Raw genomic sequence first — 144,179 nt, 5'->3', positions numbered from 1 at the left:
GAAGTGCTACCGTTTACTCTTAGGAAAGGGAACGTGAAATGTTCAGTGGTGGAAAGAGTACTGAACATCTGTACTCAAGTACGATTACAGTTTATACAGAATACAGTTATTAGTGACTTTTAAGCCACTGATGTTTAATGCATTATCAATATTTAATCAAAGGAGTTTCTGTTTTTTCTGGATCTTCAACCCAATCAAAATGTAATCAGTATAGGAAGTAATGTCTGTCATGGTCCCTGTCGATTCTGTCCATATATATGTGTTTTGTGGTGTCATTTGCTGTTTCCAGTGTTGTGTTTCCCTCCCTTGTTCCTCCCCAGTCTGCTTTCTCTCTACACCTGCACTGCATCACCTTCGTTAGCACAGCCCTGTTCCCAGTGATCCTTCTACTCCCTCCCAGCTCTCTTGGTTCCTCCACTCATTCCCTTCACCTGTGTCTCTCTGCCTCCCTCCACCTGCACCTCATCCATCGTTAGATCACTCTTTGTTTTCATCCGTTGTGTTTGCCTGTTCCTGCCGCTGATCCAGAATTAAACTTCTTTGATCTCAGTGTGACGAGGTTACAGATACGAGTCTTTATTTTTTTGCTTTTTATGTTTCATGGTTCTGAACCAGCCAGCTTGCTGTGTAGAAGTTGTGTTCATGTGGATCAGGTGGCACGCAGTTTCTGTAATAATTTCATCAGTCGTCACTGTGCGCCTACGCTTCTTCCTGCAAAATTGTACAAAAACCTTTCATGTCTGGCATGTGGCATCTTTCCCTCACATAAAAACTTGGTAAATCAAATCATCAAAGTGTTTTTTTTTACCGTACATTAATTAAGAGAGACTCTTACAACAGTGGATGATTCTCAATCCTACCACTTTGTGGCAGTGTGAAGAGTTAAAAATGCAACATAGAGATATTACCAGCCTGTAAAGTTGATATGCTGCACGTATCGCCAAACAGTTGCCTGTTTACACATCCGGCAGACTCAGAGCAACATCAACACTCATTTGAAGTTGAGTCTCAGGCAACCTGATGTCTGTAAGTCCAAAATCCACTCTGTTTTAGCTCTGTTTTGCTCTCTAGCAACTCCTGAGGGAAATATCTGGCTCTTTAGCTGCTAAACACTCCACAGTGTTCACCATCTAGTGACAAACTTTGCCTGTCAGCTGCTCAGTGCTGGGCAGGTAGCATACAGACAGTTAACAGAGCCTTTTTCTGAAAACAGCTGCCTGCAGCTACTGTAAACAGGGCTGATGAAAGCAGAGGGAGTGAAACAGAACGGTGAAGTAACGGGCTGTAAAACCAAAACAAGGAGACGAAAAACTCTCAGTATAGTAGGGAGGAGCTGCAGAGTCGTCTGTGGGTTCATCACTCGAAACTACACCTTCCACATTATACATAATCTCCAGATAAACTGAGCGACAGAGCAAGAAAAACATCCATTCAAAAACTTGCCATCATGAAGCAGCAGCAGCTCCATCAGTGGGAAAATATTGTTTATATTCAATCTAGTGTTCTGGTACAGAAGATTGATCTTGTTCTGGACTTTATGGAGGTCTCGTCTCAGAACTGACCACTAAGGACTGTGGGTTTGATCTTAAGACCAGTCAAGACAACAATATCACTAAAGTGTCTGCGCATTGCCATTTGCCTTTATTCTAATTTATTGTAATCTTTGTGACTGCTATCGGCTGTCACCCTCCCTGCCCCAGACCCACTCCAAGACAGTAAATGCGGGAGACAGCAGAAGAAGCTTTGGCTGTCTGTGTGGACATGTCAGGCTGATCTTCTGTAATCAAATTTGGCTACTGAAACTGCAGTACCACTCCCTTACTTGGGTGAGTGAGTTAGAGATGTGCCAGCAGAGACTGGAGACAGAGTAATGTGCCAACACATCTGACCCGCACTGGTCTGGTCCTGGTATCGACCCCTCATTGTCTTGGGCCCTTATTTACGCATACAATTTAGAATGAGCAAGTACAAAAGAAATCTGTATTCATCAAAACATGCACACGGCGGTCGTTTGCTCACCAAAATGTAAACGTTCTGAACCACCATGCACAAACACGTTAGGGTACCGATCCATCCCCAGTCTCATGCCAGAACGTGCTGGCTGGCCAAAAACCCCGGGGTGGAGAGGACTTAGATGTGTACATGAATGGCTTTTGTGCGTTTAGTTTCCCGCTGTGCCGAATTCATGGAATTTTTCTCATAATATCTGTTTTTTTGGGAAGTGGTAACTACTCAGAAGCCACTCTGTGCTCACAATCAAACAGATCAGTGCGCTCTCTGAAAACGCGCTCCCTGTGGAGTGCACGGTTTACTAAATCTTCCTGTAATACACGATGAGCCATGATAGATACCTGTCACTGATGTCTATTAGGCAAAATTACTTATGAATAATTATTAAAGGGTAACTCTAACAATTTTACACATTAAAGTGTCTTCACAGGTCTTGAGGAGTGCGTCTGCATATGTGAAAAATTAGGTAAAAAGCCTTTTGTGGCTCCAGAGGAAGCTGCATGTGATCTGATAAATTGCCTCCTATGATGTCAATCAGTAGCTTTGTTGCATTGTGGGAAATGTAGGCACCAGGTTTAGAAAAGGAAGAAGGTGATCTCTGGTTGCTTTTGATCGTTTGTTTTTGAACTGTCCATAATGAGTCCAACAGTGTTATAGGAGTGCTAGACATGTTAGACAGGTGGACTGCTTTTCAAAACCTGGTGCCTACATTACCCACAATGCAACCTAGCCACTGAGTGACATCACATGAGGCAATTTATCAGATCACATGCAGCTTCTTCCACTGCTGATAAATGAGCACTCTGGTTTAGTCTTGGTCATGACTTGGTCGCTCGGTTTAGGTGGTCCACTGCGCCCAACTGCTGTTTTATTTTTCTTCCAGAAGTACATATTTTCTGCAGAGATATTATTGTGCACATCTAACATTAACTAAATATCTCTAAGAGTAAACTTTTTGTTATTGAGTTCAAGTAAACAGAAACGGTGGGAAAAAGGGAACAATAGAAAAACACATTTTATTGATTAGTTGCAGCTTTAACCGCACAGACTTGTTTTCTTGAAGACCTTGCTGTGCATTGTTGTGCAGGTAGATGAATATCATTGTTTCCTGAAATGTAAATAAAACCTATAGTTAAATCACAAAGGCTTATTGTTCCTATACATGGTGTCATATGGGTCCAGAGTATCTGCAGAGTCACAATATAGACTGTCAGTAGATGTACTTTACTGCTTTTTGGACAATAGAGCTGTAGAGGCTTTGTTGTGGCTGTGAAGTTCCCTCTTTCATGAACAGCTGACATCACTGACATTTCATCGAGTTAGACAGTCTCCATGTTATCATTTTTTCGGGATAACAGGCGACTGTACAGCAGGAGTAAATCACCACACAACAGCATGATATTCCTCATCTATCTGCAGCAATGCAACAGACACACGCCTCAGTGACAAAAGAAAAAAAATAAAGAGGTTCTTATTTTTCCAGGCTGGTCAGTGTTCATTTCTTTCATTTCTTCTCAGAGGAGAGTTTGTTTTAGGAGTTTGTGTTTGAACCAAGGAAAACTTTGTTGTTATGGGTCTACAGGTGAATTGCGGTTGTTCAAACAAGTTTCTTCAGTGTGACTAAAGATTATACTGCCGAGGTGCTGGCTCACAGGGCAGACATTAAAAAAGAAGAAAATGAAAAAGCTGCACATCCACAACTCTGATGCATTTATTTAAATTCATAAAGATCAACATTTCTGCCAACAGCCTCATTCAGGAGCAGAGCAACAGCCAACTCTCTGGCATTTAAACTAACAAGAACAGGTGTTACAAATCAAGGCAATCAGGTTGAAGCCGATCGAAGGCCTATCACCAAAAACATATTCACATTAACTAGAAAACAACAAGCACAAACCAGACAGACACAGAGCAGAAGTCTAAATTGAAAACATTTTGCATTCAAATGAGAGAATAATCCAATAGATCTTTTAAGTGTTAGGCGATTGGCATCAATTGGCTGAATTGATTTGTAACACCTGTCGCAGATGGTGTAAAAGCCAGTCGGCTTACTGGTGTTTTTAAAGGCTGGCCACAGTAAATCATCAAAAATCCACAGTAATTGTACTTAACCCACCAAACAATTACTGGATTTGCTCCCAGGGGTGCTGTAAATCCATGCAATTTGTATGTGTTGAACCTTGGGACCAGGGGAACCTTGATACTATTTGCACCATTGACCAATAGCAAGCCATCTTGACAGTGCTGGCCTTCGAGGTGACGAGGTTACCAAAATGGAGGAAGTTATTGAAGCTATCGACCGTGCATCATTTAGTTTTATTTAACCATCCTCTGACAAAGTGTCAACTACCCCGCAAACATTAACTGTGTGACATTGCAGGTACCACTCTTGCCTAATTTCTGGAAGCTTCCCTCTACTGTAGTAGTATAAAGGGCAAGATAAGTCCTAGTCAGGGGTGGTCAGGATGGTAGGGTGGGTCGTATGCAGGACTTTCCCCCAGAATACTGGGGTTTGCATCCCATGTGTACGTAAGTGATGTGATTGAATGTTATTTTAACACAAACCTAGATGTTTTCCTGAGCCTAACTAGGTAGTTTTGTGCCTCACCCTTACCAAATTACAACCATTTGACATTAATGACAGTCTGAAAGTCATAATATGTCAAATGTTTGTCAGAAAACTTTATTTTAAGAGTCTAACCGGATATTGCAAGTAGTTTTTGTGCCTAACTTGACCGCAGAACCCTTCACGTCATAGTTCGAAGCACAGGGCCACTGTAGTGCTGTCTGTGGAGTTTAATTTTCCTTCTTTAATAACTTTTTTTAAATACAATGTATTGAAGTACACAGAACAGTAGAGAAAGAACATAGAGAATCTCTTGGAGCTATTGTGACTGATGGATTTTATCCTGTCTGGCTAGCGAATTAGCGGTTAGCTCGGCATCTACATCCGTGAGAGTGGTCACTACATCACCAAGCTCCTGGATGCAGATTAATTTTGCAGTAGTAGTTTCTAGTACGACTAGATTAAAAACTGAAGTGAAGGCATCAGATTTATAACTGCAGCTTTCCAATTTCTTTGTGAAGAAGATTTTGTCCTTCTAAAAGGTCAGAAAATTCCACCATAAATCAGGAAGTCAAGGAGCGTAGCAGTGTGATTTTTAAAAAATGTTTCTCATGGCTACGACTGTGAGAGCCAGGGTATAGTTCAAAATAAAATCAAAGAAAGTGCAGGAAAGCATGTGTGATTAATGACAAAAAACTTATCTCGAATCTTTATTTTACAATGTTTTTTTAAAAAGTTGTAAATAAAGATTGGTAACAATTCTCAAAGCTACGTCTGTCACTGAGTTTGCACTATAAATAATTGTAAACACCTTTTTTACAGGTTAGTGTTGAAAAACCGTGACAGCCTCTATAGCACATAATTAAAAGTCAGTGACAGTGGCTAGCGGCTCATAAAAAAAGGATAGCCTACGATATTTTCATCTAGTTGTAATAATTAACATTTGCACTGGTCTAGTTTGTCCCCGGCTGGGCAAACGAATGAGATGACCAGGTTTGGGCGCAGCTACTTTGGATGAAAGGAGAGAATTCATTAATATAACTGGTAAAGCAATTATGAAGTATGTATGTGGAACACATTGCATCAGTGTGATGAAAGTCTGTCATTGTCCTGACTGCTGGTTTAAGCATTGACATTTTAATTGGTGATTTTCAGCTCTCATTCTGCACCAAAAATACACTGTCTGCAGAGGAAGTTTCTAGGACATTTCAGAAAAGAACGTTAGCTTCTAAGCTGGTCACATACACAGTCATGCACGCTGACACAAACACACACATACACACACACACACGCAGTGCAGTCATTGAAATTGAGTAGTCTGACTGAGCCTTGTGTGGGCTCAGTGACAGCGTTGATTAAACATTAAGGAAGAGATATAATGCCATTTTACCATTGTGAGTTATCCAACCCCTTTGTACTATCATTTCATCTTTGCCCTTGAACTCAAACACATTGCCGACTGACAGGATAGAAAGAATAATGATAATGAATTATGCATAAATGAGAACTTGAATTCATCTTTATCCAACTTTGGAAAGTTGGTGCGTTTGAGGACCCCTGAGTGTTATTTGTCATGCAGCTGACAGGAAACACTGCGGTTGGTGCTTGTAAAAATGGGCTCAGTGTCTGTGCCAAACAGAGCAGTTTTGCGCAGCGCTGTGGGCCGTGATCCTGATCCTCCTCGTCTTTGATGGCCATAAGAGGATGAGAAATGAAGAAAAATAAAACTATTTGTCTATCTCTACTTCCTTTAATGTCTCTCTTGAGTTGATGTGAGACGGGTTTGGAAGAAAGCACCACCGCTGTAAAATGAAAGAGTTAAAGAAGACCTATCCCTTTTTTAGTTTTTTTTTCCCTTTGCTTCAGTGTTTTATATCGGTTCCTCTGCAGGTAATAGATCATGAAAGTTAAAAAGGTCAAAGTCCGCACTGACAGAAGCTCTTCTCTCCAACAGAAAACACTGCTCCTGAAACGCCTCGTCAGTAGTCTCGCTTTTAAAGGTTTATGGAAAAGCCCACGTTGAATTCATAATCAGAACAAATAGGGAGCAGCATATTATCACAGTTAAAGAGACAGGAGCTAAAACACAGTGTTTCAGACGGAGGGGGAATACAGCGCTGCAGCACTGGACGGTCTCAGTAAACAAATGTGTTTTTTTTAGCACTAAAGCATTTAAACCTATGCTAGTTGTAACCCCAAAATAAAAGGATGAACCTGAACATTAGCACGATATGTCTCCTTTAAATTACCTGTACACTGGTGGCAAAGTAGCTACCTGGCCTGGATAAATCCTAGATGTGTTTTACTTCAAGAAAAACAACCACAACACTGGAACATTTAGTATTTTTGGGGTTATTTTGACACTACATCTCATATCTGATACTGAGGATGCAGCAGCAATTACATTTCCTCTTTCTGCAAACAGTAAAGGGACAAAACAGCCTCAGTGATACAGATGAAGTGTCTACTGAGATACAGAAGAGCAGCAAACATTCACGGAGAGAATAGGATTGCAGCAGCGGTGATGTCTCTTGTCTGATTGCTCTTTTGTCTTAAGCTTGTCTGATCCATCATACTGTAGCCACATTTTGTAAGGTCACCGTGTATTTTTCTATCCATATCAATAACGTCAAAAACACAAGTTTCGAATCCTCTTGAACAATCAGAAAAATTGCACCCTAACACACTGATATATTCATAGCTTTATTTCCACCCAGGTTGCACAGTTATCACATTCATTTTGGCCGAGATATTGCTTTTGGGATACGTGTAATTTTCTCTGCAGGCCTTCGAATTTCCTGGATATCTTATCATCAGCCAGTGCCCTTTGATATTATGAACTTTTGAGCATGATATGAAAGGCGGTTTTGTGTCCCTCCCATAAAGGCGCACTGTATAATTCATGGAGATTTTAGCAGTTTTAGCTCGGGATGTGTCACTACAAATTGTTTCGAGAAAATAGTCGAACAACCTTTTCTGTCGCAGGGTGAAACTCAGAGAACGCAGGGCACAAATGAACTGCAGTGACTCAGAGATTTTGAATTCTCATTTTATATTCACTGCTCGGCACAGTGTAATAGATTACCTTAGACAGCGGTAGGCTGACCTCAGTGGCGGAAGAAGTGTTCGGATTCTATACTTAAGGGAAAGCACCACACAAATAAAGTATTATTACTAAATTGTGCATAAAGTATCAATAAATAAGGTACTCCTGCAGAAAAATGGCCTATGCGACAAACATTATTAGTTTGTTAATACTGTATCAACACACAAGCGACATTTTACTGTTGTTGAAGCAGGCTGAGCTAGTTTTAAGTGTAACCATCTACACTAAGTTCATTTCAGTGGTTTCAAAATAAGGCGTCGGGCCCCTCAGCAGGGTCACAAGGTAAATGTGGTGAATCGTGAGATGATTAAAAGTCAAAGGTTAATTTATTTGTCGTCCAAGTCCCACTATTTTAGACTGTTGACTGTGGCGGATGTATTGAGGCATCTCACTGTGTAGTCTGGTGGTACGGCAGCAGATCTTTGGCCAGATGGCAGCAGAGTGAGCAGACTGTGGCTGGGGTGGCTGTTGTCTTTTAGTGCCCTCACAGTAATATCTGGCACGATAATCAACCACTGACTTTCACAAAATTACAATGTATTCATATGTATTATTCCTACACCTGACTTAAAGTTTAACATTTCAAGGAGGCGAGTGTGACCTACATGACCATTAGGCAAAACATTCAGTGGATTATTTTTAAATATCTAAAGGACAACCAGAGCCATAAAGTTAGGGACCATTTAATAGAAAAGTACCCCTTTATAACCTTGGGAGTTATAAATCTCATAAGTGTAACGCTGCGGTGCGTGACAACGTTGCATATGCAGCTATTTTAATTTACTGGTGCGCAGGGAGGTCCTCTGGAGCCAGGCTGTGCTTGATGAAGGTGCTATCAACCTCAATGAGAGGAATAATTATCAAAACAACACATACATAAGTCCTCTATTAGATTAAGGCCCACTTTAATAGACTCTCAGCAAGAGTGGGAGTGGTGGCTTAATGTAATTGGTTACAAGACGACATGCGGAGGGGAGGCGTCACGAAAAATGAAGCAGATTTATAAGACCTGCTCCATCTCCAGTTTTTTCCTGTCTGCTGCTGAAGCTTTATTTGACCACTCTAATCGCTCCTGTCCTGTGATCTCACAAGTGTGTCATATAAATGGCTGGCGCATTCTGTTTATTTTTTCCCATCCATAATACATAGGGTATCTAAATCCTGCTGGCGTGTGCAGGAAACAGAGGGAGCGAGCGAGAAAGAAAGGGGGAGAGAGAGGTGGCTTGCTAATGGTGTGAGGCATAAAGGCTCAGAACAAAGTGGCAGAAATACATACACATAAGCCAAGGAGAGCCGGAGAGGCCACGCACTGTGGTCTGCTGGTTGAGAAGTGGTGATTTGAGAGTTTGGAGCTTAGAAAGGCTTTAGGCTGGGTTTGATCTGCCCCTGCTCCAGCAGTATTTAGAATCAGCTGCCTAAGTATTGCCTCATGCTCACCTGACTGCAAGGTCACAGACAGCCACATTTTAATTCGGCTCTGCGGAGAGCAGGAACTGCTCTCAAGTGTAACCTTTATCTTTCTTTATCCAACAGCACAGGAGTGCTCTCTGTCCTGCCGAACTCTGTGGAAAGCGCACAACAACATTTCCAGACTCACCGGGTCATTTCCACTGCAGATCCTCATGCTGGAAATCATTTACAGACGAGATACTATGTGGCTTAGCACATAAATCTCTTCTAATACATCCAGACCTACAAATGACTGAATCAACAAGTTGAACGCATGCATCAGTAGTCGTTAGACTGTGTACAGTCAGACACAAAGGTAGGCTATCGTTGTTTTAATTTGCTAACTTTAGATACCGGTAGATTAGATGCATGATTAGCCAGGTTTTGTTAGCATTCAGTTAGCATTTGCTCTTTCCTGTGTACTTAATTCTTTGTCTAATGATGAACGGTACCGTACCAACACCGTAGCTAATGTACCGTAGCTACATACGCTGTCGTCCGAAACCTAAGTGATTCCCAACACCAGGCTCTTCGTTTCTGTTGATTCTGTCTGTGTTCTGTCGGTTTGCCACATAAACTGTTGGGAGTTTCTGTCGTTGATTGAGAACAAATCCTTTCCTCTTTCAGCACAGCTGCGAGTCTGACTAACTGCCCCATGGTTGACTGTTTAGCTCCTCACTTCTTCACTCATCTATATGCATATATGCAACATCTAATGAATATTTCAGCCTTTAACCCACAGCCAGACAATATCAGTGGAACATGAATGTCATCTGTTTCAGAGAGATTATTAAAAGAAATAAAAATTTGCCTTGCACCCTCTGGATGACTCACAGCAAACACGGACAAAATCCTATTCTATTGTTTTCTCTGCTTTTTTTTGTCTGGGAGGGGGATTTTAATTTTTTACTTTTTACGTTTTGTGTCTTGCAGCAGAGCTTTATGCATAAGCTGCTGCTCGGAAAACATGTCTCCTCCAGGTATCCTGCTGGTATTGCACAGCAAAGCCAGGATAAACAGGTGCCCGTTTTGAGATTATTCAGTGTAAGTGAACTATTTGGAACTGAGCTGCACGCTCCTCTACCTTTTTGCAGAGTTCATGGAAAGTACAAAATACGTGTTTATACTCCTGCATATCACATTAAATACTGTACAATGGCATAAACTAAAAAGAAGACATTAGGGTTTTGTTTTGCCTTTCTTGTATTCATCTGATCCCAGATTTGTCCAAAGGCATTACCTCTGATTTGTTAAAGCTGTCAAAAGTCACATGAAAAGGATGGTTACAGACGATGCGAGATCAAAGGGTCTCTTTGTCATATCTGTCTGTACGTAGCGCGAGCGTTCAGCGGCTCCGTTTCCAGATATTGTATGAACGTTTCACAGAACTGAGTAATTACACCTGCCAAGTGTTATTCAAAAAAGTAATGTTTTCCACCACTTTCTTTTTCAAACCCCTGCAAAAAAACCCCAATCTAGGCTGCTTGAATGACAGCGTTGCAAGAAACTGTGGAAAAAGGAAAAATGAGAGTGACTGAACTGGAATAGAAGTGTCGTGGCGAAAAGATGGATTCCTGTGCTCTCAGTGGAAAGCTGTCATAACAGTCCTCAGCAGCTGTTCTGGGAGCAGCTAGGAGTCGCTGGAAATATGTCACACACACCTCCACTCCTCTGTGCAGGCCCAGGCAGGAATCCCACCTAACTGTGTCACATTTCCATCTCATTGTGGTGAAAGACACCCAGCAGCGAGAGAGAGGAGCACAGAGGAGCCCGGGCACAGGGGGAAGATCCTTTAATTTAGTCTCAGAGGAAAGCTCTAAGCCTCGGCGCTACCGGGGAGGGAAGGAACAGCGTGAAGCGCCGCAGCTGTACGTTGGCCTCTCACATCGCTCAATTCCATCACAGCACCTCTATCAGAACTCCAGCGATGACGACTGATTGCGTAATGGGTGTGAACATGTGCCCTCTTTGCCAGTATCAATGCTCGGTAACCATTGTGCAGTTAAACTGGTGCATTCTCCTCTCAAGTCAGAGAAGAAAAATGTGAGCATGAGAGCTAACAACAGCGAGCAGGCGGGGGATCCGCAGAGTAAAAGTCGTGTCATCCCCGATAAGACTCAGCTCCTGGCCCTACAGGAGGCAGTTTAAACTTTGGAAATTATGAATGCCCACCAGACTCTTATACCGTGTTTGTAGCCTCCGCCTGAACAGCTTTTGCACTACCAATTCTTTTTGCTTCAGTAGCTCACAATGACAATGTTGGCACTTTGGTAAAACACCAAATTAAATGTGATCCTTTATTTATTCATGATATTTTTTTGTCAACCTGAGGTTTTAAATTTCCACATATTAAAGATGGGCATCCAGACTGGTTGTAGTCGTCTTAGATGGTGTGTTAGATATGAGGACATAAAATGTTAATTATTTAAAGGAGACGTATTATGCTTTTTGTTTTTTTTCCTTCCTTCAGTGTTTTATACAAGTTCTTATGCATGTAAAAGGTCTTAAAAAGTAAAAAAAAAAAAGGCCAAAGTCTGCACCAACAGACTCTCCTCTCTCCCACAGAAAATACTGCTCCTGAAACGCCTCGTCAGTAGTCCCACCTTTATTTCTGTGACTTTGTGACATCACATGTCACCATGTTGGACATTTGCACGATTTTGGCCTAGTGGCTAGTTTGGCTTGTAGAAATTAATTTAGCACAGCTGCTCGGGTGTTATTGTTAGTGGTGTTGGCTCAGACATGTGTGAGGTGACCAATCAGAGCAGCCTGGATATTCAGGAGGCGGGCCTTGAAGAGGCAGGAGCGTTTCTGATAGAGGGAGAATACAGTGCTGCAGCTTTGAGCATTAAAGCATGTAAACCTATTCTAGTAGTAACCCAAAATAAAATTATGAACCTGAAAATGAGCATAATCTGATTCAAGTCCCAGATTGACTAACTAGATATGTTGTTATTGTTTTCTGGTGCTGGGAAAAGTCAGTAACGCCTGGAGACATTGGATTTGTCGATATATTTGGCCACCTGGGGGCAGCATTACGGGCTGTTAATGCAACGATTGACACAGAACATGTATTAACAAACTTTCTCCACATCCAGCCGATACGGAGCGGCATTAGTATTCATTTGGAGTTGTGTTTGAGGCCATCTGCAAATTCAAGTTCAATACTCTCTCTCCTTGCAGCCATGTTTTGCTCTCCACCAGCTCCTGAGGGAAATATCTGGCTTTTGAGCTGCTAAATGCTCCACTATGTTCACAAGTTAGTAGCTAACATTTTCCATATACTGTTTGGGGCAGAGCGGTGGGCTTTTAGAGCCCTTGTTTTTAAAACTGAAAACAGCTGCCTGCTTTTTAATGCAGTAAGAACTGCGAGAGAGAAACAAATGAACGTTAACTCTGTTCAGCTAAACGTTAAAGATCGATAGGTCATGAAAATATTGGTTGAAATTGGTTGGTTCAAGACTATGTAAGTAAGCACAATTATTTTTTGTTATACAGGAAGAAATCCGAATTGGGCTTTGATAACAATGCAAATAAACAGATTTTTAATAAAGTTGGTTTTGGCATATTTTGTTAAACGTAAAAAATATGAGTATAAATTAAATGCACTGATTTAGTCCATTAAAATCGATCGTTTTGCATTAATTTGAGTTAATACCGTCCGTCTACAAATCCTGTTTAAAGCAGTGATGTCAGTGATCTACCCACAGACTCTGAACAACACACATAGCTTTACTGTTAAAGTCTCCTTCTTATCTAACTTTAAAAACATGGACCCACATCTTGTCTTGCACCTAAGCTTGTTGTGTCCAAACATACATCCACTGGGGAATGAGTGCATTGCAAACATCATTTTGCAGCCTAGGTAACTAATTAGCGTCTCAACCGCGGCACAATAAACAGCATATTAACATACCTGCAAATGTCACCTTGGTCCAGTTAAAAGCTGGTTGGGGTCCTTATTTTCTAAAACCACTAACAACATGCTGTCTGTCCATGACATGTGAGCCACAGCACAAGATTGTTTACTTTGCCTCTTGTTCTCTACAATATGCTGTAACACCGACACCCTCACAGGGTGTCAGCTGCTGTCGATCAAACACAGACAGCTACATGCACCTCCGTGTAGCTGAGACAAAACTGATATTTCCCCTGATAATACATTTGTTCTTCTTTTATCATTATAAGAAAATATTAACAATAGATTAAAAGAAACATAGTGACATAATCGTTTTTACATCAAAAAGGGATAAAAACGTGATTTTCATCAGACTTGTATTTATTCCATAGATTAGATGTTATTATACTGGATTTGTCACCTCAAACAAAGACCAATCTACCATAAAACACCAAAAGCTGCCCTTGCCATTCAGCACATCGGCCTCATTTGTCATCCGATGACATACAGTATGTAACGCAGCCAATACTATCCTAATTAAAACAGGATTACCTCACTACAAGGATGAACGGAAGCAGACGTGTCCTTGACTTTCTTCATGTTATATACAGAGGTAAAGCCCTGTTGAGTTTGTGCTGATTTGTTACCTCCAATTTGATGTGGATCCAAAGAACAATCCAGATCTAGTGGGTTTAAATATCTTTTATTTGGACTTGGTTTGCTTAAATTAAAGGCGACTGTCTGGCCTTGGCGTTGGTATGCACTCTACTGAGTGGCACTCAAGTTATGATTGCTATTGTTACAGTTTGTAGGAATCCTTGTGAGGCATTCAAGCTGTGCATGGCGCCAGTTTCTGTTTCCTCCTGATAGCATTGATGGTTGAGAACTCAGATGTGTCTCCGCTGTCGAAGAAGGACATCATTTATTTTACAAGCGGTTTACAGCAAAACTCCAGAAGTGGCCAACGCTTGCTGTGAGTTCAACTCTGAGAATTTGATTCGTCTGTGACTCAACTGTCTCACTTTCCAGAGCAGCTCGATTGTAAGGGCAGAGCTGAGTGATGGTTGGAGAGTAGAGGGTTTTTTTAGTGAAGCTGAAAATCTCCTTTTGGGAGGCGAATTAAATCGACTAATAGATAGATAAGAAATAGATTCAGGGCATTTTGTTTTGTTTCTCGGACGCTATATGTCATTCAGCGTGTTGCTTGGAAGTTTATCTCTCTTCCTTGAAGCTGTGAGTTCAGAGCGATCCTGTGGCAGGTGATGTCTGAAGGGCCAGCTGTTTGATCCAGTGTGGGGCGTCCGACTCTCACTGGTGTTTCTGTTTGCTGTCCAGGAAAGTGAATCTCGTCGAGGAGGTTCTTAGGAAGCACTTTTTTCCACGTGACAACAATCTCTCCTTTAAACGCATCACTAAATCGTTGGCCCCCATGTCATAGTCTTCAATGAACTGCTGGAAATGTAACGCTCCGGAGACAATGACACCACACGCACAACCCTTTGCATCATTTTACTATGTATTATTTCTGAGTTCTGGTGTGTGATGCTGCGAAAACTGACAAAGTCTGGCATTTCTTCTGTTATTTCACAAGACGAAAAGTCTCTTGTCTCTGCATGCTTGGGGCGCAATCCAATCGTACACTGTCAAGACTTGACCGAGTTAATTTTCACCAAAAAATGTCAGAAGTACATTCAGAAATTCCTCACCTGTCGTTTGGCCAAGGAGTGGAAGTAAGCATGACATCCAGTATCTTCTCCAAGGGAGTTTTTTAGGAAAACTTTGCCCAAACACAAGGTGAGCAACATCCGTGGTATCACCTGCTGCAATGATGAAACACAGCCCTCAGTTTAATACATTATATATATATGTATATGTATATGTAATGAATAGCTGCAAGCCACCAATTAAAGGTTAGTGAGCCGCACAATGAGAAGCCCAACACTGATTTGGTCTCTTGAGCTTTCCGTGGGGTTCATGTCAGTAGTTTAAAAAAAAAGTTTAAGAAATATTTTCTACAGTGTTATATTAACTTCGGCTGCACAGCTGCAGGAAAGAGACTCTGTCTCTCGCTGCTTCCCAATTCAGATGCTTGCATCTTTTGAAGGACACGGCCCACAAAGCCGTGTCCTTCAAAAGACCTAAAGGCTAGACTGAACCGCCGGCAACTCAGAAATGTGACGGACTCGCCTCTCAGAGACAAAACTAATGGTGCATTCAGGCGGTCCTCATCAAGCTGTTAAGTGAAGTTTATCACTAGGTTGTCCTTGAATGGTAAATACCAGTAGTTAGCTATGAAGAGTCACAATACCTGAGTTTCAAGTATGACTTTTGAACGTGAACACATTGAGAAACAAACCTGTCTGTCTATCTATCTATCTATCTATCTATCTATCTATCTATCTATCTATCTATATGCTGTTCTTACCGCCACGACTCCTCTGGGAAGTCTTTCCACAAGGTTTTTCAACCTGGCTGCAGGAATTTTCTCCCATTCATCGATGAAAGCATGAGTGAGGTTGGTGCTGATGTTGGGTGATGAGCGCTGGCTCCCAGGTGACGATCCAATTCATCCCAAAGGTGTTGAATGGGGCTGAAGTCAGGACTGTGTAGGCCAGTCAAGGTCTTGTCAAATCACACACGACAGATAAGGTTGTCGCACCAGAGGGAGCGATACACCACCTCACATGATCCCTCTGATGTGATCTCATGGGGAAGCAGACTTAAACAAAATGGAGATTAGCTTGGTGCAACAATCTGCCATAGAAATGTGTTGCAGTGAGAAAAAAAGAAAAGAAGAGGAGTATTCAACACAGGTTTTCTATTCTTCAATGAGAACTGGAGGTGAAATTTTAGGTTTCAGTCAACAGTAGTATGCTAGCTAACGTTAGCCTCAAGTGCTAGAATGGTTGTTGTGATCTGGCTTGGAGAGTATCAATGTAATCACCCAGATTTTAATCATCTGGTCGGCCCCATTGAGTCTCTGAGCAGTTCGGGATGCTTAAAGACGCTCTGTGGAACATTTTGTGTTGGAAGCTGGTCGTAAGTTTCTGTTAGCCGTCTCCATTTCTAAACTAAAGCTAGCTACTGTTGCCCTCTGTTAGTCCTTCACAAAGAAATCCACAGTCCAGCAGCATTAAGCAACTTAAACAAATCGGCAACAAACAAATCAGCAACCAATAGAGATGTGGGAAGGTCTCAGTTTTCACATCATGTTACAGACCGTCCACAGATGGCCAATAAAAATGTAATTAATACATGTAAATTGCTGCAAATTGTTACAGAGAGCCCATTTAAGACTGGATCTGTAACCCCCTCCCCTTACCAGATCATCTCTGCCAAACAGCACTGGCAATGTAAAATGCAGAGGCCTGGTCCAAATTATGTAAAAATCCCATCACAGAATGATGCTAAAAAATACTGATTGGGCCTTTAAATAACATCCTGACATCCTATTTTTGTTGTACAGTCACACAGATAAAGCAATATACTATTCAACATGTTTGTTTGAACCTGTTTCATGCAATATAATAAAATCAAAGTGTTCTTAGGGATGATTCAGTTTGTTATTGTTTATACTGTTGCATATCCTCCTGTATCCCAACTCAATCTCTCCACCTAACATCATCCTCCAGACTCTCTCGCGCTTCTTCCATTGTATTTGTCTCCGTATTTTCTCCTCAGTTGACCCTGGCTTTATAATTAGTTGTCCTGCTCTGCTCTAGTCTTCAAGGTACAGTGTGCATATTCTCTGTGAAAAGTGCTGTGAGAAGTGAGAAAGTTTAATACAACCTTCTCCCTTTCTTTATCTGCACCGCTTTATTATGAGATTTACAGTGGAGCCTGTAAATGTGACAGCTTGGTATTCCAATTGGAAAGTATAAAAAAAAATAAAAATGTTACTGTGACTATTAAGCGAGTCTCATGGCATGTAATTCATCTGGATCAGTCTGTTCCTCTGCATGATTATGAAAGATAGTGGGACGATGCCAGATGGGATAATGATGCAGATGCAACAAGTACAGGTGGTGACGAGTGGAAGAATGCCGACACTGTGAATTATTCGCGTTTATTCCCATGACAGTCCGATATGACGAAGAAACACGAGACATATTTTATTTCTAAGCAGGACAGTTTGGACCTCCTTTCTGCTGCTTTCTTTGACATCGTTCTCACCAAAGAAATGGCTGATATCAGGAAACATGGCAACATCATCACAGGCTAACAGTTTAATCAGATTATCTAAAAAATACCACTTCATTTGGATTGAAAGTTAGCGCACCAGATATGTCTTTTTGTCAGATCTTTGACCAAGCAAATATAGAGCGCTATAACATTTTAATTATAAAGCGCTTACGTGTCTTGGCGGTGGCTAATAAGTGGCTTGTTAAACGTCATCACACCAAACATACTCATCTGCTCACTAGTGCATCTTTACAGGCCGACTTTAGTTGCTAACTAGCTTTACAACTTGTAGCTTGATCAATTTACAGAAAACATGTATAGTAATTGTGTAGTAAGACGCAGTGACGTTTCAGTCATGAGACCGCAATGTAGTCCGTCTAAAGCCTAATATTAGCTTTTTACTTCTAGCGATTTTATTTACGCTTCAAAAAGTCATCTGTGAAGATTATCTTGCAGAACAAAACATGTAAGTATCATAAACGTATGTTTGACACAGTGTTTATTTTCTGTAATAATCCAAAATCCAGTTCAAAAATCATATTGGCATTTTGTGGAGGGAACAAGGGCGATGCTAACTTCTGGGTTAGCCTACAAAAATACATCATCCCCACAGCACTCACCTTTCGTCCTCGGATATCTCGCCCTAGGATTGTTTGTCGGTACTCTAATATTACAGCTGTTGGTTGTTGATTTATAATTTGGTAATTAAGTTTTTCTGCTATCAGCTCACTACTGCAAGCTAGCCCTTATGCTAGCTGTCTGAGGCTAGATGTGGCTAATTGAAGGTAACTTGTTTTACTCTTTTTTACTTTTACTCTTGTGGACTTTATAATGTTTGTTTACAAAATGAATTATTGTATATGACTGACAAAAAGTAGGCTCAGCCAATCATGGCCTACAACCTGCTCAATTGTCAGAACAGTAGTTTTTAATTTTAATTTAATTTAATTTTTATGTCTGTGTCTGTGACAGAGAGAGAAAATGTAGGAAAAAAAGGAAAATAATCTCTCCCGCCTCTGGTCTTCTGTTTTATCATCATAATTAGCCAAACCCATGTTCACAATAATGAAAAATTTATAGCATCAGTCATTAATTGAAATGAATGTCTTTTAGATAATGTTAGCCTACATTAAACATTCAAAGTGTTCACTCATATGAACAGATGTAAGCTTTTACAAGTTCTACTTTCTATGTGAATTAAAATAGAGACTTGACCGTGTGGGAATTATGAAATAATAGTGAATAATAAAACAGCAGCACAATTAGAAAAGGTCATTATGTGTGCCAACCGAATCAGTTTCATAGCAATCTATCTGAAATATGCTAACGTTAATAACAATATCCACCCATAAGCTACTGCAAGGGTGTCTTCAGTGCTCAAGAATTTAACTATTCATTTGCGAAGGGAAGATTTATTTCTTCCTGAAAAATGTACATAGTCTCGCTTTAATCTGGATCCTTCTCTGATGACTTCTCCTGGCTTGACAGACCCTCACCTAATTGGACAGTGTGAATTTCTGTGAACCAGTTTCCTTGTTATACAAACTCATTTTTACACCCTTGTTACATACCCAATGCATTCTTCATAGTGTCTCATGTTTCTCTGATTTTTGATTTGACTGCTTTTGTTTCTTGACACTTTAGACTTTTCTTTTTTGTGACATAGTGTCAGGGCTCACAGTTTGAATTTCCCTTTTTCTTTTTAAACATTTAACCTACTAATCACAAGAAAAACTTCCTCCTTATTCTTACTGGGAGTTTAATGGATGATGGATGTTAGTTGATATTAGTTTGGACTCTGTGCTCAGTTGACAGTGTGACTCCTCGTAATTTAGAAGTTGTCTTCTGTTTTCACCTTGTGAGTCTGTTTATGTGTGTCATCATGGCCATGTGGGTCCTGGAAGCAGCTTTTGTAGTGCAAACTAACACAGAAAGCAATTTTGAGTACTTAGCCAGGTGAGTCTGGACAGATTTTTGTCGGCACAATGGCATCACAACCTTGAAACATGCAGTCATGACATTTTACAGGTGTGTTGCTAAGATAAAAATGAAAGCCATGTTTGAAGACGAGCATAGTCCTAGCGATGGGGCTGGATGTAGAGGGTAGCCCCCTCCACTTTACGGACCTGGCCCACATTTGTGGTCCTGGCGGCACCTACTGGAGCGGGAACTACCACAGAAGCAGTGCTGGGTATTTTGCCCTGCATTTGTATGACACGTTTGATAGCACCGCTAACGTCACAAAACCTTACAGGTGTGTAGCTGAGAAAATGTAGGCTGAGTTCGGAGATGGGTACGGTCAGAGATGTACTCATTAGTTCTCATAATATAGTAATGAGCACTGAGTATATCTAAGTGCTGTGCGGTGGTACGATTCACCTCTCATCCAAGAGGCTTCTTCAGAAGAACTGAAGAAGCCTTTTGGATGAGAGATAAAACGTCCTCGAGAAACTCAAGCAAGTCCAGTCGCCTCCACATATACTTCGTCCTGGATCAGAGTATCTTCAGTAGATACCTCCCAATTTTTTTGACGAGGTGCATGCTAAACCCCCATTTTTTCCCGTTGTTGAGTACAAGTTAAGTGATGTGTGAATGTAGAGGATTGATGATATAAGAATAGAAATCAGAATCGCAAATACTTTATTGATCCCAGAGAGGGAAATTGGGTTTTACATGACAGATGCCATGGTATAAAGGGATAAAAAGGAAATATAAAGAGAGAAAAGATAATAAGAAATAGACAAATGTATTCTAGTTTCTTGCAATTTTCTTTTTCAATAACCTCACTAATTTGTAACTGATCTCATTTTTGAAGCGACTCGCCCAACACTTGAAATGATTATTTAACAAAACTGCAAAAGTATCACCAACTTGTGACAAAACAAAAACAATCCTCCGCTAAAACCAGCGTCCGATACAGACAATGTACTTTTTACGAGTATCATCTGATTAAAATGTGTCAATATTCATATCCTCATTGGGTAGCTGACTAACATTTAAGTTTATTAAAAGCTTGTTGTGTAAGTATTTCTTACTCTTGTGATCAAAAACATTGATCTAAAGCTCAATTCTAAGCCGCTCTGCAAATTGTTTTCAAATAAATAATGAATACAGCAACTTCTCATCAACCCATATCAATTTCAGGCTCAAATTAACAACATCTGACTAGTCCAATCCATTTCAGTTTAAGCTCCACCCACTTTCGGTTCCGACCCACTCTGAGAACGGATAACGAAAATTTGGTTAGTCAAACAGATCCAGATGGTGAATCAATCATCCCTAATCTTTTGCCTTCTTTTTCTTAAAGCAGCAATGTGGCAGACAAAAACACAAGCTGCTTCCAGGATTGTTTCACTTTTCTAAAACAAAAATTGCCATCAGGATGATTTAAAATATGTAAAATCACATAAAAAATTCCCAGCACGTTCAATAACATCGCCACAGAACAGAATCCAGGGTTTGCAGAGTGTTTTTTTATATCTGGGTGATGAGTTGCACTGAGCCAGAGACGATACAGCAGCTTGAACATGGATATTCGGTGGTGTTTTTCTGTTTTCAGTTTCATTTGCCCTCTCTTGCATATCTTCACGCGTGTGTGTTTTTATATAGTCCTAGCGTGTTTTCATTTCTTGCGAGTGTGTGCAAATGCACAGAACAATACATCTTCATATCGGCCCGTGCATGCAACATATAGTGGCCTTGACAGATCGAAAAACCCGAAATCATTTCTCACATCACACCACGCTGGGCAGTGTAGATTTTTGATTAACAGCTGTAATCGAACTTGAGCCTCTCTTTCTGAGCCATTTCCCCTCGGCTGTCCAAAAAAGAACCACGTTGGATTTCGAGCTGTCTCAGACTTCAAAAGGGGGCGAGATGGGAAAGAGGCGAGGAAGTGCAAGTGGAGACACATAGATGGAGGGAGGATGGGGTGGGGTAGGGTGGTGGGAATGTACTTGAAAGGAAGACAGAGAAACCAAGAAAAAGGGAGGGAGACAAAAAGGAGAAGTGTGTGTTCGTGTGTGTGTGTGTGCTGGGAGGGAAAAAAGGGCTGTTGGTGGTAAGCAATTGCTGCCAATAGAGGCAAAAAAAAAAGAAAAAGGTTAGGGTGCAGAAAACAAATCACCTTTGGCCAAGTTCTAATGTGCTCATTTAAAAAAATCTCTGAAAAGTTGCAGAGGGTTTAAAGCTCTATCGACTTTCCCGTCAGTCTGCGAGGAAAGCCTAAAGGAAACCCAGTGAAAGTCCAAGTTAGCCGATGTGTAAATGTGGGACAAAATCCATAGTGGGAAAGACGCTTCTCTCCTCTGGCTTCTCTCTTGTCAGCATAAAATATAACACGACAGTAAACTGATACAACCATTACTTGTTTATGATGTTGGAGCAAGGGGAGATGGAAAGGATGGGCTGTTTTTTTTTTTAATCAGTTGTCATTCCCAACACGTACTGGTTCCTTTTAATTTGCCATGTTATACTCCTATAAATCTGCCCCAGCATCATACTAATGCTAACAAGGAGAGAAGGGATTTGGATGAACTCTGCGTCGTGCTGCTTTTTATCACTTTTCTAATCTAATCTATTCCTGTTGTTGTTTGCCATCCAATCCGACTGGAACTAACTTAAATAAGAATATCATTTCGATTTTTTACGTGCATATATTACTCCCACAATATGTTCTGACATCCTCAGCAGGATTTGAGAACAGAGAGATGTCCTAAAGCTAGAGAGCAGAGAGTCAAGAATATGTCAATGTGATGATCTCTCTGTTCCGGTGAAAACAGAGGTCACTTTGGAGATTCAGGGAATGTTTGCCTCAACTTTAACATTTACAAAATGAGAAATGTATGAACTGTAAATGAGCTGCACCAGTATTGTGGTGTAACAATTCATAGACAGGAAAACATCCTCATACTGTAGGAGCTGGCATCAGATGAGCAGATGTAGCTTGTTCATCCTCACCAATTCCAACTCATTCTCGCTCCCTGTTCGTCAAATATGAGAGCTTGGTCAGTGGACTTAAGATTCAAACTATAACACTTCACCTGTCCCTCTAGCATCAGTTTTGAACGCCTCACAGTCAAGATGCCATTAATACAGAATATGCATCGTCCAGTTCGACTTTAAAAACAAATCCTGCTTACAAACAGGGCACAAACAATTTTTGGTTAGGTTTAGGAAAAGATCATACTTTCAATCATTATAACTACGTTCATTCTTGAAACCTAAGTAAGTGACGCTACATCTCGTGATGTAATCGACAGTATGGTATGTCAGTTTTTTACGTACGTGAACTTATGTGACATACCTCAAAAACAAAAAACCCGTCTTGATTCTTTATCACAAACAAGATGCAAACCCTGGCGTCCGGAGGGAAAGTCAAGTGTACGACTCATCCGACCACGGTCGATTAATATCAGCACTGGTCGCTGCTGCAGACGGCAGCCAACTAGTCGTGGACAAAATGACGGCTACCGCAGCAGAGGACTCTATATATGGATGTATGGCGGTACTTCACTGATGATGACCCTTATTACGATGAAGTGTGTGTTGTGTACGGCTGTCCTGAAGTACAGCAATAACATGTCTGCTATGCATAACCATCCAAAGATGAAACGCCCACAGCTAGCACTAGCAGTAACGTTAGCACCAGCGAGCAGTGCGCTGCACACAGGCAGACGAGCATTAGTTTCCAAACGCCCTCTCAGAGGAACACAGCAGATGACAGACTCGCTCATCAAACTTTGTTATCAAGGATATTTATATTATTAAATTATATATTATGTAAAATTCTGTTCTTTGTTTAATATAACTTTAGTGCCAGACAAAGATATAAGGTGCCAAAATATGCAGTGCGAGACTATAGTCTGTCGTCATGGTTACCTGGCCGCTGGCTGACCGCATGTCTTTGATGACAACTGGTTATTTTATTCTTTTGTTTGCGAGAAAATAACCAAATTGCTATTGATTTAGTTCTTGTTGTGTTTTTAAATGTGATCCTACATCGTGTGACGTGTCACGGTGGGATGCTTGAACTTCTGCATCACAAAATATCATTTTCATTGTTCAGTCGATCTCTTCTCTTTGCATAATGACTAGTCGACTGCCACGATGAAAAACTTTGCAACTAGTAAAAATTCAAAAAAACTTCTCTCACTCTTTGTACTACTGCACTAGAGGGGCATTTTAGGAAGCAATGCTAAAGAGGTAACTGCGGTGTCAAATTTTAAAAGCTTTGGGCCAAACTCCAGGCTGCTGTATTTGACATGTTGGGATCGAGAACGGGCAATTCCTTCTTAAACGCTCAGTGTGTAATTTCTTTCAGCAGATCTGTCAATCAAAAACAATGAAAACAAAAGATGACCTCTCAACAGCCTCCGTTGCTGATGATTATCCATCGGACTCAGACAGAGAGTGACGATGAAATGTAGTTTTATTCATGTTGCATTTAGTCACATTGGCTGACTTCTTTTGCTCTGACTCTCTCCTGGAAGTTACAGCGACAGGCAAACAAATGAAATGTACTGTTACCCTGCATCAAATCTGAGATTTCTTTGGGTTGAATCCTGGCTTCCCTTTCTATGGGAGAGAGGCTCACTTTGTCTGTCTGACATTAAAAATAGTTTCCATTCAGTAGATGACGTGTGAACACGAGTGTCTTTAGCTTGGATTTGGCCCGAGGAGGGGAAATAAAGATAAACACAGATAGTGTCATATTCTAACAACTGGGCTGAGGTTTGAGTTTAAATATTTATGCATGCAAGTCACAATGTCCTTCTGCATAAAATTAGTGGTATTTCCCTTTAAGAGACAGATCTTCTCAAAGTGGGTCAAAGAATTTTCTGTTTGATAACAGATGGTGTTTGCTCTCTGGTGGCACTAAACAAACATGTTCATTAGAAAATGAACAGGCAAGCTTTTTAATTGTGTACAATAATATATCTGTTGGTTGTAATTGCTGGCCGGAGTGTGGGGTGACATATTAAACGTGTTCAAAAACATAATCTGGAGCCACATATGTTCTCGCATATTTTCTGTCGGATTTGGTTTAATTGAAGACTCATTTTCCCCCTACGTCTCAGCCTTACCTAGGATTTGTTGCCTTTTTTCAGCATATGTTCGGCACAAGAAGGGAAAACAGCCAGTGAGGGTTGTCAGTCCAGCACATTTTTGACAGACACAGATAATCACACACATTCCTGCCGAGGGTAGATCAATTTCAGGGATGAATTTCACCCAACTTACATGTGAGAGTAATGCTGAGAGAATATGCAAACTCACAACGGCTCAGAAACCAGCCCTGTGAAGGATCATGATTTATTAGTTTTCATCCTAATGGTGATTACTCGGCACGTGCACGATCAGTTGACTAGTCGATTAAACGTTGCTACCCTTGTCTGTTGGTTCAATCATTATTTCATTAACTAGTACAGTGCCCAATCAAAACGTGCTCTTCAAAGATATAACATAAGACACATTATTATTCATTTAGCTACTGTAGAATTAAAGCTCCACCTTGAACAGACATTTGCCCGGGGCTCACATTTCAATAATCCGCCCCTGAACAACAAGCTCAAGAAAGTTACAAAGCAGCCGTCGGATCAAACATTCAGCTCTTTACAGCTGAACAGTACACGAAAATATGATTCAAATCATTTGAAGTAAGAAATGCAGTATAGCGAGGCTATGTAGTATCAAACTCTTGATTCATATTTGAGATATCTGCCTAATGTTACAGTGTGGTCTGAGTTTGGTGAGCAGCGTGTGTTCAAACGCTGCTTTCTTCGAGTAGTGGCAGTGAATGTTGTATATTTAACCTTTAGTGAATGTCTGCGATGGTGTTAAAGTGAACTGCAAACAGTTACTTGGAAGTGCAGAACGTATCGCACAAGCTGTTGAACGTAAGAATAATTTGTTTTGCTAAGTGTGCTTTGATACGGAAGCCCCAAAGGGCCATGCATTCATACATTTTATTTCCTCCGTTTTCCCGTGATAACGAGTTAATTTCATTTGTTATCTCGAGATCTCGAGTTATTATCTCGAAAAAACAACTGCCGTTTTCCCGAGATAACGGGATAATTTTCTCGAGATCTCGAGATAACGAAACTTTGTTTTCCCGAGATAACGATATAATTAATTCGAGATCTTGAGAAAACAAAACGATAGTGTAGTATATTAAATCATTGCAGGAAACATCATTCAGTGTAGCAATGTCAGAGGAGCAGGAGCATATCGATCACCGCATCACATATCTTTTCATCAAGGCCTGACACAGGCTGAAATAGCATTATGCCTTGCTATTACAGATAATATACACATTAGTGTGCGTAATCTAAAAAGACGGTTAGCAAGGCTTCAGCTACATCAGCGGCGCAATCTAAGTGAGCCTGATGTCGTCGTTAACTACATAGCTGACCAGCTACGAGGTCCCGGGCGTCTCCATAATCTCAGGCCTATCATATCACAGTCATTATCTCGAGATCTTGAATTAATTATATCGTTATCTCGGGAAAACAAAGTTTCGTTATCTCGAGATCTCGAGAAAATTATCCCGTTATCTCGGGAAAACTGCAGTTGTTATTTCAAGATAATAACTCGAAATCTCGAGAAAACAAATGAAATTAACTTGTTATCACGGGAAAATGGAGGAAATAAAATGTATGAATGCATGGCCCTTTAGGGCTTCTGTACTTTGACAGGAAATGTAATGATTTAGTTTGTCGTCTGATGAAAAATTTACTCTAGTTAAGAAAAATTAAGACAGGTAAGTTTTAGACAAATTTAGATTTTCATCTGATCAAAACTGAAGACATTTTAGTCCAGTTTTTGTCAGTGATGTGTTTTGTGCCATTACCTTAGTTATAGTTGTCATTTTCTTCTATTGCCTCTCTCTCTCTCTCCCTCTCTCTCTCTCTCTCACACACACACACACAGACATGTTGTACACTGTTAATGAAAGAAAATAATTTCCTGGATGCGAGATGCTTCTTATTTATGGTAGCACACAAGAGGTCAAGCAGCTAAGTCACAGGCAGCAAAAGATACTGATTCACTTACGAGCAGCTACAGTACGTCGTTCCACAGATGTACAAGGTCTTGATTTGAATAGTAGTTTGTTCATTTGTCAGTTCATCTGCGTGTCACTATATTAATGCCTAACTGCTCAATAGCAGCGATTGCACTGGAGGGAAAACAAGTGAAATGTTTACAATATAATGTTTTAAACTGATATGTTCATTTTATTCTGTGCCTATTATACTTAGGAAAGAGGGACAATCTAGGTTATTTTACCTCCAAAGAATGGTTTGGATATTTTACCCAAACTGTTGTCTGATCACGAGTGCTTGTGTTTTTTATCCCATCTTACTTTGTAGTAGGAACATGTCCGTGTTCCCATATAGAGAGGCGATGACACGCCCCTTCCGGTGGACCACCATGGGACCATTTTTGGATCCTGTTTGAATTGTGCCATAAATTACACATAGGATGTTTGTCGATTTGAAGAAGAAAGTCACAGACCGTCGTAAAACTGTCGAAGTAAAGGGCTTTGAAAGTATGTCATTAAGTCATTTTGTCTGATTAACTCTCCTCTCACATAACTGCAGTCGTCAATATGAGCAGACTTGTTGTGATTTTCACCTTTTTCTTAATACTTCCTTTGCAGAGATGACAACCATGTCGGTGTTGGTGACGTCTATGAAGCGAGACAATGTACTTCACTGAGCAGCTCTACACAAAACTATTATTTCACTCCCTTTATGACAAACTGACTTTCCTGACTTGCAAAGTTATCTTTTAAATTCGACAAACGTGTATTTCATGCAAAATTCAAATGGGATCCACTATTTATTTGTCCCTCCCTGCTGAATACTGTACAATTCTTTATCTGAAACAAATTCCCACAGGGCACATCGGCAGGCCTGCGAGTCGATGAGCACAATATTACAAAAAGAGACACACAAACTATGATAAATCAAGCTGTAATGAACTGGAAATATCCTTCAGATAATACAAATCATGTTGAAGAAGATGGATGAAAGAACAGAATGTAGAATTGACCCAGCACATCTGAGAAACCTGCAGACTGATACGTTACATCTGTGTGTGAAACATGAGCTACAGCTGTGGGACATCGAGCAAATTGTATTGATATCTTGACAGGCTCGTCCCTGCGCTCATCATGTGCAGGAAGAGGCTCAGGAACAAAGGCACCAAAGAGATAATAGTAGCACAGCGACTCACCAATGAGGAGAGCAGTATTTTCAGCGACAGGGCCAGTTTATTGCGGCGGTAAACTGTCCTAAACTACTCCTCCCACTGTGATTTTAAAATGCCTTTATTTCATCCAGACGATGAAGGAGGTACAAAATAAGTGTTTTGCCACCTGCAATAAAAGAAAGTTTCTCTTTTTAATGGCATGGGTATAGCTGAGCGGGGAGTGCACCTTGCTGTTCATCTCCTGCGTGCGAGTGTGAGCTGTCTGGGTGATGGCCATTATGGTTCCTGCTACTGCCTATGCGTCCGCTCCGCCGGGATCACTGAAGTGTTGGAACTAACAAGCTTGGGATGCAGACAGCGGATGCACAAATGGGATTTTGTCCTGAAAGCTTTAGAGTTTTGCTCCGTGTCTTCAGCAGAGACAGGAGAGCCGATGGTGCCGTTTGCAGGGACTGTCTGAGTTATGCGCCACCAGAATGAGATGATTACATCTGATAATCTTGCTAATGATCTACACTGGGGAGGAGAGCGCATAAAATTGAATGAGCTACACCGATGTACACACTTTTCCAGTCTGGTCCTCTCATCTCTCTTCTTCTCTTATTCTCTTTCACTGGGGCTCAGATTTATGCAGAATCGGAGATGTTCTCCACCCAGGAAGATATGCAATATTCCCTGTCATAGTTTAAGCGCATGCAGGATGTGAGGCGCAGTCACATTAAAACTCTCCCCCCTCAGATACTTCTTTACATATAAACACACGTCTCTTTCCCTTTTATTTCCGTCTCGCAAACACAAAGCACGAGCACGAACACAGCGAGAAATCCTCACAATGCTCTCCGGGGCCCAAGGTTAGTACAGATTAAAAGATGTGTCATTGATGGAAGAGGCTCCTCCTCCCTCCCCGGCCTGTCACAGTGTGTTTGGGAACAACCCACTTCATTTTAGCAGCATAATGGGTAAACAGAGTGTGATCAGTCCAATTACCCCCTCATTGCAGAGGCGTTCTGGCGGGAATGGCCTGTAGAGAGACTGAGCTGTCTGGCGTGCGGCGGAGTAGCAACACTAGCACCTGCTGCCTGGAGCCCTCACTTGTATGAATCTGAATTTGTTTGTACAGCTGTGCCAGAATAAAAAACAGGGGACTGAGAAGTGAGCTCTCTGAGGAGGATGGCACCATTGGCTGACCTTCTGATTGCTGTTTTTTTTCCAACTGCACTTTCTGAGGTAGTCTGCAAGATCAGAGGGTGCTGTTCTCAGCAATGAACTCACATCAATGTCAATCCTTCCACTGGATTGTTGCACTGTACGCGTTGAAATCTTGCTGTGCAGCTTTCAAGGACGATGAATTTTCTTATTCCCCCTGCTTCACAATGTTTTACAGCTCAGCTGATGTGTCATTTTGAAGCGAATAGTTCATCCACAGCTCAGTGACAGGCTGAAGTCCTGAAGATGAATTTTGAAATTGTATCTGTTTTCAGATGTTTACGATCAAATGAAGAGACAGGACGGTCGGCAGCGAAGTAATATCCCCCTCTTCACTTTTACAGTTTGTCTCACACTCGACACAGGGGTCTGGATTGGTTTGCAGAAAAAACAGTAATTGCTGAATAAGTGAATAAACTAAGGTAGAAAAAAGGTCCCCAGAACACTGTTTAAAGCTAGAAAGGTGGCAGGGTCCGCCACATATAAACAAAGTGAAACAGTATGAGTTGTCCTTTAAGGTCAGTTTGTTTATTCAGTCATGAAAACAAAGAGAGTTTGCTTATTTAGTTTGTTTCGGCATTAAAAAGATCAGTCGATGAAAACCTTTGTCCCAAAACTACGTACTGCACCTTTAAGAAAATATCTGGTTTCATTCTGTGTCCAGTTCTTGTGACCCTGATGTCCTTTTTCGTCCCTGAAGAAGATGGAAGTCCTTCTCTTTATGCTTCTCCCTCTGGCAGCTGATACAAACACATCTAATATGTGTTTTAGCTTCTTATCACCAGGCAGCATGATAACTTCTCTAAGTAAAAAAAAATAAGATTTTGTGTAAAGAAATACAATTTGTACCGAGAGCTCTGTCAGCAGGAAGCAGGAATCACCTTCCAGGATTCATTCAGCTCCACTAATTGAGACTAATACCTTTTCAAATAGCATATTGATTCGGGGGAAAGTTGGATTTTTCACACGTTCACAGTAAAAAAAAAAAATGAATGAACAACAGAGAAGGTGAAGGTGGCAAGATTAAACACAGAGATGTTGGAGGCGTGTTGCCTGTGTGGAGTCAGAAGTCATGAAGATTACAAGCAAACATATCATAGTGTGAGTTCAAAGCTCTCCATGTATCCTGGGCTGTTGTGCCGCAGAAGGCCTGAGGCGAGGTGCACAGTGGCCTAATTAAAAAAAAAAAAAAAAAAGTCTCAGTGTCACCAGAAACAGTCACTGGAGAGAGAAAAAAAACACTTCACCTCTGTTCCCCTGCACATCAAAACCTAACCAGCAACACGCCTGGATCTTTATCCAGAAGTCCAACTGAATTCCCCCCAACAAATCAACTCACACGCATGCGCACGCGCGTGCACGCCAGCTGACAGGTGAATCCGGTGTTGATTGATGCGACCAAATGATGTTTAAAAAAAACAAGATGTTGCCACAGTGTGAACACAACACTGTTCTGCAAAAGCACAAATTACTTCAGCTGTCAACCTCTCCGACTCTGTTTTATTTTATTTTATTTTTTTTGGGGGGGGGGGGGACTTTTACAGGTGAACACAAATAACCTGAGAATAAACTGAATAAAAGCTCTGCCTTCACAGGTGAGGCATAACAGAATAATTTCAAAACCGATTTCAGCGTTTTTTTTTTAGGTGTTTTTTTTTATTTATTTTTCTCATGAGCAATGAGCTCGAGCCGTTCCTGCAGTCACTCTCCGTCGGCGCGTTCGCCTGATGCGCAGCGCCTCCCCAACTGGTCCCTCACTTTGACAAATTCCTGGACGTGAGCGGGTCTGCTGAATGGCTTCTTGCTCGTAAAGATGATACCTTGAATATTTTTTTTAGAAGTTGAATAGCTCTGCCACATCTTTTCCTTTTTTTTTTCAGTTTGGAGGAACACAATGGGACTGTGGTCATTTTGGAGTTTTTCTCTTTTGGCTTTCGTGTCGCTGCTGCACCCCTTTCAACCCAAGTTTGTGGCTCAAGCGGAAATAAGTTCCCTCGGAGCGAACGACAGATTTTATCGCCTGGAGGTAACCCCGCTGGAGGCAGGTGTAACCCGAAAATCAAAAGTCGACAATGGCACAAAAGTTTTTAGCGCTTTTGAGACGGAAGAAGCAGGTGCTCTGAAACCGAGCAATGGCAAGCATGCACCAGAGAGTGGGCTTGGGAATCAGGCACCGATCAGCGTCAAAACGGCACCAAACTACCCAAAAATACCTGCTGAAAAGTATAGTAACATGTTCGAGGACGACCAAAGGCGACGTACAATGTTTGACAACACCTTTCCCGACACGAGGAAGAGGGCGAAAAGGAGCGCGGGCGCAACACACGCCGAAAACGTGGATAGGAGTACAAGTGGAGAAGCGCAGTCGAGAGAGAGGTTTGTGGAGACTGTCCAAGGTGTTTCCAACTCCAGAGCCGAGTACCGGCGCGCTGGGGAGGAAGCCAGAGGGTCCAGCCCGAGGCAGAGTGAGCCGCACCTGGACACTTCCACTTTTGCTCTGTCGGGAGACTCGGCACACAACCAGGCGATGGTGCACTGGTCCGGACACAACAGCAGCGTGAGTTTACAGTTTCACAAAAACACTACATCGTTTATTTTAAATATTTCCCCTCACACTGATTACAATGCACATGATTTATTTTCTGTGTGAAATGCATATTTTTGAGCATTTTTAAATAGATTTACATGAATCAGTCTCATTTTTACGCACAGCTGTGTCAGCGCGCAGGAGAGGGATCCTCTCCTACAAACTAATTATCTCATCACCGACACAGTCTTCAATTGAACAAAATGCGTTTCCCTCTTCTCAGATGCGTGATTGTGTTTGTCGTTGTTGGCCACACAGAGGTTGTGACTGCATGCGGACTGCATGCGCGGCTGCTCGCGCGGACGCCTGATGGATGTTTGATTGTGCACTCGCAGGATTTCCCCTCTTCGCTCTTTCAAACTAGAGTACAGTCATTTATTTCAGCTGAGTGTTTGCCACCTGAACTTGAAATTAGCAATTATTCCCGCAGGTAAATTTATTTGACAATTGAGATATGGGAAGGTGCAGACATTTTGGCAGCAATCACAACACATTAATTATTTATGAAACAATCAAGCGATGTCTCCGAGGAAGGTGCAGTAGCTACAATTAAAAGGGAATGTGTCCAACCTGACCCTTAATGTGACGCTGATGAGACACTGTGTGACCTTTTGGCAAACGAACAACCCCTTTTATCTTTGACATTTGACTCACTTTTTGTTGGTACTTGTCTAATTGCCTGCATGAATACAACACTGCCATGTGTTTGTTGTTAAAATGTTGCCAGAGCAGGTTGATGGGGATGTGCACAACTTAAATGGATGGCAAGGGATTGCAGCAGCCCACCCCTCACACACACACACACACACACAGAGAGAGAGAGACACACACACGCACCACAGCTGCAAGCACACTTTGTGGCTGAACACTGTTTTACCACCACAAAGACAAAGCCGTGGAGATTTTATCTCTTACTTTACATATGCAGCATGCAAAAGGTGTTTATCAGACACAAAGATCTGAAAAAACTACAAACAACCTTGCGCAGAAGAAAAGGGAGCTGCTCTGCCTTTTCTTTTTTTTTTCTTACTTCAGGTAATTCAGATCACCTCAGTATGCTGAGCAAAAAGGGTGTGTGGCAGCAACATTAATCTGGGACCACATCAGAAGATTTCTGTGTCCCAGAAACACTGCAAACATTCATACATTATCCAAAAAAATCCAGATACGTTTCACAGGATGGGTAACATGATTCAACCTCGACTTGTATTCTCTCATCTTTTGTTTGGTGAAATGTGTCACAACGTTAAAGGCATCACAGTCTCGATGCACAGCGGTGGACGGAAATAAAGCGGGAATGCACCTAATAAAATCTGATTTGTGGGATGTATCGTGAAATATGATGTTGGTTCGAGACGTCTTCAGCAACGATGGCCTTTTGTACTGCAGGACACTGTTCACTGGATCATCACTGATGGGCTTGTCACTGCAGCCAGTCAACATCTGAGATTTATACAGTCTGAGCCCCCCGTCTGCCGTCCCAAAAGTACGACTGGGACTGCAGAGTCTAAATTGATGGCATTTTATGACTGGGTGTTAGAGCTCAGGCGATATCAGATGTAAATGACTGATAATAAATCCAATCTAAAGGGGACGTTTGAAGGAAAATTACTTCATTCCTGTGGTCGAGAGTAGTTCTATCAAATATTCACTTCGAGACTTTGCCTGTGATCTGGCCAAGATGTAAAACCTCATAGTGAATGAAATGAGGGAGATGTAGAAGGTGATGGTGCAAGCGCCAGCAGGGGATCTCCAGAGTTCAGATGTGATAAAAGAATTTCATCGTGTATAAAACCTCAAATCTGTCCACAAATCAGTCTCCCAACTATTATTTGATTTCTGCGATTGTCTGAGACATCAAAGCCTGGAGTCATAGCTCTCTGGTCTCTGACTTTAAGAGAGATAACATTGATTGGAGTCGACCATGGGAATAAAACATATACTGCATGAATTCCTTTCAAATTCATGCTTCTTAACTACATGTAGTATTGATTGGCTGTGCATGTTTCGGGCTTCTTAAGACTGTCCTGAATGTGAATGGGGATTTGAACACAGGTTCATGATTTGTAATGATGTAGGCGATAAATATGAGCAAAAAATAGAAACGAGACTCATTAAAAATACTGATAAACACACTTGGCTGGGGACGTCCTCTATGGCAAATCAATATTTCAGTCTTTTGCCTCACATGGGTGTTCAAGCTGTGTTTGTGCTGTGTTGGTGATCTTTTTAAACAGTCATAGCAGCACATCATACACTCATGGGATGCAGATCCCCCCTCTTCCTCCCTCCAACCCCCCTGAAGGCAAAAGTCTTAGTGTGCAAGCCAGCTGGTGACCAGGGAGTTATTGGCAGCAGAATGAATTTAGGCTCCCGATTGACCATTTTTGCAAGCTCCTCACAGATAGTTGACCAAACTAGGACAGTGTGTTGAAGGCGAGGACAATTAATGAGTGTCGTTATTGACATCTCATCCCTTGAGCTGCTGCTGCAGGAATGATGCTGTATGTCGGTGTGAATAATGTCCACCTACTGTACCCTGAGAATAAAGGTCTGTTCTTCTCCACTGGCCTGCTGTTAGGAGCTCGCTCGGGGAGGAGCTGGACATTGATGAGGCCAGCTGCTCTTCTTGGCCAAGGAGTAAAAAACTCATTGGTTTTTTGTTTTGTCTGAGGTGGCGAGAGTCAAAACCAATCTGTCAGCTCGGTAACGTCGTCTTTTTCTGCTGCCACTGACAGGGAATCAGACTGGCCTCCTGGGCCGCGTTGTCCGCATGCCTAATCTGAACGAGGCAGTTATTGTTGCACATAATCTCATCGGCATAAATAGACAATATAAAAGAGGAAATGGCACGGCCCTGGGGGACACTTGTGTTTAAAACCGGTTCATTAGATAGACAGCCATTCCATTTAACATGCCAGAGCTGGTTGCATACAAACTCCTTGATCCATAAAATCAAATGGAATGGTTTCCCAATACACGGAGGTGTTCGACCGGAGTTTGAGGGTGTCACCGGATGATGAAAAAGTGCATTAAAAAGCTGCCTCTGTCGAGACGTTCAGATATAAAACAGGAGAAAGTTTCAGTGTGGTTTTGTTTTTCTGATCATTTCCCACATTTGTCTTTCATATTCCACACACATACACACACACACACACATACACACACACACAGCTGCACTTGCTCTTATAATTTGGGGTAGGCACCCTTTTAAAAAAAAAAAAGTCACACGGTGCTCAGTCAAAGAGGCCGACGTGTGACCTTGTTAAAACCTTTTATCCGTGCACTTTTCATCATCCTCCGGCCCCTGGCTGCTAACTAAGGGGATTTTGATCCACACTACATTTGATGAAAATCAAAAGCGGTTCATGTTTTAACATTTCAGTACAAATTGCGTCTCTCCTGTGGCACAGTTTGTGTTAGGATACTCTGCTGCACATCAACATTTGGAAACATTTAATTCAGATGAGCCTTGTCTGGAGTTTTTGTGTATATAATTAGCGACACTCCATTAGGGTTGGGCAATATATACCATATACTGTTTATCGCTTTGGTGTTATGAGACTGTTTATCATCTTAGATTTTGGATATCTTTCTGTTGTGATAAGTGTTGTCTTGGTTTTAAAGGCTGCATTACAGTAAAGTGATGTCATTTTCTGAACTTACCAGACTGTTCCACTTCTTTATTCATCAAAAGTTGGGATCATCCCTATAGTATTGTCACAATATTTAAGTATTAGGTCAAAAATATCCTTATATTTTGCTTTTGAGGAGATTTCAAAATATCACTATATATTGTGTATCATGATACAGACTTAAAATATTGCGATACTATTTTAAAGCCCTACTCTCCATCTTATTCAATTTATGGTCAGTTAAGATCCAGATTTTTGACTAAAAATTGATTTTAAAGCTGTCGTCAATGAAAAAACAAACATGAAGGTTATTTTCTTTCTCCCAGACACTTTCCGTCCTTTATGTGCTCGTCCCCCCGGGGTGTCAGCACCATAAGTCTGTCCATTAATCCGGCCTGTCTCGAGCCTTAAGGGGTGCACTGTCCATTGACGTGATTGTTAGATGCTGATAGAAAGCGCAGCCATCCTGTATGTGCAAGCAAAGAAAAAAAAACAATTGCTCAGGAGCCTGGCAATTTTTAAAGGCTTTCTTTGAGAATAAAAAGCAGCATTCCCCATTGTTACTTCTCTTATTTTATGCTTCAGTTTTATTTTATGGCGCACCGGATACAAGTTTCACCCTCTCTGTAGTAATAATTCAGTGAAATCCCAGTTCTTACTCCTCAAATGACACATGTGCCCTTTTTTTCATGAATCATTTGTGCTCGGGGACCATAATGCATCACATCAACATAGGCTCACGGCACTTCCTCAGCAGTTGCGCTGCAGTTTTTGCCTCACAAAGTGCATTTTGAGCAGCAAGTAAAGGCCTGCCATCACTTGTATGTTGCAAGCACGCAGTCGCTGCCTTTGTTCCTCTCTGCCTGCTATCACTTTGTCTTTTAAACACACGCACGCTCATACACGCTCATGTTTCAATTTTAATCAAAGTGACAAAGCGGGTGCAGAATCATATTTGACAGGTTTGCATGTGATTAATTAGTTTAATAACCGTCGCAGTGTGCGGGACACATACTTTAGTTGTGATTTGGTTACAGAAATAAATTTATGCGTTTTCTGATTAGGAAAATCAAAAAAATTGAAATTCAAATTGGGAGACGACTTCTTAATTAATCATCATGGAGGTAGAGTTAACACAAGAAGTTTTTTTTAATGCCCAAAGGTCACGGCTGATTTTGTTTAATTCTTTAGTTTCTTCACTCCTAATCTCAGGCAAACCAAGTGACCGCGGTTTGGAAACGTTATGCGTTGAGCCTCGCTGGGCCTTGAAGCATCATATTGCCTCAAGCAACACAGCAGTTACTATCATGTTTAAAGATGGCTGGGATTGCTCAGGTGGCAGTCGGCTTAAATAATGGTTGGACTTGGCAGTTTACAGTGACAGGAATGTATTAGTAGCGGTAGGAAATGGTTTTTCCTATCTAGCGAGATAGAAAAAAACCCCAACCAAAGCACCACACGCACACACTGTGCAATCAATGGCGATGATGGAAAACTTCCAAACACAAAATGACACATACAGAATACTCACTCAATGGGTATCCTGGAACAAATCCTTTTAAAATGACTGGTCGCTTTTTGCTTTGAGCAAATAAAGCTGAGTTATAGTCGAAATCAGAAGCAACATAAATTGACACATAAATATGGACAAAATGATGGCAGTTATTCAGAAATAATGACAACAGATTCATCAAAACCTTTGCAGGCTCAAGACCTGGCGGAAACCACACATCATTAACATGAGTTAATGATTGTATTGGAGCGGATGTGAATTGACATCAATAAGAATGTCACGAGACGACAAATTATTTAAACAACCGAATATCGATTTTTGAAATAACATCTAATTGTGTTCTGGCTTTATTTGCTACCATCTCACACACCCTCTGTAGGCTTTAATTTCCTGATTTCCTGGCGTTCTTCTCTACCTGACACTCTCCGATGGTAAAATTGTGCTGTTCATCACCACCTTTGATTGAATCCCAATTCATGTTGATTCTTCTTCGCTGTATATTCTCGCCGTTCCTTTCAGAGGTTCGATTTTCCACAAAGAGGTAGTAGAAATTCATATTACACGATGTTCTGGAAACATTATAGAAAAGTGTAGTTAGACTTCTGCAGCTGTCAAATAAAATAAACCGGGTGTGGCAAAACAAGATTCAGCCAGTCTGTGAATGTAATATGATTGAAAATTGGTAACTTTAAGATGATATTAACAACTTTTCATAACCAAACAGACCGAGAAACCAAGAAAAACAGCAAAAATACTCCTCATACTTAATTGAACAGAGAAAGTAAACAACTACTGTGGTAATCAAGGGCGAATCAGTCGGATAATAATCATTTGCTGATTACATTCTCAATTAATCAATTAGTTGTTGTCAGAAAATGGTGCAAAATGTCGATCAGTCTTTCCCAAATCCCAAGCTGACATACTCAAATGTCTTATTCTGTCCACAACCCAAAGATTTTCTGTTTGCTGTCATAGAAGAGTAAAAAGAAAAATCACATTTCAATCATCATTAATCACCGAAATAGTTGCCGATTTAATTTAAGTGTTGACAACTAATCCATTAATGGTTGCAGCTCTACTCTAATATACATTTTGCTAAATAATGGGTACCTTTGGGGTACAGTACTAGGAAACAGTTATCTTACTGACCCTCGCAGTATTGGGAGCATATTAAAACTGTGAAAGATTATTATAGCATAATTACTTTCTAGGCTCCACTGAATATCTTTCCTAAGCCTTAGTTTTCTGTTCCCATTCTCTCATAATGCCAAACTATCAGTCCTTTGTTCCACATATCCTTTCTGACTTTATTAGTACCTGCTAATACAACAAAACTATTAAAAGGATACATAGCATATTTTTTTCCAATGACCATTTAATTAAATAAACCCTTTATGATTACCAATAAGCCAATACTGACCTAGTGTGACCAACATGATCAACCCTGTCTCATAGAAATGGTATATATACAACGTATCTGCCGCTGCAAATACATTTAGAAGGAAACCTAATATTTAAAGGAGACATTGTTAATTAGTGTATCTGGTAAGTTGCACAGTGATCATACTAAACGCACCTGTGAAATGTAAACTGGAGGAGAAAAATCATTCCTCTGAGGACAAACAACTGGAACGACCGTCTTTGAACAGAGGCCTGAGACAATACTTATCACCCGCCTACAATGTAGTAGTGAGTTCCCTCCCCAGGCAGCTAAACAGCTACTCACACCTGGGCTCACCTAGCCTTAGCAACCCACATGAAGGCCGGTTGAGTCAACGACCCACAAGTGCCCCTAACGCCTCTGCAAGGACACTCCCACACAGAGTTTAAAAGCCAGCCAACTCCCCTCCACTTAGTTAGAGCTGAAGAAGCCTCTTGGATTAGATGTGAAACATCTTCAGGAAACTGAAACATGTCCAGTTGCCTACGATACAGCACTTAGATTTACCATGACCTGGATGACTGAGAACCTTCATCAACGTGTTAACTGACAATGTTTTTTCTTTTCGTATTATATCTAATATCTTTTTGGTGTTTTATATTGGGTCTTGTGCACGTAAAAGATTTTTTAATTCAAGGTAAAAGTCCGCACCAACAGGAGCTCCTCTCTCCCACAGAAAACACTGCTCCTGAAACGCCTCGTCAGTAGTCCCGCCTTTAATTCCGTGACTTTGTGACGTCACAATACGTCACCATGTCACACCTTTGCCTTATTTATGAGCTTGCAGATAGTTTGGCACGCAAGAATTGATTTAGCACAGCTGCTCTGATGTTGTTAGCGGTGCTGGCTCAGGCATGCGTCCTCTAACTTTAGAGAGGTAATTATCTCGGGTAAGTATCGGAAAAGACATCAGTGATTTGAAATATGTTGTTTTTATTAATATTTATGAAAGACGTGATCCTTCCAAACCCTAACAAAAAGGCTTTTGTTGTCTAAACCGAACCACATGTGGGAGTCTGGTGAAAGTCAGCACTTTGAACACCCAACGTGTGTTGCCATATGTAACGTAGTTCAGGGGTTTTTCCCGTGGTGGGAAGGATTTCTGCTGCTCAGAACTCTGTTATGCTCTGAGGCTGCACACAAATCAAGATGAGAAACAAAGTTTGGCTGGTTTTCTGTTTTATTATTTTAATTAGGTGAACTCAAAGGTCTTATATCATAGAAGATGAGATTTCCATATGTTGTTTTTATTATGATGCAGGTGCTGTATAAATACTTCGAATTGATTTAAAATGCTTAATCCATGCAGAAATGCACAGAGCGTGTTTTAAGAAACAGTGCCCTCAAATGAGCAGTCAGGACCTCCGTAACATTGTGATGTCACAACTACACAGTTGGAGTCCTCAGCCACGCCCCCAGCATAGCAGTGGTTGCAAAAACACCAACAGAGGTGGTGAAACATGGTGGAACGGTGCCTGCTCAGGCCCGTGAGAGCTGACCAATCAGAGCAGACTGGGCTTTTCAGGAGGGGGTCCTTAAAGAAACAGGCACTGAAACAGAGCTTTCGGACAGAGGGCAAAAAGACGGTTCTGCAGCAGTGGGAAATTGAAACATGGAAACACTTTCTTGCGGACGCCCAAAATAAAAGTATGAACCTAAAAATTAGCCTCATATGAGACCTTTGAATTAATGAAAAATGATGTGAACGAGGTCTTTCAGATCACGTAACGGTAAACGTAAAAGGTCATCGCTTATATGAACAGATGTAAGTTTTCACAAGGCTTTTATCACTTTGCAAGAGAAGTTCAGCCTCATTGTAATGAATTGAGGTGACATTTGGTTTTGTGGATCATCAGATATAAGTCACTGGATGTCATTCCAGTTGAACTCAGTGCCCTGTCAGTCTGACTCAAATACCTGGAGAGGAGAATGGGACATTTCGATGGAGTGTGTCTATACCTTTTTGTCAGGGGGGAAACCACCTGCATGATACAGAAAGTAGTCAAAACAATTTTTAACAGACCAGTCTGAAAATCATTGAATCTGGCAATCCTGACCAGAAGAATCTTGTTTGGTTACTACTAGAATAGGTTTACATGCTTTACTGCTCGTATGAGTGCTCTCATACTGTCCAGTGCAGCAGCACAGTATTCCCCCTCCGTCTGAAACGCTGTGTTTTAGCTCCTGTCTCTTTAAGGCCCCCCTCCCTAATACCAGGTCTCCTCTGATTGGTTAGTTCACACATGCCTGAGCCAGCACTACGAACAACAACATCGCAGCTGTGCTGAATCAACTCCTACGTTCCAAACGAGCCGCTGGGCATAAATTATGCAAATGTGTGACGTGGTGACATAGTCAAACAGTCAGAGAATTAAAGGCGGGACTACTGATGAGGCATTTCAGGAGCAGTGTTTTCTATGGGAGAGAGGAGCTTCTGTTGGTGCAGACTTTTATGTTTTTATAGGCACAAGAATATATAAGATATAAAACGCTGAAGGAAAGGGAATGAAATAAAAAAAGCATAAAAGGTCTACTTTAAAGATGCGTACTCCCTTTAAGAATCAGACATGGGTTATTTACTGATCGACTCTATGTTGAAGAACAAAAAATTCAATACATTAAACTTTTAAACTTTGAGATTGGGGAACTGCAAAAATGTGAACTTATTTCCAGGTTCTAGGACTCACTCATGCATCCAAGATTGTAGATCTTTGTTCCCTCTAAAAGTTCCCACTGAACATAATCCTGGCAGTCTTTGTTTCCATCTAACCGGCAAGACAGAGTAGGCATGGTTTACAGTAGAAACGCAATTTCAACCTAAACGGTTGACTAAACCTTAAAAGGGTAGCCAGTCTCTTCCTCTACACATTATGTCAAATGCAAATGCGTGATGTGGGAAAATTGAATGATGTGGGAAAATTGCAAAATGGGGCTATGTGTGACACACGCACATCATGATCTCCGAGTCTCACAGCACTTCTGGCAGTCAAGTGGGTAATTTTAGGTGGAGGGTTTTTCTCTTCCAAAGTCTCAATTTGGACCCACTAACGCCTTTGGCTCCAGCTCAGACCCCCTTGGGCAGAAGGCAAGCCATTAGCAGCCAAAGCTGCGAAGGAACAGAGGAGACTGGAAGAAAAGTCTGAACCGTGTTCCTGCTCAATGTTCTCCAAAAAAACATTAACAAGTGTTCAAACCTACCAAAAACCTGCTGATACATTATCATATTTCACCCAGGTAAATTTCCAATCTCTGTCGTGTTCCATGCCTCGGTGAATAAGAGAATTACATGCAAAAAGTAAAAGTAGTCATGCTGCTGTACCTTCAACCTCCGAACACTAAATATGAGCGAACGAGGGTGGCAACAGAACAAATAAACCTCTAAGAGTAAAATGCTAATGTTGTATTTTTGGCTCTCCACACTGCTTCCAATGCATCAAATTAATTTTAAATTGCACGGGATGTGACTAAAAGTTTGTCGAATGTGTCAAAAGATTTAAATGACTTCCATCAGATTTGTCCTTGAATGCTGCGTTCCTTGTTTTTCACCTTTTAGTGCGAACCGCAGCGCATTGTGCCGTGACGTCAAAACACAGATGGGGAAAATATGGACCAAGTGCGGTGTATATTCCTATTCCCAGTCCATTAAACATATTTCATTGACTTTTTTTACCCCAAGCTTTCGTAAAAGAAATGAAGCAATCTTTTCCCCTCCACTAATGGCAAACAGTACGGTTTATTGTGCACTGTTGTTAGCAGCAGAGAGACATAACATGCCCACAAAACCTCCTCACAATAGAGCTCTATTTGGAGTGAAGCCCTTTTCCTGGTCGGACCATTTCATTAATTTCCCCCTCCATAATGGCCTGAATTGATTGCTGAGACCTCTGAAGAGCAATGCATCAGGGCTATATGACCAAAGCTCCAGAGTCAGGAGGATAAGCAAACAGACAGACAGCAGACTAATGCACAAGGGACGTTTCGCCGAGGTTTAGTTGATGAAAGCAGCATCCCCGGAGTATGTTTTCACCCACAAAAGTACAAACAATCAATTTGGTCCACAGATAAGATGAGGACAGAGTAAGGCCTCTCTTCGACCGTGCCATTTCTCTTAAAAGCAGTTTGTCTCCTCTACTAAGTGCTCTACTTAGGCGACGTCCTCACAGAGCCATAATCAAGATGTTGTGTTTTCAGCCCTCCACCCACTTCTTGATTTTGCCCTCGCTGCTTGTCGAAGCCTTAAAGATATTTATGCAAATTTTGCAAACCAATACTGTATTTCTTTTCTCTGCAGGTGTTTGCATCAGATAATTTCTAATGGATGCATGAATATATTAATCTTTAATCTTACGAGGAAAACAAAAAGAAGTGTCGGATGTGCTGTGACACTCGAGTTAAAAGCTCATTTTCATTTCCACATCTTCGCTGGTGCGTTTTTTCCAAATTATACTTGGCTCAACAAAGGACACAAGACAATCTTTTTTTTTCTCGTGCTTGGCTGATGATCTCTGTCCCTCATATCACAAGAAAATGAAATTAAAAGTGATAGTCTACAACTGACCTGAAATGTTTTCATTGTGGGCTGGAAATCTCGGGCATTAATTAGCTAGTTGACTTAAAGAAAACAGTGTTTGTCAAATTACTCGAGTGACTCGTTCTTGCCCTTGGCGTCTTGTCTTCCTTCTCTTAATGAAGTCGAGAATGTAATGAGCTCAACACCAAATGAAACAGGTTTTTATTTTTGTGTCTCCAGAATTGCATTCGCACGAACAGGCCAGTAAAAATGCGGTGTAGTCAGGTGAACAATGGTGTCCCAGCTTGCACTTGTCACACTGATATGCCAGCTTTTGGTGTCTCTTAATGGTCAGGATGCATTAGGGGGGCTCCATGGATCTGCATTATTTGGTAGACTTGGCTCTTCACACTGTATTCTACGTTTTCACCCCGCTTCCTCTTCCAAACCACTTCTTCTGCTTCTCATTCAAAGCACTAATGGTGATATGGTAAAAAAGTCATACTGCATTTTTTTGACAGATATTATGATTGTGATATGATTCACACTAGTTGGAATGATCATTTTTGCATCACAATCTTCATTTTCACAAAAAAAAAAAAACATATTAAAATGATAATGATGTGACGTTTGTTGAGTCTGTACCAACAAACATGTTCTTTAACATCTGGAGACAAGATTTCTAGAGCAGGGCATCTCTGCAGCACTACAGTACCTTTTATCATAATGCTTTTTTGTAAATTATTTTACCTTTATCAAGAAATTGCAGCTTCTGCGATTGCGATTTAAATCATATTTTGAATAACTGAGCAGCTCTAGTAATATATTTGTTGCTTACCTTTTTGTCTATCCCTTGTACTGGCATGTAGACGGCTGTTAATCAGTCGATTTTACATTTCTTTCTTTTGATCTGTTTTGTTGATCGCTCTCTTCACATTTGATCTATTTCACATCATTATACTGCATCCCTGTGTTACAGTCTGACCTCGGAGGCTGCTGTTGATACAGATTTAGGCACACATACAAGCTAGAAGGGCACTAGGGGAGTGCAGAACTCCACCAGGGTGGTCCCCTCTATGTGATGTGCACATTTTCAAAACCACTGGAAATATATAAAAACATGGCTGCGCCTTAAGTAGCTGAAGCCTCATCGTCTCTGCTGCATATTTATTATGTGCTTCAAAATTGGAAATATTTCACATGCTTAACATAAATCTGTGAGAACCAGAAAACACTTTATTGTCACGTACATATGTACAAATATCACATACTGAGACTGAAGAAACATCATGAACACGGCAGCTTGTTTTCATGAACAGTTGTTATTTCACAAGGGAGAAATCCAAAGCAACATTTTAAATGGCAAACTTTTAAGCAAACAGCTGCTTAATTACACATTCAGCAGTTATGCAGTAACATAATCATTCACTTGGTTAACATGAATTAAATATTAGCTCTCTTTGAGCTCTATTCTCTGGCTCTACTAACTTCTTAAAATATCTGGTTGTATAGCCGCAAAGTGCTCCTGTGTTCACCAGCTAGTCGCTTACTGTGCCGGGTTGGGTTTGGAGCAGAGTTAGCAGTGTACAGTCGGCTTTTTCATCATAAATAAACTGGCTGCTGCATCCAAAAACAATATGAGGATGGTGAGAGGGAACCAAACCGGTAAAATTATAGTAACGCAATGAGCTGAAACCTTCTCATGCTGCGTAAAGTCGAGGGAAGCTGCAGTTTTTGGTTATACGTCTCTGAAAGTTTATCGTTAGCAGCTAACCTTTTCATGTTTACTTTACGTCGTCATTTGATACATTATTATCGTAAAGATATCAGTTATAGCCGCTTTAAAAAAAAAACTTGTCAGGACTCCTATCGAACAATTCAATTTAATTTAAAGGCTTTATTGACATGAACATTTCAAGAACACAGTTTTGCCAAAGCATCAATATATGAATATGAGGACAATTAAAAAAAAACACAAATAAAACCAGTTCGTACATTTCAAGGGAAAAAAGAAGAAACAAGCAAAATAAGTTCACTTTCTGATAAAAAGTTGTGGTGGTGGTGTTATTATTTTAAATGACAAAATCATGATGTGATGCATGAAAAACACAAAAGTAGATAAAATATACACCTACTGTCGATGTAAATAAAAGAACAAGTACACTAGAAGCATGTCAGGTTGTGTTTAACTCCGGTCACTTAATGAATTCAAAACCATGTTTTACTGTTTACAAAATCTGACAAGGCCACAAAAACTGACCTTGAGACAGCTGACGGAGAAAAAAGAAGCACATTTGGATAAAGAATCGTCTTTTGAGAGCTCATATTTAAGAAGTGATTTAATTACTGTTGACACATTTTGGCGAGTTTTCAGGCATTTTGATGTTGTAGTTGGTAAATAGACAAGGTTGACTCTCGGGAGACGTCTCTGTGTGTGGATGCGTTTACCCTACAGTACAAAATACAAAAGCCTTATGTGTATTCATGAGAATGTAAATGTGTATCATTGTAGCGGTGAACCTCTCACAGGATGCTAAAGGTACAAAAAAACAGATATGCGTCAGCGCTTCCAGGAGCATGAGCCATTAGCCGTGTTATTACAAAGAGCCTTACATCATTCACTGTTATCAACTTTGGGGGTCCCTTGGAAATTAATTTAGATCTTCAGTTGTACCCTCCGGTTAGGTTCAAAAACAGTACCAGATCTACATGAAAGTGTCTGTATATCTAACGTTTCTAAAGATTGTTCCTTCTTCTCATGTTGTGTTACTCCTGAAGGAAAGAAAACAACAATCTGCAGGTGTGATGTTTAGAACGAGGATCCCCGTTTTTTCCCTCGACTACCCAATTAAACAGGAATAATGTTCGAGGGGTGCAGCCTTAATGGTGCTTTACCCTGGGATAAATAAGCAACAGGTTCCATGTGGAGCGTGGTGTTAGAAAGCACAGTAAAAACTGATGCATTTCATTTTATTAATAGCCATATTGCAGTACAGTACACAGAGATGATTCACATCTAAATTGCGAACCGTGTAGAAAATCTTCTGCCCACCATCGTGGTGTTGAGATGCCTCTCACGTCCCACTGAAGCACTCAAAAAATTTGAGCAATCTGAGCGTTTTAGCTTGGGAAAAAAAAAGAGAAAAGATTGATATGGAATTTTTCTAAAGATTTGATTTGGTCCAACGGTCTGTGTCTGTGATTGTGCCGTACATGCATACGCTGCATGCTTGAACGCTTGTGCAAGTGGAGTGTATACATCTGAGTGTGGATAAGACACTGGTGCAGTATATCAGAGTGACATTATGGCTGTAACACCTTCGAGTCCAAATCTTTGCATGCTAATAAGTGACTTTTATTACAAATGCCTTCTTGTTTTTTAATCTTGTGTAAGGTACAGCGCGAGGAAGTACCTGGAGAGCCTGTTTTAGAAGAAAAAACAAACAGTAAACGAAGACGGACAGATTGAAAAGATGAACGAACGAGAGAGAAAAAGGGAAAAGGAAAGAAACGGAAAAAAGGGGAAGGCAAAGTAGGGAAAGAAAGCGACAAGAATAGAATGTTAGGATAAAAGGATGACTAAACCCAACTCCTCGGAGGGTGAGAGCCAATCTGAAAAATGATTGGTTGACTTTCCCGGGGCAAAGCTCTCTTTGCTCACATCAATAAAACATAAACATGAATAAATGCACTGCTTTGGGCCTTCCAGGGTCCTTACTTAATTTCATGTATGCAAGTGAGCGATGATATGCATGGAAAATTGTATTTACCTGGAAGGCTCAAAATAATTCTGGAAGCCATTTTGTGTTTGTTTGTTCCCAGTATTTACATAAATGCAAGGCTGCATCATGAACTCTTAAAAATGTGTCTAATGCGCCTTCATTTGTCGAGTTCTGCCGTGCACGTCATGTGCTGTCCCCCGCTCGTCTCGGCGTTTGCATGTATAGCAGTCGCTCCCTATTGAACGGAGCCACAGATGCACAGCCTATCAATAATGTTGGAGACGTGGGAACACACAGTCTTCAGTGATGTACTCTTGATGTATCCACTTAGGGACAAATCATCCAAACAGTCATCTGCCTCACTAGTCTGTGGGTCCCTGAGGTAGATCGTCAATGACCCAATTCGGCGGGTCAGCTTTTGTTAATGAGCCAGCCGCACAAACACGTTGACAACAGTTAAGACACAGCTCCTAATGGCAATTACAGCGTGGGGTCCTGAGAGGCTTTTACGTGATCAAGTTTTGTCATTTTGGGGGTTATTTTTAGACGCTGTTTTACATCCTCAACTGAATTGTTGAACATTTGATTAAATTGGATCCATGTGCAAAACGGTGCGAGTGATTGAAACCCCTTGAATCTGTGAACATTTATTCGATGTTCACTCAATTAATTTGCCAGGCTGGATATTTGAATCCCTTTGGTTTGGGAACGAACTGCCTCTCGTTTTGACGCGGATAAAAATCAATCCCAGATTCAATTTACCTCGTAGTATTTATAACGTCCCATGACACGGAGCCATTGTTGATAGCGAGAGAGAACCGAAGAGACAAACGATCAACAGTTTGGCAGAGTTTTTCTCCCCTATCTATTTTTCAAAGCAGGCAATTAGGCCGAACATCACAGCCATTTAACTAAGTCTGTGCTCCAAATTGATTCAGACTCCAGCGTTGGACCTTGCAGACATGGTGCATTTAGTTATGCAAATGCTTATCTCTCTGTGTGATTGGTTAATTAACCTGTAACGCAGATAGTCCCAGCCATGCACAGTGGCCATTTGATGGCTAAATTGTGGGTCAATTGGGTTTTTAACATTTTCAAAGCAGACTTAGAGGCATGTCTTTGTTCTACCCAGTCTTGTGTGGCTTTTCTCGGTTTAATGACTCGTTCCGTGGGTCCCACGAGGTTAATGTGTTTAAACTGACTGTAATTGAGCTTTTGACCTATCTTTCAGGCTTTTTAAAATATTCCTCATATTATGCCATGTTTCTGCTCCTTGATTGTTATTATCTACAATTCCTTCCCCCTCCCTCCATGCCCTGCCCTAAACCCCTCCACGCACACCCCCCTTTCTATCCTGAGTTATGAGCATCCCCATGGGAAGTCATTTATAATGCCATTGGAGTGACAATAATTCGTTTGCACACCATTTCACTCTGCCCTCTGTGCCTTGGCAGGCTTTTATGGGCTACATTTTTGTTTGCCCAGAAACACATTGTCCAACCATCCTCTGAGAACACGCAAAAGCATTTAGCCCGAAACTGGAACTGGACGTCTTCCAATGAGTAAAATAAGTGACACACCGTCCAGCGTCACCATTTCAGGTGCTTTTTTTTCCAGCTAAGCGACTTCACTATTTTGAAGGTAAAAAGAAAGACACAAAAAGGAAATGGGGGGAATGAGGGAGGCTGCAGCCACTGACTCCATTTCTTTTCATTGTTCAGTGAACAATTATGTTCAGATTTTGCTGTCATGTAGGTATCATTCCACATGAGATACAGACACGATTCCTGACAGCCCTGCATGGATTTTTTTTTTTTTGCCACGAGCAGACTGACATCTCTTGACAACATGAGGATCCCTTGTCACGGGGATAACATACTGTATGAGGTTGATATTTATTAGTAAAGGGATGTAGCAGACATGTTGTATTCATTCATTACGAGTAGACAGGTAATATATGCTGGTGAAGCACTTATGCAAAGGCTTTTTAGTGCAGACGTTGGCATGTAATTACATATGTCTGTTGCTGTTACAGGTGATCCTGATCCTGACTAAGCTGTACGACTTCAACCTGGGGGCTGTTACTGAGAGCTCACTCTGGAGGTGAGTTTGTTTTTTAATCGCTGCTATTTTTCCTCTCCCGTCTAACCAGGAAGGTTACGGCATCGTTGCAGGAATTTTATAAAAATGCAAAAGCACGGTCCTAAAAAACAATAAGACTAATATATTCATAGAGAGTGCAGTACACACGAGTATGATTTATAGTGTTCTGCCGTGCTCGGATATGAACAATCAAGTTACAGTGGAAGCCAATATAAAGTATGTTTTAATAAAGCATTGTGAAGTAGTTGAGAATGAAGCATCCTCCTCTTTGCTTACTGCAGTCCCATAAATAACACGACTGAGAGTGGAGCAGTGTTTTTTTTTCGAAAAATGGCCCAACCTATCTCCTGTCCATCATCGGCAAAAAAAAAACTTTTTGAAAGGCTATTTTTTTTTTAAGAAAGATAAACCGGAAGACTTATCCGAGGGATTCTTTGTTTGGATCTGTGGCTCTTTTCCTCTGACCTAGAAACTTCCTGATGGAGTTTATGATTGATCGTCATCCGTAACCTTTTGTTTCAGAGGCAATTGACATGCAATTGCTACTGTATAGCTGTAGTAATTCCATTCAGTCAGTGTTGAGGGGTGAGTTACAGTGCCCTGTCAGGTCATAAATAAGAATGGAATTCATTAAGGATTATACCATAGAGCCCAATCCAGCCCCGTGATATGCCTTTTTTCTCACCTCTCCCATAGCCTGCAGAGAACTCATTTCATTCTGAAATGCACATGAAAAAGAGACCATCAGTCCGCCGAGCACAGAGTTTCAAATTAATATCTGTTTCACCAGAGGCGCCGCTAAGATTTACACCCGACTTGACACGTTTTGAAATCCCATATTGTGTACAGGAGGTCTTCCATCATCAAGGTGTCTGCTTAACAATGGCACCACGAGTAAATTAGAGTGTACCTCAGGGGGTGCACGGAGGCTTTTAGTAGGGAGTATTAGAAAAGCAGAGATTTGAATGTTATGAAAAGAAACAGGAGAAAATGATTTCTGTGATAACACAATAACTGATTTATGACTACAGCTCCCGGCCACTGTTGGTGGCAAAATGCAATGTGCAGATCAATGGGCGACTCGCAGAACCCCATCTAAACGCGCATCAAGTCCCTTTGTGTTTTGAGACGGCTGCCTTCTCCGCTAAAGAAACTTCACTACGTAATTACATCATTTAAGAGGCTTTTCTTCCACTGCCACAGTCAAAGAATGATATGCCAACTGAAAGGAGTACTTGAGCACAAACACAAATGTGTTTAGGGGTAAGTCTTTGAAAACAATGTCAACAGCAAATGGGACGATTCAGATTAATGCACAGACAATGATAGCAGACACCGGGTATCTATCCAATTATGCAGTGAAATTACATTCGGAGGCACTCAGGTAGAACTGAGAGCGTGGATTGGCTGTTTGTGGCGAGGAGAAATATGAAGATTGGGATGACAAACACATCTAGCCTTCTTGTCATGGGATGCATGGAGTTGAAGGGAACAGGCAGTCCTGTGAATAGCAAGTACAGCTAAATGTCTTATTCTAACTGGGCAATGTATTCTCATTTGTTTTTCTCTTTTCATCTGCTTTTTATAGCATATCTCACTTAAACTTGTATTATCACAGTTGTGCTGCTAATGTGAGGCACGATAGCAACAGAATGCTTCAATTAAGCTTACACTGCTGAAAAGACAGCTGATTGAAAGACAATGAAAGAGAGAAGAAGGACATTCAAGCACCGGTTTTAAGATAAAAACTGTATGAAAGGGGATTTTACCAGGATGCATTTAAGTACCTTCCTCAATGTCTTCAATGCACCAACATCTACCAGCATGAAAGGATGGTAATGAGTCACTACATCCTGCAGGATTACAATGTTCATCACTCAGGAACTTGTTATATTCAAGGACTACGTTTGTGTCGGATGTTTCAGCCCTTTCACTGCAAATTGCCTTTACTGTACGCACTTCACCTTCCTGCTGACCATTTTCCGAAGCACACCTGAAGTTCATGAATTGATTTCCTACCTCGCAGGCAGCCGCTGGGTTTCATTACATGTCAGTGTTGCATGAAATTCAGCTTACAAAGACCGTGGCTTGACGTGTAAAAAAGTGAATGTTTAGTCTGCATAATGTGCTTGTCAAAGCTGCATTATTGCTGAACAGTGCTGGAGTTGTGAGTAGGAAATAAACGCCCTAATGAATATGTCAAGATTTTTAATGCAGAAAGCTTGCATTATGCTTCTCTTGATATCCATATTTTTCCTCTTTGTTGTCAAAATGTGATTGCAGCGCTCTTTTTATTAGAGCTTTCTTTAATGTAGTACCGAGGAGGAGTTTTCAGATTATCCCCCGCTCGCTAATACATTACAACACAATGACAACATACATTTCTGAGAATAGGATGTTACAGTATGCTAAAGGTGCCCTGTGGAGAATTGTTATAAAGACAATTATGTGTTGTGTTCCCTTCCTCATAAAACATTTGCAAAGCTGATTTTAAAAAAAACCCTGCATTATTAAATCTACAATGTCTTTACGTTGGTGAGCATTCTTTTACTTCCTGTAGTTTCCTGGTGCACGGCTACATTTCTTGCTGCATTGTTGCCACTAATTGTTGATCAGTGGAATAAACTAAAAGACGTGTAAAGTTGTAAAGTAGCCTCCTTCTCATTTGATAGTCATGGTATTTATTTGGTTTGACTGCGGTTCGTCAGCTCTATATTTTACAGTATTTGACCTGATCATCTTGTTGTTATTATTTTACAGTTTGTGTTGCTAACTAGCCTAGTGACTAGCATCTGACCGATGAATCGGTTGCCAGATGTTATCATCCAATATCAGCTTATCACAGATTTATAGGTATTACCGTATATGTTGTAGATTTTAAAAAGATGCTTGGGGTTTATTGTTAAACTGAAAAATGTCCTGCCTCCTTTACATGTCTTTGTTACAAACTCTTTGTTAATCACATTTGAGGGATCATTGCAAAAATGTGTGTACACTGAGTGATATCAGAATCTTTTAATTCCTCAACGGCCCCAAAATTTGAGTATCAGTCGGGCTCAACAAACTACTAGCAACTTGAAACCCAGACCATTGCCTCTGACTTAAACAGTCCCCATGTTTCTGAGTGAATATGCAGTTTACCAATCTAAGTGTTGGGGAATATTAAACTTTATGTAATTAAACCAGTAGTGCAGTAACCTGCTGGTGGTTTAGCTACATTCATATAACTCATGTGATTCAAGTTAAATATTTGTAAGTTTGACATGCCAAACAGTTTGGGGCTATAAAAGAAAAGCAATGATTTTTTGGTTTTTGATTTGTGATTAAAGGCTGATATTCCTTACACGTATAGTGGAGTATTGTGTTTTATGTTTGACCTGTATACAAGTGGGCACTTTTGTATCACCTGTCGGTGTGAAAGGGAAATTCTTCTTGTTGGAATTTGAGAGTTGGTTATTCATTGAATCAAATCGCTGTACTTAAGTTAATTTACCACAATTGACAATTTGATCTTTTTAATTTAACAAAGTAGTTTGAATTACTAATGTCGAAGAAGCTTTAGTTAACCAAACTAAATTTCTCCCTTGTGTTACTTTGCTGTCACTTAACTTCTACTTGTGTGCAGTAATTGGTTGCTTGCAAAGCTGCTTGAGTGCACTGACCATCCTTCAGCGAGACATTGACATGAATGAGCTGTTAATGTGCGTATCACTATACCTGATCTCCAGTGTTTGCCCAGGGAACTCTCCAGTGTTTATTGTAGATCTGTTAATGATACTGTACAACATCCTACTAGAGGTAATAGAGTTAGATTTAAATGCATATTGATATATGATAACAGACTCCACAGTAACTAGCTTTAACATTAGCTATTTCCATTTTTCAATTTAGCTTGACTTTTTCCCTTAGATTTTTCAAAATCTTCTATATAAGCAAATACTTGCGTAATGATATCACATATGAAATCAGCATGTGACATAAACTATAGACATGTAATGACTTTGAGCTACATTCCATTGGAGTGCAAGATATAAACAAAATGGGGACCCACTCATCAAAACATCTCGCCAGTGGTCAAAAGCTCCACGGGGCTCCTCAAAACAGCCGTCTGTTTACAGCACATTTCTGTAAAAACATCTCTGCAACACTAACTGACTACTTGAAAAGTGCTTTTTATTCAGTGCACCATGTGCTGAAACATGTTGGTTGAATAAAGAGCAGACGCTTCTCATAAGTGAGTTTCCGAGTATTTTTTTTTTCTCCCCACATTTGGTCCTATTTATAATTTAAGCACCTACATTAGAAAACCGGTGGAGTAATGACAGCACGCTTTTTTTTTTGGTGAAGCACATTTATATGCAGGACTTGCAAAAAAAAAAAAGTCCTTTTTACAAGAGAAACAAAAACGAAAATAAACACATTAGCATGAAGCTAGTCTCTCTCTGCAAGTTCATTCTCATTCCATAAATCAACAGGCTGCCTGGACGGTAGGAAATCAATCTGAAAACATATGATGCGCTGTGGAGACGCAGTCACCTAAAGAATACCTGATTTGCAGTTAATGGGGTAAAACATACCAAACTGCTATTATGGTGCTTTAAAATATGTTTAATGGATATTTTTTGCATCAAACATCCAACATGTTTGATATTTGTGTCCAGATCCAGCGATTACGGAAGCACCTACACCAAACTCAACGACAAAGTGGGCTCAAGGACAGTTTTGAGTTACCTGTATGTGTGCCCGACCAACAAACAGAAGGTCAGCGTCTCTCTGTTGCTTTTATCTCTCTGTCTGATCGCCTACGAGCTTGACATCAAATTATACTTTTTTTTTTTTAAATTGCTGCCAAATGACTGCATCTCTGTCTCTACCCCTCTTCTAATGCCATATCCCTCGTCTGGCCCTCTGTACTTAAGATAATGATGCTTAGCGACCCAGAGGTAGAGAGCGCTGTTCTCATCAGCTCAGATGAAGGGGCAAGCTTTGAGAAGCATCCCATTAACTTCAATATCCTGAGCCTGCTCTTCCACCCTGCACAGGAGAACTGGATACTGGCTTACAGTCACGACAGCAAGGTAGCTTCTGAGTCAACGAACTTTTGAGTGGAAATTAGATGATATACTGTAAGATGCTAAATGTATAATAGGGCTGCTCTATTAGTAGTGATTACAGATTTTGATGGTACAATTATTGTCTGAGGAGAAATCTCAGCTCTGTGGTTTCTAGGGCTGGGTATCATTTAAAAAAAATTGTAATGGTACCGATACATTGGCTGCATGCTCATTGGCTCACTGACACTGATTAGATGTATTCCATAGGTAGTGAAATCTGGTGTCAAATGAAAAGATGTTTTTCGATCCTCAATGGTATCGAGGCGATTCAGTCGGTGCCATAAAAGTACCGAAGCTTGATACCCAGCCCTGATGGCTTCATGATTATAATGCATTAAGGTTTGATTGTATTTTGTTCCCACAACATTTATTTTAGCTTTTATTTGAACAGTTTCTGCCTTTTGAAACAAATAATACAATATGAACAATAATTAAAAATAAAAATAAAGTCAGGTTAATGTGCAGTTTTAGTTAAAATGACATAAATAAATTGAGAACACTCTTATGCTGTTTTGCTGAGCACTAATTTATAGACAGTGCAATGCTCCTTTTCCTGCTTTGTTACCGTTACAGCCCGTCTCTTAAAGCTGCTGTTAGCGTTATTTTCATATAGAATAAGCAGTCAGAGGCGATCCTGTGTGCTCTGCAAACAGGCAGAGAGCAGCGTCCTTCTGTTCTGATACCTACACCAGCAATCGCGGAAAAGGGAGAGCTGCCAATTCCAGCGCTCCTGGTGACGGCTCAAACCACCAAAAAGGCCAAGCGATGAAAAACACTTGAAGAAAAGAATGAGGCAAAGAGAGCTGTCTCAATAAAAAAAGAAAGTAGTCTTGAAAGTGTGGTGACATAGAGAGGAGGGAGGGGAACTGCAAAACAGACAGAAAGTAAGCGAAAATGACAACGACGCTAACAGCAGCATTAACTTTAAAATTTAGTGGTGACATTTCAAATCACGGTTAATAGTAAACTCAGTTTAGCGCTGCATCCCTTCGCAAGATATTACAGATAATGCAATTGCGATATGATTGATGATTAGTGGGAATGATAATTTTTGCATCATCATTTTCATTTTGGCTGAAAAACTATATAAAATCGTGATTTGTTGAGGTCCGTACCAAACAATGTGCAACATGCTTTTCTTACATCTGGAGAACAAGATTTGTAGATCAGACCAGATGCTGTTTTGTCACATATTTTATCAAAAAATTGCAATATTGATAATATTTCTACTAATTGTGCAGCCCTAACCCATAACCTGTTTTTAAAGGGCAACTCCTCCAATTCTACACATTGAAGTGTGTTTACAGGTCTTGGGGAGTACTACTGCAAATCTGCAAAAGTAAAACAAAGCTTTATGTGGCTCCAGAGGAAGCTGCATGCAACCTGATAAATTGCCTTCAGTGATGTCAGTCAGTGGCTGAGTTGCATCATGGGTAATGTAGGCGACAAGTTTTTGTAAAGGAGGAAGAATGCGTGGAATAATCTCTAGTTTTCAAACCATCCTCAGTGAGCCAAAGATTGTTATAGGAGTGGAATGCTAGACCAGCGGACTGCTTTTAAAAAAAACCTACATTACCCACAATGCATATTGAGTGACATCACTGGAGGCAGCTTATTAGATTACATGCATCTTCCTCTGGAGCCACAAAAGGCTTTATACTATTTATTTCACATAAGCAGTTGTGCTCCCCAAGACCTGTAAACACACTTTAATGTGTAACACTGGTGGAGGTACCCTTTAAATGTAGCTTGTATGTGATGTAATGATCTCTGTGCTGCTCATTAACAATATCTTCCTCCCTAAAACTTTAAGTGTGATGAAGATCGGCCTAATTTTGTCTTGCAGCTGTACAGTTCAATGGACTTTGGGAGGAAATGGCAGCTCGTTCACGACAACGTGATGCCAGGCAGATTCTACTGGTATGATTATGCGGCTCCTATTTCTGAACTGTTTTGATTGATTGTAATTTGCATAATGATAGTGTTCGTGACCCCTGTGCTGTCAGAAGGATCCAGTGACCACTCGTCAAAAACGGATCTCTCGCATGGCAGTTTGAGCACCGAGCCGATCACAGTCACGTCACGTAGACCTGAAGGCATATTGCTTCTTTTTCCATAGCACAAACATGACATGCTGTTTTTGTTGTCGCTGTCATTTAGTAATCTCCACTGCTCGGGCACAAGGCAGTGAATATTGATGTTGAGCCCGTTTATCCCTGTTTGTCATGGTATTTGTCAAACCCAATAGGTGTTTTTCTTTTTTCTTTATAGCCGGTAGAGAAAAAGGACATTGGTTGGAGGACGTCCTCTCCACATGCATGAGCAGCGAGACGTTTCATAAATAAGAAAAGCTCAGCGTGTATCCTGGCACCCGAGACAATACGTTATTTGTGCTCTTGAAAACCGTGCCTTCATGCACATTATGTCAAATAGTTATTTTTCAAAATGGTGTTGCAGCCACACACAATTTCATAACTGCGCACATTTCCTTTGGTTACATATTTATGTGACTGGCTGATGCTTCGTCACCCCTCCCTCCTGTTGTATCCTCTGTTGATTCTTCGCTGAATTGAGATTTATTGCCGCTGGTGGCGCAGATTCTACACTGACTGATTAAGATAAAAACATCCTGCTGCGGCTCTCACACATTCAGGTTGTCCATCCGCAGCTGTGATACTCAACCTGCCCTCCCTCTCTCTGTCTCTCTTATCTCTTCCTCATCTTTCCTTTTCTTTCCAATCTTTCTGCACCTCTATATCGTCTCCTCCTTCTGCTCTTTTCAAGGGCGGTAATGGGGCTGGACAGAGAATCTGATGTGGTCCACATCGAGACGCGCATCGCGAAAGGCCGTGAGTGCTGCACTCTCCAGTCCACCGCAGTAGCAAGACCCACAGGACCCTTTGCCTCTCATTTAGAGCGAGGTCAAGGGGAAGATGAGACCCGATCTGCTCGTCAGATTGGTCCCTGGAGCCTAGTAAAGCAGAATAGGTGTCTCCTGACAAAAACGCACACTTTTACTGGGTTGATGGATGTTTCTTCTTCTTAATCTATCCCCTGTGTCTCATACACAAACCTCAACTCCCCTCCTTCTAAACAGCATGGTATATTCTGTCAACCAATTACAGGGTTTTCCTGCATCTGTAAAGGTACTCATATCGCTCCTGTGGTGAGAGAGTCTGAATTTGCATGCAAACTCCTCGAGTCTCAAACAAAAACATTCTGAACTTTTTTAGCCGTGTGACACGCTGCAAGAGCTTCTCCTGAACTAGTCTTAGCTCATTTGGATTGCAAAGGGCAGACTGTCTGCTGTTGTGATAGTGGTTGAATATTTTCTTCATTATTAATAGTTAGCCAAGCTTGAAGCTGTTTCAGAACTTGTATATTTTAGCATGTGCATACTGTATAGCATCTCCAGTGCATACAAAGTACTGTTTGAAGGTAAATGGTTGTAATTTACTTCTGATTGATTTCCTTTCGCCTCGCTCCAGGCGCCCAGTACGTGAAGTGCAGAGCCCCACGATGCACAGAAGCCAACAGACAGTACCTCTTTCCCGGGCATGTGGATACCAACTCACTGGTTGTGCAGGATGAATATGTTTTCACACAGGTTTGCACAGTAATAGATTACTTTTTTCTTGATTAAGCTCAATGTAATTTCTTCATCTTTTCATGCAAAGGCTCCCGTGTGTGAGCTTTGATTTTCTTGGGCTTTTTTGGGTTATTTTATTTATGGTCTCCCTTTCCATCAAAACCCACGTAATGACTTTCTCCAACACACACCTGTTCCCCACCAGCCCAGTGTGTGTTTTCATTATGTTTTGTCTCGTTCATGTCAAGGCATGTTCGGTGTTTGCACAGACGCTCTCCATTTGCTAGCAGAGAGCACTCTGAATAGACAGGTTGGTGTCCTTATTACCATTCACTCTGACTTTGACTCCAATTAGACAGCAGCAGTCAGGGTCATTATCAGAAATTTAATTTTCAAATGCCCTCCGCTGTCATTGATTTCCATCCTCAGCTAAGTAATTTTCTCTCTGCTGGTCAGCCTTGATGCATTCGGTCATCCTTGTTGGACTCCACCCGAAGTTTCAGGAACATAAAAATCAAATGATAGTAGTTTTCTGAGGCTCTGTGTTCGCAGTGAGTCATTCTGCACTCCCTCGTTTTTTTAATAAACGCCTCTAAATGTTTGCTTTTTTAATTTATTTATCCACAGATTTAATCTTTTGATATGATATGATGTTGCAGCAGCAACACTTTAGCGGTGACCCAGTTTCACTTTCAACACACTTAATCCACAGTCTCGATTGGAACGGCTGCGACACAAGAATGACAATGTATGAAAAAAAAAAAAAAATCACAGCGTGATGCAGAAATGGTGATTCAATAAAATGCCCCAAATTGCATTTAGCTGAGATGAGATTGACCGCCGAGGCAGACATGAGGAAGATGCTGGCGAAAATAACTGGACACAGAGTGTCTGCACCGAGCCGCCGCGGTGGCACAGATGACTTTCTCGTGACTTTCATTGCTCGGGGCATTTGGATTTAACTTGACAAAGAGTAATGAGGTTATCGATTGGGCTACAACGAAATAAGCAGTCTTCAACACCTCCAAAGTCTCATGGGAGAGGAGGAACAGCCAAGTGCAACATCCTCAAAAATGTGGCCTGGGAAAAAGCAGCTCATTGATTTTCGATAGATTATTCCATTAGAGTCCTAATGTAGTGTGTTAGGGGACAAACGCCATCCTTCTAGTTGATTAGAAAATAAGCAATCAAGTAGTGTTGCCCTGCCTGTAAGTGGGTGGGAAAGTGGTAGTGCATTAAGATCTTCAAGACACACTCTGTAGATAAAGCCAACGCAATTTTCAGTCCTCTTAGCTTCAGACTAATAGAGATAATGATAATAATATCTGTTGTGCTTGTAATTTTAAGTTTGCTTTCGACGCTGCGAAAGGCAGAGTGAAAGTGAAGTGAAAGCGCAAGCGTTTTATCAAGTCAGTCATGCGTTGTGAATTAATACACGTCCTTCAGGAGACGCTGCAGCTTCACGTCCTCATTTCTCAACAGAGTCACAGTCGTGGCTGTTTGCAAACTCTCTCATGAAAGCCTCCCGTTCCTATTTTGTTGTTTTCATAGGGAAATGGGCAAATTAAAGAGACTCTGACCTAAAGCATAGTAAAACGAGATGTTAGGTGAAGTGACACTAAAATATGTATCCGTTTAAATTGTGACAAAGCCTCTTTGACTTCATTGCAAAGGTAACGAAGTCAGGACGAGCCAGCTACTTTGTCTCCTACATGAGAGAATCCTTCAAGCAGATGGAATTACCTAAATATTGTCTCCCAAAGGTAAGACAATAGCTGTCAAATAACAAAAGATGTATTATCTCAAACAAACATGGATATTGTTTCCTTTTCTTGGTCGGATAAAAGTCGCACAACAGTGTTTGTTTGTGAATAAATGTCACATTTTATTAAAAAAGCTCCACGACCTCTCTTCTTCTCACCTGCACCTGTCAGTCTCACCTCTCTCTAACTCACACCTTCCTACAGGACATGCATATCATCAGCACGGATGAGAAGCAGGTGTTTGCTGCGGTCCAGGAGTGGAATCAGAACAACACTTACAGCCTTTATATCTCAGACTCCCCCGGGGTCTACTTTACCCTCTCATTAGAGAACCTGAGGACCAGCAGAGGACCTGTCGGTAACCTACTGGTTGACTTTTATAAGGTGCGTAGTTTGTCTCCCTCATGGGCTGCTGCTGTCACAGCACCACTAATTCCCCTTCCAGGTATTTCACACAATAGTAGCAGGAGTTGCCAAAAAATGGCTTTCAGAGCCTGAGGTGGTCATATTCATATTGCTGCTTTGTCTGACCAACGGTGTGAAGACATTCATTTTGGAATAATAGGAAACAGCGAAAAGCAGCAAATCACATTTAAGAAGCTGGTAGAAGCAGCGCAGTGTAGGAAGTCCAATTTCCTTTTCTTCCATTTAATGCTACTTTATACCTCCTACTTTTTAAACTAATTATTCCAGTTAGTCTCACAAGTAACTTTTCAGATTAAGATTTTACTAAGACATAAAATAGGGATGAATATGAATCACGGGCCATTGTTACATTGGTATTGAAGCAACATTATGTAGAAATTGCCGTAGTTGTGTGATTTGGTGCTCCCCACAGTCTCCAAGCGCGACACCACTGTCGTAAATACAAATCCCAGGTCTGTCACAATTTGTCAGATGCTTACTTGCTAATTTGTAGGTGCTAACTACAAAACAAAACTCATTACGTCATATCAATGTTATGTGTTTGAAACTTATATGTTGAAGTAAACATGTATGTAACGCTACATAGTGCAGAAACAAGTGATGGGGGCGTAGTGGCTGAGACAGAGACACCATTCACCCTATTACACTGACACTGTACCATCAACATGATTTTGAAGCTGTTATTTACGGTGAAAAAGTTACATAATGTTGCTTTAAATAACATTTTGAATGCACGACTTTCACTTCCAACAAGTATTTTTATATTGTGGTGTTGCTGATTCTACTTAAAGGGGCTCTTTGTCACAATTTGTAGTCATTTACATGTGTTAATCACTTTTATTGGTCATATGTGAGCGGATTGTAACGTGACATGATAAACAAGACCTTTGCCATCTCTCTCAGTTGCCACTAAAAGCCTTTGGATGATTTGTTTATGTTGTTGGACGCTATTGAACTGTGGATTTCTATGTGAAAGACTCGGGTCGGATTTTTGGTGTCAGTCCAAAAGATGTGCACCGTCTGGAGTTCCTCGTGTCAGAGCCTCTCTCCACTCTGCTAACAGAGAGCAACAGTAGCTAATATTAGTTTAGAAATGGAGTCCGCTAACATAAACTAACTAGCGGCTTCCAGCAGGACACAGAAGTTCCCACAGAGGTTATTTATTGCTTTTGCTTGTGATACAAACTTGTGCACAGAAACAGTGCTGTTCCAGCTAACAGACAGAAAGAGGAAAATGTACCTTTTCGGATAGCGTAACTGCAGAGAGTCATGAAAAGTGAAGAAAATAAAGTAAAGTGCCCTCTAGGGTGCCCTTCCTGCAGACAAAACATGGTGAAGTGCCCTCTCTTCACTAAAAATGTATCATGACTTTCTGCCCCTGTTGGTGCCCCACGACATATAGCTGGTGCCCTTTTTCCTTTTTTTCACCCCTGTCCCTCAAACATCCTGAGTCCGCCACTGATGGAGCCTCTAAGAGTAAACTTTATTTTTCTCTCATCCACTGAATATGTGATGCTGGTGATTCTCGCTTCCACTTTAACAAAATTAGGCGTCTAGCTACAAAAGAAGCGAAAGCCACTAAATTAGCCTGTTGTTTGGATAAAGATAACAACAAATGAAGATTGCTGTCAGGCGGGAGGGTTCAAATGGTTTTCCAAATGCCTATATAAATGTCTCAAAAGCAGAGAACCAGTAGGAGGAGAGACAAGTCCAGACGGTCCATAAGAGATCCTATGTGGGATTTACATGTGTTACAGTTTGGATCTAAATCAGGAAAGATCTTAGAAATCTTTTAATTTTGCTCGCTTTAAAATAGACTTCCAATCATTCTCAGAGAATTCAACATTTTCAGTCATTTTAGACTTAATTATATCAAAAGAAGATCAATTAATAGCTGAGATTATGTCATATAATCTAGAGATAACTCCCTTATTATTTGGTTTTATGTGTAAAATCTCATCTAGAATGGATTCTTGTGGTATTTGAGGGAATAGAGATGTTTAATTGCATTTGAAGTCATGGATATCGCAAAAAGGGAGATTGTGGAAGCTTGGTGTTCTTGTGAGATCTGATTAAAAAAGCAAAAAACGTTGTCGACATTTAGTCTTTAAGTGATTGCAGCCCTTGTCTTTCACAGTGCCCCTTTTAATGGGAAAAGGTACTTGATGTCCAATCAGACTTGATAGTAAATGTAGTTTTGAAGCAATAAATTCCTCAGTGCCTACGTGTACCAGGATGCATTGCGATCCTTGTCCGTAACGTCCCTGGTTTTCCATTTTAACTGTTGGGAATTAAGGTAGTTTACAAGCAAGAGAACAAGTTTTGTTTATGAGCAGCAGAACACCCCCAGAGGCAAAATCCAAGCTGAAATATCTTGTAGTTCTTCTCAAACACCAATTACTTGACTGGTGTCAGAACGAGAACAGATTTTGCAGCGGTCAATATAGCATGCACAGGATTTTATTGCTTTAATTGACTACATTTACCGTCAATACGGCAAATGTTCTCTGTAAGCAAATGGTCTGAATATATATTCCACCACTGCTCAAACAATCAATCGGTTATTATCGGTTCATTTTCTGTTGATCAATTAATTGACGAATCCTTTTAGCCTCTGCTGCATTGTGATTGATACATCTTGAAAGGCAATTAATGCATTTTTTTGCTGTTTTCCTTCGCAGGTGGAGGGGATAAACGGCATGTACCTCGCCAACAAACTGGTGGACAATCACATCAAGAGTTTCATCACATACAACAAGGGACAGACGTGGGCCCTGCTGCCAGCTCCTGCCACTGATGTGGCTGGAAATAACCTCCACTGCATCCTGGTGAGCTTCGAGCCCTTTGGGCAGCAGAGAATCAATGCTCTTATTCATGTGAAATGAAGCTTATGACATGTATCATTCATCAAATGTTTCAACCTCATCAGCTTGTGCTTTGGATGTTCTTTGATTTGGAGCCATATTTGCACGGGGCCAGGTGCCAGCCTCGGCATCAGCTCGCCTTTTTAGTCTCCTAAATGGTCGAGGAGATGCTTGGCTGGAATATTCTTATTATCGGTGTGAGGCACAGAGTGTCACCGCTTTCAGTTACAGGGGTCCAGACTTTCCATTAACCTCTGTGATTTCAATTTACTACCTGTAGTCACGCCGGACTAATGAATGTTAGATTACACTGAATTACATTATGTAGTCATGTTGTTATTCGGCCGGTATGATATCCACCTAATCCAGTCAGTATGTTCTTTAGTAATAATGTATATTGTCCAGTTAATAGCAGGTTATGCATGTCTCTCTGTGTCACCCAAATGACCATTATGCTCCTGCCAGCTTTCTGACCCCCCTCCGACCTCAGCCCTTTGAAAAGCCTTATTGATGTTTTGCAGCGTGCTTTAGTCTGAGAGATGAGTGAAAATGATTTGAATCAATTTTGCCAGTTTTATCAGTGCATCTTGGGGAATTTTAATTACATGCCTTGTTTGCTTTAGAATGAAACAATTCAAATGCCCTCTGTGTCCTCTCAGCCATTTTCTGTCTTTTTTTTTTCCTGGCAGAGGAGATGAGAGGAACAAAGTATCTTTGTTTTATAAATGGTCTCTGAACATGTTAGCAGTTTTCTCTCAATTGGGAAGAATAGTGTGAATGCAAAGCTAATTATAATTGCCTTCTGTGAAGATCTGTCTGATACATATTGTTTCAACCTGCGCTGTATCGGAATACGTTTGTGTTGACAGCCATTTTGTTCGCTGCATCTTCATCTGGAGATGTCGGAGAATCCCTACACGTCCGGACCCGTCACCAGCAAAAAGTCCGTGCCTGGCATCATTGTGGCAACAGGTATAGCTACGTAAAAGGATGTGCGATTTGATGTGTGATCAGATTAGACCTGACATAAGTGGTGAGAATTTGCTATTTTGAGGACTTTCTCAGAAGACTTCATTGTAGCAGTGCAACCACAAAAACACACAAAACTAATCACACAGTGCCCTCTTTCTGTCATTGAAATCAGATACTGAAACTTCATTGCCTACATCTCATATTTTGGGCGAGATTATTAGGTTGCAGTAACTCATAAACGTGTCCTCTGGTGGAAAAATGAGGACATGCACAGATTTTGCAAAATAACTAACGATTTTATCAGGTGATTGTGCATATAGGTGAGTTGTGGAGTCTTTGCTATGTAAATACACACGGAGTGAAATTATTCATCTTTTTGTGCTCAGGGAATATCGGAACAGAGCTGTCCTCCACCAACCTTGGGATGTTTATAACATCTGATGCAGGGAATAGCTGGAGACAGGTGAGACCCATCTGTGTCTACACAATGCACGCATTTACCTTAAACAGATTATGTATTCATATGCTTTCATGAGTGTGTTTTTCAATGCAGATTTTTGATGAAGAGCACAACGTGTGGTTTCTTGACAATGGAGGCGCCATGCTGGCAGTCTTACACGCAGCGACGCCTATTCGACACTTATGGTAGGTGACCAATGTCATAATTACTGTAGGGAGGAAGTGTAGGCGTTGTGGAGTTGTAGTGGGGAAAATTGCGAGTATAATTTCATTTCTCTGGTTTTGATGCAGCGTATGATTACATTTAATGTTGTGAAATGCTGATGGGCTGAGTTTGCATGATTATTGTATCGGCACTGCAGCTTCAGAACTGTCAGAATCATTTCCAACAGAAGAGTCTGTTACAGCTTTGTACTCGTGGTTGGATGTGATGGTTTGAGTGCTTTTATGTAAATGAAAAGTAGAGCAGGGCGGAAATATGAGGCTGAGAATGCCCTCATAAGTGCCCCATATTGTGGGAGCTTTGTAACACTATCTACTTTGATGTCCCCGCTCACTACAGCCCTGTCAAAAGTGATTAAGCTCCGAGAAAGGTGATTTGAAACCCCCCAGATCTATTTCTAATGTTATAACCTGAGTCGTATCTCTCTTTTCTGTTGTTTTGTCACCTTTTAAAAATTTACCTGCGCCGGGGAACATTTGTTCTGTTGTTCAGCTCGCTGTCAAGATAATTTTTCACATCGCAGTGGATTCAAGGTGCTTCATTTTTCAACAGAGGCAAGAGCTAAATGACCTGAAATCTTTCATCATATTTCTTTGCTGCTTAACCTGTGTGCTTGTTTTGTTTAATGTCGTATACAAAGAGAAAACAATATATTTAGCTGCTACAGATAAACACGGCTGGATAGACGGGCGGGCAGACAGACAGATGTTCATGCACTGACAGCTGTTGTTGTTGTTTTTTGTCATGCAGGATCAGTCTAGACGAAGGAAAGAAATGGGACCGTCACAGTTTCTCCTTGGCTCCTCTGTATGTGGATGGAGTTTTAATGGAGCCGGAATCTGACAATCACATTATCACGTAAGCAGAGACGCACAAAGTACAATCCAGCAGGAACAAAACACATTTCAGGCTTGAGGAATTGGCTGTAATAAGAGAAAGGTTCACCTGACAACTTTTCATCTTATCTGGCAGCACAAATGGCAGACTCATATCTGTATCTCAACTTAATCTCATCTGAATTAGCATTTTGGTGAATCATCTTCCAGTTTCTTCGGACACTTCAGCCATCGGTCGGAGTGGCAGCTGATCAAGATCGACTACAAGGGCCTCTTTAGCAGGAGATGCATGGATGGAGATTATCAGACATGGCACCTGCACAACAAGGTAACAGGAATATTAAACATCATTGATTTGTTGTCGACCGATGCATGTTTGCCCATTGTCACTGTAAACACAGTACACCAGCTTGATGCATGAGCAAAAAAATCTTTCTCTCTGCCTCTTCTCTTTTCTTTCCCAGAGTTTCTGTCAGTCTTGTGAAAAGCTACATCATGTTTTTCTTTGTGTTACAGGGAGAGCTGTGCGTGATGGGCGAGAAGCAGATCTACATGAAGCGCCGGCCAGGAAACCGTTGCATGCTGGCCCAGGACTATTCGAGGATCTATTCGTCAGAGCCGTGTGTGTGCACTGACTACGATTTTGAATGGTAATGAATTCCCCTCTCTGCTTGGACTTTACTGTAACTCTAAACTTTTATCCTCAGTGATCCTTAATTTCTTTCATTACATGTTTACCAAACAGCCCCCCCTCCTTTGAACATCTAATTCAATTGCACTTAATTACAGCCGTGTGTAGACATTTGTAATCGAAAACAGAAGTATCAGTTTGCAGAACTTCATATGCCTTAATATCCTTCTTGCATCGCATATTTACTGGATAACCAATACGACTGCATTCATCGAAACTAATTACACTTTTGAAATTGTAGATGGGAGTTGGGAACTTTTCTTTGTGCCACTGTAATTTGCATAATGTCAAGTGACTTATTAGAATTCAATTAATAATGAATCACTAAATGAATTTTGAATAACTTTTATCCATCCGTCTGAAATTCTGTTTGATCCCACTTGTCTGACAATCATGTCTCTAGTTATGGTCTTAAAATATGCCACGAAGCTCCCCACTACAAAAGCTTGTAGAAGCCCGACTATTTGAGTAGCTGTGTTTATCATTTTATGAAGTGCCGTGTTTTTTTGGCAGTGATTACGGGTGGGAACGCCAGGCGGATGGGAAGTGCTCCCCTGCTTTTTGGTTTAATCCAAATGGTGCGGCTAAAAGCTGCAGCAGCAGCCAAAGCTTCCTTAACAGGACAGGGTAAGTGGGCCCCAATGTTCAATCCATCACGGAACAATATTATTCCATTTCAGCTCGTTTGTCATGTTGTCTGGAACACAAACAGAAAATAATGCCTCGCTTTCTCGATGGTTCAGAAAAAAAAGAGTCTGAGTATAGCTGAAAAAAAGTAACCTGGAGTCCTCATTCCATAATATATAATAATGTGCAGACAAAACACTGAAGTACATATTGATGTGGGGGCAGGACAAGCCAGAATTCATTCTGTCCCACTCACATTCACACACTTTCACTCTCACTTTAAGTTATTTAATTTGTGCATGAACACATTTTTAGTCTCATTTTAAATATATTTCAACTCGCACATTCATACATTATAAACTCTTTTATATATAATTTTACACCTTTTATGCATTTTGCTCCCATATTCATATATTTTTAACACAAATTCATGTTTCACTCTCATATTTATATATTTTCACTTACAAATTAATGTATCTTCACTCTGATATTCATATATTTTAATTTACACATTAATACATTTTGCACTCATGCACATGCATTCCCTGTACACATTTAATATGATAAATAATATATGTATGTAAGAAGAAAATGTATCCGATGTATTTTTGGAAAAAAAATAAAACTATATGAAAGAACTATCTATGTATGTGTGAGAGGTCTCGCAGTTTACATGACACATACATACATAAATAGCAACACACATCTTAGAGACATTTATCTAAATCTGGAGGTGAAACACGCTGGTTGTAATCAAACGGTAATGTTAGCTAGGAAGTTGTTGAATGCCAACATCAGCTAATGAGTTATCAAACATGTTGTTTTACATTGAAATATGGCCGAATGTGCCTCTAGTTTTTCACCATCCGTCATCTTTTCAGTTGCTGATTACCTGAGAAGCTGTAAAATGACAACAGTTTGTCAGATTACCTACATTTATATGACTTGCAAGCTGGAACACAGTAGCATTACATTATCCCAGCATTCAAGTTTCCCACCATGAGCTGGAGGTTAATGGCCGCCCTGTGAATAATGTTTAAAAACTTGTGAAGAGAATGTATATATGTAAAAGGACAAGAATGAATTATGGCTAGTACGGCCCCTCATAGTTGTATGCAAAGTTGTATACGATAAAAATTGGTGCATAATAAATAGCTAATTCTGTATCCATTAATTATGCAATATGGAATTATGACCTGATACTTGTTTTGTTTTCTTTGCTTTATTCTTTAAAGGTATCGGAAGGTTTTGTCCAATAACTGTAAGGAGGTAGGGGGCACTGTATGGAAGACGGCAACAGGCCAGCAGCCCAGGAAGCCGGCGTGCCGTCACAGACCACCCCGAGGCCTCCGGCTGTCCACCGGTCATGGAGAGCTCAGTGCCGCTGTCGGAAGCAACGTTACTTTCATGGTTTACCTCGATGAGGTAAGACTAAGGCATCTGTAGTGTTAGCAGTATAGCTGTAGTGTAAGTAAAAGCACGGTTGTAGGCTCTGTGAGACTAAATGCTGACGCTAATATGCACACAATGATAATGCTGATATTTGGCATATATTGTTTGCCATGTTCACCATGGTGTTAGCATGCTTATATGTACTCCTTAGCACTTAACACAATACAATACAGCAGAGGATCATTGTTTTTTTCATTTGTTTGGCTACAAAAGTATTTTAAATAATTAAAATGTGACCATTTTCACCAAAGTTATTAGGGGGCATAAATATGTGTAACAACTTACGTAGTAATCAGTTCAATATTTGTTGAGATATTTTACTTAAAACAACTAACGTAGACCTGCTGGAGGAAAATTTTGTCAGATGGATCCTCTGGGAATAATGCCAGATTTTATGCTGATTTACAAAGCAGATGTGGCCAGATTTGATTTGAGATTCCTCTTGGAACCATGAATGTGTGCATCAAAATAGTTGTAGAGATATTACAGTCTGGTGAACTGACTGACCTAACAACAGAGCAACAGACCAACACCGATACCACTAGCATGGCTAGAAACATTAGTTCTCAATAACCTCTTGAGTACACATGCAGATATTTTTTTATTAAACCGGGCTTTGAGAAATCCAGGTACACTGTGGGTGAATAGTATTGGGTTATCAGTATCATCAATCTGGAGAACCCTCAGATCTCTCTGTGAGCAGTTTTCATTGAAACTGCTTTCTACAGAAGAAATAATCTCTGTAAGAAGAACTGTTGTCAAGGTGTTGGGTACACTTGTACCGACAGGAACGCTGTCTCTGGAAAGACACGTTGTTATTGATTCTTTAAGTGTGTTTTTTTTAATATCGTGAGCAGCAAAAAAGAAGCCCTATTGACCCGGTATATCAGTGTGGTGCCAGAAATCGTACAGAACAGATACCTCAAAGTGTGGGCAAATAAAACCAGGGGGTATATTGATGGCCCGATGCCACTTGGGGTTAGTGAGAATGTTTTTTTTTTGTAATTTGTGTGAAAAAAGACTTTAATAATGGGAGTGTGTTTGTTTGTTTTGGATGATTTTATCAGTCGGCAAGGTTACAAAGATTATAAACTGATCCTTCGTACTTTGTGAGGATTTCGTGACCTCTTTTACCTCGGCAGCTCTTTCTTTTACTTTTCCTCTTCTTTTCTCAGCTGAATATCTGTCTCTATCTATTCATATTCACCTCCAAAGTGTTTGTGACACAGCTTATAAGACATCTCAGCTCAAGCACTTTAGTAGTGGACTGTGCTATGCTTCACTTGTATGTGGTCTAATTGAAGCCTCCCGACCTAAGCCGTGGTGACAGAGGCCGTGTCTTTCCGCCTGTCCGCAGGGAGACTCGCAGAGGACCAGCATCCAGCTCGACTTCGGGGACGGCATCAAGATCACATATTCTAACCTGAGCAGGACTGACGACGGCATCAAGCACATCTACAGAACGACTGGGATTTACCGAGTGACAGCTTCGGCTGAAAACGGCCAGGGATCTGACAGCATCGCACTGTTTTTACACATCACCAGTATGTGGATAAGAAATGTCATTATTCATTCCCGTGGAAGCGCATACAGCATGAACCCCTTCTCTTTCATGGATAGTCACGTTCCCATTCTGCTGAATTTCATCTCAGACATGGTTGTGTTACTTTAATACAACGGAAAATGCAAAAACACAAATGTGGAGTTAAATGTACATCAGCTGTGTTCACAATAATTCTCCATGTTTGCTAAATATGTGTGTCTTTTGTGTGTGGGTGCATTGATTTGTATGCACACATGTGTGTGCGGTGGTGTATGTGTCTCTGCCTCAGGTCCAGTGGAGCGTATATATCTCTCCGCTCCTATTGTAGCCGTCCGGGGGAAGGAGGCTAATCTCAGTGTGGTGGTTTGGCCGAGTCATACCAGAACATTGACCTTCTTCTGGTGGTTTGACAACAGCTCTGAGGTGAGAAACTTCTCCTCCCACTCCCACTGTTTTTCACCACACGCTTTTTTTTTTTTTTGTCCTGTTTACTGCAGTCTTTTCCATTCTCCCCCTCCTCTCCTGACATCCTTGTGTTGTTGTTTACAAAGTGTAAATCTACCAAGCCATTCGCACAAATCATATAAAATGTGACTGCACGTGACTGGTCTGTGTCTTTGTGGAGGATCCTGCTAGGATGGCTGGTCGTATTTATTTATCATGTTGATTGTTTTCACTGCAGCACACCCTCATTATACAGTATGTCAAGGGCTGCATGTACGGAGTATTCTATATTCGGCTGGGAGGATGCGGGTTTTCCTCTGAAATTCTCTGTGTTTTTCCTTTTGATATCCAGCCCATTATAACCTTGGAGGGAAGTATCTCTTACACATTTCAGAGGGAGGGAAAAAACAAGGTCACGGTCCAGGTTGCTTCTGGGAGCACCATAATGCAGGATTCAAAAGTTATAACTGTTAAAGGTGAGTGAGGGAGACAGTCTTCAAAGCACTTTAATTGGTGCGATGCACGTTACATGAATATGCAATATGCTATCCAGGGGAAAGTGTAATGCCTCTCAGTCCACTGTGTAAGATGCGCCACGTTGATGTCAACGTGGACTTGTCTAATGAATAAAATGTCACGGTAGGCGAACACGAAATCTTGAGGAGCAATTAACTTCAAGGCGCATGTTGCCAAATGAAAAAAGACAAAACTACACATCAGATTAATCAACAACGAAACCAGAGGTAGCGTTCATATTCTAACAGACATCACTTCATCTTTCCTCCAGAGTTCTTCAGGTCGATGCTGCTATCTTTCTCGCCAGCCCTTGATGAGCACAATCCTGACATCCCCGAGTGGAGGGAGGACATAGGGCGTGTGGTGCGGACATCTCTGTCACAGGTACATCCAGTCCTCACTACTCTGAGACCTTCCCTGGAGCCAACATCAGCTACCAGTGGCTTTCAGGGTCATTACTATTTTATACCCGTGCGCAGTACTGATACAGCACTCATGATGTTTTATGGTCCGTGTGAGGGAAGGTGTCTTTTTTTTTTTTAGTTTACCTTTGATGGCAGTAACCAGACAAGATCGTCTGGTGTGAATTTGACTTCAAGCTGATGTCAAAATGTTTGTCATGGGACAGTGTCACTTTATAGATTTTGACTTTATTGTCCAAAGTTTAGAAGTAGCAGCTCAAACTTTTACCTCCTCAGTGGAGTTATGCCTGCCTGTTGTGTTGTCCTGTCCCTGCAGGTGACTGGGGTTCCTGAGGAAGAGATGCTGGTGGCTTTGTACCCCGGACTTCCAAGTACAGCAGAGCTCTTTATCCTACCTGATGAGCATGCATCCAAGACAGGCAGCAAGGAGGATCTAGAGATGGTACGAACCCTGATACGTGGAAATGTAGTGTTAATTATCATGTTGACTTTTAGTAAAAAAAACATCTCTATCACTTCTACTGATATGTTAAATTAAATTATATATTATATATAGAGAGAGACAGCCAGGCTAACTTTCCCCCCTACTTCCAGTCATTATGCTAAGCTAAGCTAAGCGCCTCCTGGTTCCAGCTCCATGCTCAAGAGTAGAGTCAATTTTCTCATCTTAATCTTGAATGAATCATTTTTTTTGAGCTACTCCTTTAAGAAAATTGCCAGTTCATGATATAATAATATTTAAAAAAGGTCCAGCATGTAGGATTCAGGGTTTGATTTCATTAGTTTATAATCACCTGAACTGAGATGTTGTGTTTTTGTTGTTTTGTCTGAGAATGAGATTTGTATATTTACAGAGGGGACAGGTCCGCCGTGTTGCACCGCCATGTTTCTACAGTAGCACAGCACTTTTTTTATTTTTTGTGGCATAACATATCTGACATCGGTTTCTCCTCAAACAGGCATCAGATATTTGTGTCACTTACCTGAAGGAAGGCATGATCCAGTTTGAGCTGAAAGCTGATATTCGCATTATTGTGTACATGACTCAGCAAACTTCGGGTAAGTGTTTGTAATCTTCTGGATCTCTAGGCTCCTCATAACAAGATTTGATTCTGATTCAGAAAGCTACAATACAATTATTAAGACATACTGATGCATCAAAATGTTGGATTTGTTTCTTTTCACTGTCTGACCACTATTTCTAACGATTCATCAAATGAAAAGATTAATTTACGTCTATCATCTTTGCTCACGCTCAGCCATCCTCACCAAAACTCAAGCGGTAACCTAGCTTAGCATGTGTTTTACCATCCACTTGCCATTTACAGCCCAGATTAACAAAATTGTTACAGGCAATCAAAATGTCAAGAATTGGGTTTTAGATCTCGATTGACTTTTCTGCATCCAGACATAATCTTTCAAGTTAGAATATTGATGCATGTAAGGCTGCAATCCATTGCAAATCGGAAGTCGATATTTCCGAGTCAATATTCCCAATTTCCAATCTAAATGCGTCCCTGTGCATTTGCTCCGGTAAACAACGATACTTGAATGGTCGACTACAAAGGTGTTGTTAAGGCATGTTTTCCAACACAAACACTACATAGTGTAAAAAGTAAAAGTAATGAAAAGGTAACTATGTGCGCTACCATATCGCTGTGATGTCATGTGTGTTTATGTCCGTGAAGTCCGATGGAATGCAGCCTAAGAATTGAATATTTCCCACAAACCAAACCTCCAACACGCCTGATTCAAACCCATTCATCTGAATCCGATGTGTTGGGGCAGAGACTTTTAAAACACGGGCCCCCCAGGACCAGGGTTGCAAAAGCAATGCCTTAGACTATTATCTCTGCACACCTGGATCAAAGTCATTGTTGCATTATAAAACCTTTAGCAGGTAAATAAATAAAAACAAAGCATTCAACTCTTAGTTAATTTATTCCAGTTTACTACAGTATGCCTTCACATCTGCAGTGCATTTGTTCTGCTTGCTGATATGCAAAAGATAAGCCGCGCGTCTTTCTTGGAATGATTTGACATTGAGTCCTGAATAAAGTAGTAAAACAGTATTCCCTGAGTGAGACTTATATGATTTAGTATATCATAGGATTTAAATATCTTTCACGGCGCATCAGTTCTGCACCTGAGGCTATGAGACAGTAGTACTCTTTGAAATCAGTCGATCAATGACATGATTGACAAAGAAGGCATTTGGTATGCACTGAGGAAATCGGCAGGGTCACCGGGTCATTAGCATATCGCAAAAACGTGTCGATCAACCCTGCGTGGCTTTACCCTTTTCATCCACCAACGGATCTGTCTTCATTTGTGTCTGCATACAAAGGTCTGGGTTGCCTTTTAAAATGATCCTGAAAGGTCATGGACTTCATAGGCATCTCTCTGAAGGAGAGAAAGATGGGCGGCGCAGGGAAATACTTTGAATATTGCATCTCAGCATTTAAAAAGCCATGACTATGCATAAGCTACCTGCATGACGGACCCCGGGGAGAGAAAGGAGACCTCCTAAAGGTTCCTTTTATTATCCTGAGGGGATAACATGCAGAGAGCAGCTCTTCAAAAACTACCTGCAGTTGTTACATGACACGGGGTAATGAAAGTAATCTCCTTGAAACAAGACAGGGTTTAGGGAGAAAAAAAAGAGAAAGGGTTTAACTCATTCATCTTGGCCATTTTATGCGTTTGTCTTTCAGCACCACGTGTGGATTCAAACTCCATCCACAGTAGTGGGTCGGCCATGCTGGTGCTGGTCACTGTGGTGTTTGTTGGCTTAGCGGCATTCTTCATCTACAAGTTCAAAAGGTTTGTTCACTTCGATTGCATTTTAATTCACCTGTAAATCTCAAACTGTATCTTTGTTGTCGGTGAAAACCTTACACAGTTGCTCTGCTCATCTCCTCGTCGTTAGGAAAATCCCTTGGATCCATGTTCAGACTGAGGACAGTCATGAGAAGGACCCGGAAGTGATCAGTACAGTCGGTCAGAACGACACCATGACTAAGGTCAAGCTCAGTGAGTTTCCCTCTCAGAAAGAATTAATGGAGAAGGAGCTGGAGGCCAGGAGCAGAGGTACGTTGGCTATAGATTTATTATTTTACCACCTTTATATATTTCTTTATTTGTTAATTTCTCAGGGACAATGTAAGAAACACCGTAACAGGCCACAATAACATGGTCAGTGTGTTGCTATAGGGTTCCTAGCCAAGGCTAATTTCCAACTACTGTCCCTGGTTAGGCTTTTCTACTTAAAAAGGTCATAATAAATCATCATTAACAGAAGTAAATTAACAATGATTATGTGTTGAACACATATGTTAAGCACCGGTGGAAGGCGTTTTGAGATCCATTACTGAAGGTGGAGATACAACAGTTTAAACATTTAAACAAGTTCCTCATTCAAAACCATAAGAATGAGTATAAGTAGTATGTAGTTATCAATAAAATGTACTTTAGTATAAAAGTAAAAGTACTTACTATGCAGCTAACATTAGCTCTGTTGTTACATTACGACATTACCAATTTAATATAGAGCTGATTTAAAGAAGGCTTCTACTGTCGAGTGATTTATTTTACTCAGACTCTTTATTTGAAAGGGTGTGCGTACAACTGACATAACTCATGAACATGAATCTTCTATGAGTATTTATAGCTGTCGTCATCATTGACAGTGTAAAATATGGACGGAGCTTTCAGGTCTGAAAAGAGAAACCAGTGTGGAGGTGCCTGAAATCTGCATTATTTATAATAACCTGTAGGGGGCATCTCCACTGGTTTCTAAAAGACAGTTGGTTGTATGTAAGCTTATGAAAAAATGACCCTGCTTTTCACTTGATTTATTTCCTCAGTAAACCTCTTGTCCAATTATGGTCACATCTGGCTCATTACAGGCATTATGTCAAACCCGAGGACTAAAACCGTTAGCCCACAAACCAATAGGTGACGTCACAGTGGGAGACACTTGTCATTCAATCAATTGACCCTAGCCCCATCAAAAATGACATAATTGACGAAATGACACTTAATGACGATAGTCTAAATATTTATAAAGAGTCCCTCATGTTCGTGACAGATATACAGTATGTCAGTCTTATGCACCACCTTTCAAACAAAGAAAGTATATATGAAACGCATGTTCAACTGCAAAGTAACTATAGTTACCCAGCCTCCCGACGCTTATTTCAAGTGGATGTTTTTTAAGATGTAGAGTCAAAGCTGCAGGATACAACAGCTGTGATGCATGATTTTTTTTCCCCCAAGAATAAATTAAATTCAGAATATTAAAATCTGTGTACTACTCAGACACATTAATACAGGATTTAAAGGATAACTGTCACTGGGAGAAACTGATACTAATTAACATTTTATTACCATAAAAACACATCACTGAGCATCCGTTTGGAATAAATTGTAACACGTAGTCACTGTAGACACAAAACACAACAACACAACACATTGTTTTAGTTTCATTTAAAAGCATGTTTCTTCTATGTGTGAGGTGACTGTATGTTGAAGAGCAGCCAACATCTGAGGAGCTGGAGTGTGGTTATTGATGCAATGTGTCATATTTTAACAAAGTGCATGGCGCAAGCACAACTGCCGCGCAGTAACCAGATATCCCAGTGACAAGTTAACTTTTTGATTGCCATGGCTGACATCTACTGTGATGTCTTTTAGATGAGAACTATTTGGTCCCTGCAGACAGTGTGGAAGATTTGACAAAAGTAGCATTGCAGTGCTCCTGACACAGACATGTGGGCTGCAGGCCTTTTTTCTGGTCACTCAGCAGTTTCTGCTATTCTTCATTTCTCAGCTGTTTCTACCTTTCCGAGTCCTTGCTGATCTGAGACAAATGAACTCTTTTTCGGTTACTTTGGAAAAGTGTTTATTTACCAAAGGGCAGAGCAGCAAGGGACCTTTTGATTTGGGGCCTGATTAAATTAATTTACAACCTGCTGTTCAAAGATTTCATTAATAATCTGAGGCTTGGTTTGTTTCTTAAACAGTCTGGCCGAGATATACACATAAAGCTGAGTCTGTTGTATCCAGCTTCATTCCAGTTCATGAGAATATAATAAAAATATATCTATCATCTGCTAGTGCAGATCACTGTCCAGCTGCAGGACTAATAGTTGTTTTTCATCTTTTTCCTAGCTCTTACATTGTGAATACTCTGTGAATGCTACACTTACATGTAGATTTAATTGTGTTTAAAACTCTCGGTATAAACAGAACAGCATTTCCCAATGCTTGCAAGTTAAATCTTGCTCCAGGCAGTGGGAAACAAGCCCCCTACCAGAGGGAAAAACATTAACCAGTCTTAATTTAATTAATGTGGGTGTTCAGTGATTTTATGTGTTCTCATTTTAATCTAAATGGCTTTAAAAGCTCTTAAAAGAAGAATAATCTGCTATTCATTGATAGTGGTCACAGTGCAGCGAAAGCTATGAAGAAAAATCCCAGTCAGAATTCATGAAGGTTGAAACAAAGATTGGAACATTAAAAAAACAGGATTTGACAGATTAAAATGAAAATTTGAGTACATGTTTAATTAAGGGTCTTGATTTGATTTATGGTAATACAAATCGGTTCTGAATGATTAATACGACAGCTCACGTGGCCTCATGTTTCATAATAAGTAGAAGTTTGCGGTTCAGTAGAAATGTGAATGTATCAAGCTGTAAAAAGAAATTCAAGATTTTCCTGTATGATGCATTGCACAAGACAGGAGGTTGTCAGAATAGATCTACCTTACAGTCAAGTCGGTATTTCCCAATGCAAAATAAATATTGTAGAAAAGAAGTGGTATTTTCATAAACACAGTCTGATAGACGTGAATCGTCTTTTGCTAGACCATTGAGATGCCCACACACTGTGAGGGAGAAGTTAACTTTTTTTTTAACAAAAGTTGGTGCGATGTAAGCCAAGAATATATTGTAGGAGGTCCAGCCCATATTTATCAAACCCTGAAGAATTACACTTAAGAAAATGTAAAAACATTCTTAGCTGACTGTGGAAAAATAATCACTAATCAAGTAACTTACTCCTACTTGCAGTAAAGTGTAAGAGTATAACCTTTAAGAGCAAATCTCAAGTAATAACATGATTAATCAAAGAACAACTAATTAGAGACATAGATTTATAGCTTACTTTCCTTACATTTTACCCAGTGGTATTTTATTCCAAACATTTGTAACTGAGCAAAATTTTACATTCAGATGAACCTGCAGGGAATTATCTGAATCTGCAGCTCCACTTTTTTAAAGTTTAAGATCATTCTTTTGATTTTCTTACAACTTTGTTGTTTTGGTTCACTCTCACAACAAACAGCAGGCAGCTTTTTTCAGAATTAAGACTTTAGGCTTGGTTTATGCTTCTGCGTTCAATCTACGCTACCTACGGCATAACCTCTGCGTAGATGCGTGCCCTATGCCGTAGCCTGATGTGCACCTCCCCAGAAATGTAACTGCATGTCAATGACACAGACCACAACGACTGATCGGTCCACTCCTCTGGTGCTTAGCAACGGTGCTAATACCAGGGATTGTGACCTGTAGTTTCCCCAGTAAACACACCTCCCTCTTCAGCTGTTGTATTCCCCCCTGACCAACCAGCAGCTGCTCTTCTTGGGTTATGATTCTCCTCTGGAGCCTCTTTTCACTGTCAGAGTGTCCCTGGGTCTCTGGATTGGATAAGTCATAAAAGTAAAACTATTGTCTATGACATAGAGCTGAGGATGAAAATCATATCACAGTTATTAATCTTAAACGGCAACAACTAATACATTACCTCATCATACATTCTGCAAACAGCTGTGTTTATAAAGAGAAAAAAGGGTTTAAAAAATATGTTGCATCTTTCACTCACTTTCAAAACAAATGCTCATGCTAGCCAGACAAAGCTCTTTCGACAGAAGGTGTTGGTGCTCAGACCGCCTCTGTCCACAGAGGCTGCCAGAATCAATAAATATGAAAGTCCCTTGTAGCTGCTTTAAATTTAACAGCATTTTGGAAATGGCAAACCATCCTCCCTGGCATATTGTGATATTATAACTTCTGTTGAGGCTCATGGGGCAATTAAAACTGTACTGCAGACTTCATTTTAGTCTTAAAATATACTTCATGTGAAAGCAATTTATGTCTCATAAATCAAATATTCTTTAGCAAATCCGAATTGACTGCCAGATCTCTACCTTGATGAAGTCACTGTCAGGTTATTAGCCATACAGGCGAACACGAAATTGGCTTCACACTGCTTGGTACAAATGACTGCATTAAACTACTGACACAGTTGGTGGATAAAAGTGGCACCTTTTGAAAGAGCCGGTGTCTGCACAATCTGAACGACCCCACTTGTCACAGCGATCCTATCTTATCAGACCTTCATCACCAGCTCAGCCCTGCTTGGGTAGGCCACGTTCCTTTGAGACAACAGGGGGCTTTTCAACAAAAATGCACGGCTGATGACTTTATAATTAAGTGTAAAAGCTCATGCAAACCATTTGATCTTCAAGTCGAAAAGATGAGAGGAAGCAAGATTGAATTTTGAGTTGTTCGGTTGATGTTAAAGGTCATTACTTCACCCCCAAAATCAATGTCATGTATCGCTGTTTCCAGCTCAAAGTTGTGCTTTCAAGGATTATCTCTCATTATTCTTTTATCGAATTCTCTAAACAAGCTACCTTTGATGTGCATGTGATGTCAAAGCAGTTAACTGCCTCTGTATTTATTGTATTTTATTATTTGTTTTGCCTGTTTTCAGGAGGAATCGGAAGAAATATGGAGAGAATTGTTACAAGGGAATTTCCAAACTGTACTAATGTCTAAAAACAAGCTCTCTGTTTCTGAGTAAGTACAGATTGTAGTGTTACAATTGTGCTGAAATTGTTTGCTCTGTTGGCATTGTTTTTTTGTTTTTAATTTATTTCACGCTGCTATCATTCAAAGTCATGTTTTTAACTCACATGGATAGAGTTAGTATCTACTTTACAATACCTGATGAAGACCAATCCAGCGAGCCAGACTCCTGGGGCCTCTAGTTTGAGGGCGGTAAATTGCTGAAATTGGCTCGTAAGTACATCATCAAGCACAAAATGTCTAATTAGCATCAAGACTCCATAGCTCTACATAGACACCATGGATCTATTGCTGATATTTCATGAATATTCAGATACCATTGTGGAAATTTGACTAATGCTTTACTGGCTGTGAGACGTCATTGTTCTTAATTTGGATGCCGAGAGAGGAAAAAACAAGAGTTTCTGAAATAAAATACCTCATAAGAAAAGTACCATTAGCTCAAAGGTCAGCACAAGAGAAAGAATGTGTAGGTGGCTGTATAAGTTTGATAAACTTTAACTCCAGCACTGACTGATGGAGGATTATCTTACAATCAGGATATTTAGACCCTTAGGAGACATTATAATAATATCATACAGGGCCTGAAGTGACAAACTAATTTAATGTAATAAAAATGTTTTATAATCTTACAGTATTTGGTGATAATGTTTCCCTCTTTGTATAATGTTTGCTCATAAATTGAACCAACAGGCTATAAAATTTGTCAAGTGTTACCTTTTCATTTTATTTTATTTATCATTTTATGTATTTTCTTTAAAGACATCCTCGATGGATGATACAACCCAAACAACATACTGTAAAGGTCTCTATTTAAAGGGATAGTCTGGGTTTTTTTGGGGTATGATGATGTGTGATTGACCATAAGTTTTAGGGGTGCCAGAGGGTGTTACATCTGACAATTTTAAATCAATCATCACCGATCATTCAAACAAAAATAAAAACGACAAACCAACTACCGACAGTAAGTGGCGTTCGGCGAGCCTCATTTTAGCAAAGCAGAGAAAAATCCCTGCAGGGAAGCAAAGCAATGTGCTGCTCTGCACGGGGTCAGTAGCAAAAAAGGTATTTGAGCCACCTAAAAGTAGTCCAATATTAAAAAAAAAAATAAACGTTTATTTATTGTGTGCTGGATTTTGAATATTTTCATGCATCACTTTGCCATCAGACAGCCCTTCCCAGCACAAAATATTCTCAACCGCAGAACTTCTGTATACCTGTTCACTGCAGATTAACTGTTTGGGTCGGACTTTCATCGGTTTATGAAAGGGAATATAACTTCATAAACCAAAGTACACAGAAGAAGAACTTTTGCAGACTGAGCTTGAAATAGAGGGGAAACATCTGTGGAAACTGCATTTCTTTATTGTTATTTCATGAGTCGTTTTATTTATTTGTAGGTATTGAGTGCTATCTTACCAGGTTGTAGGCTAGTTAGCGTTTATTGACAGGCTTGAAGTAAGTAGAAAATGCTGGGGTTTTATTTTTTGTTTGTTTTTAGATCAGGTTAATAAAGGTCATATTTCTTACACCACAGTAATAAGTAAAATATAAATAATTCTTAATTCAAGTATTTTTGCATTCTCAGTTTTAGCACAACCTCAGAACAGACATCTTGAAAATGGGATCAGCATGTGTGCAGACCAGGATTTGAACTTACAACATTTAAGTCAGAAGTCATACACTCCAAACAGTGTGCCACCACTTCAGTGAGAAAAATACAATTCACAGGGTCTAACAGCTTGGTCAAGCAGAAATATCTCAACTATAGGTTGACTGTAAAGAAATTCTGTACAGACATGTACGGTGGAGGAAACTCAGTGACTTTGATGATCCCCTGACTATTCCCTCTTGCGCCACCACCAGATTAAAATGCTCATGTTTTCAGTGGCTACATTAACATGCACACCAATTTTCCACTATTATTCCGAATGTGACAATATTCAGAATTTGACACAGATCACGTAAACAGCATACTCAGTTTGCATATTCATAATTAAGCCGCGGATATCAACAGGTAGGCTGATTTCCAGGAGTTTTGATAAACACTGTGGGTGTGTGGTCAGACACAATGAAACACCGGGAGGATCCACGGCAATTGAGGTTTATTGTAGATTGAACAGGATGATGGACAAAGGAGACTGGCACCAATCGTAGCTGGTTTGTCTAAACAGAACCAGACAATAAACTATCAGCATACAAACCTAATACAGGAGCAAATATCTGTATGTACGAACATTCATTTTAACTTAAATAGGTCAAACATAGATGAACAAAGAACAGGCAACTCACATTCTCACGCAGCCAAACAGTTGCTGCCAGCATGGGAGACCATGGCTCTGCTGCAGGTGTTGGAAAGTCCTGCACCTGAACTCGATCCTGTATATAAACTCTGTTCAGGTCCTGCTCCTCTTCAGACAGCTCCTCCCTCAGCCCTGCTCTTCACAACAACCACCTCTTCAAAAAAGTGGTTGAACAAATGAAAGACTGAGGCTGTGTTTGCACGGTCCAACAAGTCCGCTATGATCCATAATGTATTCATATATTTATATGTAATCAGAGTATGCACGGCTGCATGTAAACGGGAATATTTATGGAATATTCATTTTCATTTGTCATTTAAACATCTTAGTCGGAGTATCGTCTATTTCGGAATAAGGGCAAAAACACATTGTGTGCATGTAAGCGTAGTCAGTGAAAGATACAATTTACTGGTTGGATTGGAACATTTGGTTCAGACATTCATGTTCCCCTCAAAATAAATCGTAAAAACTTTGAAGTTTTGACCTGATAGTGCTAGATGAAAAGTCAGAGGGTCATCAAAGACTTGAAATACTTCAAAGTTAGTCTTTTATCGCTTCATCACTTTTTATGTGCTCAGCCCTTGTGTTCTAGCTATAGATGTCTGATGGTTGACACTACCGTCAACGTCAGTGAAGGATGTTAGGTCTAACTGAATGGGATGTAAACCATCTAACACACCATATATTACAACTTTTTTTTTAATGAAAGGCTAAAACTTGAAATTAGATGTTTTGTCCCAAGCACGGCCCCTAAAAACAAACTGAACTGTACTCAGACTACATTCAAATCCAAGTATAACATTATATCACAAAATTAGAAAAAACATGTTTTTGTCTTGACTTACTTGTGCTTAAAATAAGTCTTCTAGCCTTGAAGTGGATGTTTTACAGACAAATGCCTTGTATTTGGTTAAAAATAACTCAAATAAAGACAAAATTGCTTATCAAGACAAGAAAAGTGACATTTACTTGAGTTAAGTCAAAGGATCTTCCTTTGAAAGGATAAATGCCTCATACAAGCCCACTTTGAAAAACCTGAACTATCCCTTTTAAGGCAGAACACATTTTCACATTTCAGTTATCATTTCGTTGTATTAAATAAACCACTTCAGCTTTACACTCTTGATAAACATTTGCGTTTTCCGCCCTGTAACTAGAGGTCTTTGAGTTGTAAATACATGAATACATATGAAAATGTAGAAATCTGATGTGTTGTGGATGCTTTTAAGAATGAAATATGTGGTTACTCTGTGAGATAACATGGTGCTTTCAAAAGACTTTTTCTCAGACGATGATGGTAAACAACGAAAATGTGATATAAGGACAGTAGAAGTGGAAATACTGGAATCTTGTATATAGAATAAGACGGAATGTAAATCTATACAGTTGCTTCATCCTACTTTATTGTCGACCCACTGAACAGGAAGTAATATGTTTCCATGACCTTAAGTCTCACATGAAGCTGTACGTTCTCTTTTTTATTTATTTCTTTTTTACAGTGGCATGCCCTAATTATCTGTGATAAAAGACTTACGACTATATTAGGGTGAGCGAGTGCTGTATGTATATATATATATAAATATATATCATGGTTGGTTTTAAAGTTTACTTGACACATTAAACTAATTATTCAACACCTTGTCTAATAGTCTAGTTGTGCAATTGCCAAAAGTTGTGCATGATCTATGATATTGTCCATTTTTGTCGAGGATATACAAAATCGTCTTGTTTTGAATCATATTTCTTACTGTGAACAAATTGCCATTTTAAAATTGTTCAAAATAAATGTATTTTTATATGGAATTATGTTTTTTTTTCTATTATGCATGCACAGAATATGTGTAGTAATGGAAAATGTAACATCATAAGAGGGCTTGCACTCTATTTTTCCCCAGAGAAAAGAGGATAAAACAGTCTTTTTTGGCTGTCAGTGAATTAGAAATGCTGCCATGACATAAACCTGAAAGCAAACGGGTTCATGAAGCTTTGTTTTTTGCAACAGTCTTATCTGAAACACACGTGCCTTGTAACAGCCACTGTATCAGTCTCAGCATACCACATTTAATGATCCTACAGCGGCTTTAAAATCAACTTTAATGGGCAGAAGTGCGATAACGCCCGTGTGAGAGTCCCATCTGACACTTGCACTGACCTATCACTCGATTACGCAGGTCTCCGGTTACAACTGGTTCCTGTTTAATGAGAACAATTATTGAGACCTTAGTCGAATGATGAGAAACGGATGATTTTGTGAAGAAGAAGAACTAGTGGTATTATATTGTTCCCGCTCCTTCCTTAGATTTAGAATAAAAATAAAAGCCTTGAGAGGCTGGAGGACAGAGCTGTGTGGTTGATTGGCTGAAATGACCCTTCACACACAAAGCTGCAGCAACAAGGCCCTTGTTCCTCTGTTTTGCATTTTGTTTGCCACTTCAACAGCTTCATATCGCACACCAATCTTCATCACTCCAACCAGCCATCGACGCCCCGAGAGTCTTATTCTCGCTCCTGCTCTCAGTCTGAATTAACACCAAGGCCTTTCTCTAACTGCCCTGGGATGTTCGGCGGTGCACAATCAAATTGAACGGTGACAATCACTAATGGATGATTTCGCTGCAGCCAGACACTGTAATGTAGCACTCAATGAAAGGAAACATGCTCATCAATTTCACACTGTGGCTAACACAATATTGCTGTGGGTTATTGTTGAGGGACATTTTTCATTCAAGGTGCTACCCAGGCAGGGAAATCTTCCTTGATTGTGTGCGAGTGTGTGTGTGTGTGTGTGTGTCGATTTCCTGGAGAGAGGGATAATTAATTTGTTGCACAGTGGGAGAGCCAAGGAACCAGCCCATTAGAATCACTCCAGGCTACTTGGTGCTTTTCATTGTCCTCCCGCTCTGCCCCATTGTATCATGCAAATGGCCGCACTGAAACTTTGAGCATACTAAGCAACACTTGTTAGAGACGAAGTATAAAAAAGGAAGAAATTCAACAAAGTGAGGGCGCCCGTCCGTCAAAACTACCAATTTGTGACTTACAGTGAGAGGAGTTGTTGTTTTGCCCTTCATGAAGTCCATTGATCGGCTAACTCAAAAGGTCACACACAATTAACGGATTTTTAGCACATTTAAAACAGATCGAAGGCGGCCAAAATAAGCTATTTATGCTTTTAGGAATGAGTTTAACAAACAGCCACGCTTGCATTTCATGTTGTGTCTCTGCTTTATTCCGCAACCATGGTTACTTCTGCAAGGTCAAATGAAAAAAACACAGAAAGAACCCACTGAATAATCACATCACTTGTAATTAATGAGTTTTCTAGCCTCTGAGAAACGGAAAATACTGCGTTACACATTTCATTTTTTTCCTAATTAAGACGTATTTTAAGTATCTTGAAAGAGGATTTAAAAAAAAAAAAAGCATCATGCAAATATGTTCACAATCGTATTCACAGGTTGATTATTGGGACTTAACAAAAAAGACGTTAAATATATAACAAGCACAAAATAAAAACTATACCCATGATCACCGTGGAGATACAGCGTCCGTGTGATGGCCAGTTTATTTATGCTTCAGGCTCAATCGCTGGATTGGAGGGGAAGAAGTATAGACAAGCCTCCAGTCAATTTGTCTTACTGACATATGATGCTGACAACACTTAAAAAGAAAAGTTTGATGAAGAAGAACTTCAGTACTTATCCCAAAGAGACAGCAGCTGACCAAAGCTCCGTGCGTAGGCTGAGCCTTGTTGACAGGAGATACGTCTTCTCTATCTCCGTGTCCCTCGCAGCGAAGGAGATGAACAAATCTGCAGCCTTTTGTCCGCCGAGTCCTTGGGGGCAGACTTGGAACAGATTGCAGGCTCCTCTGTATCACTGTAAACTGAGGAAAATGCCATGTGGAGATGCTGGTATCGTTATAGTAGATAAACAGTCCAGAATGAATACAATGTAAAACTTAGAAAAAAAAAAAGAGAACATGTTTCCATTGAAAAGCCCGGTGTAGTTTCAGTGTTGACAATGCACCACAACCTTCACAGTGAGATCAGTTCAAAGAAAAACAAGACAAACATGAGAGAACAGCTTGTAACTGTGTCAAGGAGCACACGTCTTTTAACTCAATCTAGAAGAAAAACAAATGAATAAAATAAATAATGCACCAATTAATCATTAGATAAAATACAGATGTGGCACTGTAGCGCTGTTTTTTTACTGCATCACAGCGAGCGTTTCGCCGCTGTGTCGGAGCGTCTTTGTTAACACAGGAATTATTCAGAAAATTTACATGTAGTTCACTTTGTAGAAACCAGAATGTACAAGAAACGCTCAGGGCGACAAATAAATAAGAAGCACAAGTTTAAAAGTCATTGCATTGTTTAACAGTTCAACTGGCTGTAAAACTATGAAATTACAAGACTGCTGCTGCAATAATAGCTCATATGCATGATAAAGATTAGACAGAATACTTGTGTATAATCTCTTTTTAAGTAGTCGTAAGATGTTAGCATTCATTCGGACTTATTTGCTCAGTTTCTCATCTTCATCTTGTGTATACCTATCGAGCTCAGCCACTTTAATTTTCAGTTCTTATTTCTGTTATGACATATATAACATTTTGAGCGGCAGGCTTGATGGAATACACAGATCTGGGACTAGGAGCCCTCCCTCATCTCCTGGATATTGCAAGCTTTCATTTGATGAGAATCTGGTGATAAGATTTACTGATTGTACACAGCTTAATGAATCCGCTTCCCTCACTGTCTTACTCAGATAAGCTATTTCCACACAGTTAAACAAAGTAAACTTCACAAACACAAGCCCAAAGAACAGAAATTGGAGCATATTTGGAGATATTATTATACATCACTTCTGTCCCGCTGCTTTGATATTTTCATATTTGAGCAGACGCAGCTGTAACCAGCTCAGACAAATAACTTTTACATCTTCCATTATGGATGTACAGTATTTACATAAAAAGATCAATGTCCTTGCAAAAATACAAGTATTTTCAGTCAAAAAGTGTCCCTTTTTCAAGAAGCGAGTATAAATCTGTACAGTCTCCTCAGAGGGATTAGGCAGCACAGTGTGAACTGGTCCATCCATGCATGGGTAGCAAAACACTCGAGACCATTCATTGTGACCGTGGTTTCATAGCTTGCTGGAAGTAACTGCCAAAGAAGATGTATTGCTTTCGAGTCGGTCATAGACTCTCAACATTAAAACACATGGGGCGCTTCATCAGAGAGCTTGATGTCTGTGTGAGATGGCAGGTAGCCTGGCAAGGGAGAAAAAAGGAAAGAGACAGAGGGGGAATTTTATGTAGCTATTTGCATACGGGTGTATTTTTGCAGGCAAACACATTTATCTTGGATGGGTCGATTGTTTATCTGCGGGCGGAGGTAAATCAGCTGGAACCTCCACAGATAGTTCTTGATGAAAATGCTTTCACCACTCGGCTACTTTCCTGATGCACTAATTATTTTATTGGGTCAAATAATTCACCTCGACATTCTCATCACTTTTGCTCGCACATGATTGTGCTTCACTTACCTGTGAATACTAACACCTTGCCGCGACAAACTCAGGTTGGCAATATAGATAAATATACACGGCAGAACATAACTGTATCTTGGCAACTCACATGCTAACACAGAGGCAGGAGGAAACAGCACCAGCACTTAACAATAAGTGAAAATGTTGCATCTCTTCTGTGTCAGTGGGCCTCAACTTGTTCCTCTTTGCCAATTAAGTTTTTAATACTTTCTTTGCTGTGCTGAAGGGTCAGTTCACACATTTTACAAAAAGCATATTTTCTCACTTCACCCTTGTGATATACACCGATGCACTGGTTGTTGGTTTTTAATATTTGCCATATTTATAATCTGTTTGTCTCTAAAATAGCTAACATTGAGGGACGATGCCAGCAGCAGACTTTTATCAGCAGCATGGCAGCTAGTCTATAATAAGAAGAAGTGCAGTTCATTGTCACTGCCATTCATGTGAGAATATGGTGCGTAGTACTTATGAAAAACATGTTTCTTTTAACCTAATTATATCAAACAAAATGTGTTGGTAATTTATTAGTGACCCCCACGGATGTGTAATTTTTCATACTTCAATGGGAGCTCAGAACCTTCCTTATGGTCCCCTCATCACTGAAAACCCTGGATGTCACAAATGTGTTGTTATAATGAACAAATAGACAAAGCAAGTGGTTTACGAGAGCGACGCTGCTGTAGTCTGAGAGAGAAACATTGATCAAAGTAAGTTGATGCCACATTTGTTAGTTTTTATTTCCATGTCAAGATATCTTCTGGTAAAATCTACTATGGACTACCGCTTTGAAGCTTCAAATTTGGCAGTGCGACCATCGCCATCTTGGTTTTTCAGAGCCCAAAGGGGATGGTACTTGGACCAGAGGGTGAAGCTTGGGAGGATATCCTGATTGGATGAACCTGAAGGTACGTCGTCTCAATTACACAAGGTACGAGTACCACTGGTGGTAAAAGACGTTGTGTTTTTGGAAGATAAATGAAGATAATTTAAAAAAAACACATAACACTATCAATATACTGCAGAATTTCATGTTAATGTAATTTGAAATAATTATTATCCCCCCTTTATTATTTTGGTTTTAGCCCGCTACATAGTCACGTTCATGCACGTTGTGGCACAATAATAAACACAGGTGGAATAAAAGGCTCAACATTACTCCAAACTGGAACTATCAGAAAGAGAAGAGCGGAACAAGAGGGGAATATTTCAAGCAGCCCTGTTGAAACTGAAGTTGACAACAGCGAGCTTCAGTGAGCACACGTCCTAGTGGCTACTTAATCAGCGCTGTTTGGGCGTCCACAGTGCAAAACAGTAAGAAGAATAGGGTAGACCTATGCTACCGTATTTTACTGTCAGTCATAATGGTGGTATTTGGTGAAAACTGCCCTACAGCATACCCTGGGACCATAATTTACTAAATGAACATCATGCTGTGTTTTGATTGATTGTGATTGAGACCATACACTCATTAGGAAGCTGTTTGCTGAGTTAATAAATCAAGTGAGAAGTACGGACATTCTCTCATAAGCTTACATACAACTGGACATCTTTTTGAAACCAGTGGAGTTGCCCCCTGGTGGCCATTGGAAATACTGCAGGTTTAAGGCACTTCTACACTGGCTTCACTTTTTTTAGACTTGGAAAATCTAGTTTTTACAGTCAATGGGCAGAAAAAAAACATAGTTTAGGTTCACAAATAACATGTTTAGGTGCAAAACTTCTACAAGTCTATATTAAAGTCTAAAATAAAAGGCTTTTTTCCCCTCATCTCCCAGGCTGTCTACAAGTACCTGGCAAACCTACATGTTGTGTGTTAGTAGCCAACCCTACTGTACTAATTAACAGGAAGAAAATACTACATTTCAGAACAGTGCATCACTGTTTCTGCAAATTCACAGGGGAAAGCTGAATGAAAGTAAAGTCTGACCTAAGAGCTGACCCGGAGCTGGCCACGAGATCACAACGAAACCAGAAAAACATCCTTGAATTCTGCATGTGTACAGTTTTAGCTTCAATTTAAGTGATGGAAGTGCAACTTGACTGTATCATAGCGCCTTAAGTCTTCATAAGCATTCGTGTTTATACAAAACAACCTAATTCTTAAGAATCAATTCAAGTGTGTTTTGTGGATTATCCAAAGCAAGGGAGAAACTGTTCAAGGAGAGCGATGACGGTGCTGAATCACTAAATGTGTGGGGTTTTTAATGCTGTTAGCTCAACAAATGAAATTCAAGAAATCTCAGAGATGGATATCTCCAGACCTGGGCAAATAAAACTCAGGATACCACTAAATGTAATTAGGAAAACGTCAGCTGGGATTGGCTGCAGCCCCTGAGGGGTATAGCTAATGGCTAATGGATGGAAGGAAATGTTTCTTGTCATTTGGGTGAATTGACCCTGAAAGTAATTCTGTGGTTTTTAAGCCAACATCTTGGAGCTGCCCTTTTCTGTTGCTTTGAGAACTGATACAACCATTGTAGGTTGGGAATACTTTGACATTTACTCATTATAATCACACAGTTGTACATAAAGTGATTAAATACAAAACTACACAAAGAGTAGACCTTCTTTGTCCAGAATAACAACTGGACTCTTTGTGTTGTGTTATTGAGGTAACGACTGTAGCTGAGAGGAAGAAACAGGCACATGAATACCTCTGCCTTTTGAGTCCAACTGCACATCCACATGATCCAGCGAGGTCAGCTTGTCCCCCTCAGGGTTTGGGACGGCTATGGAGGTCACCGTCGGGATGACCTCTTGTTCTTTGTCAGGCTGCTCCGCTGTGTATGTGTTGATGCCCGGAATCTTCCTGTAGGTCATAAAAAAAGATTTTTTAAAAGGGGAAAGTTAATGGAAACCTGCCATCAGGTCTGTTTCCCTAATGCTTCCACTATGCATAATGTGTCGCGCACTATTTTTAACTGTTAAGGATGGGAGAGGATTGCTTGAAAGCCAGAAACTAGGGCATTTTGCATTCCACTGGGCATTGCTCTCTCACTTTCATATTGTTCACCTCACTTTTCAATCAATTTTTCATCCCCTCAGATGCACCCCCAATTCTGCTTAAAACTAACATCTTGCATTTCTAATTTCAGATCCTCCCCATGTGATTTTGTGCTGCAGCTGGAGCTGCGGCATTTCAGGAGGCTTCTGAGACTCGGAGTTAATTTTTTAATGTAGTAATTACCATCCTGAAAGTTGAAGTTAAGCGATGTTTTACTTTATAATGAGCAAAATTCGTCAAACTACAGAGCAACTAAGCCTTCCCCCTGGGTGATTGGCATGGGATTACCTGCAGCAGAGGATGCTATTTACTGTATGCCCCTCACTGTATAATATATGTTGTCTCAGGACTTATCTCCTCAACCTTTCCTGCCATTCCACAGAGTATGCCTCACCTTGAATGGCTGTGTTTAGCATTTTCTGAAAGGTCAACCCTCACATTGTCAGATAGATGAATATTGATAACTGCAGGACTCTGACACCCATTCAGCTCTGTGGGAGAATTGATTAGACTGTCATTCCCTGTAATATTCCGCAGATTGAGACAGAGGGGAATTGTCTTATTCCTGGAGCTATTATTGTGTCGGCGACGTCCATAACTCAGAGATATATGGAGTCTGAATACTCGTGGAAAGTTTTGGGAGTGCAGCAGCGAGGCGGCTTGCTTGGAGATAATGGGGCTGACTCTTGCGAAACACACACACACACACACATTGTGCAATCAAAGATAACATAATACCTATCCCATCATTTGACATGATGTGAGTCTGAACATTTGGAGAATGAATCCTCCCACATTCTTCCTGACCTCATATGTAGTTAAAAATACATCCAGCATACTGTACCTTTTAAATTTATATATTACAAAGACGGCCAAGCCCATCAGTACGACGGACACGAGCATGATGACTGCAGTGCCACTGTGGCCGCTATCACTGCTGTCCACGAGAGGAGCTTTGAAGGAGACAGAATGAAACAGAAATTGAGTGCACTCGCAGGCCAAATGGGGACGAATGCATATTTCTTTCTATCTTTATATGAATTCAAATTCTATCACAATCCGATTAATAAACAATGGAGAATCACCGCTGGCTTGTTGTGCTGATAATATTTGAGAATAATGACTCAGCGCGCAAATGCCCAATTAACACTATCTTTTTCTTCATTCTTTATCCAGGATAATCCACTCATTATCAATACTTCTCTCCAGGGAGCCCCCAAGTACAGAATAAAACAAACACCAATAAGACAATTAAAACACATAAAAAGTGTGTTGCTCAGGTGTGCTCTCCAGATTTCAGCTTACATTTCAAAGCCTGTTTACAAACTGGAAGAAGTGCACAAACCCTGGCCTGAAATAAGAAACAACTAGAGATGCAACAGTTGATCAATTTATTGATTAGTCGTCAATCGGCATGGGATGATATGACAATTTCATGCCACGATTATTCTGTCCAACATAATTGTGATTCAAGATATTAACCCGATAATCATTCTTAAAACTTTAGCCTTACATTTTGTTAGGAAACAAAATATTTCTATTGCATCGCAGATAGGACACACATCACAAAGAAAGAATAAATAGATGGTGATCATCTTCCTGTCGTTTTTTAGGTTGGAAGCCGTAGTATTTACACACATCCGTTTTCACTTGTTTTTGTGGGAGATACAATATGAAAGCCACGTCTTCAGCCATGGTGACAGGCTTAGGCAATTCAAAATAAATGAAGAAACCAATATTAGACTGTACATCACTGAGCCAGACAGCTGTTTCAAGTAATTCAATTATTCCATGTATTATTCCATTATAGTTATTATAATGAATATTCACCACAATCAATTTATTTTAAGTGCTTTTTAATGCGATCATCCCATCCCAAGTTGTCAACTGTTAAATTAATCCCCAGCTATTTTGATAATCAACTAAAGGTGCAGTATGTATGAATTTTAGTTGACTGACATTAGCGACAGAATGTGACGAAATAATAGATGACGTCTACGTATCATTGCAGATGTATCTACTAGATTAGCATGCTAACCCAGTCCAGAGGTCCTGTGCTAGTGGTGTAAACAACAACAATCAGCCGCTTCTCTAATCTGGACCTCTAGCTGCGTGGCTAACTGAGCTAAAAACCTTATGGCGTTTATAGTTAGCAGCAGTTCGTGGTTACATGGTGATATGCTGCCCCCTATTTGTTTGGAGTATGGATTCAGCAGGTGGCCAGTTCTTACATATTACACCTTTTAATCGTTTTGTGTATTTTTTAAGAAAAAAAGTCAAAATTCACTGATTCCAGCTTCCAGCGAGTATTAAGGATTATTTTATTTAATCCTTTAAAACAGTAAACTGAATATCTTTGGGTTGTGCACAAAACAAGACGTGTTGATGCATCTCGGATCTTGGGAAACACTGATCAGCTTTTTTTCCACCATTTTCTGATTAATTGAAACAATAATTAACAGATTAATGAAATGAAAATAACGCAGCCCTTGATCAACCACCTGAAATGCTCATCTTTCCTACATAATGAACACGAGGACCACCATCTGTGCTGCGGACTCACCTGGAGACAGCCGCGTGGCGTACACGTTCACCTGCACCCCCGGTCTGAGTGTGAACTGGATGAGGTCCTGGTTCAAAGCACTTAGCAGAACCTGAGAAAGCTATGAGGGGGAGTGACAGAGCAGAGAGGACTGTGTTAGCGCTGGCCGCACAGCAATATTCCACGGTCATCAATATTTCAGCCGCAGTCATTTCATCCAACAGCCTGAATTATGAATCAGAATTTTTGCTTCCTTCTAAAGAGGAGCAAACGTTGATATGACACAGAAAACCAAACCTGCTGCGCTGAAAACCTGGCAGGGCTTTTTAATACCAGTGGAAACCCTATCAGCAATCTACCGGCGGTCTGCTCATGGTGTGGCAGTGACATTTAAAAAAAACAAAAATTAATCTCCTGATATTTATGGGGATTTTTCACCTGTTGTTTTGTTTTAGCAAGAAATTGGCGATTTAAAAGGCTCAGTGAGGCGCAACTTTTGGAAATGTTCTAATATCATAAAATTGAGGTTTTAATTTTTTTCTCCCCCAAGTGCCTCAAGTTCCCCTGCTTTTCACACCTAGATGAAGCAGTCATTTAACAAGAGACCAAAATGCCTTCGCAGAGCCCATTTGAGTCCTTAGCCATGCCTCACTAATTCCATCTCGCTCTTTCTAAAATCTTTCCACTGGTTAAAATTAGACTGCTCTACACAGTATGAATAATTACTTTTTGTTCTAGTGGCATATCAGGGTCAGTAAATCTATTACACATTTTAATAAGCTGCTCCACACATACACTCGCCAACCAAGCACGTGTGTGTGTGTGCGTGCGGGCGGGCACCCGCTCACTTAATGCATCCACATCGCAAGTCATTCACTGGAGATGAGAACAGTGAACTGAAGATTTATTACCCTATTGTCTGTGAGGTTCTGCCAGGTAATCAGACAGGCTTTAGATAAATACATCTCTTTAATTCCCAATCCAGGCCGCCTGCCCCAGTTTGTCTCCTTTTCTCGCTGGTGCCAATTATATGATGCATCAATGTAATTAAATACCTATTAACTTGGTTCAAGACTGACTGAGAGCCGGCAGATTTATGTTTACTTGTGATACATGGAGCTCCGGTCCGTTGTGATGAATAAATGAGTTTTCCTAGCCGGTGCTTTTTAAAAACATCCCTGTTATTATACTGTTTACATGTTTAATTGCTTTCTATGACATGATAAGAGATCTGTCTGGAAGATCCAGGACTATTTTTTGCTGTGCGAGAATAATAACAACCATGAAGCATGGTGGCTTGAAATGATTATGAAGTTGTTGTTATTATCTGAAGGATTATGCAAAACGCTAAACTTCTTCATGTATGGTGATGCTTTGTGAGTATTATTAATTCAGTGCTCTGACGGGTGCCGTTTCACTGCTTTTACACGGGAAGACATTGCCCTCTAGTGTTGACATTACGCATTACTCTTCAGAAGGGACTGAAATACAAAGTGCATGTGTGGGGAGCATTAAATCATTTAGCACTCGAGACACAAAATCCCATTTTTTTAAATGAGCTTCTGTGATACAGTGAGTGTTTTTTTGTTCGGCAGCGAAGGAACAAACTCAAATTAACAATTTAAGTGCGTGTTGCAAAATTAAACTATTATAAAACCACAAATACAGTCAAATTTAGAAGCAGTTCTTGGATTGAATGACTCAGGGAATTGTAGGGCTTTACTCTACAATCTGGTAATTAAAGGAGCAGGGGGAGATGAAATGGGCTCTATGTGTCTGCATGCTAATGACAGTGGAGCTCTAGAAAATATTCCTCTTGTTCTTTCTGTATGCCACTTAATGAACCACACCACCGTGTCTGCATCTTTTACCCCAATTACCACCAAAATGTACATTCTTCATTACCGCTGACCTTTCCCGAGGAATAACACAGCGTTCCCCGCTTCCTACCGTGCAGCCAGCACTGTCCATTTATTTTACTGTGATATGAAAATACATTTGCAGAGGCTTTAAACTTGGCTGACTTCGGTAATCCATCACCATGAGCATCATGTCTACATTTATTTTTGTCAAAGGTAACCTTATTGTTGCGTGACAACGGAGTGCAGACTCCCCGAATAAAGCTGCACTTAAAACTGTGTTACCATTCAACGATAATGTAACTTTGACAAAAATAAATGCGGACATGATGCTCATTGTGATGTATTGCTCTCACCGAAACAAGTTTAAGTTCATACCGCAGCTGAAATGAACGGTAACCAGAGGCAGCCTGCAGGGTAGAGAAACTGCTTTAAATGTATGTAAAACTGTTAAACGCTTTATTTAAGAAGTGGAAAATAAATAATAAACGTGATCATGCAAAGTAAGTTTGACTTTTAACCTCTCATAAAAGAGATTTTGTATCTCAAATATATAAAAGGAAAAACTGGGCCAGGGGATACAAACAAACAATCAGAACAAAACAAAAAAACAGTGGTAACAACCTCCCACGTAGTCAGAGATAAGAAGTTCACTGCATTTCTATAACAGCGCCATTAAGATGTCTTTGAAGACTGTTCTTCAGGTCAGAGACTGCTTCAGTAAAGAAAACAAACAATCTGAAGTTATCAAAGCTAATGTAGTTGACATATTCTTCCATGCATATAAGATTAAAGATAACAGACATCTAATATCGAGATAATTGATGGAATACAAAAGTCCAAAAATAAATCTGTCCATTGATGAATTGGAGATGATTGAGGAAGACTGCAGTAATATATGATTAAAGCCAGACAATGACATGTATACAAAAAGGTTCTCAGGGACAAAACAACCATTTTCAGTTTGGCAAGAGTCTCCAAAGAGTTGATGAAAATATCTGGAAATAGAAGCTGACTGCTCTTTTGTCACATTATCTCAGGGTGAAATCCGGGATAAACTCGTGGCACAGGATGCTTTTGGCTACGAGCAAGAAAGTTCTCACAGCGATGGCTGCAGGTAAGTCCTCTAATGAAGGACGACTGGACTCCAACTATCAATGAAATAAATTGTTAAGAGAAATGTACCTTTATCTTAAAGGGGAATTCAGATATTGTTACACCTGGACCCTTGGTTTACATATTTTTGGTGTATAAATGACTAATCGGTACAAGAAGTTTTGGAGTCAGTCCAGTAGATGGCCTCAGCTGGCAGCCGCTTCACAGTGCTCGTCAGATTGTTGTTCTGTGTCTGACAACATCATGGAAATGATCTCTAAAAAGATGTGCCTTTCTGTTAAAGTGTAAAAGCTTTCTGTTTAACCAGAAACAGCAGCTTTGTCGCTCTTGCCAAATCCACCATACTCCATTTACAGAAATAGTAATTTTGTATCGAACTCAAACTTCAGAAAAACTAAAGGGGCTTTCACACCTATCCTGTTTGGTTTGGTTAAAATGGACACTGGTGCATTTTCCGGGGTTGTTGCAGACCTGGACCGCTTGAAAAGGTGGGTCCAGGTCCACTTCCAAGAGGACTCTGGTGCGGTTCATTTGTGGTGTGAAAGCAGGCGGACCAACCAAAGGATCTTAATAGTAGATATTTGATTTAAGCACAATCTCAAAAGCTAAATTAAATAAATCATGCACTTTGTCAGTCCATTAAAAAGTGTGTGACAGCTATCTCACAGTGCGATTCATTACTGTACAATAAGATCCCTTTCTTGTTCTGTGTTGTTAGTCATTATTCACAACATGCGGTCGATTGGTAGTCCAATAATCAGTTATTTCTTCGCGAACTCTTGTGACGCCAAAGAACATTAATACACATCGGAAGCATTAAAGTGCTGCATAAACTGCTGTGAAGTCTGATTTCCCCACGTGAGTACTGATGATGTGCTAATGATGCAGGATGACTGCAGAACTGTTGAATCATTAAGTCACCTGTCAGCCTGTATAACTTGTGTTTACTCCTCTCGGTTTGTTTGCAGAAAGTCACCGCGAACAGGAACTAGACCAGAACTAAACTACTATAAATATAAATATTATAAATGATAAATACATACAAACAATACAAATACTCTATACATTGTTTTTCCCCCTGTTGCCTCCCTATGTCAGCCTTCTCTGTCGCTCCCATCCAGATGTTTTCACATCTCACTGTCGTCTAATGAAGTGTTTTTGATCATTTAAGACGAGGATGTGAACAATATGTGCGTACACAGTCGGTTCCTATTAGATGAAGAAAAAGTTGACTTTACTTTAAAAAAAGTCAGGAAACCAATTACCTCAGATTTACCAGGTAAAGTAGATTATTAAATCTAAGTTGTACGAGCTAAAAAGTTTTAACAGCCTTAAACTCTCTCTCTCTTAAGTAAACTCACTCTGTCAGTTTTCACAGCGTGGTAGACGGTGCTACTGTACACGTATTGCGGTTCTTGTGTCAACCTGCTCATTTACCTTGAAATTATGTAAAAACTAAAATTTCTGCAAAAGAAGATAACCTTGTGGTGAGAGAAAACACGATGAAATATGCCGTCTTGTTAATCCAACAAAAGAGCTTAAACTGACTCAATAGCGTTGTATGACACTCTAAAGCAAAGGACATATTCCCCAAGGATGCTCTCTCTGGAGACGCTCTCTTGACTTCCTCTGCTTACTTTTGTGCCGTTTTAATTATCACAGAAAACCACATTTCACTGAGCGTCTGCCAGGGACCATTAAAATGATTTGAGGAGACGCTACCTGATCCAGGTGCGCCCACTTTTCATCCATGCCACCGTGTCTCGACCTCTTCTCGGGCACAATGAAAATCTCGGCTGTGGTGGGTAAACCTGGGAGCACTGTGACCAGGAGCTGATCCTCGCTGATTCCTGTGACCTTTAATAAACACAACAGAAACTCATTAAAAAGGTTTTTTAATTGACACTGTTCGGGGGTGAAAGTCCGTGTCCTGGCCCTGAAATATGATCATTGAGTAAATACTGTTGGCTTCCTGCTTCATATATCATTTGCCTAAGTACCAGTCACTGTCAAGATATAATGCACGGATCAGCTGAAACATGCAAGCTCAATTTGACAGTCTTTGGTAAATGCCAGGGCTTTTAGTGCATTTACGCCATAACCAGAGGTCTCCTGTCAGTTTCCTGGTGTAAACCGTGGCCCTATCTGACAAGACAGAAGGTCAAAGTGAATGTTTCATACTGAGGGCAACTGTAGGATATATATAGAGCTCGGTATCCAGGTCTTTTACATAACCTGCTGCATCCTCGACAAACCAGATGCACTTAACCACCGTTAGGCTCTCTGTACTTGAGGTTTTGGTCGTTCTTTCGAGGTAATGGCTTCAACTCTTTAAAGAGCAAACGGTAACTGTGGTGGCAGTGCTTTTACTGCCCTTTAGCACTTTGACAAGTTCAGTTGAAAGCTTGTACTGGTAATAATGATTTTGGGTGATGTGCCATGGCAGTGCGTAGAGGTTAACAACTAATTACACAGTGGGGTCAGAGACACTGCAAGCAGCGGAGTGCACCACTTGACACACAACCACACACATACATTACAAATGCAGCAGAACCAAGACTGGAAATATCGCCGGCTCACTTCACAGAGACTTCAGGTTTTTTTTTCTCTGGGCTAGTACAAAGCTGCCAATTGCCGAATCTGAAGAAGGTCTTCTTGAGTTTACTTCATCCCTGATTGTGTCACGTTTTCCGGGAGCTGCTCAACTGACCTGAACCATGGAGCTCTTCACCACTCTGCCGACGTCCTCCCTCCACTCAGACACCCCGGGGTTCAGCTCGTCCAAATTAGAAGAAAAGGCCAAAACATGTGACCGGAAATAATCTGAAATTCCAGACAGAGATCTAATTCAGACCTTTTCTTCCGTCAAAATTCCCTCAGATACTTAAAATAGCCCTGACCCTGACTGTGAGGTCGCCTTTACAGAGGCAATTCTGTATCTTCAGCAGAAAATCTGGAGGCTGGCAGTGTGATTGCCAAATCGAAAAGGACGAGGAGCGCTGGAAACATTCTCAAGTTCATAAATGTTCGTATGATTTACGACTCCAGTTGATTCATTTTAAGATGCTGCATTTTATAACCCATTCGTCTTACACATCTTTGCATAACATGAATCTGATTTATCTTTGCATAACATGCAAAGATTCATTGGATTCATCTAGTGCAAAGATGCATAAGATGAATGTTGTCTTTTCTATCTTGGTGTTGTAAGAAGCAAAGGGATACATCTTGGTCCTGTGACCTTCTGCCTTAATTCTGCATCATTATCAGTCACTAAATCCTTGACTTTGTATAATAGATGCTACTAGAGAAGCAACACTCGGAGTTCCCATGATAAAATACAGTATATTGATCTCACACTACTGGCAGCTACGATTGCACTACTTTTCACTACACCACTATTTTGCCAACATCAAAGAGAGGCCAGAGGACATTTACAAAATGTCTTCATGTAATGCCTTTTTAAGGTGGATAATGGGTTGGCCTTGGTTATCTAGTAGTTCTGTGTTGTGAATGTCTATAATAAAGACAAAAATATACCTTTTGTATGTCACATCTGAAAAATAAGCTGTTTGAGTTCATAGCTGTGTGTGATTTAACAAGCTTCATTCGAAATACAAACAAACTATGAAGCTCTTGACCTTGAAAGTAGCCGCTTAACAAAACAATTTTAATTACAAGGTCCACTTTTCTCGAGCCCTCAGCTACCTCTCATGACCTTTAACATTATTGAAATGAGTCCTGAGAATGAGTCTTGCTCAAGGACGAGTCTCTTTCTGAAATCTAGCGTGGTGAGTTGTTTACAGTTGTCGCCTCACCTTGACCGTCTCCTCATAGCTCACCTCTCGGGAGATTTCAGAGAGAGACTCTTAGACTAAGAACTAACTAACGAACTAACTAACTAACACTTGTATTAGACGTAACTTTGACAGTTGCAGTTGCCCCAAGGGATTACACTACAGCCATGGCGGCTGTGTTGCGGCTGGCAGCTGAGGCGATCGACAGGACCGAATCCAAAACGTGAGGTAAGTACGAATCATTTACACACTGAAACATGTAAATATAGGTCCCAGGTTTAAAACACAGGAATTTCCCTTTAATTGTTATATTTCAAGTCTGTTTAAAGCTGCTGTAAGTGATATGTTTTTATTAAAATACGTGTTGAATAGCTCTGTATTCCAACAGTAATCACTGTCATAGAGTGTTTGGCCAGTTACCCACAGACAGGAAGTTAGCTAAAATGACGACAACGCTTACAGCAGCTTTGAGTGTAACTTATTAAGTAAAAAAAAAAAAAGTAAAGTAAAAATATATATATGTGATTTACCATAAACTGCTACAGTCATTTGATCCTGAAGGACAATGTTTCCCACTGAAGCCTGGACGCTGACAGTGTGACTTCCCTCCTTTGAGAAAGTGAAGGACGTCGCTCCGTCCAGAGTCACAACAGGCTGAGAGACAACAGAGACACACGGAGAGATGTACTGTGAATCCACCAGGTCATTTGGTTAATAGGCTGCAATGCTGGGAAATGAGAAAATAAGACTCGCCTCTGTTTTGTTATCAAACCACCAGTAAAAGATGACCGTCCCCACATTGCTGGGGCGTAAAACTGTCGTGAGGTTCACCGCTTTGTTCTTCACGACCACAGAAGGAGCCGAGAGCTGGACTTGCTCCAGTTGACCTTTTCGAGAGAAAACATGAAAACGACAATAATGGCCAGCTACTGCTTTCATGATGCTCAAATATCCAAGACAAGCCACATATTCAGCCATATTCTTGCACAACAATGACTGTCTGGAACACACTGAACAGACGGACAGACAGACAGACAGAGGAGTTGATTGCAATGCGGGAGTGGTTTGACAAGCGTTTGTGGGTGTTTTTGCCGCAGTGAAAATGTCGCCATCGGTATCCATTATAATGAGCCGGATCCAAACTGACCGCCGCTGCCCTTCTCTGTCAATGAGGAGACAACAAACAGCCGTCTTTTACGCCTACACTGGGTGAGGAACACTCAAAACCTTGGACGGGGATTTTGGATTGAGTCTCATTTTAATGAGCCATTCTGAAGGTACAGAAGAGTCATGAGCGTATTTGCCAAGTGTTTTGTACTATTTCTTTTCTCTCTAAGGGCTCACAAGTGTTTTGACCTATTTCAAGTCTGTTGGATCTCGTCGTCTATGATTAGCTGTGATGGAGGATAAAGAAAAAAGCTGATATTGTAGTCACCTTATGATACAAACTGAAAAGAAGTTAGAAACATGCCACCCTTGAAGTAAAGGAGGCTTACACACTGAACTGATTGAAATTATACAAATTATGACTTAAGGAGTGCACCGTGTGTGCCCTGAAATTATAAATGATTGTGTGATTGGTAATGATAGTTATTCACCCAAGATATTAATCATAAGAAATGTGTTGAATGCATTCGATTCTTCATAAAACATTTGCAAAAGCCATTTTTTAATCAGATGTGTATAATTTGAATATGTGTTTCACTGCACACAATCTTCTCTTTCCCTGTTTTTACTTGATATGTTACAGCCACCTGTAGGTCAGTGAAATAGCGCGAAACCACTGACGAGAATGTATAATCCACTACCCACATACTTTTGCACATATGCAAACAAACAACAACAACAAACCCACTCATAAAAGCATTGCTCAACGGCGCTACTGGTGGTCAAAAACTCCACACGGCTCCTTAACAAGAAATTGGTGCATGACTGAACCCCCTAGTATAGATCAGTGGCTAGAAATGAGCAATTTACATTATGGAAAAAAGTTTTGTTTTTGTTTCTTGTATATTTTGTTTGTTATTATGTTTTTCAGTATTTCCTAGGCCTGTACTACGACGCAGGATTTGTGGTTAGTGAGGTAACTTCCACGGTTAACTCTCAGTTTTGAGTGTTACGACGACAGTTCATTTCTTACCGGGGGTACATTGCCATTGTAAGTTATGCTGCACACCTAGCCTGCTCCGGAGCAGGTTGCGTTCGAGATAACAGCACAACACATATAAAAGCACCGACCAATCAATTTTTTTGAAAATGGTATAATCACTCATAGAAGATGCCGTCGAGCTTAGTGTGCTGATCGTGATCGGTGTACACCTGTGTAGGCGGGCCCCTCTTGTCATCTCCATTCATCTTTTTTTCTTGTTGGCTGCAGGCGATGTCAAAGCCATTTCATTGTGCTTTTGCCCACAGATGTTTTACAACAGAGACTGATTGAAGCACTAAAGCCTTGTACTTGCTATAAGATATGAAAGTACCGCTTTGAATTGTGTTTTATATATATTTTTTATTTGCTCCCAAGTTCGTTTGACATAAAAAAAAGGTTGCGGCTGAAAGAATTAGACAGAATAGCCCACATCTAAGCAGCATATTAATTTAATGGAATACACAAATGTAATTATAGTCAGATGATCTACTTATGCCCTAACGGTAGAGCAGTGATATTGTAAGCCTATTAATTAACACATTCACACAGTCTGTGTTTTTTTTCTCAGCTGTCCTTCATGTAATTGGCCGCTGTTACTGTGTTAGTTTTAGCCTGCACTATGTGTTTAACTTCTTTGTATTTGTGTAATATTGTACTTTGCTCTTCTTTTATAAAATATTCTGTTATGCTGCTAAAAGCCCTGGCAGCAGAGCAGCCTTCCCCTTTTATGTGAAAACACTCACTGCTAGATGTAGAAAACATTAGTTGATTTGTCGAGTTGATAACCACCTTCGTGTGACCGCTTAGTGTGATTGCGATTGTTGGGGTTAGTGAAGTAAAGGCTTTTCACGACTCACATGTGACGTGGAGGTACAGTATCACCCTGTCAAAGCCCAGCGTGTTGGTCGCTGTAGCAGAAACCTGGTAGATGCCGACTTTACTGTAGATATGCTTGACCCCGTCCTCGATGGAGCTTATGTTAACATAAGAAATGGCGGTCCCGTCACCAAAGTCCACCGTGATACTTGTTGTGGAGCTGAGACCCTTCAAAAGGAAAACAAAACACTGTCACTCACCGTGTAGCCTCATATGTTTGTCGGTGTCCTTGCTGACACATAACAGAGTGCATTTTCCATAATATCTACAAGAACGAGGTCAAGTGGTAGACCTTGTCACTGCATTTTTACTTGATATGCTCGTGCTCCAGCCTCTGTGCTACGCCTTCGACAGCATCTTGATAAACACATGATCACACTGAAGAAAAAAGCATGCAGCCTGTAATACACAGCACTGTTGCTTTGTTAAAGTAAAGTCAGCACCTCTTCCAGAAAGACCAAGAAAGTGACATTCCTCTCCAGGGTTGCCACCAGTGTTCCCTCACTGGTGAAGAGCTGGAGGCCCCTGGGGGCCTGACTGGGGCACTTTTGTCGCCTGGGGCTGTACTGCAACAGCGTTCCCTCGGTGCAGTTGTTAGACAAAGCCCTGCGATATCTGGAAGTCGTTTAAAACACCCCAAAAAGACACATACAGGTGTAAAATCACATGTACACACAGAAGGACATTCACAAGAGATACAACTGTGGTTTTGTCTATTTTCAGCTCAAGCTAGTCCTTTATCAACAGCAGCTATCAGTTACAGATGAGTTCATTTGAATTGATTTGAAACCAGATGTTATTTAAAGGGGCAATATGTAGTTTTGGAGAAGGAATTCAAATTAATGATTTCATTATTTACAATGTTAATGAGGTAATAACACAGACAGAAATGTTTAGTTTTTCCATAACTGAATAAACAAGCTGTTCTCAGATGAAAATAAGGTCCCCAGAACACTGTTTGAAGCTAGGAAGGTGGCAGGGTCCGCCACATATAAACAACGTTTGTTTTTTTCAGTTTATTCAGTCAAAAAAACAGTAAATGAAGATTTTTAAATACAATTTCTTTTCCAAAACTACATAGTGCACCTGTAACAGTATTAATGACATAAAATTAATATTGTTAAATTTACAGTACGTCATACAAAACATATTTTTCCTGAAACTGCTGATGATTCAAGTATTTATTCAAAACTTTTAGCTACTTTTGAAGTTTCTACTTGTTTGCTAACAATTATTAAAGCTAACTCAACTGCAGCATGCAGGTTTGGTGGGAGGCGTCTCCTGTGCAGTGGGCTTACTATAGCTGGTAGTTCATTGGTTAATTTAAGAGTAATTATAATAAAGATCAGTCACACACAGATTTGTTAATCTTTTTTGTGTTTTGACTTTCATTTTTTCACAGATATGTCAAAATGTTTTAAAACTAGCCTAGCTACTCTACAGTCCTTAACAAGTACGTGGTACACATACCCCTGGTTGGGATTCACTGATATGCAGTATTTTAATATGTGCATATATGTTTTTCATCAGTTTCAAACCTTTAAATAGTGCAGGGTAGCACAGTCTATTCTGTGTGAAAGCAACCACTTTCACACAGAATATTACAATCCTTTACAAAGGCGGGTGGGTGATCTGGCCAAAAGATAATATCACAATCTATTTAATCACAATCACAGTCCATGATATTTGTTTCTTCATTCTGAAATGCTCTGCTGAGTATAGCCAGATATAGTTATGTGGTTATTTAACACATATATATCTGAAACCTCACAATTAGCCCAAATTAGATAAGATGTTACAAAATTAAAAGCTTTCAAAATTCAAAATATGTTGAATTTGATATGCTTATCAGTTGTATTTTAAGTGAAATCCCGACTTGAACATGAACTACTACCGCCAGCTGTCAAATAAATGTAGTGAAGCAAAGGTATAACTTTGCAGAAAATGGAAATCTTCACCTGAAAACTATCCTCCAGTAGCTTCAGTACTTGAGTTAATGAGCTTAGATACCTCCCACTGCAGCAGGGCAGCAGGTAATTTTATTTTCAGGAAGCTGCGTTACAGATTTAACAAAGGGTGTTTGTGCAGCCACAACTCCCTTCGCTCGTGTCAGTGCAGATGAATGAGGTGTACCCGGTGGTGTTAAGGAAGCTGTCCCCCGTGATGCAGTCTCGAGATGTTGCTGAAGGAACGAACCAGAAAGCCGGAGTGCAGCTCCCATCAATCCTCCTCTCGAATCCATAGTCGCTGTTTTAGTTGGAACAACAAGTGTAGAAAAGAAAGAAACGCTGGGGTGTTAACGAGATTATTTATCATTTATTAAAAAATACGAAATAAAATTACTCAGCTCAAACAGAATCATTCACAATAGATGCATCCCTACTGTGAATAGAGGTTTTCTGGACTGGAGAAAAGTTTTCAGCGCCCAGCAGCAGCTCAGAGTATTTGAGATTTGATGTTTTATGGATCAAACAAGCACAAAAGGCATTGTGCATCTTTTTCACAAACTATAATTACACCTTGGCAAAGTCAAAGGGATCCGTCAGATTGCTTTCATCGTGATCAGGGAAAACAGTAGCCAGAGGTGGAAAGTTTAATAAGGCTTTTAGTAATAAAGTGGTGTTAAGCTTGTTTAATATGGGAGTCGGCGCTGCTCATTCACCATCAGTGAGATCGGAAAGATAAAAGAATGAGACACAGTGAAGTGAGTGAGCCATTAGTTATCTTCAATATGCAAATATATTCTAATTTCATATCTTCATTCTATAACCTGTTCTCATTAAATATACAGTATATATTACACTTCATTACTGCACAACTTGTTTACATTACACTTAATAATTCTGCTATCGCCGTACCCCTGCCTACCACAGTATTATAATCAATTCATAGTCTGTATATTTTTTCTAACATTTTAATTCCGCGATTTTATATCCATGTGTTTTATAAAGTTATGCTGTAAAAAATAACAAAATCACTCATTTAAGTTTTTGTTTTAAAGGAACAGTGCACCCAAATGTGAGAACTTAGTCGTTATGCTTCCCCCAACGCTGATGGAAAGGTGGGTTACCTTGAGTAGTCCACAAAACATTTCTGGAGCTTCACGGCAAAAAGCGGTGCAGCATTCACCCAAACAACTAATGTAGATGGGGAATTGTTTGGAAACATAACAAAACAAGGGGGGAAAAAAATCTAAAATGGCTCCATACAGCTTGTCTCTAGAAGCCCCGAGATCCCAAACTAATTTTGAAATCTTCACTGTTGCTGCTAAGCTAAAAGCGTTGCGCCATCTGAAGTGGGCTGCAAGGGCTCAGCTGCAAACATGGTGCAAGTAACGTCCACAAGCTGTATGTATGTATATGTTTTTGCTGTTGGTGTTATTTAATGTTTTAAAACAAGTCCCCAGCTAAGTCAGTTGTGGAATAGTATGTGCAGTAGCATTCATGTAGCATTTATTAGCATTTATGTGACATTTATTTATACTGTTTAAACTGTTAACTGCCTGATATTTCTTATTTACCAGTTTTCTTTCAGATGTCCGTTTAATATCATGTGCAATACATTATATGCAATAGCATTTATTAGCATTTGTGTGACATTTATTTACACTGTTAATTACTGTCAACTATCACATACTACACTGTAATCATAGAGCAGGACTAGGCAAATATCTTACATCTCTATTTTTAGTAGCAATTCTATTGTATATGTAAATACGTATACATATATATAGTTGTCACATATTATAGTTTAGTGCACACATTTATGGCTATTTAATATTTTATTATTTGTATTTTTTTACTTACTCTTACAGTATTTCTTATTGTCTTCTCCATGCATATCTTATTAAAGGCTCTCTATAGTTTGATATTTCTATTCTACAGTGGAAGGAGCAACTATAACATACCAGCTCCCCTCGGGGATCAATAAAGTATTTCTGATTCTGATTTAGGAGAATGCTGCAACACTGTTTTGCCGTGAAGCTCCAAAGACATTTGGTGGACAACAAAACGTTATCAAACTTTACATCGGCATGGGGATGAGTAGATATAAGAGATTTGTTTATGAAGCACGACCACAGAACAGTTTGATGATTTATATGTGATTTTGCACATATTTGTGATTTTGTAATATATATTGAAAAAAAATTGGTGATATTGATTATAACCTCTCAACATCAAGGTTATTCATACCTGTTTTTATATCATAGTTTTGACATCCCAGGTCACCAGAGGGGGAGACATAAATAAGAGTAAGAAGTTGTGAATTATAAAATATAACTCTTGTAGCACTCCTCCTGTTGTGCCTTAGTTTTGCTTCACAGACTCTGCCTCTGGAGATTGATAAAGTGTTGTGCATTGGATTTAATGAAGTGAAAAGAGTAGCTGCAGAGCAGGGAACTCACCACTCAAAATCTGCCTCAGTGCAAGGGCAGGAGTCTGACATCTGGGAAATATACTGATCTCTGGCCTTGACACATCGAACGTTTGCTTTCAGTTTTTGGAAGATTCTCTTCATTCCCATGATGCACACTTCGCCCTGTGATGAATAATGCATCACACACATTTCAGAGGTTCCTTTTCCTTTCATTTCTTTTTTTTTTTCAACCATCTTGCTTTTATTGTTTGACTGAATCAAAGAAATTCACTCAAGTTCAATCAACGACTGAATGGTGTCATCAACAGTCAAGTGGCGGCGAGATCCTCGTACCTCGTTGTGTAGCTGCCACGTCATGTAATCATCGGATGCGCATCGTTGCTGGAAAATGGACCGGAAGTCGATTTTGACAAGTTGCCACTCAGATCGATGACTGAAATGACCAAAGATCCTGCACAAACAAGTCAGAAAAAACTGGGTCAAAAACATTCGGTTTATGGGGCAGATTTGAGAAAAAGAAATCTGTTGTGTGTGAAAACCTTCACTTTGAGTAATTTTAATGTGCTGACTTTAATCTGTGTTCCTCTGTGGGTTAAGAAACTCCTTGGCATCTGGGGCTTATGAAACCCTTTCAAAACCACATTAAATAAACTCAAGAACATTTATGTACACTTCTAAGTCTTCTTCGGGGTGATACATAATCACCCAGTGCAGTAATTAGGAAGACTAGAAACACATGAGCTCTTTCTGCTTCCTTCAAATCTTACGTCATGATGAGGGTGTCCTCTCCAGGCTCCCCCAGCACCCCATCAACATAGAGCGGAGAGGAGGTGAAGCTATATTTGTCCCAGTTTCTGCCCTCATCAAAACTCAGCCTGAGGGAGAGAACAATGGTTGGATCACAGACAGACCAGCCACAAATAGAGTTGCATTCAGTGAGAAAAAGCCTCGGCAGGAAAGCTGTCTCACTCCTTGGTTTGAAGATTGAGTATAGTCCCTAAAAAGATGTGGCAACTCCTGGGAGAGCCTTACCAAATATGTCTAATTGGGAGAGGTGTGTGTCGGATGGCCACCAGAGATCCTCCTTGATTCAGGAAAAACACGCTGTACTCTTCCTGAAAAACCTGCAGACAAGACGAGCCAAAGAAAAACTCAAGTCTACAGTGACAGCATAAAGAACATGCATACTTACGCCTACAAGCTAAACAAGTCGAATCCTCAACAAGAATCTCAGCTGTAGCAAGTGCTGCACTCTTTGTTGAATTCTGCCGTCTTAAGCCGAGGGCAGAAATCTTTGGGTTTATTTATTTTACAGATCACAGATACGCATGTCGCGCACAAGGCTGAGTGTCAAAACTACAATTCTTCATTTCTTTGTGAGAGAAGTGAAAGATGGCATTGAAAGCTGAATCACATTCCTTGTTTTGTTCACCTGCTTTTCATTCTGATAATGCCAAGATAAAGTTGACTTTTTGTCATTTTGCTGTATGTCACATTGACGGGAAATTTCAAGGATAAGACAGAATTTAAACCAGTTATCTGGAAAGGAAAGAGAAGTACCACAAAATTTACACACTGTACCTCTCTCCAAGAGTTTCCAGCATCGGATGTGATGAAAATACTGACGTTGGTGCTGGTCAGCTCAGGTCCAACAACACCTGAATAACAAAAGGCAGTAAAGGAGTTTTCCCTCAGACAGGACAAACATGTTTTGTTTTTCTAGCATGGAACAGATGTGCAGGAAAGATTGATTTCACTTCAGCGTGTAAACTGTTGTTAGCTGGGAAAGACAGTGCTGGGAACAAAAGTAAAGAACAGATTTGATTGGGTGCGCTGAGGGATGCGATTGAGGATAAACAACAGTATGGATGTGCAAATCAAAGTGCAAATCAAATAATCTCCTCACCTGATGCTATTATAATTCCTGGGGCGGACTCTTTGCTGACAATGTTTCCCGAGGTGTAAGGATTCTCCGAGACATGGAGGTGCAGATGTAACGAACAGTACGGCTGCGAAACACAAAGGAGATTAGTTCGCCGAATTCAGAATGTGAAAATGAAATATGAGGGTTTCACAATAACTCTCCTGAATTAATTGTGAATCGATCATTATTTGACAGCTAATTATCTTGGAAAGTAATTTGAACATGGAAAACAAAACATCACATACTGATGTTATCCTGCACCATCGAGTCTCCGCAGAACGAAACTGAAGTAGGGTAACTCATGCTCGAAGTTCAATTCTAAAGTCCAGATTTATGCACACTTATGTGTCAAAAAGCTCCAGATTTAACAGACTGGGTGGATGCAGTGATAGAGATAGCCTCTTATAAGATGAGATAAGACTTTATTAATCATTCATTGGGTAAATTCACTTGTTACAGCAGCTCAACACTCTAAGCAGAGGGGAAAGCAGTGATTCAGTGATGGATCGAAAGTGAAACAAGATAAAAATAGAAGAATTAAGTGGAAAACGTCTTCTGTTTTGATTTTCATTTTATCTAATGGTTGACTCGGCCCACCGCTTTTGTGTGTGTTATTTATTTTTTATTTTCCTTTCACATTATTTGTCATTTCTACTTTCTCCTCTGTCTCTTTTGTTATCATATTCTCCTGTGGCCATGAGATATTGTAAAGTGCTGCCACTGACTTTTCTTTAAAATCAATACAAACATTTTAACACTTTGTACACTGTATTAACCCATTAAGACCTCGGGTGCCCATTAAAAATGCATTCTTAAACCTAAGGCACTGTATGAAAACACTTCCTTAAACCTGAGATAAAAACTCGACATGAAAACACTTGAAAAGCTTCAGACTTTGGCTTTAATTGGAAATTATTGCCTTTGTTCTAACATTCATGAACAAATCACAATTCATTTCTTCAGTCACATGTCTTGAAAGTGACAATTTCATCCAAACCACTTACATTGCATCAGGCTCTAAAGGGAGAAACACGCTCATGTGGCAAGTCTTAAAGATATATGCACAAAAATGTTGCATCATGGGTTAATATAAATGTTTAAAACACACTGCTGCACATTAAGCACTGCACTTCACACCAATCGTTATGATTCAGAATGTTATACAAGACAGCACATTACATTACACTATGATCCTTAGTAAAGTATTAGGTAACGATTTACTTAAATTAAACTTAAGTTAAAAGTTATTTGACTGTTAACAATTAAAAGTTTATGAACTATTCATTAAGCAGTTGTTTATTGTAAAGTTGTAACTGATGTTCATAACACTTTGGTAAATGGTCAACAAACACTGTGGTTTATGTAATATAAATCTTTTGGATGTCAAGTTGCAACCTGTTTATAAACCTTTACAACTGCTTAATAAATTGTTTATAATGATTTCATTATTTATAAATAGTCAAATAACCATTAAATAAAGTTTAATTAACTAAAAATGTACTATTTCTTAATGATGGTTATTATAAAGTGTTACCTAAACATTAAAATATATGTCACCACAACTACCAGAGTGATGAAAAAATAGAACAATCTTAATTTCCATAATTAATTAATTACCTGTATGTTCAATAGTCTTTTGTTTTACCTTTAAAGTGTTTGGTATAAATTGTACACGGCTGCGACAGAAAGTTTAAAGTACGGTAAATAATGTGAAAGATCTCTTCAGCTACTGACGTATTCTGTTTATGTGATACACAGTTATTTGCACTCTAGGACCACAGCATGGCAGCATCCATTGTAGTATTTTTCTGAGCAAATAACGGAAATCCAAATAACTGATTCTATCTCCCGTCAGTGGCCCACTTACCTGTTCACAATAGACCTTATTTCCCTGGAGATCGGTTGTTGGAGCCTGAAGAAGCCGCCAGTCTCTCCCCTTGTTGTATGTGATATAAGTTTTCACTTGGTTCTCAACAACTTTATTTGACAGGAACACCCCTTTAATCCCAGCAACCTGTGAACATGAGAGACGGAGAGCGGTAGAGGGGAAAATAACAAAAAGGGGAGGAAAAAAAACAACCGTAAATTATTCAGGCTTAAGTAAAGCTGAGGGCCTAGTTCGGAGAGGAAGAGATGTCTGAAAGTGATAGTTTTTCTGACAGGGAGCACTATTTTGGACCATCTGTAGGACTCTGCAGAATCAAAACAACATATGGCGCAGCCCTGAGATATTTCTTCTTCTTTGTATTTATGTGCACAGAGATGCAGACTCGCACGTGCAGCCATCACTTCGGTTTCTCCTCCGATGAGAGGGCACAGCTCTTTCATCGCAGACAGGATGACCGTTTCATATTGTCTGCTGGTCAAGTCACCGTAAATAAATATTACTCGGCATAAAATATGTGGAGGTCAGTGAGCAGAGAGAGTAACCGGCGCTGATGGCTATCTTAGGTGTGTGTTTGTAACAATGTGATGCTTTTACTGCTGGGCTGCAGATGAGGATAATCCAGAGTGATGCATACATGTGCATTCACCGAAAACCTCATAGCACATCTGTCCACACGGATAACACATAAGCATGTTCGGGGATGGAGTTAGAACTGGAGCTGCTATGTTGCCTGCATTGCGACTAAGTGGCACTAATGTATAGACGGTATGTTTCCTAAAGACTCGACCGACTCAGTGTTTTTTATTTTTCTCTGGGACAATGATGTCACATGGAGGCGACAATAAAAGCAGGCAGAAAGTGGATAGAAGGGGACACTCAGAATAACATGCAGTGTACCAACATCTGTTCCATTATGGCGAGGACATCCGAGACACAGCAGAAAATCAAGATGAACTCCAACTCAAGTTTTAGGCGGTCTGTTGGTACTTAACTTGTCAGAGCCTGTTTAATTGTTCATGAAAGCTCCCAAACTAGGAATTTTAAATTTGCATGGTGCTCTTACTGTAGGTACAGATGGTGAATGGAGCCTTTAGATTTGCCTGTCCTCCCCACGATTGCTCCAGATTCTTCTCTTGGTAACAAAAAATACCCTTCAAAGTCAGGTGGACTAACTCTGAATTGCATGTGAATGTGTGTGGACTGATGAATAAAGCTGAGAGGTATTCAAGTGTGCAGCAAGTTTAAGTTACATTATTGATAAATAATTGATAATTGATAAATATGTTTCAGAGTTCTTTACATTTCAGCTTCAACTACTCATAATCAATTAACCATTTAAGTCATTTATTAAGCACAACTCCCAGACAATTGTTGGTTCCAGCTTCTCAAATGTGACCATTTCCTGCTCGTCCTTGACTTCACACTATTGTAAACTGAACAGTTTTTGATTTTGGATTGAAACCAAGTTGGTTGGATTAAACAAGAAATCTGACATTATCACCTTGGGCTGTAGGAAATTAAATTTTCACCATTCTGATTTTTCTTCCATTTTAAAAACCAAATGACAAAAAAGTGAAAATAATTGTTAGTTTCTGCCCTTTTACTTGTCCGGCCAAGAGTTGATTTCAAAAGCAGAGACAATGTAGTCAGACAGACGATTAGTATTTACTGTAAATAAATCAGAAAAAAACAGATGTTTGGTATTTGTGTTTGAATAATTACTGAAATGATTGCTCAATTATCAAAATTATAGCTGCTGTCAGTCAATTAACTTCTAACTCATATGTAAAATCATTTAAGAGTAATTCAAGTAAGCTCAGCTTTGAAACCAAATACCAAATATGCAGGTAGGAGTGCAGAATTGCTGAGAAAGTTCATAATGGTGCAAAAAGAACAAGAGATTTTTCTTTTGTAACCTGCAGCAGTTACAAAACCAGGTCAGTGCTTCTTGTTGGGCCATTAGGCCTGAATAACATGACTTCATGTACAAGGATCGTTAGGGAGGTTTTTCAGTTCACATGGAGTTCAGCCACAGCAGCCCTCACTGGACAATGTGCATACAAATACACTGGGAGCCAATCAGCTACTTGGAGTGGACAATTAGCTCATTTAGTTTGTCTGCTAGTTCACTCCAGAGAGCTCGTGGATGTGCTCGGGTGTGTGCGTCAATGCAACGTTTTATGTTTTGTTTCTTCCTTGTGAATCTAAGATGAGTGCGTGTTTTAGTTTATGTTTATGTATTTAATTGTGTGAGGATACTAATTTGCTGCGAACAGATACAAAGCTTTCTTGGTTCATTGTCGGTTTGCCCACTTTGCTCTTTTGTTAATTCGATCTGTAGCCGTGGTTTCAAGGGCAGACGCCAGCTTAACCACTTACAAGGACACTAAATAAAGTGATCCACATAAGCTTTGTGTTTACATGCCCCAGAGCAGTTAATCACAATACAGCGTTTATATACAGGTTGTTCTCCCTGCCTAATCTGACGGAAATATAATAGGCGAAGGTTTTTCCCCAACTTTTTTGAGAAAATCCAATTCATTCATTCATTGGCTGGACCCACATCGTGTCCTGTGAACAATATTTGCAATTTTGGTTGTTTGAAGCCTTTAACAATCCTTAAGTATTTTAAGATCTCCAACAAACAAGTTGTGTCGGCCACAAACTAGTTCTGTTTTGCTACCGGCTACTTTCTGTCCCTCCATGAAGCGACGTCACCCACCGTTAACCTCACAGCAGTGAGTATAATTATTCCATCCAGAGAGAAACGATCTGAGTGAGCGTTCACATGGTCATTACGAACTAATATTTTTCTACTGAACGGATTATCAAAGGTTTACAACACCCTCTGATTGAAGGTTAATTCAGATCAGGCCAGATCGGATCAATCTCTTCAAATGAAGGCATCTTTTTTCTTATTTGGCTATCAATCTGATTATTAGTGGAACATAGGGTCCGTGTCCAGCTTGTATGTTTGTGGGACTTTGATTGTAACTAATGTAATTTGTATTGTGTGTTATATTATTGGTAATGGTAGCAGTGTCTGTAAACCTGTACAGCCTTTGAGCAAAGAAACTTGTGTCTCTCTAACTGATACACCACAGTCATTACAAACTCTGTAACCGGTGACATTTATGAGGAGATCCGAACACTATCACAAGGATGCAGCACCACTCCAGCAGCCCCGTTGATGCCTACCTCATAAAGGTCTATCATGATGTTGCCCTCCGGTCCTCCGCTGCTCACGACGCTCTCCAGCATCAGGGTGAAGAACAGCCCTCTGGACTCAGACATGTACAGGTTGTAGGAGTCATTCTGGTGCCAGTCCTGAATCGCAGCCACCACCTGGTTATCGTCTGTGCTGATGATCTGCAAGTCCTGAATATATGAAATCTATCAATGTCTCTGCGTGGAGCCAATAAGGTTTTGAGAACTGATGTAAAGGCGTTCTCTCGACTTAAAGTGTAAATCTGCATAGTGGTGTGCGCATAGTATTCACAGAGCTCGAGCTGCAGGCGAGCGATTTGTCACTTCTTGACACGATTCAGTCAGGATCAGCAGCGATTAGACCTCGGGCGTTTCATGCAATGCACTTAAAATGAAGACAGGCTCCATTTAATTTTACTGAATCCCTTTATCCAGAGCGAGGCGAGGTAGGGGATATGTGTCCTTCTCAAGGAAACAGACTGACTGGGTGTATATGAATGGATGAATGGATGGATGGATTGATCGAAACAACACTGTGGGCACTAAATCTCTCCTGTTGTTATGACACGGTCTCTCAAACCACTAAGCCGCCCTGCTGTGCTTTTGGTAGATGGGAGTTCAGTGGCGCACACTGCTTTGTACAAATGCAAATGGGCCTCTCCTCTGCTTGAGAAAGTTCTGGGGAACACTGACTGTGCAACTCCAGATTCGGTTTTTAAGTAAATATCTGTTGATACAGGCGGGAGGGCGGCTGATTAACTGCTATGCATGGGTCTTACATAAACAAAAGATCTGAAGATATAATCAGGCAGAACTGAATTTCAGGAGGATAATAATGCGGGGTAAACATTTTAATGGATTTGTCAGCAAACATTACGACTAACTGGGAACAACCCTACTTAAATTAATTTGAAAGTGTGAGTGTTTCACAGTAAAAATTAATGCTGCACTGCTGCTCGCTCCTCTGCATGAGCTCCACTCACCAAACATCCTTTTCCAGCAGTCTTACCTTTGGCAGGGTGTACTTGGGAAGCTTCATTGGGTAGAAAGAATTTCTTTTATAGGACACATAATGGACTGACTGACCACCTATTGGCACCTGGAAAAGCAATATAGTGCAATTTGCAGTTCATTACATTTCAGGTAAATATTCATAAAGTTCACTGCGTGCACTGTTTTCTGGCAGCATGTTTTAAACAATTTAAACCATCGTCAAACCTCTGCATTTGCGACTAATTAAGATGTTGCAGAGTGGAGTTTTAGCATAATACACAACAGTGTGATTTCAATTTCATGCCACCCTTTCCCAGGATAATGGCCCCTTTTAGTTAATGAAAAACATGACTGTACATTAAGATGCGATCGAATGCAGTGGTTTTACAGCTTTTAATTGTCTTTTAATGAAGCCAGACCTTGCAATAAAAAACCCACCTGGATGAAAACGTATTCATCCTGAACCACCAGGGAATTGGGGATGATAAATCCAGGGAAAGGCTTGCCCTTGTTTCCATCAGAGCAATTCTGAAGTTTACAAGTTATGTACTGTGACCCTGTGGGTAAACAAGAAACGAGCGCTAAAAATACAACAAAGGGAGAATCAAACAACCTTCTGTAGTCCGCATTCAAGGTTTAGCACTTCTTATGCTGATGGGACAAAGTGAGCCAAAGAAGCAAACATTTTGGAGGCCAATCCTTATTCTCACTAATAGATAAAGTACAGAGAGCTGTCCCAGTGTGTTAGCATCAGCCAAATGAGGCAGTCTCCCCGGGGACAGGGCATTAACACACGAGGCCTTATGGAAGTGCTCCCCTTCTCCGCACTGTGGCCAAGAAAAGAGCCAAGTCACAGCCCGGCCCTTAGAAAATGAATTAGCTTAATCGTATGAAGAGTCTCTATGCAGCCAATTCAGATGAGGACAAGAGTTTTAGTACAGACACCCAGTAAAGAAAAAAAAGGCTTTAATCTCTCTCCAGTATTTTAATTAAAGGTTTAGAAATGACAACAAATGGTGCTAATTTGACGTGAAAACTGCTCTCATTAAATTTGGACTAATCTACTTTTCAGAGTTGCCAAGGTAACGTCATTCTACTCACGTCCGTCAGAGACGCTGATCTCCAGGTGAATCATGCCCTGCTCTTTGTCTAAACCCAGTCTGGACCTGCAACATCAAGACAAAACATTAATATGACATTGTGTGTGTTATTGTCCACATTTAGGTCAGTGGTTTCCAACCTTTATGGCTTGGATCTGTTAAAATAACTCATTTGTTATCCTTCTAAAACACTTTAAAGTTATTATATTAGAGTTTGTGTTCTTGTTGTTGTAATTTATATTCATTAAGATGGTTGCACCACAAATTTCCCCGTTTGGGGGACTAATAAACTGATTCTGACCAGCTTCATCTCTTCAAACCTAAATGAATAAATACATACATTTATAATAAAAGTGCGGTGCGACACACAAACTAGTTTCATGTAGAGAGTAGCTGTTACTAAGAATTGACACTCAGTAGTTTATTGCAAGCTGTAACGGTTGCTTAGCTAACTGATTGACCAACAAAACTAGCGTTAGCTGGCAAGTTTTAGCCACATATACAATGACCTAACATCCCAGTTTGTCCGGGACAGCCCTTAAAACACTAAAATGTCCTGGTTTTCAACATTCACAATATAACTGTCAAAGTTTTAACCACTATGAAAAGACTATTTTTAATATTTTACTTGTTTTCAGTGCAGACATAGACATTTTACATGTTCTGTACTACTCATTATTATCTAACAAAATATAAAAACACTGCAAAACATTTCAACACTGATTTGTCTGCACGTGTGCCAAGTAATCAATGTGTCTTTGTCAAAGCTTTAAACCCTTTTAACGGCAGACATTTGGACTTGTCGCAGCAGGACAAGCACAGGTTTGACCAACAACATTAGCGATGGCTCTATTCTATTAAGTTTCCCAGTAAGCCACGTCAGTGAGTGAGAATAAACAATACCGGAGCCCTGGAACCATCTCACCTTAATGGGATGCAGCCATCAGTAATGTTATAAATTCCACCTGTGCTTTTTCCCGTCATCAAAAGTGTCAAGCGCTCTGCCGTAAATCAGGCATCGCTCCTGCCTCTGTAAGGGACCCGGCATTAAAAATGCTGCATTCAGGGCAATCATGATGTGTGTGTCAAGGTGTGCTTGGTAGGTGTGCTATGTAGTTTGTTTACTACTGCCATCATGGTAGCGCTCTGATTAGCTCTATATATAGCTCTTGTCATTTGGGCTGCCTACTTGCGTGGAACATGTTTCTGGCTTAAGGGTCCTGGTTTGGGGAATATATATGTAGTAAAAGTAAAAGAATATGACATATATGACATTTGCAAAAGCTGGAAAATGCTATAACTTGGAAATATTTCAATTTAAAGTTCAGTAAGTGACTCACCAGCTGAATTCGTATAATTCTGCTTATTCTAAACTGCATACTGGCTCCTAGTTTAAGATCTGTACAGTAGATAGCCCCTGAAAAATGTTACCTTTGACAGTTATTTTACATTATTTTATAAAATTCTTCCTGGCGAAGACATTCCTTGGGTTTTAATGTGCCACCCGATTTAGAAAAATCCCAAGTTTTTAACTAACTTATTACTAAGAACATAGACTACAGACATACCAAACTTAGAAATTGGTTTATGAGTGGAAAAAGAAGCAGAGAAAAGGCAGAGTGATTATTTTTGTGTAAGAGTATTATAGATTTTTCTGTTCCATTTCTATTTTCTATCCTTTTGTAACCCCTCTGATTTATCTCGGGACACTGTGTTCTGACACCCAAGTCGGGAACCTCTGACTTAGGTTATGCAGAGTGACTACTGGCCCACATATATTAGACTCGGTAGCATTTGTCTTGTTATTTTCATTTTCTTGCTGTCCATTTTTGCACATCAGGTGGCTTTATAAATCATCAAAACAAAAAGCCTTATCAATTATTTTGCCACTGTCCCACGGCGTATTTGATAAAATATATGTGCTGTGTGAACAATCAAAACAAAAACAAAGGAAATTGAGAAAACTAGCATTTAGCTCACAGTAATGATTTCTGTGTTCCTGTTATCAGAAGTGTGATATTTGTGGTTTGAGCCTAAATTAGATTAATTTGATTTTCCTTTTGAATTTGTGAGGGTGCGAGGGAAATAAGAGAAGCTGCCATGATCTTTACTGTTCTCTCAGGAGCAATAATACAACAACCTTATCCATGAACGCCGGCCTGACGGACGTTTGACCCCCAATGCACTTTATGGTTAAGGTGCACTTGGTCATTTCATTCACTTTCAATACAGATTCTTCATCATAGTGGTTAAGTGTCGAGCGACGGGAGTGACCACTTGTTGTATTAATAGCAGCTGTTGTGACAGAAGATGGGTTTCTTCTCATTTTCCATACCGTGTCTGAAGTATAATATAAAAAGCCCCTGTCCTGCTTCCCTCAGCACTCTGTAATTGCCTCGCAGCTCCATCTCTTTTAATGGACTTTCTGTCAAATACTTCATCCAATTCTATCAGTGAACAGCAGCCCTTGCTCTTAAATAAACCCCCTGCAATGTTATACTGTGTTCGCCCATAACTAGCCTAACACAAAGCACTACCTACAGAACGTCTGCCTACAGCGAGGGGGGGCCTGTTAACTTGCTTTTGTAAATCATGTTTGTCAGGTTTTCTTCTCAGATATGACGAGCAGCGCGCACGGTGAGATGAAAGTAGTCCTTTCATAGCAGATCTCTGATGGAGTGGGGAGCGTTTTTTTTTTCCCGGGATGGTTTCAGTTGAAGACAGAAGTAGGCCTACATATTCTGAACATGAAAAGCTGTTGTTTTTTTTTTATTGATCATCTAACACTCCAACATCAGGATGTTTCTAAAGAAAATATCTGACACCGTTCTCCTTTTTTAGCATATTGACTCAAAGGGGGAATAATGATTGGAAAAATGTAGTGTATATTGATACTGAAGGTGGTTTACTGTAAACTGTAATTGTGCAGAAAATACACCTGACTTGTGAATATGTCTGAACAGCAGCTGCAAAAGATCTTTACTTGGGAAATTTTAGATTCATGGGTCAATGAGGTTATATCTTTTCGTTTATTTTCCATTTTTCAAAGCAGGTTGCCGTATAATATTCATGACACTCCATGCAAATTGATCCTGATGTATGAGGAGAAATTGATTGATTGGTAAAAACCTAAATTATACACATATTCTCGCATGAAAAGCAAATATAGTGTGGAGCTTTACGTGAAGCAGACTTTAACCCGAAGTTGAGGATCTCTATGTGCACAGTTGAGCTTGGGTACATCATCATTAGCTAGAAACACATTGTTCCCTGAAGAGGAAGGCTGTGTTTGTTATGTGAGTTAGGGGAGTTATGGGAGACAAAAAACATCCTTCACTTTGGTGAGATTTTCTTACTAGATGATTATAAAACACATGAGATTTTACTTGTCGAGTTTGGCACAGAAGGGGTAACACTTTATTTCACAGGTCTGCACATTTCATGTGAAGCAGGTGGTGATTGCCAAGTAGCATATTTAAAATATCTTGAAACAGAAATTATTCCAAAACTCCCACAATAATTACTATAAATAATAACTTAGGCCACTTAACTGAAGTCAGCTGTTGCAGCTTAATTTCTGCAAGTAGGTAGATTGAAGTACATTTTTTTATCCGTTTTCACGAGGCTTGGGCCGATATCACGATATTTGCCGTCGTAAGCGATATGACGAACATCTGCGTGATAGTGTGAGAGTTATTTCTCACCTGGCTGGCACTCGAGTTTAGAGAGAAGGGAACCGGTGACAGACAAGCTGCACTTATTATACAGTACAGTACTATATATCTAATTTAAAATATATATATATATCTATTTAATATTATTTTGTAATTTAAAAGTGTTGTATGTGTTGCTGCAAAGGCAGAAGTAAAGAAGTGAACAGCATATCAACCTGTCAGTGCTTTATTTGTTTATTCTATTCATACCACTAATCAACATAAATAAAATAAAACACTACAATTATATATTGTAAGCTGACCTGATAATTACCACCTACTTTCTGGACCTGTAAAATGAAGTATTACCCAGATGATTAATCTTTGAACTTTATTCAAGTTCTTTCCAGAGGATAAACTTCTTACATCTGAGAAGGCCACATGAGCTGGGATTTTGCATGTGCATGACACAATAATTTATTGTAGCATAACTAACTAACAGTGGAGTTAATTCATGCAGATGTTCTGGGTTATGCAGATGTTCCAAGCTAACTGCAAACTGTAATTAACCCAAAGTTGACCCACGGTTTCTGTACAGATAAGAAAAAGCAACAAACCCAAAATGAAGGAGGACATAGATTTGTCCTCAACCAACATTAGGAATAAGTGTCTAGCATCCACCTTCTTTCTGAGGATAATTAAAGAGATTGCTTTTGTTTTTTCTAATATCGCCTCTTTCTTAAACATATATTTATTACATTTAATGCTGGTGTCTCATTGTTTTTCCCAGAAAGAAAGAAAAACATGTGCTATAGCTCCCTCTGGCCTCCTTGATTAATCTGTGGCTCTGCTTTTTTAGCTCTATGTGTGAAAGTGATTTTGTAGCCAACAACCATAAAAACACTGTAAATTAAACATTTATTCCGGGCCATAATCCCTTTACAGCACCAGCACCCAGCAGCTAATAACACTGAAGCAGTCAAAGAGACACCCAGAATCTCTGTGCGACATCGTCAGTCCTAATTCTGTGCAAACACACCAGGTATCACACAAAATAAATGAAAAACTTGTGGATCGGATCAGATTTGTATTACACTGCGGCATCCGAAAACTACCTCAACAATATTTCATGAGCAGGCTGAATTGAGCGGATCAAATATTAATCAGTGTGTGTAAACTAGAGGCCCCTAAGTACATTATGTAAAAGAAATAAAACACACATAATTTATCAACGCAAGATTTGGCTCCTACAAAACCTCTGGGTGCGTTTGTGAATCCAATCTGGTGCCCTACACTGAAATCAGAGCGAGGCCGTTTAAAGACGTAGAGCGTGCTCCTTCCGTATGAACTGAGGAACCGGTCAAATGTCAAAAAATTGTATAATATAATATAATACAAAATGTAGCACCTCTGGTGCTTGAGCTCGTTGGCAGTGAGTAGGAGTGAGACATACTACTGGTTACATTATGAATATGAAAGTCTGCTTCAGAAATGTAGGCAGTTATCTGACATTACACCTGAACAGCTCACGTTTCTCTGCTCATGTGTGATGAATTATTTCCGTTAATTCGCCCATCAGTCCACAGTTGCTACATTAAGCTAAGACTGCCACTTCAGCTGTTCATGAAAACCTGTCTCCTCCAGAGTGCGCTGCCCTGAATAAGTGCTCAAAATTTACGAACAACGTCGGTGCCGCAGTGCGCTCTGGGGCTCGGAGCGGCTATCCACCCTCGGTTTGGCATTCGATTAATAAAAGCGACAGGATGCGAATGTGGAAATGTATTTAGCGGAATGTAACTAAGTACATTTACTCAAGTACTGCACACACATTTTGAGGGAATTTGTAATTTGGGTATTTCCATTTTATGCAACTTATATTTTTAGTCCACTGAAATCTTAGAGAAAAATGTGTATTTGACTCCACTGACACTGGCTAATAAAAAATACAAACCCTCTTAAAAACGAGTAGAACTTGGAGCCTCGCCACACGTTTCAGATGTTATGAGTTGTAAGCAGTTCAGCCAAAGGGTGATTTCTCCATTGCACTTTTCAAATTGTTGTTATTTTCGGATGAAATAAGTACAAATGTGTGAGTCAGAACCTCGATTCCTCTCTCATGAATCATCTCTCAAACCCTCAGATTCACCTCGTGACTCTTTGGAGGGACCTGACCCCCCAAAGTGAACTAACTCTAGCTTAACAAGTAAAACAGTATAACTCTACTCAGGCATTAATGCACTAGTATAATGACACTTTGAGAACATTAAACTGATATTAGAGACTGACCTATACTTAATTCTTGGGGTTGATGCTGATACAGATATTAAAAAGTGAATAATTCTGATGTTAATACACGTTTTTTTTTTGTAAAGATCCCTCAAATGAGGTTATTAAACACTTGTGACAAGGAATTGTATCGGAGGCAGGATAATTCACAGTTCAACAGTAAACTAAACAGCTGAAACAGTTAATTTAATTAATTCATGTATGAATTGTCCTGAGCTTTCTTTTCGCCATTAATATCTTTAAAAAAAAGTTTTTGTATCCGGCAACATAAACGCAGATACTGAAATATCTGTGATGTTATATCGGCTAATGATACATATCACTCGGGGTCTATCCGGTTTGTGCTTATGTACTTTTCCCTCAGATAACTTCTTAAAAAGGACTTTTAATCAAATATCTTACATTGTTCTGTTGCTGCTTTAATGTAAGTCAGTGGTATTAGTGCTCTTCCTACCGCTGAATGTAAAAAAAACATGTAACATTTCTTTTACGTCTACATGACTGTGGATGCCAAACTTGTGAACTGGTTCAAATCAGACTCAATAACTTTAATTATTTAGTTGATATAAGTTTAAATGAGGTGCTGGGCGCTGCTGCAGTATGAGTCAATTCTCTGTTCTCTCTCGGTTTACTCCAAAGTGTTTTAAAGAACATGTAAATATGTACAGTGAAGGCATTTCCCCTCTGTACAAACAGAATGCTAAAAATGCACACAATTTAATTTATTAATGTATAATTGTTCTGTGCTCGTCTATTATTCATAGTGGGGTTTTTTTTGAGCATGTCAAAATATGCGCTAACATTGCAGCTTGTCTCTCCCAGACAGACAAACCTCCTGCAAAATGACTGATTGTTGAGCTCACCAGTAGAATCTGTTGGGGACGACGCTGTCGTGCACGAGCTGCCATCGCCTCCCAAACTCGACAGAGACATAGAGCTGCAAAAGGAGATGAATGCATTAACCAAACGACTTACAGTGTAAAGAATAATCCTGCAAATCAGAATATCCAAGAGAATAATTTCATGATTTATGTCCGACTGCATTATCAAGCAGCCGTTACATTTGTAGATTTTGTAGCGTCAGTGTAGTGATGTTGTTTTAAACATTGCACCACTGAGCGCATATTTAATGTGAAAATGCAACAGTGATGAGAAAATCCACCAGTTCCTGTAGAAAAACAGTGATACTCTGAAGTATAGATAGTGACGATTATTCATTGTGATGCCTTGGAAAAGGGGAAAATGAGGACAAAGCCTAAAACTTAAAATCAAACCGTCCCCTTACAACAACTCAGCAGGATTTCAGACAAAGTGGCATTATAAAATCACTCATTTAGCTGTCATTGTAATCTTATTTTTCCATTAAACCATTAGACTCCTTTTACTGCCAAACATGGACATTCAGAAGGCCTGTCATCTCGCCTTAATAATCCAACAGCGAGCATCTTAAGCTCTGAGCTTTACAAGGATAAGCAACATCATTTTTACTCATCCAGCAGCTTTAAACTTTTAAAAAGACATGACAGACGATCAATAAATGTAAAAATGAAACCGAGATTAATTTCAGCGGCTATAAAAGGAGAAGAACTGATGAAATTTCGCCTCACAAAGACGTATAGAACGACCCGAAGGCAAACATCTTGAGAGCATCTTTATTTTGACCCGTCGATGGCTCTCAGTTCAGCTTTCATCTTCCTCCCTGCACCATTTATCTCACTTCTCAGACCTTGACTGTTTTTCTCTCGGAAAATCAAGTCTTCCAATAGCCGGCTGGGAAGGCCGAGTTTGATGTCTGTGGTGTTGAGTGAAGCAGACAGCAGGGTTTCTCGCACAGAGTAATGGCGAGTGTGTATTTACGCTCGTGTGTGTGTATCAGTGTGTGAGCTTACGGATTGTTTGGGCGTGTCTCCCTTGTTAACTTTCCCCTGTGCTGTCTAGGACACATCCTTTCAGAGTTAGAGTCTGCAGCCAGACCTTATGGGTTGTTTAGGGGGAGCAGGTGATCAGCTGCCTCCATTTCTGGCAACCGCAGCCTTGCTTTAAGTGGCAGGTGTCTGTGCTCATGAGGACCTTGTCCTGAAATCTTGCCGCTGTTATCAAAATGAATGCTTTCCACTGTGACAACAACCTATGTTTTGTGTCATTTTATGGCGACATTAATATCGTAGGCTTGTAATATGTAATCTGGCAGACTCACACCAGGTTAACAAGAGCATGATAAGCAGCAAGCAAACCCTTCCTCCGATTCAGATATTTTTTTCCTGTCACGTTTTCAAGTTGTTATTCCAGCTATTTCACGCCATCTGACAGCTACACGTTACCTTTTGGTCGTGGCTGTAAGCCAGAATCCAGTCCTCCTGCTCGGGGTGAAAGAGAAGGCTGAGGATATCAAAGGCTAAGCTGTGTTTCTGATAGGACGCCCCCTCGTCAAGGCTAATGAGCAGGCTGCTCTCCACCTCCGGGTCCGTAAGTAACATGATCTGAGACGAGACAAGAAAGGAGACGGGGGAATCAGCGGCCCACCTTGACAGCATCCATTCCACAGGGCTTTAAAGTGCTTGCGCGATGCTTGGAACAGGCACACGGTACAAGCTCCAGCAGGGCTGTTATGTAGCAAAAATGATAAAAAAAAAAAAAAAAACCTCTGTTCCACAGCGATAACAACTGGCAGATTTATTCAATACAGGTAGGATCAACATCCATCTGGAAACCTACCTTTCTTTTGTTGTTCGGACTCACGTACAGGTAGCTCAGGATGGTTTTCAGCCCGACTTTCTCATTAAGTTTCTCATATGTGGTCCCATAATCGGTTGACCTAAAATTTAATTATAGGGTAAAGTAAATAGGTTGCGTTAGTAAGTAAAAGGAGAAGGAAGCAGCACCTACTAGTTAAGATGCTGATGGTATCATTAAACATATCAGGCAAGCAGAAAATTACAACAGCAGAAGTCGTGAAGCAATTTGCTAGATGAATGGAGATTTTTTTAATTATCAAAACAAACAAGAACATCATGTGTGGCATGCATAACAAGGAGATGAGATATTATTATTATTATTATTGTTATTATTATTATTATTATTATTATTATTGATGCTCTGGGGTAAAAGTGTAATTCTGATGTTATGACGATGTGATTTTCATGTTTTTATGACTCAACTGGAGGATTAGGGACACATTTGCCTGTTGGCTGAAAAAAGGCTTGACAATAGCAGAGATTTTGAAACAAAACCAGCAATACTCAAAACTATTGACTGTCCTCCAAAAATGGCACCGCTTTGCTGGGTTCATTTTGGATGGCATTCATGGCCACCAAAATAGACATTTCAGAAACAAGCAGCTGTGAAATGTTTCACACTGCAGCAAATAAAAAACACATGTTGGTGGAAAGAGCATTTTGGTAATATGCCGTCCTTATTCATTATTTCACACTTGTATTGTGACCTTATTAAAACCAAATATGCATAAAAGTACATAGGTGGGCACCCTTCCTTATGCCACAAACTGGGTTTCTGCATTTTAACCAGCTTCATCTCATTTTTTTAGCCACTTCTTGGCAGCAGAAACAATTTGTGAACACAGCATTGACATTACATCACCTTTTAAGTTGATACGGTGAACTTTCTAGCAAGCAGCCACTAATTTACACATCCAGCTGTTCCACTGAAACATTATAATTCTCCAGCCACTTGCAAAAATTAAGTCTAATATCATTATGTATTACTTTAGCTCTATTTTTGGTCTCCACCAACTCCTGAGGGAAATATCTGGATCTTTAGCTGCTACAGTAAATGCTCCACTACGTTCACCAGCTAGTCGCTAACTGTGTCTGTCTGTTGTTTGGTGCTGAGCAGATAATACTGTATATTTTTAACGCTTATTTGCTGCATGTTGCACTCATCACTCTATGCTTTTGTGAGAGTATCCTGTGTTATTGTACTGCATGCTGGTAAAGGCACTCTATAATCACTCACAGAAACAAACTAGGAAAATTGTGAAGTGCTGTAGAAAAATCATTGGAAAAGAGCTTGTGACCTTTACCACCTGTACCTGACCAGGCTGACTGAGAACAGACATTAATCCCCTTTCAATGCATTTCCACCCGCTCCCTTCTGGTCAGATGTACGTAGACATGCCAAGGTCAGAACCAACTGAGCAACAAAAAGTATTAATTCCCATGATAATAATTTAATTAAACAGGCCATCCAGAAAAAATGGACCAGGCAATGTGAAATAAATGGATGAGGAGGGATGTGCAGCATACTGATCATTTTTATGCCACTTCTTATGATAAATGTTGTCATACATTGGTAACTGTTTCATGTGTCTGTCAAATTCTCAGTATTATGATATCAAACACAAAGTCGTGATGTTACTTATGTTTAATTACACAGCAGAGAGGTTTAACCTACTGTTAAACTTGGTGAATTCTTATAATTAAACTCTCAAAATAGACTTATTTGGCATTTGGAAGAGGTAGTGCCGCGTGAGAAGTGCCATCAACGCCAATCACAGATATAGAGCATATAAAAAGTATTGCATTTGACCGTTAGACCCCAATCAGAAGTAATGTGATGAAACATCTATCTGTTTTTGCTTTGATAAGGCTGTAACAGCAGATCTTACCTCCATAAAGAGCTCTCTGTCACTCTGCCAGAGTTGAAGTCGTAGTACTTTGTCAACATGAGGATCACCTGCAAAACAGATCAAACAGATTACCAGCTTTCCAAGTGAGTGTGTCATCAGCTTTGAAAACAGCGGCAGTGACGTGACACGCCGTGAAACAAAAGAGCCGAGCCGTCCAGGCACACGTCTTCTGTGAAAGTCCCTGACAGCCACGGCTTTATTAAAAAACCGAACTGTGATGGCACGTCAACCATTGCCCTGCTTGTAGTGAAGCTATAAACCTGCATACTCCCTGAGGATTAACTGATCACATATGTGAGCTCTAATGGCTTTTAAGGCCCAGAGACTACTAGCAAATGCAACCTCTGGTAAGCTATGACTAAATGAATAAATAAGTCAACACTAAAATACGTTCCAGGCGTAGAGAGACAGACCTCATAAATATCAAGGACATATTTTTTGAAGAGGGTCATAAAAAGTGTTGTATAGTAGCATGCGGTTTATGTGGTTTACAATACACGGTCCTTAACTTAACTGACATAAAAAGTTGTAGATTCGAAGATGTAAATTTCCTCAGATATTACTGAATGATTCACTGCGGACATTTCTGTTTGCTTCTTTTGCATCAGAGCCTCAATCAAAGCTCGTGTGTTTGTCTGCGCTTGTAATTACAGATGCATGAGGTCATGTTTACATGCAGATAACTTGCAATTTACTTTTTCTCTCAGTGAGGCAATATTACAAGGAAAAACTGCAATCATGAAAACAACTTGCTTTCAAAAGAAAGTAGTAAATCTCAACAGTCCTTCACACAAAAAACTGTTGTTCACATCGTGTCCTTCACCCTTTACACAAATTAATCACTCAAGCAATGCCCTGCCTGCACCGTGCAATCATAAAAGCTGCACATCATATGGCTCTCTTGGGAGGCCTCTCTGTGCACCTTGTTCATAGCTATCTTCTAATTATCGAGTGTTACGAGCGTTTGGGGGAACATTCGCAATAACAAGTAGGAACTCCTTCATGTAAACAAGAAATCTGAACTTTGTAAACCTTGCTCTTACAAAGTTCGTCGCCGTCTTCTCTTTAACGCTCGAATCAAACAGGTCAATCCTCCTCGTCTCCAATAGATGAAAGCCTAATACCTCTTGAAACTAATTGCTTCAGTGAAACAGAAGTGTGACAGGCGCTCACTGTGAGGCTTCTCAAGGTCGCTTATGATCGTCTCAAGCATTGAGCTGTAAAAACAATTTTAAAACACAATAGTATCCAAGATGTTTAAAGCAGAACTAGTACATGCCAACTGTGTGCTGACATACTTTGCTGTTGCAACACCACAAAACTACAGATTTATGAATACCAAACACCACATCCTAAATATAATCTAGTCACTACAGGATTCTCTTACTTGATATTGTTAATTCCTGTGTCAATAAACAGAATCACCAAGAATCCTCATTTGAAGTTATGTACAGAAACTGCTGTTATTATGTGAGCTTTCCAACTTTTAACTCTATTATGTGTAATTAACTTGGGTTGAGACATGACTGAGACTTATTTCTTATTGTGTCCCACCAAAAGTCCAAAAACCCAAAGAAATTCTTTGTATAATAATACAAAACACACAAAAAAGCAGCAAATCCTCACAAATAAGAAGCTAGAAACAGATCATGTTTTCTATTTTTCCATTAAAAAATAACTAATGATCAAAGGATTATTAGAAGCGTTGCTCAGTAATTCTGTGTTGATCTTATTAATGAATCAACAAATGGTTTGAGCTCTTACATACTAAGTATTCAATAGGGATGGGAATTGAGAATCTCAATCGTGTGATCAATCAGAATCGTGCGCCGCTACGCTAATCAATTCCTTTTACTGATGCCGGCAGTAGCACGTTGCCAAACAATGACGTCAAACTCGTTCGTCTACACTGCTGGAAGCTTCAACGAGGAGGAGATATTGGAGAGGATGAAACGGTCCAAAGCACGGCTTCAGGGGCAGCAGGTAAGCAGCGGAAACGATAAATGTGTCCCCCGTGCACATTTACGCACGAGGCACAGCAGCTGAACGCCATTGATTATTTCAATTTCTCAACAGACCAACAGTATCAGTCAGATTCTGATGTTAATTCATGATTTTTGTTCTTCCTGATTCACACAGCAGCCATCCACCTAAGACATCCTGAGCTCCATCAGAATCATCTGAAATTATTTATAAATATATTAAGTTCCCTCCGTCCTGTCAACTTTATAAGCTTATACAGTTTTTTGTCTGCCACATACAGCTTGAAACTGAAAAGCTGCCTCTCTTACCATTAAAATGTATTGTTGAAAAAAACACACAGTATGAAAGGGCTTAATTTGTGCCTAAAAAACCCCAAAACTACTGTTTCTACGCGCCTCCCCTGTTCAATCTGAGTGGTTATTGTGAACGCTCCGATGAATAAATGTAAATGTCAATAATTTTTGCATTCAAAGGTCTTAAATGTCCTGCACATTTATCACGAGCCTTATTAGTGTCTTTTTAAATCCACATTGGGACACACACACAAATTTTCACAAGAACCTCTTGCTGTTAATGATGCAATAAATTAAAACTGTAATGCTTTATTTCTTTCAGGAAAACTCTGCAATTACTTTGTGCTGAATGTATGAAATCCTTTGTATGAGCGCTGGTTCAGAGATAACCCATGTAGCTTGTTATAACTATGGTACCATGTGTCCAGATCCAGGTGCAGAGATTTATGGTCTTACAAAGAAATGGCCTTTATACCTTCCAGAAGTTATACCCTCATGGACACTGTCATACACAATGAAACAACCTGCAGCAGTCGGAAAATTAGGACAAAATATATCCCCCCCATTCTCTATGGCAATTAACTTTATGCATCTACTTGGGAAGGATCCAGGATTACAGGGAAATGTAATTTGCCTCGACTTTATTACCTGCGGAAAAAGTTCCCCCGAGTTCTGAGGGATGTTGAAAGTGTAGGTTGGAGCTCCATGGCTGCAGTTAACGCATCAATACGGTGATACAATATTCACTTTGTAGATATTTCAGTGTGAAACAGGTGTTTGAAGTCCAGCATGTCACATAAGCCTTTAAATATCCATTTGAAACCACTGGCCAAGCGCTCTTCTTTTAATGATTATATAACTTACCCTCTGAGTTTAAATAATAATGACATTTGTATTAGCATATCTTTCTCTTTGAATTACAACAACGGTGTCACATTTAGAGCCAGCTACCATGTAGTGCACAGCCCATTAGACTGCAGTAGCACTAGCCTTTCTCCAAACTGGATTACTTGACATCCAAGAGCAGGCAAATTGATTTTTCAACCTCTAATCCTTTTGTAAATCTTAAACCTTAGAGGTAAATGGACTGGGATGAATTTGATCATTATGGAAGAATGAATTGGAGGCTTAATGGTGACTTAAACGGCTTAGGGCGAGGAGATTACTGTTGTGAAATGAAGGTGTTGAAATGAAGAGGAGAAGGGGTGAAGGTATCAAGAAAAACAGAGGGGAGGTGAGGGGGGAGATTCGGTTATTGAAGGGTGAACACCTGAGACAAATGAAAGGAGCGACAGCGTACACATTTCAATTCATCGCCTCCTTCGCCAACTGTCGATGCCGCCTTATCAGTTGTGGGAATTAAGCTGCCTCATCAATAAAACTGTCATCACTGTTAGCAACCGCAATTAAAACAGATGGATGATTCCATATTAGCAATTGTTACAGGAGTTACTGACTGGAATATAAATGTTACAGACACATATGACATTTAAAAAAACAGGTCAAGTGTCGAAGGTGTGTCCGTGCCTTTGGCCCAGCTAACATTCTACCCTAAGCATGGATTAATAATAATAATAATATTAATAATAATACCTGGTGAAGTGCCCTCTCTGGTGCCCTTTCAGTGCCCTTTTTGCATGCTGGTGCCCCACCAAATACAGCTGGTAATGGAGCTCAAACATCCTGAGTCCATCACAGCAATTAATATTTCATGATGTCCGCTAACATTTTCCCACTTAACTCCAGTTTTATCCAACCATGCAGATAATGCAGCTGTGGTTTTTCTTCTTTAGATTCTCTAAAAATTTCTGCCCCAACTCCCAATACAACTGAAGTGAGGGACATTTTGTTTCCTGTGCACAACAATTAAATCCTTAAACAGGCAGAGCAACAAACTGTAAAGAACAACACTGGCATGTTATCACCTCAGATAGGTAGATTATATAGATATATAGATCAGTTTATAGGCTCGATCCCATTTCTAATCGTTACCCCTACCCCTTTTTTGTGCGTCTCCTTGTCCCTCAGAACAGACTTACTATGGGAAGTGGTTGAATTCTCCCCCTATGATATGGGACAACCCTTCAAGACCCTCATATATTATCGTTGTTGTCGATGGCACTTACGACCCGAGCGTAATGCTTTCTTCACTTGTGGTTCTCTTGCATTATTGTGCTTCATTGCCTGGCCACTAGAGATGCTGTATCATTTAGAGTTGTGTTTGTGTCCACCTGGTGAATGTTAGTCCAATATTCATTTGTGCTCCCTTTACTCCTGAGGGAAATATCTGGCTCTACGTTTGGTAAAAGCTTCACTATGTTTCCTAGTGGCTTTAAAGGGAATCAAAACAATAAAGCTGTGAGCCGTTAAACCAAAACAATACGTTTAAAGAAGCTAAAACTCTCCCTACAGCTAATTCTCTTCGGGTTCATCACTATGAGCAATACACATACAAGTAGTCACATGATCCATTGTTAAGTTAAATAAAATTAATTACAGCAGCTTTAGAGTAATAATATCAAACATTCAGAGCTTTTCATTTAAATTAATGTCTGTTAGTCTACCACAGTGGTGATTGAGCATATGGCCAGCTGATGAAAGCTGAAAAAAAAAATCACAGGTGGCGCACAGTCAGAGATGCATTTTTCATCAGCCAGCAGTAGGCAGAGCTACAAGACAGTCTTACTCTTCAACTAATTTGTGTTGTGCTAGTGTCGTGAGTGTACAGTTACTGTGGCTGAACAAACAAAGAAAAGACTGATGACTACAGACAATGAATGTTTGGCTCTCAGGTGCAATGACTGCTTATCACCACAGGTGCCGCCATAGAGACTGAAACAGGGATCTTTGAGATTGTTACTTTAAGTATGCAAATTTAAATTTCACAATTTCAAAGAACTTCAAGGATTTTGTGAAATGACGATATTCAAATTAGTGATAACTGGTGACACTAATCATCACAGCTTAAGACAAACTAACTGGGATGAGGAAGGTGAGAACACCTGCCAAGGTGATATTAACACCACTGAATTGTTAACAGTGTGGCAGCAAGTGCCTTATGAATAAAAAGTACAGCTTAGGAAACAAATTCAAGGACCCGAGGGTTAGTCGAGCGTAAAGTATGAAACTTTACTCGATAAAATCAAAATATTTAACACCTTTTATGAAAAAAAAACAGAAGAGTCTATTTCAATTACATTGTTTACGACCCTGTGTCTCACTCCACGGCTACAAAAGCCTGCAGGAAATCACATCCTCGTATACTTCAATACCACCTCAGTGAGACACGTAATGTACAGAGGCTTTTGTCTGCCACATCAATTTATGTCACTTCATTAACAAAGGCAACATTTCCTCGTAGACCAGATGTTGTGCTGAGGCTGGGTTGTTTGAAGTCAGAGCTGTTGGCTCTCCCATGGATAACAGGTCACTGCAATCATAAATTATAAAGCAAAGGTAACACTTTACATTGCAGTACTCAACAATGTGAGCAGTTACCGGGGACCAACTTGATGATTAATGAATCTTTAATGAGAAGCTCCAGAATAACTCCGATTCAAGGATTTCATGGTAGATAATGATGTGTTATTAGAGAAAAGACGACAGGGAGATACTAATGAATCATTAGGTAATGACAGGTTCATAAATATCGATGAATAACAAAAAACTTTTTTCCAGAAGTTGTTCCTGATTAACTCAGAAGTGGAAAAAACTAGTAACAACTCATTCAATACTAATTACTTGATCATTAGTGTTGCTTTTTGCAGTAAGTAAAATGACACGTCTGAGGGCGCTCATTATTTCACGATTACTTTTAACCATCAGGTCACTTCTGAGTCGTTCCTTAGTAACCACTCATATTTGTATGTACTTTATTATCAATTGTTACCAAGGTGGCTCCACAATATCACTTTGCAGTAAAATAATTAAACGGCATGGTGTGCTGAATCTGATCTGCAGATAAAACAGTGAAAACATGTTCTGAAGATTGAGTAATGTCAACGCCACTGTCATAAATACAAATCCCAGGTCTGTAACAGTTTGTCTGACATAATGTAGGCGCTAACTACGAACACAACTCATTACATCATAACAATTTTATGTGTTGAAAACTTGCATGTTGACTGTAAAGCTGTTATTTAAGGTGAAAAAGTTACATGGTGTTGCTTTAATGTGACTATAAAGCTGGTTGAAAGTTGTGATTCCCGATGAAATTGAGCAATAACGTGATTGAAAGCAACATTCTGTTTCTTTGGCCGACTATAATACCGCTGATCTGCGAACACCCAACAAACAGCATTTTTAATGGACAGCGAGCACATACTCCGTGTTACGGCTGCTGCTTTCAAGCAGAACAGCAAGTGTCTGACTTTATTGGACTCCTCATGTCGAGACGACGGCCCTGTGTGGAAGCAGCAGCTCGGTTGATAAGTCGTCTGAAACGGCTTCCTTCTTCTTTGGGCTTTCTGCTCTCGCATCGTTTGCTACTTCACCATAAATGAAAGCCCAGTCTAGTTCAGCTGCTAGTTCAGCAGCGGCCTGCTGAGCTGGGGAGCTTCAGCGTGCATGAGAAGGGGGTCTGATCAATGCAGGCAAGATTAGACAGCAAGTAGGTTTTCAACCCAACCCCGAAAAAAGTTGTGCTCGCTGCACAAGGACTGTTTCTCTCAAAACTACTTTTTATTCTCGAGCACTCTGTTTCATACTCGGAAGTGCTGAGTGTGATGGTAGAAGATATGTTGACAAACTAAAGGCTCTCTGGACTCTTTAATAAAGTACATTCCCTCTGACATAAATAAAGTAAAACAGCTGATTAGATAAATATGCTGCCGGAGGATTTCTCTCACCCATATGTCTTATTAGGCTCAGCAGCAATGTTTTCAAACCTCCCGTTTGCCAAAATGCGCGGCTATAAATCCAAAAAGGAAACTTCAGTGCATGAATCAAAGTTACGGTTTTGATTGTGAGGCTTTTTCTTACAGCAGCCAGATGGTGTAACTCATACTCGATGAGCGAGTAATGCAGGTGGCCACTGTAAAATGAAAGTGTTGTGAAACTAAATGAGCGACGGCCAAAAAAAAAAGAATATCAACAACAGCAACCGAGCGTTTCTGATTCATAGATCGAGCAGCGAGGGGCTTGATTTTGATGTAAACATTTCATTATCACAGAGACAGCGTTAATGTTTGTGTTAATCGTCGAGCTCAAAAACACGGCGAAAACAGGCAGAGCAAATGAACCAAAATACAGACCTGCACAACACGAGCTACCGAACACAAACAAGTGCAAACACAAAGACGAAGGTGAGATCTCATTATGCATTGTTCCAGCCAAATTAACTTTATCCCGGACTAGGATAAAATCTTTGGATGGGTTTTATGGGATTTCTGCTCTATTAGACAGCACTCAGTGAAGAAGAAAGGAAACCCAGAAGGGGAGCGCAGCTTGCTGATAAAAAAACACACTCTGCAGGATTTCAAGGCGATAGAGAACCTCACCACGGGAAGGCTTGGTGGCTTGGCAGCGCTGCACTCAGCCTGCCAGTTGTTTCTGTGCAGTGCTGAGCTTTAAATACGAGCCGCTCGGTATTATCCATTCAATGTAGTCGGTGCCACATCCGCGAATTTGTCAGGAAAAATAGATTGTTTGTCTTTGGCTGTCTTAGGCTGAGTCGTGGTGTTACACTTCTTATCATTATGTATTTCATGAATTTATTTATTGTTTCTTTAGCGGGATGTGTGATGTTCACTCCCAGAAAACAACACGACAGCAATCCTTCTCCCCCCTCCTCTCCCCAGCCTGTCCATCACAGCCACCAAGACGAGATGGGGGAGCCGGTGGAGGTCCACACCGACAGCATGAGCCACAGGGTTGTCTGAACATGTCAACATGCTAAACGCAGGAAGCTACATGCATCGCGGCGTCCAGAACAGAGATGTTTGTAATGGTATTGTGAGCGGGCAGAGTCAAGGTGGAGGAGAAAGACAAGATGAAATGGTGAAAAAGACTTAATTGAATTTAAATATTGATCATTTTAAGTCTCCGGTTCCTCCCCCTAAGGTACAACGTGGAGAGCCAGGGCTGAACAGGTATGATTACTGACAAAATTACTCGAGCGTCAGACGAATTAGATGTTGCTGTAGTCGGACAAGCTGCGAGCTCTGTAATCATTTACTCACTAAACAGAAAATTTACCTGCATTTGGCAGTCAGCCGGTGTTCATTTCTGATGCTGCCCTAGATTACAAATGATTATAGTTTCATCAAAAACAGTATACTGTGTGTATTCAAAGGATAGATATTCAAATACATATATGTTTATGTCCTGCAGGTTTCCATTTTGGCAGATTATTATTTGAGAAGACATGATTACGATCTTTTACTGACTTAAAGGTCCCAAGAAACAGGTAGGGGGGTGGGGGTGCTTTTTGCCTCAGCATAGTTGCATGTGTCCTGTGAAATCAGGCAGCTATTAAGGGACTATATCGTGGGTATTGATTGGCGTCTGCATCCCAACCACGGAGCGAGCGGGCCGCTGACTGGCAGCACCACTAAAGAAGTCCAGTTTGATGACAGGGAATCAGTACAGAGGTGGTTTTCTTGCCAGATTCGGCTCCTGGCACCTTCACGCTGAGTCAGCAAATAGGACTGCTACTCTAACTAGCTAACTGCAGCTACATTTAACAGCAGTAAGCAATCACTTTAGCAACAAAGCTAGCGGTGTAAGACCACCAGGGAACTCCATAAATCACCTCATTACTGTAACTGGCCGCCGTCAATCTCAGAGGCTGTGTTTGGCTCTGGTCCAGAGCAGTAACGCTAGTTAGCAGTGACTTTAGCAACATGTGAAGCTATCTGTCCAGAGTTCAGACAGAGCTCATACTTTCTCCATAAAATATGATCCATCTTCATCCAGATTAGTGAACAAAGTTCCAAAGTTTCTTAAGTTTTTGTGCAGTAATCCCTGAAGCCCAGTCCGCAGAAACACTTGAAACAATGAAGCACAGTTAGTGTTCAGCCCCCGAGTGCAGGATGAGTCATCAACACTTTTTACAAACTCTGAAATAAAATAACGTTAAAAATACCTGCCAGACTGGTGTACAGGTGAGACACAGAGCAACGATCGTTTATGACTTCATGAGAACTTTAAAGAGAAACCAAAGGGCTGCTCATAAAACTTGGTACATTCAGGTGCAGGACATTTTTTAAAGAATGGAATAAATTAATTTGGTTCTACTACAGACTTTGGGGGTTATTAATTAAATGATAAGGCCTACTTTATTCATGCCCTTGGTTATCCCTTAGGATGCCTCACTTCTATCGGACCTCTACACATTTCTTTACATTTTCCTAATTTAAGTCGCAACATAGGACACACTGTCTGTATGCATGCTGCCTCCATAATGACACTGTTGAAACGGTCTTTCAATCGTTTTAAATACCTTGTTAGACATTTTGGGAAATACGTATTTATTCGCTTTCTTGCCAAGAGTTAGACATGAAGAGCAGTACGACTCTTATGTCCCTTGTCTTTGTCTTATTTTGCGCCCAAATACTTGCACAGTATACTGCATTTATCCTGCATATATTTAATCCTAACTTAACTATTTAATATTTTTCACATATTTCTGTGAATGACATATTATACATTAACGTTTTCTTTGAGCAAGGTCAGCTTTGTAAAAAACAACGATTGCAGCTGAATATAACACTTGGAGCAAAATAATTTAAATACCTTAATAACACTGCAATGCTAACACTTTCTTTTAATTCCTACATTCCCAAGCCACAATTGATTCGTTGCCTTGAACATGTTTTGTTTTAATCTAACAAAGAAATTTCAAAGTTGACTTCCCACAGATTTTTTTGACTGAACACATTGAAGCCACGCTGCAAAACATCCTGTGCATTCAGTTTCTTCTTTCTGCTTTTGTGCAGGCGTTGACAAATTCAAGGTAAACTCTTGTCATTCTTGACATCTTATGATGAGCCAGGATCAACATTTCATCTATTGAACTGAATCTGAATTAACACCTGCTTCGTTTGAGTTTTAACCGACTGTCTCGCCGTTACCTCAGACAAACAGCGCCGGCACTCACAAACTTGAATGTCTCTGGATAATTGCAGAAATAACAACATGAACGCAGTGTCTTAGTCACATCTTTTGTCATCATCCATCGACTTTTCCTCAATACGTGCAGTCTAAGTATTGCAGCCTCTTGTGGAGATTAATAATTGAATAAAATTGAAGTATTTCAGAAGAATAAGATAGATGTTTGCATGAGCGGACGGAAGATGCACAGACGGCTGACTCAGCTCATCTCATACGACAGAAAAATATAGTCTATAAAACTGAGCCAATAACAAAGTAACAAATATTCCACCAATGCTGAGACATGCTGATTTGAGAAAAGGACCTTGAGAAAAAAATCTCAAAAACGAACTGGACAATGCCACCAAATTCTGTATTTTACTGAGTCCCAGAAACAACCAAGAATTCAGATTAACCTCCTGCATACCTGGCCCATCTCCAATTTGCAGAGACATACGAGACAATCTACCAAGAGCTCAATGAAGCAGATGAGAAGAAGCAATGTACCAGTCTGTCAAGCACAAGGTCTGTGAAGAGAAGGAGGCCTGCTGTTGGGAAATGAGGCAGCTGGAATGGCTGGAAAACTTGAACTCGAGTACCCATGAGCAGGGTATGGCTGTAAGATGGAAGAGGCAAACTCAACAAACGCTTCAGACGTAGTGGTTTGAGTGCCAGGAGATGGACATTCAGCTTAAGGTACAGAAAGAAATGAAGAAGACACTCTTTAGGAAGAGCAAGCTGAAACTCGAGGCCGGTGAGATGTAAACAGAGGCTCTTTGTCCATAACTTGATCGTCCTGACCCCAGAAGAAGAAGAAAATGGAGAAGAAGATGGTGTCCACTTCAAAAGAAGTACCTTTTTCTCCTTCATCATCATATTTTGTTTGCTGCATGTATACTTTTTCTTCTGCGGAGCATTTTAATTGCTGACTATTATACACATGGCATTTTAAACAGCTGGATAGTCTTGTGTTCAAGGTGATGAGGGGCCGGAGCCTTTCCCAGCATGCACCGGGCAACACCGAGGGACGGTTTGACAGCCTCACAGGACTAACACAGAATGACAAACGCGCTCATACCTACAGGCAATTCAGACTTTCTGATTCACCTTACTTGCATGTGTTTGGACTGTGAGAGAAAAAACTAGAGCGTGCAAACACGAGGAGAAAAATTCAAACCAGGCGATCCATCCACTGTTTTAGGAAGATACATTTTGAGAGAATTAAAACAAACACGTCACTCATTCAAATTAATTTAAACATGACAAGTTATTGTTACGCTGTGTGAATTAAGTTTGATTTTTAACCCAAAATTGGTTTCCCCTGGCTAATTGTAGAATCGGGCCCACTTTGTGCCAGATTAGTTGCTGTTAGATGTTACGTTTGAAGGAGGTCATTAATTAACCAAACGATAATCCGTTGAATTTCTGGCGTGTCTGATTTTCTGTCAAAAGATTCATTAGAGAAACTATAGTGAGCTTGTTTTCACATTACTGGAGTAGTATTTTACATGTCGTGACTGCTGTCGTCTTTACTGAGACTTCGCTTTGATTCCAACAAATCTGAAGTTTGCGGGAGAACAGACCACTTTGTCTGCATCTTCCAGCCATCTATACTTCCATATTCATGTGTTGTTGTTGTTTTTTTTGTGTGTTACTTTTAGTTAGATCAATAAAATCAAAATGCAACAAAGTGCAACGGACAGATTAAGTGAATAAATGATGATGTGCATGACACATGCGACTTCAAACTCCACTGAAGCTTCTGCTCCTCTGAAGAGATGAAAATACCGGCAGATTAAAGTCTACTCATCACTCTGCACAGATCTGATGTAACCTTCCTCTCATAAATACATGAAACAAATAGAAATGTCATATTTTCATCATGTTTTCTTGGTTTTAGGCCCTGCCCATGGACGTATAATGAGAGCTGGATACAGCATCAGAGGCGGAGCCCTGTTCATTTCTGTCTCTTCTCAGAGACGCATGGAGCCAAAAAAAAGTTTGAATGACGTAAGTGGACATCAAGTGGGATTAAATGCGTCTCGACATGCATCTTGTGATTGGATCTCACTCTCCTGCTCTATCTAGCCCACACGTGTCCTTAACGACTCTGTAAGGACACTCCCACACAGGGCTTTAAAGAATTACTGTGACCTGCATGAGCGAGATCCTTCATCGACATCTTCCCTACTCTGTATGCAAATATACACCTGCATCACCGGAACAAACGGATACATGTTTTTTTACACAAAGATAGAAACACGTAAAAGGTTTGCCATTTCTCCAAAGAAGTAGCCTATATTAGTTACTGTTTACTAGATTTGTAACATTTCACATGTTTACCATCAGTATATCAGTTATCAGTTATATTCTTTAGTAAATTTGATGTAAATGTTGAAATCAGTTGAATCAGTGTCTTCAAACAGCCGCAGGAAGGTAAGATGCAGTTCAGACACGGAAGCAGACACATCTTGATGTATCGTATTTAATGCCGTTTACAAGAAGGTAACGATTTATGTTGCTTTGTCTATTTGGGCCCCGAAAATTAAGTAACATTGGCCTCAAAGCCCCGTGCTCCTCCTGAGGGTCTTGGCTCAACTGGTGCTCTTTTAAATACATCATCTTTTTGCACCCTCTTTGTCTGGAGTGATGTAATGGAGAATTGGCACCTCCTACCGCTTACCTCGATAAACCAACTTTTAATTATCGCATTAGGGTGGCGGATGGAAACGAGAATCCATTCACACACAGTAGGTTATTACAGTTTCTTACACCATAATCAAATCCTTGAAGTTTGCTCGTTAATGGCTACGGTCAAATTGTACAAATCCAGCAGGAGGAAATGTTACACGAGACAGACTAGCCAAAGTTTGCAGCACACAGTCACGTCTATTTTCCGGCATTTTTTTGATTCCTGAACAACTTGGGGAAATTGAGCAGATGCCATCTAGATGACAAAACACCTCTTTGAGGATTCAGAACAATGGTAAGTGTTTTGTCTTTTAGGAAAACTAAGGAAAGCACAAATAGGCGCTAGTGTGTAGTAGACAATAACCACATGAAACACAGTTGTAGCAGCGATTGATCGAGGACTGGTTCGCGTCATCCATGTTTTTCATTTTGATTGAAAGGCATAAATGACAATGGCCGCTTTGTTTTCAAACCGTGATAATTGGACAGATGATAAAAGAAGCAGCGACGTCCACTCTGGAATTGGGAAAGTAAACTAAATATCAAGTCAATAACAAGCTCAGACAATGTGCCTCTAACAAACTGTATGTACAAATTGGCTGATGTCCTGCGAGCTTAATACAAAACCAATTATCAGATTTTTTGAGTTTTCAACAAACACATCACAGAAGGCTGCACAATATGGCTTCCTGTCAATTTTGAGAAGCGTGGGCAGCCGGACATCTCGGCTTCATGTATGACAAAGTCGACATGTGAGGACGTCTGCCCGAAGTGTCAAAACTGAGCGGCACTTTCCCACATGAACTGAGTCAAGTTAACAAGCCAGAGGAGGTATTACGTATATGAGAGTTGTAAACATTTACCAGCCCTCACACCCTTCCTTCTGTCTTTATATTTGTAGGCCAATGTATCCACTCAAACACTTTTCAATACTCTCCCTCTCATCACTCGGTGTGTCAGATAAGGTTGCCCACTGATGCGTGACGGGCTGCTAAACCTCTTTAAAATGCTCTCAGACCCAGAGAAGCTGCTTGTAGCCTGAACTGTAACTGTTTACAAGTTAACAAACATGTTGGGGGGAGAGACAGTGGCTCAATTTGAATTGGATGAGGGCGGGGCGTGTAGCAGACGTGACAACACATTATTAGCAGGCAGGCGAGAAAAGACTCGTCAGGGGGGAATTTGTCAAAACAGGACTATAATGTCACGTACATGCAAAATCCTGCTGGTAATGACTCGGATCAAAGATCCAACATGACGCTTAGGAGTAAAATGTATTTTCCCCAATGTTTGATAATACTATAAATACTGTACTATAAATACTAATACTATACTAAATACTATAATACTACAAAATAATACTATAGACTTTTAATTAATGTTACGACTTGCTGATCCATATACATTACCTACAAGGTCCTGCTACTCTTACTCTTTAATGTACAGGGGGTGCCTTTTTGATTAAAAGAAAAGTTTGACACTTTGGGAAACACACTTCTTTGCTTTCTTGCCGAGAGTTAAGGGAAGACCGATAGCACTTTCATGTCTATATGCTAAATATTAATCTAAAGCTAGCTAGGTGATTAGCCTATAGCTTAGCATAAAGAGTGGAAACAGGGGGAAAAGGCCACGAGGTAGTTCCAGCATTTAGCTGCCCGGGTAAATGACAACCATTTCTGTTTGTGTAATGATATGCATCTAAAAACACTTGTGCTCATTATAGATGCAAAATAATGTCTTTTTTAGAGCCCGACCGATATATTGGACTTTCAAAGATATATAGGGATCAGTATGAAACCTTATACCTATCCATAAAATACACAAAATACGTTTGAGGTAAATCAAAATTAAAATTCCCAGTGAAATTTACCATTTCAGTGCACTGATGTTATCTTGGGCAATAAAGTTTATGTTGACCTGTAAAACATCCTGCCTCCGTTACATGTCTCTGTCACGAGTGTTCCACATTTTAGGGCTCATTGTAAAAAATGTGTGTTTATGTATGTATTCTGTGTATATAAGAATATTGGCTGATAAATCAATATCAGAATGTTTTTTACTGCCTAATATCGGTACCAGCATCAACCCCAACAATGCATTATCAGTTTAAAGATTGGAGAAGATTAAAGAAAGAAAAGAAATCAGAGCTCTAATCGAGAACGGACTCTTAATACTTCCTACGGGCAGTTCAAAATTAGTATGACTCATCTGTCTGAACGCTGAACAGTTCAGCGTCCCCCCCTATTAAAATCTGACAAATTGGGTGCAACCTTAAAGTATTTACCTTTCAATTATCCAGAACAGTTTAATAGTAGTCATAAGAGTTTCCTCTATATACTTTTAATACAACAGTGCTTTTGGCAGCACTTTTTTGTGTCTCCCTTCAGAATTTGCTCTGAGGAAATATTTCTGTTTAATGTCCCCCCCCCCACCCCCCAACAGTGCAATTAATGACCGACCTTGCTGGTGTTTTGTTACCTTTCTACAGAGCCAGGCTACCTGTTTCCCTCTGCTTCCAGTCTTTACACTAAGCTAAGCTAATGACCTTTCTCATATTTGCTGTGCAGGCGTGCGTGTGGTATCTTCTCATCAAACTCTCTGCAATAAAATGAGTGAGCGTATTTCCAAAAATGTCAAATGATTCCCTCAAGGAAGTTTCAAAAGACATTACTTGATCTGTTTGCTGGGGCTGACTTATTTTGCTGCTTTTTTCACTGAATATCTATTTACGTCTGTTTGACAAACTAACAGTCAGATTTAAAACTGTTCATCAAGGCTTTCAGACGTTCAGTGTCAGAGTCAGTGCTGCATTAGGTGCATTTGCTATAACTGGCTGTTTCATTAATACATGACTGGGAGGAAGTCTTGTGCCACTTTGGTCGCTTATGTGTCTGAGAAATGTAACATTAGTTTTTGATCAAGCAGAAGGAAACTGCCTCCATCTCATGCTCTTATCAGTGTGCATGCTGCCCTCAGATGATGTCATCGTGTCAGTTTCCACAGCTGTGCCGATGGCGCACAATTAGACACATCTGTAGAGCCAAATGCAGACACCTCACGCTGGCTCACAGCCTCTCTGCACTTAATAAATAGATGAGTAATAAATTCTAAAACTCAATATCAGACAAACAAGACATAAATACCTTTCCTTAGCCCTGAGGCCAAAAGAGATGCACTATCCAAGAATCTCTGGCTCAACAGATCAAGCCGAGGCCAGATGCCACAGTCTGTTAGCCTCTAATTTTAGCGTTAAATCACACCTCCAAATCGTCTGTCTTTCATCTCGGCAACATTGCCAGGGAGCAATTTATGCCTGCAGGACGTCAAAAAAAGCTAATTCATGCTTACATCTCCAGCAGGCTCGGCTACCACACATTTTCACTGCTCTTACTGAAGAAGTATATTTAGGGGGCACAAATTATTAAAATTCTGCTGCCCGCCTCCTGATCAAAACCAGAAAAAGGGAGAGCACATGAACTTCACACGGCTCCACATATCTTCTAGACTTCGATCTGCAGCCCCTTAGCTCGTAGAGCTCTAAATGGCTTCGGACCAGCTTACATCACTGTCCCCCAGATGTTTTAGGAGCCGTCACATTCGCTCACGTCCTCCGCTGTGGACCGTTAGATGTTCAGAACCGCACATAGAAGAAAAAACTGGATGTTCCCAAACTGGTGGATTGCCAGTCCTCTGGATACCAAGATTTCTGTCAGCTCTCAACTTATCTTTTAACTTCTGAATCCTTATTTCTGCCTATATTTAGTATTTTACAGCATTGCTGGGATGCCATTTTGTACTTTTTGGATTATTTTAACCTCTCTGCTGTACAATGACTTTCACTTTCACCCTTCAGTAGCTTGTTCTCTCATACATAGATTAAAGTCTGCTTAACTCCGAGAAGTGTATCAGTCAGTAACCTTCCTGTGCGATCACCTATTTTTGAGCACGGCCGATAAGGCTCCAGCAAGAAGATAGGTACATAGAGAGGTTCAGTGGTTTCATTTTATGCAGGAAATATGCCTACAGCCAAGTGGAACAAGTGATTTGACAAAAAAAAAAGACAACTGCACAATTTGTCTTTAGAGGTGTGTGTGTGTGTGAGAGAGAGAGAGAGAGAGAGAGAGAGAGAGAGAGAGAGTAAATACATGGGAGAAAGAGGACATCATTGAAGACACAGTGCTACAAGTAGAACATGCAGTTTTGACTCATTTTTTTCATTTAAACTTCAGCCTACATGCCAAGTCAGCTTATCAATACACAAAATGATGGTGTGTGTGTGTGTGTGTGTGTGTGTGTGAGTGTGTGTGTGTGAGAGAGAGAGAGAGAGAGAGAGAGAGAGAGAGAGAGAGGAGGGGAAACAGAGGGAGGGAGGGAGAGATTGAGGCAAGGCTAGACTCATTCCTGAAACTGTGCCACCACTCAGCAGTCACGCATTTCATCTCTCAGTCCAAACTAACGCTTTAAATCACTCAAATGCGTCAAAGATGTGTGAGTGACCACTGACCACACTGCGTCAAAATAAAAAATAAAAAAGCCCCGTGCGTAAATCTGGAGCACATCCACTACTTACGCTGCTGTTCTGTCCGGACCAGTGCACCATCGCCTGGTTGTGCGCCGTGTCCCCAGTGAGCGCAAATGTCGAACTTGTGAGCTGAAACTCCTCCTGGTCCGAAAACGCAGCATCCTCCCCGCCCTCGGGTCTGAATCCGGACCAAGTCTCTGCGCTCCTCGCACTCCGCGTTCGCCTCCAGCTGGCCACATCCGCGTCCTCCTCCACCGCCACATCGACCTGCGCCCCGTTTTCTGCGTAAAAGCGGTTGTTTTCTCCATCGTCGGTGCTATTTTCGTCTGGGGAGAGGGCAGCCGCGCGTGAAAGACTTCCAGAAATCACTTTGGGCAGGGAAAGTTTCTGCTGACCGTCCTTCTCCAGACAACTTGTGTCATTTCCCTGCACTTTAGACGAACTTTCTTCGCTCGCGGTTAATTCCGCAACGCTGTGCCTCTCCTCCCCGCCGGCGCTGGGTTCGGCGCCCGGTGACCTCTCCGTAAATCCAACAAAATCCTCGCCAAAATTAACCAAATCCAGCGCCGAGAGTTCCCGGGGATATGCTGCTGTGATTAGCGGCAGCTGGCAGGAGGGGATGCACCTCACCTCCGCTTTTGTTCCGCCCAGGATGGAAGTTAGGGTGAAGAGCCAAATCCACTCAGAGAAAATGATAAAAAGGCAGTGACTGAGGCGCGTCTCCATTCTACGTTAATTCCGACTTCAGGCGTGTTAGAAGCACATCATTCTCACTGTTGAGCGCGTGTCTGTCATCACCTGGCAAAGTGGAGTCCGTGAATGCACTGTGGGGAGGTGCAGCAGCGCGCGGACAAGTGTTCCCAAGTGCTGATGCAAACGATGCATCAGAGGAGGAGCTGGAGGCTGAATCCCGGACGAGAGGGGAGAGGGGCTCATACCCCCGCATCCTCATCTCAACCTGGATGGGAACGGGGAAAAAAAGAGAAAGAAACAGCAGCTGAGCGTACTCTTAATTAAGTTTTATTTCTGGAGAGGAACATGACGCCCTGAGGGGGTATATTTTATTCTGTTTTTGATCAGAAACACTGTGTCACAATGAGATATTTGACTGGATCATCATCCCATATGTAATTACGCATCGGATTAAAAACAATCTGGCAACCCCTTCAGATGTTTGGCTCCCTGGGGAGAAGTCTAGAAACATTATTGGGTCTGCCTGCGCTCCTCGTTGTGCGGAAATGTTCCTGACATTGGCTTTATGGAAGATACAATGAGGCTTTGCATTTTCCATTAGCACAGGCCTAGGTAATCAATTAACAGGATTGCCTGTGTTCACTGTCAATTATGTCGTGCAGGTATAATGA

The 144,179-nt window shown here is 40.3% G+C and overlaps 2 protein-coding genes across 2 annotated transcripts; one reads left to right on the top strand and one right to left on the bottom strand.

Moving 5' to 3' along the window:
* Nucleotides 1–30,438: 30,438 nt before the first annotated feature.
* Nucleotides 30,439–78,109, top strand: sorcs3b (sortilin related VPS10 domain containing receptor 3b). Its single transcript, XM_073481871.1, has 27 exons — nucleotides 30,439–31,189; nucleotides 48,076–48,143; nucleotides 52,805–52,904; nucleotides 53,063–53,221; nucleotides 55,104–55,177; nucleotides 56,042–56,106; nucleotides 56,746–56,864; nucleotides 58,520–58,609; nucleotides 58,814–58,993; nucleotides 61,717–61,863; nucleotides 62,769–62,871; nucleotides 63,258–63,334; nucleotides 63,425–63,516; nucleotides 64,304–64,411; nucleotides 64,600–64,717; nucleotides 64,906–65,039; nucleotides 65,594–65,707; nucleotides 66,943–67,132; nucleotides 68,517–68,703; nucleotides 68,992–69,125; nucleotides 69,499–69,622; nucleotides 69,934–70,046; nucleotides 70,401–70,526; nucleotides 71,044–71,143; nucleotides 72,799–72,907; nucleotides 73,014–73,174; nucleotides 77,864–78,109. Exons 1-27 carry the CDS (start codon nucleotides 30,527–30,529, stop codon nucleotides 77,926–77,928), a joined length of 3,720 nt encoding a protein of 1,239 aa, XP_073337972.1. The 5' UTR covers nucleotides 30,439–30,526; the 3' UTR covers nucleotides 77,929–78,109.
* A 7,370-nt stretch (nucleotides 78,110–85,479) lies between these two features.
* Nucleotides 85,480–143,541, bottom strand: LOC141009341 (VPS10 domain-containing receptor SorCS1-like). Its single transcript, XM_073481890.1, has 27 exons — nucleotides 142,864–143,541; nucleotides 125,215–125,282; nucleotides 123,306–123,405; nucleotides 122,912–123,070; nucleotides 121,454–121,527; nucleotides 114,653–114,717; nucleotides 113,990–114,108; nucleotides 113,568–113,657; nucleotides 112,550–112,729; nucleotides 109,331–109,477; nucleotides 107,446–107,548; nucleotides 107,121–107,197; nucleotides 106,572–106,663; nucleotides 106,307–106,414; nucleotides 105,873–105,990; nucleotides 105,568–105,701; nucleotides 103,296–103,409; nucleotides 101,606–101,777; nucleotides 101,144–101,330; nucleotides 98,891–99,024; nucleotides 98,668–98,791; nucleotides 97,051–97,163; nucleotides 96,063–96,197; nucleotides 91,387–91,486; nucleotides 89,668–89,776; nucleotides 88,474–88,628; nucleotides 85,480–85,538 (listed from the first exon to the last, which is right to left on the bottom strand). Exons 1-27 carry the CDS (start codon nucleotides 143,539–143,541, stop codon nucleotides 85,480–85,482), a joined length of 3,714 nt encoding a protein of 1,237 aa, XP_073337991.1.
* Between the last annotated feature and the right edge of the window lie 638 nt (nucleotides 143,542–144,179).

Source organism: Pagrus major, chromosome 15 (assembly GCF_040436345.1).
Source record: "Pagrus major chromosome 15, Pma_NU_1.0".
NCBI classification, from domain to species: domain Eukaryota; kingdom Metazoa; phylum Chordata; class Actinopteri; order Spariformes; family Sparidae; genus Pagrus; species Pagrus major.
The sequence above is the reverse complement of the archived record's forward strand: the minus strand, read 5'-3'. Positions and strand labels throughout refer to the sequence as shown.

What these genes read in the sequence shown, in the direction of transcription:
- LOC141009341 (XM_073481890.1), bottom strand. Translation starts at nt 143,541, where the DNA reads ATGGAGACGCGCCTCAGTCACTGCCTTTTTATCATTTTCTCTGAGTGG. An exon ending in ATGAATACGTTTTCATCCAG is followed by an intron (nt 113,658 to 113,989) that starts GTGGGTTTTTTA and finishes TTGCTTTTCCAG; the next exon opens with GTGCCAATAGGTGGTCAGTC. An exon ending in CGTGGCAGCTACACAACGAG is followed by an intron (nt 105,702 to 105,872) that starts GTACGAGGATCT and finishes TATTCATCACAG; the next exon opens with GGCGAAGTGTGCATCATGGG.
- sorcs3b (XM_073481871.1), top strand. Translation starts at nt 30,527, where the DNA reads ATGGGACTGTGGTCATTTTGGAGTTTTTCTCTTTTGGCTTTCGTGTCG. An exon ending in ATAACCTCCACTGCATCCTG is followed by an intron (nt 61,864 to 62,768) that starts GTGAGCTTCGAG and finishes TTGTGTTGACAG; the next exon opens with CCATTTTGTTCGCTGCATCT. An exon ending in ACTGACTACGATTTTGAATG is followed by an intron (nt 65,040 to 65,593) that starts GTAATGAATTCC and finishes TTTTTTTGGCAG; the next exon opens with TGATTACGGGTGGGAACGCC.